This window comes from Watersipora subatra, chromosome 1 (genome assembly GCF_963576615.1).
Source record: "Watersipora subatra chromosome 1, tzWatSuba1.1, whole genome shotgun sequence".
NCBI lineage: Eukaryota > Metazoa > Bryozoa > Gymnolaemata > Cheilostomatida > Watersiporidae > Watersipora > Watersipora subatra.
Genome location: NC_088708.1, coordinates 23,663,687 through 23,788,667, shown reverse-complemented (window position 1 = coordinate 23,788,667; position 124,981 = coordinate 23,663,687). Strand labels below are relative to the sequence as shown.

Here is a 124,981-nt window from a genome sequence, read left to right as displayed (position 1 = left end):
ACTCCAACTAAGTGTTATAATTTAAGTATATTTGAAGTGGTAAGTGTTTATTGTGTTCCAGCATGTCATTCTGCGCATGCATTCACAGACTATTGGTGATTTGGCCTACAGCTAGTAATAAAATAATGTTATTGATAAAATATATTTATAATCTTGTATTCTATAAATTATAATAATTTGACAGTTAATATATTCGCTGCACTTAGGATTCATCTTCACTGTCAGTGAGGAAAGTCATAGAAAGATGCACCATAAATAACTTAATAAATATAGAATTCACTGTACAAACTTCTTTGTAAACGTGGAAGGATTTGGAAGGACATGGTTTGGGTTGAGTCGTTCATCGTGAATGGGTGATCCAGCGATGGGTCGGAGTCTCTGGGTCGTACTGCTGGCAGAGCTATTGCCGCTTGTGTTCCCATCTACTGCTGACATGTTTACTGCATATTTGGTCGGACCTTTTTCCCCTTTCTTCTTCTACAACAGTTGATATTACCATTGATAATGCTAATCGGTGACATGTCAGAGGGTGTGAAGGGTCAATGCTTCTCAAATGCTATGTATCGAATAGCGGGTGAGCTGTCAAGTGTCAATAATGTTGTATAACAATACAAGATGGATGATTGTATTGAGGCTCGAAAATGATAAATATATAACAAATGTCTCCTTACTTTAGCCAGTGGGTTGATGAACCCAACCTGGGGTTGTTGTGGGCCTCCCTTGTTTCCAGCAAAAACTTTAGTGAAATTGGTCTCTCTGTTGACCAGCTCCATCTGGTAGTACTGCTTATCCGCCTGTAACAGTGGATTTATAAAATCACTGCAGGTGAGATGAATAGGCAGATTTGGGCCAGCTGTGAAGCTGACACATCTATTGGTTGGAGAGATAACTCTGTACAATAATTTATGCCTAATAGACAAACAGTTGAACATGGTTAAATATATTTGTTGATCTTATCCATTTTTTCCAAGAATTTTTCATCCAAGTTTTATAGGATGCATCTACTGTGCACTTAAAGCCACCAGAAAGTTTTCCTGGTATGATAATTTCATAGCTGCTACCGATCTAGCAATAAATGCATCTTGTTTGAAGTAAAGCTATTTTATTTTTCCAATATCAATCGTCATGTGCTGCAAGTAAAATCTATTTTATAATACTTTCTGACAATATCTCAAATAGGAACAGAAAACTCACAAGCAATTGTTGCATTTCCTGTTCTTTCTGTGCTAGCATCTTGCGCAGTTGTTCAATCATATGCAAATCCTCAGGTCGAGCTTCTCTGTTCCGATATCGCTCTTCAGCCTCTTCTAACCTGTGGTACCATACGACTGTCACCTTTTATTGTTCACTTTATTGAACTCACTCTACTGCTATCACCCCTACCTGTGGTACCACATGACTGTCACCTCTTATTGTTCACTCTACTGAACTCATTCTACTACTACCACCTCTACCTGTGGTACCAGACTACTGTCACATTTTATTGTTCACTCTATTGAACTCTCTCTCTCCTGCTATCACCTCTGATTGCTCTATATATCGTAAAACTGTTCATAATCATTAACTTACATTCCAGAGAGATCTTCGATTTTTTCTTTGAGAATAGCTTGAGCTTTTGTGAATTCTGAAAGCATTTGTTGAGTCTCCTCAGCGTGATGTGACTGCAATCGCTCCAATTCTTCACATCGCTCTTGAGCTAGAAATTCTTCTTGTTGTCTGCGAATCCAAAAGGAGTAGTAAATATCTTTACATATACTGTGCTGCGCACTAATAAACATCTAATGTATCTAAATGCCATTGTGAGTCATAAAAAGTAATGCTCTTTTAGATACATTAGATATAAAAGTCAAATTTCATTGAACAAATTTTTGGCTCCAAGCATATTTTATACTACTACTACTGTATGTACATGTATTTGTTCTCAGAGGGTGAAAAACTCCAGCGAATAGCGAACCTTGAGTTTAACTAACCTTGACCCATAGTTGAACATTCTAATGTCAATATGTAGCATTCTCTCTTCCTGATCGTGTTACTAGAATCTACTACTGAAGTAAGTGGAAGTGATCACAAAATGAACTATCTAAGATTTATTTACAAAAATTAAAATAATGTCTGTAAATTTAAAAATTTTATTAAAATGTTCTTTTACTTTAATTTTATGTAAAAAAAGAGACTACAAGAAAGTAAATGCATAGCTGCTGCAAATTTTTGTTTAACAGTTGTATTTTACACAGGCAGCGATGACAAGCTTCCTGAATTGGTCACGGCTATAGATCCTCTATTACTATTTTTACAAAGACTAAGTGCGAATATAAAACATACACATTACATATACCTTAGACTTTGAAAGATTTTCATGACATGATGGCAATCTTGGTAGTCGATAATTCAATCAATTTATTATTTTGACAATGTAAGAGAGATAGCAAGCATAGAGCTAGCTATGGCAAGCAGCTCTAATGTCATGTGTATCTATAGAATATATTGCTGCAGAACTGTTTAACAAAGAAAAAAATAGTCGCTACTCTATGTCTCCGCAATCAGTCCTTCATTTCTCCATTACTTTGAGTAAAACTTAAATTTTGTAATATATTGTATATAGATTATAGAATTAACAGGTAAGGAAAGTGATACCTAATGGCAGCTATCAGCTAATAGTAGCTACAGTAGCTATCAAAGCTGCCTTATATTTCACTATTCTCTCTTGGCTATTATTTCACTAAATTTCTCATGTGATGTTTTTTTAGTTAAGTTTTTATTAGAAATAATTATAATGCAATAGATATATTTGTTTAGAAATTCAATATATATCACTTTACCAACACTTATCAACCACTAAAACATGTTTGAAGTGAAGGTAGTAGATATATAACATTCCATGTCTCATGTCTCATTCCATGTTTCTCATACCCTACGTCGTACTGCTATGCCACACCCCTATGTCATACCCCTATGATAGGATACTTCCATGCCATAAAGCTACACCTCAGCTTGGTACCATACTTTTACATTGCTTTTCTATGCCATACATGTATGTCATGAATTAGCAACGCGCTGTCATACTTCTACATCACACTATCACATCACACCGTACCATCACACCATCACATCGTACCTTCACATTGTACCATCACATCGTACCATCACATCATTCCTTCACATCGCACCATCACATCATTCCTTCACATCGCACCATCACATCATTCCTTCACATCGTACCATCACATTGTACCATCACAACGTATCATCACATAGTCCCTTCACATCGTACCATCACATCGTACCATCACATCGTACCTTCACATCGTACGATCACATTGTACCTTCACATCGTACTTTCACATCATACCTCAATGTCATGGTTTATTGTCATAGTTCTATATATGGTCATATGGTCTTTAACATAACACTTCTGACAAAACTAGTCCAAACACAATTCCTACCTGAGCTGCCGGTCTGCTTCCCTTTTAGCCAACTTCAGCTCTTCTCTTTTGTGTGCTATCTCATTATTCAATGTCTGCACTTCCTCTTTCAGTTTACAGATGTCAATCTCAAGAGCTCTCGCGTGCCGGTCTCTTTGCCCCAGCATTTCGCTATACTCTTCTTTGGCAGCTTCCAGCTCTCCTTCCTGCTCGATAGAAACCAACATCATTAGCAGTCCTTTAGGCATATGTTAGCACATGTCAGCATATTTCAGAACATGTCCGCATATCTCAGAATATGTCAGCTTATCTCAGAATATGTCGACATAAGTCAGCATATCTCGACATAAGTCAGCGTATTTCAGAATATGTCGGCATAAGTTGGCATATTTCAGAACATGTCGACATAAGTCAGCATATCTCAGAATAAGTCAGCATAAGTCAGCTATCTCAGAATATGTCGGCATTAGTCAGGATATTTCACAACATGTCGGCATAAGTCAGCATATCTCAGAATATGTCGGCATAAGTCAGCATATTTCAGAAAATGTCGACATAAGTCAGCATATCTCAGAATAAGTCAGCATAAGTCAGCTATCTCAGAATATGTCAGCTTAAGTCAGCATATTTTAGAACATGTCGGCATAAGTCAGCATATCTCAGAATATGTCGACATAAGTCAGCATATTTCAGAACATGTCGGCATAAGTCAGCATACCCCAGAATATGTCGACATAAGTCAGCGTATCTCAGAATATGGCGGCATAGGTCAGCATATTTCAGAACATGTCGACATAAGTCAGCATATCTCAGAATAAGTCAGCATAAGTCGGCTATCTCAGAATATGTCGGCATAAGTCAGCATATTTCAGAACATGTTGGCATAAGTCAGCATATCTCAGAATATGTCAGCATATTTCAGAACATGTCGACATAAGTCAGCATATCTCAGAATAAGTCAGCATAAGTCAGCTATCTCAGAATATGTCGGCATAAGTCAGCATATTTCAGAACATGTCGGCATAAGTCAGCATACCCCAGAATATGTCGACATAAGTCAGCGTATCTCAGAATATGGCGGCATAAGTCAGCATATTTCAGAACATGTCGGCATAAGTCAACATATTTCAGAACATGTCGGCATAAGTCAGCATATCTCAGAATAAGTCAGCATAAGTCAGCTATCTCAGAATATGTCGGCATAAGTCAGCATATTTCAGAACATGTCGGCATAAGTCAGCATACCCCAGAATATGTCGACATAAGTCAGCGTATCTCAGAATATGGCGGCATAAGTCAGCATATTTCAGAACATGTCGGCATAAGTCAACATATTTCAGAACATGCCGGCATAAGTCAGCATATCTCAATATATGTCGGTATAAGTCAGCATATCTCAATACATGTTGGCATAAGTCAGCATATCTCAGAGTATATCGGCATATGCCAGCGTATATAAATATTTACTTTCTAGTTAAACATATTTATGCATGAAAACTATAAAAGTATTTACCTCAACTATATTTACCCAACATATATAGTTTCACAGTAAGAAAGCATTCATGCTATTTATTCCAGTTCTGACCGGTGCCCAATATTTCCTATCATATCAAAACAAACTGTCAAGTGACAGCCTGATTAAAACCCAGCTTTTTGTCTGGCGCTGGACACTAACGCCCAAAGCTGTTCTATGTGTGCCAAGCATTCAATCTTGCTAGCAGTAAACAGCAGATATTTATAGACAACTTCAAAGCTCGTACGTGACACTGAGGCTGCAGCAGACACTCGCATGAGGGCTGATGAGACGTTCACGCAAAGATACGAAGATAATGCATTGCTCATGCATAGCCAGGAATGTCACATGCATGAATGCGGCATGTAAACAAAGCTAATTCATTTTTCACTCAATATAAAAACAGCAATACGATAAACATTTATTAGATTAACATAAAAATTGTTTGTTATTATGCTAGACTACGCAAGTGCTTTAGGATGACGGTTTTGCATAGCGTGCTGATCAATTTCACAAAACTATTGATGGCAGCGGAGAGGCAGCAGACTTAATAGTTTATCATTTTGTCTGGCCTTACCTTTCGCTTCGTCACCTCCACAGACCTCTGCAGCTCCATCTTCAGGGCAGCTACCTGTTTTATGGAGTTTTGACTTTGAAGTTCTATTTGTGCTTTGTGTCGAGACTCCATTTCTGTCACAAGTTCATTCTAGAAAAGTCAGCTCTCTCTCTAAACACTTTCTTTTATACCATGTAACACGTATTTCATTAATAGTAACTGTTAGATTATTTATATCAAAATTATCAGAGTGCGCCGGTTGTTTTATGCCCGTCGCTGAAAAACCTATCCTTGTTTTTAGCAAGGGAGACAATTTGAACATTTGGGCACAAGAAATACAAGAACCAGTTTTTAAAAGTTGACCAAAATGTAAGTAATGTAAGTAACAGAGAATAACTGAGACAGGGTTTACACATACTAAGCTAATCAGAAACTGTATATTGTTAAAGCATAAAGTGTGAATTGCATCACAATGCCTCGGCGTTCTTTCATTTGAGATGAGACCTGGTAACCTATTATGACTACCAGCCAAAGGGCCAAAGGAGAGCTTTAATCTATATATAAGCTCGTTGATTGCAGTCGCCAACCTTGGCAAGTATTTAGCACCAGTTTGGTTGCTGAGATAGCAAACTTGGCTTGAAAATACTGGCATGGAATATATTAGCTCCAGGCCTCCGCCAAGCTCGCTAAAAATTATTTATGTAACTTGAACCTCTCAGCGACTGACGCTGATAAAAAAATAGAAAAAGGTGATGAAACTGCAGTTTGTTGCAAAAGAAAGGTTTTTAAGCTGGTTTTTATATGTCATGTTGCAGTAAATAATTTTTTTGATCTTTTAAAAGCAGCAAAAATTATATTTAGATAATTCACCAACATAAGCCAGTTACAAATTTATACAAATTTTTGATATATCCATTACTGTCAGTGTCAGAATTATAGGGTTGGCTCAAACCAGAGAACAGAGTGCAGAGCAAATGCTGCCTGGTTTAATCAGGCACATCCCATTTATATTTAATTTTTATATGTTGATATGATGTTGTCTTACCTTTTCCTGAAAATTGACACTACGAAGTTTTTCTATCTCAGATGACAGAAGACTATCAGACTCCTTTTTAAGCATATCTATAGTGACTCGATGCGCAGTCATCTGTGATGTCATATCCTCTATGTGTTTATTTTTCAACTCCATCATCGCTGCCTAAAGTAAAAAAGATAGAGATGATTGCAGGAACAGCTGAAAGTAGTAGAATACTTTATATGCTTGGGGATGGAGGCTAAATGTTTCAGCTAAGGTCCAGTACATCATTGAAGTGTTGAAACGTGAAATATGCAAACAGGAGTCCCACTCATTGGCTACAAGGATATATTGAGTGATAGTGAGCTTCGAACAGTTCGTCTTGATTAATAATAGATTTAAAATATTCTTATTTCATTAATCTTCAAACATTTTAATTTTTACTATAATAAGAGTCGTGCCTGTTAAGAAAAAATATTGCGTTATACAAGAATAAAACCAGGATATTTGAATTCCAGCCAAGCTCGCTGCCATCTGCGCCACTTGGCCACTTTTTCATCCAAGAGTAATTATACACATAGTTATTACACATGACAATCTCTCACGATGCACGGGCCTACCAGAGTATCAGTTTCCTTGTAATTTTCACAGCTTGCGCATAATAAAGACACAATTTACATCATAATGGGAAACAATGTGAGATCAACTCAATACTGTTCTAGATATTTATGCGCTAGACCTTAGCTGGATAGCTATTACATCGGTAGATTCTAATAACATGATCGGAACGAGAATGTTACACATTGGCATTAGAACCACTAAAGGTTTGCTACTCGCTGTAATCTCCTGTATTTTGAGAAAAAACACTTTACAGTTAAAAAACCAGCAGTACAAAATAAAAAGTAAAAAATAAGTTGGAGAGAAAAACATGTTCAAAATTGGGAAATGCTTCAATTAATAAGAAATAAATATAATATAAGAAATAAATACTAATAATAAATGAAATGGAATAAACACTCACTTCAAGTTCTTCTGATTGATTTTTTAATTTGAGTTCCCATTCAGAGGTGAGGCCTTTAGACAAGTTGGATATTTTCTCTTCATATTCTTTAGTCAGTTTTTCCAACTCAGCATTCAAGTCCTGCAGACACACATTGGACAGACTAAAAGGTGAGCACAACCTGGCATCATGAGACAGATAAAGCTGCACTCTCTTTAGAGCAGGTTCTGTCAGAGAACTATGACCACTGCAGCATGCTGTCAGACATCTATTTATGAGCACCTCAGTATACGAGCTTTACTACACACAATGTAGAATTTGATCAGATAGTTAACATTCCATCCCACATGTAACCTCCAACATGCGGTGTTCCAAGTCTCTGATAACACCAGAATTTTATATGTGAAAATAAGGAAATTGATTCAAATTAAAAATAAAACATATAAAATATAGAAATATTAACAAATATACAGGCTAAATTAATTTACAAAGAAGATCTCAAGTTGAATTAAATTTGCATGTAAATATTGTGACAGTAGTTGTATGCGGTCTGCTAGTTAGTCTACCATTTTTAGCTTATAGTTTACCTCAGAATCTTATCATCTGAGTCAAATCTGTGTGATTAAAGACTTTGATAAATTATTCAAAAATAGTTTAAAGTAAATAAAATAATTATATTATACAACTTATATTTTGACGGATGTTAAACCTGTGCTAACTGTTGGTAGCCTTGGATCTAAGGTTCAGTACCTTAAGCAGCTGACTATCAAGAGGAATTTTTTCTGTGGTCTCTATATATTTATTACTTTTACAATAAAATAAATCATTAAAAATAAGGTAGAAATCGCTTCACCTTCTCAATACAATGTGGCGGCCAATAGCTGGGCTCGAGTGATGGATAAGGATAAAAGAAGCAGAGACCGACACCACGACAGAGCCTTGACGACACGACCCTCGCTAGAGCTTTCAGCCGGTCGAGTGGTCGCTCACCTGGTTGGCTCTACAATCGAGGGGCGTGGCTTGCCATCGCACAAAGATTATATAAGACGCCGCAGAAGCATGAAAGTCTCACATCATGCAGTTTATTGTATGTCTATTGCATCTTAAAATGTGCCCATATATATATTTGAGGAATATATATACTCATTGCCTTGTATTCAAGTGGTTTGATTCTTGCAGAGTAAGTAGGGGAACATAGCAGTTCCCTTTAAAATAGTGGCATACGACCCCTCAAAGCATTGTCTAAAGTCTTTCTATTACCAAATAGTTGTGTAGCGATGTCACGGCGCAAGTCCTTTGATACTTTGAAGGAACGGAGCAACAGACATGATATTGAGTACTCGTGCAAACTTAGTACCAGTTAATAGATACAAATTTATCTACTATATTATAAAACTCTGATCTTGTAGTCTTGCTTGACACGAAGTGATATAAAAAAATATAGAGATGACGATAATAAAGATATGATAGTAAAGATAAGAAAAGAAATAATAACTACAATGGTGGTAATTACAATGCTTCGTAGAAGTTGTGTGCACCGGTCATACGCGTGACAATCAGGCTTGGGACATCAACACTCTACCACTTGTGGCACTCGACTGTATCCCAAACTTGAAAAATAATTTTTACTATAGTAAGAGTCATGTTCCGTGATGTTATCAAATTCTCGTGCGACGGATGAGTTATAGGAGCAGACTCAGCACGACTCATTTAATGTGCAAAAGCATCTCCACTCCAAGCAATGCCTGGCGCAATCAGATATCTTAGAACTTTTACTTGCCATGTAAATGTGCCGCGATCTGAGTAAAAACTCAAAAAGTTCGCATGCATTAATGCAATTGTTCTCCATGAATGCGTTTTTGGTTTTTGTCGTGAAATAATTTGCGATGAAATCCAAAGACATGCGGAGCACCATCAGATTTAAACTTTTAAAGATTTAAAGCTACAGTTAAAAGTTTATTCTAGCCAACATGAGCAAAAACAAGATAAAATATATGCCAACAGAGCCGCGTAGGAGTAGACTTTTATCGCAATAGCCAATGTGAATACGAGAAATAGTGACAGGCTGTTTCACTATATACATCATTTAGGCAAGTCTGGCCACATCTTGTTTGTTTTAGCCTTTTTACTGCGATCAATTTTTGTCGGTTTTAATTTTTAAATATCTTGACAGTGAGATCTCCTAAAACAACATCTCAAATGATAGAAAAACATCGATTACTTCTGTTAAAATCAACTTAAGTTTGGCGCAATCACATCTTTAATGCTAGTGAATAAGAGTCGGCTTTTAACATAAACATGTCTTTGCAGATAGCTTTATGTTAGCTTCCATTGTCTAATCACATGATGTCCATTCATTCGCTCTGTAGTAATGTCAGTTTCTCTTTGATGGTAGATGGTACAGCAATGCTGACTCAACTTTCCTTTTATCAAAGCTAGTAACTCGGTTTTAGTATGAAGTGGAAGGTTAAAATATTGGTTATGAGGTGCTTATACATTTCAGGTACGTGCTCTGCAGACTGTATAAAAACTACAAGATGAAAAACTGTACACGATGAATGTATAACTTGAGCTATATAGTTGGCATATCAATCTTTTTCGCAAAGAAAAAATTATTAGAATTTCCCTTGACACGGAGTACAGGTGGCTGATACTTGCCTTTATCCTTTGCTCATATGCATCCGTAATTGAATCAATCTTATTGCCACCAGCCGCCTCCTCATCACGCAATCGCCTTTCAAGGTCTCGAATCTAAAGTTATATTGAAAAGTTAAAAATAGCTGTTGGCCTCACTAACTATTTTGTATACTTTTTTTGACTAAAAGAACGCAGGATAAAAACAATGCTATGGTAAATAATCTGAAGTCAAACATCTGTGAAGAATACTTTGTTACCAACTGTGGAATATAAAACTCAACAATATTATGGGTGCTTCGAGACATTTTTATCTGGTTAGCTAATAGCCACAGCCAGTGTTTGACCAGAGCACAGAATTAAAGAACAAACACTAAAGATTATTGGCAAATCCTTATAACCCTGCGCATAAGGAAACACCACAACCGAGTCTAGTACAACTATTATATAAGACCATTCTACGCAGAGCATAAAATGATTAATAATTTATTTTGAGGATGCGAATGTTTACGATTGAAATGGCAGCAAGAATCATTCTGAAATTACTGGCTGCGCTATTTCTCGCTTAGATATCACGTTAGCTGATGCTCCATTTACCCTGCTGTAGCACACAGATTAATATTGTAGTCTTATCCGACATGTAGTGAGTATATGTTGAACCTGCATAAGTTTGAGCAGCATCATCGGCGCTTAGGACAAAAATTTTTGTTTAAAATGCATGAACAAATATGGGAGTAAAATCACAATACTTTTGTCATTAGTATGGAAACCACTTTATTAGCTCAAGGCAAAATATACCTAAACTCCTTCTACCTACAGAGAAAGATTATTATGACTTTGTTTATCAACAATTTGCTCAAACTTATTTGTGCAAATTTAACAAGTTTTAATTTTCTACTGTCTACCTATGACTATAGCAGAGTTTGAATTTTCTACTGTCTACCTATAACTATAGCAGAGTTTGAATTTTCTACTGTCTACCTATGACTATAGTAGAGTTTAATTTTCTATTGTCTACCTATGACTATAGTAGAGTTTAATTTTCTACTGTCTACCTATGACTATAGCAGAGTTTAAATTTTCTACTGTCTACCTATGACTATAGTAGAGTTTAATTTTCTACTGTCTACCTATGACTATAGTAGAGTTTAATTTTCTACTGTCTACCTATGACTATAGCAGAGTTTAATTTTCTACTGTCTACCTATGACTATAGTAGAAAGCAAAACTGTACAAACCTATTATGTTGCATTTTTGTTTGTTCAAATATTAAACTAATTGCATCTGTCAATGCAGCGTGTTTGTTAGCAGTGATCAGACGAATAGAAGTTAGTTATAATAGTATCTACATGACTAGCAGCCTTTCATAATTTGGTCTGTTTGAACCGATACAAGTTATTCTGTTCGGAGACAACAAACAATTACGACTGTCACCTGCATCATTAACTGCTGCAACTTAGCCTCAGAGTCTATCATTATCTGCTGGATCTGCGCTTCCTTCTGATCATTGAGATGCTTAATCGCTGAGGCTCGGTCTCGGGCAAATTGCTTCTCTAGCTCCTGCTTGAGCGCCCCAGTTTCCTTCCTGAAAATGAGATGCCGTGTTATTTGACTTAACTCATAATACTAACAACCATAGCCTAAATATCTGCCGCATAAAATCAAGAATGTTGGGGAGCATTTAGGAAGCAATCTATATGGGAAACTTAAAGAAACAAGAAACCATTGACAAGTTGCTACAATGTTGCGATTTGACCTTCACCTTTACAGAAAAAGTCGAAGTTTTAAAATGTTACATAATGTTAACAGTTTACTTACAGAAGGGTTGTTAGGTGTCACGGAAAACCTTTAGTCCAAAAAGTATAAAACCTATAAAGATGAGGGGTTGAGGAAAGTGCTAAATGGAGTCTAAGGGTAGAGTTGAGGCTGCTTGCCATAGGAACAACGATAACCATGAGGTATGTTAGGTGTAATGGACCGTATTCTAGTTTCAGTGACCACTCACCTGAGCTTGTCCATCCATGATATTTCCAAGGATTTATTTTGTTGGTCTAGTTCAGACTTCAATTGTAGCTCGTGTTCCCTGACTAGGGAGCTATTCATTGTGTGCAAACTTCTAACTTCGTCCTGTCACAGAAATACCATAGTCTACCGATATAGTTAATAAACAGCCCCTTGCCACTGTAAGACACCATTGGAACAAAAGACTAGAAGCAGCCAAGTTTCATAGTCGACATAGATCTCTACCTGGCTGGTCGTTAGTTGAGAGCTGACAGATCGGAGCTCGCTGTTGGCCGTCTCTAACTGTTGCTTCAGGTTCGAGACTTGCGCTCTTAGATCTATGAGCTCTGTGGTGGCAACTCCGAGATTCTCAGACGAGTCTCCCACCATTCGTTGCAACCTCTCGAGCTGAAGATTATTAAGTATATTGTGGCCAGTTCATAAAAATCTCCATGAGAATCACATGAATTGTATCTATCAATATCTGCTAGTCACACATATTTCCCATAAGCTTTACGCTATAGGACTTTACGCTATATGACTTTACGCTATAGGACTCTACGCTATAGGACTCTACGCTATAGGACTCTACACTATATGACTTTACGCTATAGGACTCTACGCTATATGACTTTATGCTATAGGACTCTACGCTATAAGTCTCTAAACCAATAAGTATGTTATGTCTGATTAGGCGAGGATAACATCTCTGAAAGACTTTATTTAAAGCAAGTGAGAAATCATAGCTTGCTCTGTCTCTGTGATGTCAATAGTACAAATTAATCTGTACTCCGACAGGCACTTGCTCAACTGGGTTCAGTGAAACGATATAATAATTCATCTGCGAATATAAGAGAGACAAACCCTAATAGGATTAGAGTATTGTTGCTGTCCTATTAGTCGTTATCCGTCAGATGATGCCTTATATTGGCACATCTGTAAGTGTCTATCGCACTGATACAAAAAATTCTCATCTTTAAATATCGATCATGATACACATTTAATAGTTCAAGCCAAACCTACACATTTGATGTTGCAACTTTTCAGAAAGGCATTAACATTTTGAAGGGAAAATCAATTTTTTAATTTATATACAATTATGTTAACTTTTGCATATATTGTGAGAAAAAACTAGGAAAAATACATCAAGCTGCCCAACGTCTACAAATGTAATGGTAATTAATTTAGCTGGAGGAAGTCATTAAATATGCTTAATAAGGGCATTGATTAGTATTTGTCTCTCAACTGAAGCACTAATTAAATTTAAAGAAATTCATAATTATTTCATATATGATGCAATATAACTGACCAAAATCTCAGACAGCTACTCAGTGTGAGATTACTGATAATGAACGAACTATATAAATATACTTTATAAGTATATTTATACGCAACCATAAACAAGCATTTTATATGTAACCATACGCGATGGTTACATATACCATCAGTGAAGTAAAAATCTTAAATTTTGCTATGTTTACTAAAACTCTGGTTATAGCCAATACAAACCAACAGACATGATAGAAAGCAGTGAATAATTCCTACCTCTTTTTCTGAGGTCTCTAGCTTGCTCCTCAATTCTACTATTTCACCATTAAGTGTTGCCTTCAGCTCCTCATTGATTGCCTCAAGGCGGGCCGTTTCATCAGCCAGCCTAGCTTTCAGCGCCTAAAATGCATATGTAACGCGTGTCTATTTTCATGCAGTTTAATATCAAGCACAAAATCCAGCAATCCATTCACAATGACTACATGGTTGAAAAGAAAACAGTTTTATATTTCTGTGAATCCAGCATACATATTCCAATTCAGAGGCTTTTTGATGTTCTTTCTCACGGAGAAGCTTCAGCTCCTGAGAGTGCTGCTGCTCCAACCTCGCTGCTTGCTCAAGCAAATCGCTGCTCGACTTTTTCTTAGCTTCTTCGAGCATTCGCTCCCAGTTAGCAACATCTATTTTATATCTGTCACTCTGTTCCTTCTTCTCAGTTCGCAGAGTTTGCAGCACCTGATGATGACAGGTTGGTGAAACATAAGAGGGTAAACTAATGGTAGGCTGTACTGATTCGGATGGTAACTTCTGTTTACAAACCGCAAAGAATAAAATGACTTCTAACGATCTAATTACAGATGCATCAAAGACAATATCTTTACTGATGGTGACATGATTATATTTTTTTATGGAAATCCTCTAAACTTATTTGTCCCCTATTTAACCTTATAATAAACTATCAACATATTTTGATATTTACAGCCCTATTTTAAAAACTAATTTCATCTAATTATGGAGTGTTGCTTTAATGACTTTGTTTTTTGACTGCTTGATGCCAAATAGCAATTTAAGTTAGACTGACACATTTTCATGTTCACACTCGTCGAGGCTGTATACTACTGTTTTACATTCATCTGTTTGACAATAAGAGACTGCTTAACCACTTCCAATAGCAAGTATAGCCTCACCTGCTCCAGACTCTGCACTTCCAAACTTTTCTGCTCAGCATCGGTACTCGACTTAGACAAGAGAAGGTTCTTTTCTTCTTGCAAAACTCTGAGTTTCCTTGAGACATCAGCCAGCTCATCGCTTATCCTTTGTATCTGCGACTCTTTCTCCGTTTTGTCTGCATTCAACTCGCCGATCAATCCTGAGAAATTTTCAAATCGTAAAGATAGCAGCACCAGCAGTGGAATACTTGTAATTGTTAAAACTGCATGCAATCGATATCTTATTTACCTGACTTTCTAACCAACTGATCGGATTGGTCATCACAGCGCTGCCGAATAACTTGCAGCTCTCTTTCCAACTCTCTGTACTTGTCTATAAGTTTCGCTGACTCCTCTCTCATTGACTCAATCTAGTAATACAGAAGTATGTGATCATCATTATGTGTGTACTGAGGGCGCTACTGATACTGAGGACTCTATTGACACTGAAGACTCTATTGACACTGAAGACTCTTTTGATACTGGAAATCAATATCTTCTTAGAGTCATCTCACCAATGACTCTAAAAAGTTACTACAAAAGGTAGTGAAATAAGCTATGAAACTTAGTGACGTTTCAGAGCTGCAGTCGGTCCAACAACTACATGTATATGACTGCCGCCTAGCCATAAAAAGCTTAAGAGTAATAACATCAGAAGCCACACCAATCTTAGTTTTGACAAAACTACCCTCAGAATGTCTGTCTACTATAAAATTTAGAGTGAACCTATGCAAACATTGTTCTAGATCTAAATGTATATCGTAAAGATTTACATTTTTACCAAGTAATATGATTTTTATGGGTTTACATTTTAATTTTTTTAATGTATTTTTTATTCAGCATCAGTTTTTATAAGCATATATACAAACATTTTTATTTCTCTTACTGAGAAAAATACACACACACTTTAACTCTTTTGATACTGAGAACTCTATTGATACTGAGGACTCGATTGATACTGAGAACTCTATTGATACTGAGGACTCTATTGATACTGAGGACTCGATTGATACTGAGAACTCTATTGATACTGAGGACTCTATTGATACCGAGAACTCTATTGATACTGAGAACTCTATTGATACTGAGGACTCGATTGATACTGAGGACTCGATTGATACTGAGGATTCTATTGATACTGAGGACTCTATTGATACTGAGGACTCTATTGATACTGAGGACTCGATTGACACTGAGGACTCGATTGGTACTGATCACTCTATTGATACTGAGGACTCTATTGATACTGAGGACTCGATTGACACTGAGGACTCGATTGACACTGAGGACTTGATTGATACTGAGGACTCTATTGATACTGAGGACTCTATTGATACTGAGGACTCTTTTGATACTGAGGACTCTATTGATACTGGGGACTCTATTGACACTGAGGACTTTATTGACGCCGAGAACTTTACTGATATTGAGGACTTTATTGATACTGAAGACTCTATTGACACTGAGGACTCTATTGGTAGTGAGGACTCTATTGACACCAAGAACTTTACTGATACTGAGGACTCTATTGATACTGAGGACTCTTTTGATATTGAGGACTCTATTGATACTGAGGATTTTTTGATACTGAAGACTCTTTTGATACCAACGACTCTATTGATACCGAAGACTCTATTGACACTGAGAACTCTATTGACACCAAAAACTTTATTGATACTGAGGACTCTTTTGATACTGAAGACTCTTTTGATACTGAGGAATCTATTGATACTGAGGACTCTATTGTCACTGAGGAATCTTTTGATACTGAGGACTCTATTGGCACTGAGGACTCTATTGACATAGAGGACACTTTGGTGAAGATAAATGATGGTGGTATAATATCAACTCATAACACTGTTTAGAAATGTAGGCAAAGCTAAACTGATATCTTAGCTGCATGGATGGTCAGCAGCTTTACAAAATAAATTTCCAATGATAAGATTGCATCCACCTACAGAGCAAATCGGTTACTGTGCACAGTATAGAGATTTAACCTAATTTTTCAATTTCATGGTTTGCCAATATCTCATGCTAATGATATGCCTCTTACTCTTAGGAGCATTATGCTCTATAACTTTCAATTCATATTTTAAGATTTAGCTGTCAGTTTCATTGAAACACAAACATTCTCATGTGTATATGTCACAGTTTCATATCGTATGTTCAATATTAACAAATTGAATATATAGTTAACACCATTTAAACTTTAGTTCTAACAATTCTTTAGTTAAAATGATTATTTTGAAACAGTTGGCAATATTTACAACAAAGATACCAACATTGTGCTAACTGCAGCTTTAGCAGCTTCTCACCTGCTTAGATAAAGACTCGCGTTCATCAGACAGACTATAGTTTTTAGAGTTGAGAGCATTGATTTCTTTCTTCAACTTATTAACAGTCTCTTCTGTAACGGAGAGGTCATTGAGCAAACCTTCTATTCTCTGTTTGTGTTGCACTTCTTGATAATGATAGTCCTTAGTTAGTTTATCTATTGTGTCCTGCAGCTTGCGCTGTGTGTCGCTGTCTGCCTCTTTACTTCTCTGCTGGAGTAACTCTATTTCTTTCTCATATAGTAATTTTGACTTGGAAAGTTTTTCTATAAAATCCTCTTCCATCACATCTTTAGAAGCCTTCAGTTCGCTAAATGAAACTTCTGCCTTCTCCATGTTGGCCGCATATGTACTTTTCAGTGTTTGCAACTCGTTCGTTAATTCTATTTCTCGTGAACTTGACTGGGATTGTTGCGTTTTTAACAGATTGGATATCTCTAGCTGATGAGAAGTCCTTAAATCATGAAGCGCTTGCTCCTTATCTCTGTCAAATGCTGCTAACATAGTCTCAAATGTTGAAACTTTTTCTGCAAATTCTTTTTGGTAGTGCTGAAGCTCCTCGGTAAGCAGAGAAATTTTCTGATTACTTTCTGTTTGTAGAGATGCTTCATTGTCAGCGCATTCACCTTTGAATGCATCAAAGTCATGTAACAGCCTTTTTTTCTGTTTATCATAGTCTTCTATAATTGACTCTAAAGAAGTTATCCTTTCTCTCAGCTCAGATTCCACTCCTAACGTACATCACATAAAAAATTAGCAAACATCAGCAGCCATAGTAGTACTGAATCTTAATAGCTTATAAAAAGACAATCATCTGTCAGCTATATTTGTAAATAAGTTAGTTGCTAAAATGCATAGCTCAGAGCTGCAGAATCAAGTGAGGCGCTACAATACCACCTTTACTGAGACTGTTCAGATTAAAACTATGTTCAAGAAATCTCTATTTGATTTGAATTCGGGGTATAAAAGACTCATTTCTTTCATTGTACTTTCTACCAACAAATTGCTTTACCAGTGGCATTAGCAATCAGTGCAACTTCTGATTGAAGTTGGTATACTTGATAGCAGTATTCCTGATATCCCTGCTGGTGCATCCTCATATACACTTGACTATCAATTATAGCACATGTCATTCTGTAGAATATCTGTTTTTACAGCCCATTTACATCTATCAAAACTTATAGGCATATTTGTCAATACTTAATGCAGTACAATCTCAGCTGAGTGAGCTCATCACTCAGCTGAGTGATAAGTTGTTAGTGCTGAATAAATAGAATAATAGGAAATGAAGCACTTGAACAGTTGTAATAAAAACATACGCACCAAGCTCTTTGCGAAGTTGTTCCATTTGGTGTTTTGTTCCCTGAAGAAGTTGGGTTTTCTCCTTCTCATGCTGCTTCTGTAGTGATTTTACTATTTGTTCGTGTTCATCATTCTTTGTATTGAGTGCGTATATCACCTATTAATAATAAATAATATTGTGTTCAAATGGCATTTCTGATTACTGTTTATGCTCTTCACTTGTTTTTAACAATCAAAGCTATTTTTAACAACAATATAGTTATTAACGTATGTTTCTCTTTTATTGCATCTCCACATAATGACATTGCATGGTAAAAAGACATCTCTAAAATAAAAAGACAGAATAATGTTGTAATAAAAATGTATGCATAAGTTCAATAAGCAGGTATTTAATCTAAACTTGGTGTTATGCATAGTAATAGTTATAAGTACTCACCTTGGTAAGTTGAGCAATTTTTTTGGACATCTTGAGATGCATGTCATGATCAACCATTCCATCAGTAAAATCCTGTGATAGTCCGCCATATTTTTTGTTATGTTGTTGCTGAGCCATTGGTTTGGCGGTGGCCATAATCAAAGTCCAAAGCACATGTATTATTAAAAAGTGCTGAAACTATAAATCTACAACAAAAAATACCTTCGTGTCATTTTGTGTTTTAACACTTTTACAACTATATATAATCACATCATCATAACTATCTTTTGAAGCATTCCTATTTGGTATCACTAGTAAAATTACATCACATATTTTAATAGCTATTTATAAATATGTATGTATAAAACAAAGCTTTGCAAATTGAGAGCCACTCATTCTACTTAGTAACAATCCATGAGTTATAAGATCTTGTTGTGATTATTACATACAAACTATTGCTAAAGTGACACAATGAAATTGTAATAACTTTTATGTAAACACACTTACTACTCTATCACACATTGTTGGTGTTTGTAGTTAGCCAATCTAAAAGCTTTCATAGCACGATTAATAGCAGGCGTCCTAGAAAATGAATAGCTTATCGCAAACCATACGGTTCTAGACTGAAAGTTAGTCTGTAATTTTAGACTAATTTTTAAAAATTTAGATTTTTACCATTTGTATGACATAACACTGCATTAGCCGAAGCTTGATAGCATTTGCGTACGTACGTATGCAGATGAATACCTCGAAGATATACCTCTAATACCAGATGAATAATCGCGAAATGTCTAGTTTGTCTAATTTATTGATGGTTAAGCAACTAATATCAAAGTATGTATTATAAAACATACAAAAAATTCATGACAATGTCAAAAATAAAGTCATTTATAACTACATTATGCATTAACAAAGCCGTTAAAACCCTTCGATGACTAGCTGTCATAAAAAGAGCATCTCGTCTAAAAACAGGGGCCATCTTAGTTATCACCCCGCAACCAATAACAAGATAAGTCTCACAGAAAAATAAATCTTTACAAAAACAATCATTTATATAATTTTTTTATTTTAAAACAAGAAAATATTTATGGCAAAATCATAAAATTGTTTATGTGCAATTTTAGATAAGTAAAAAACTCAAACCTGAAGAATTTTTTTTCAACTTCAAAAGCGCAAGCTTGCGGTCAGCCGTGCTTCTAAAATCTCTCTGTTAGTAGTTCGAGGTTGGGGTTAGCAAAGGGACCCCGTGTGTTAAGTATTAGGTGAAACTTCTGCTAAGCAAACCATAGAATGATCAAAAGCCGTATTAAAGGATTGGTCGCTGAAAATGAAACATCTATAAAACTACCATATTTTAGAATTTTATAGCAAGGCTTTCACCTACATAGACAATTTTTTCATTTCAGAAGTGTATACGCTAGTCATATCGGAAAGTAAATGAACTTCGGATGTAGCCTCACGGCAAATCAGAAATAAATGACGCAACGTCATTAACTGAACAATAGCCCTGTTATGCATTATATTTTGTCATCGTTGTAATTCTAAAGCGGCATGTTGGGTAGTCGTGAAAGCCAGGCAGCGAAGGCGTGACGAATGTTAGGTGGATAACAGTTTGTGAGATCGTGTCAGATGGCGGCAGTGTTTTGTAGAGTGATGTTGGATAACGTCGATGTGATTGCTAAAGCATATCGGTAGCTCTTGATCAACAACCGGCATTTTGGAGAAATTCCACGAAAGTCGCTCCGCATATTTTGGTAAGGTCTATCTGTTCGATTACTTACAGCACTCACGTGTAGGATGTTTCACTGACGCTGTTTGAAAAAGTGATTTCACTAGAACAGAAATACAGATAAAAAAATATATACTAGTCTTATTACTAGAGTACATTCGTTTAGGTACGCTATCCCACTGTAACTTGGCTGAGATTGCAAGTATCCACACGAACCAAGACATTGTTGCTGCAAATTGTTTTAAACGATCAAATCATTAATGAGCAAGTGATGTTCTTTTTGTTTACTGTAAGTGCAAATGATTGCATGTTAAGTGCTGTATGTATAGCATTCTACATGCATTTGCCTTATTTGCTTATCATACTTTGTCAACTAATAGTTGACTTATGCATAGCTATTATAGTCGAAATATTCACTTGGTTAAATTTTTATTCATAATGCTTTTTTTTCAGCGCATTCTCATCAGTTTCAACTTCAAGGCATGTCTAATCCAGCATGTGCCCCGTTCTTCTACACATCTACATTTGATTGTTCATCAAAGCTAAGCTGTGTGAACCTCATGAAGCCATATACTACTGCTTGTATTTTGGACTATCTCAATGATCAAAGAGCTGAAGAGAACGCATCTGTTCAGATGAATGACCTTCACGTTTCGTCTCCACCGACTACGCTAAATTCTTCTGAGCAATGTAATGGGATGGATTTACCCTCAAAAAAGCGTGTTTCTTTTGCTGACTCGGTAGGCTTAGAGCTTGTGCATATACGACACATGACCGCAGGCAGAGACACTCCCCCTGATCTCGACCCACAAATTTTTATATCACTTGGACAATCTAATGAAAAATCTAGGACGCCATCTCTTCAGCCAGTTTTCTCCCAGCCAATTGCAAACTTCAGCCAGTTTATGCAATCTTTAGAGCGAAACAATGTACAGGTTGAGAGTGTTGTTGTTAAAGACAGCCTTATCATCGGTACAGTTAAAGTGAAGAATTTAGCTTTCTATAAGACAGTATTTGTGCGTGTAACTCGAGATCATTGGAGAAGCTCTTATGATGTAAGTGCCCACTTCGTCAACAATGGCTTGTGCAAACCGGCAGATTTGTCTACGTCTACAGACACCTTCAGCTTTACGATAGATATTCCTCTGAATGAAGTTGCGCAAGTGGGCATCGAATTTGCAGTCTGTTATCGCTGCAATGGACAAGAATTTTGGGATAATAATGGCAATAAAAACTACTGCTTTAAATTGAAAGATGACGATGACTCATCGGTTGGTTGCGAGCAGCCATGGAAACTCCCTCCTGCCAACCAGACCAATTGGACTGAGTTTGCTATTTGGAGAGGTCTCGAATCTAATCACACCCCTTATTGGTGAAACGATTCCATATACCAAATCTCTCATTTGCATTTCTTTTTATCTTGTTCAAATGTCGCTACCATTCGGTTTCTGCGAATATTTATTTTAGAACGATCAAATTTGATGTTTGTTGTATTGTGCTTATAGTTTAGTATTTTCTAATTTCCCTTTTACCAGAACCTGTGCTCATCTCGATGTTTTGTTTTTTGCAGCTTTATCATCTGACATTGTACTTATGCATAGTGCTTTTTACACGATCTGCTTACACAATTATTTCATTGAAATCTCTAAAACTTGAATGCATGTTGTAATTATTGCCTCACATCTAGTTATGAGAATTTTATTTTGTGAAATAAAAATATTTGCCAGTGAAATCATCTGGCGTAAAGTAGTCTAAATTCACATTACAAATAGTAGGCACACTTTGTCCATATCCTGTTCAACTAATGAACACTGAAGGCTGTGAATAACTGAAAATAAAAAACTGGAAGATAATCAGTCAAGGCACAGTTCATAAGAAATTATGAAAAATAGGGGATCGGTACCCCAATAAGGATGTCCACATTTTTGTGATTGCTGTAATGTACAGAGAGCTTTTGCAACAATCTTGTAGGATATGCAAGTTATTAGCTAAGCTACTTAGCTATGGTCTAGGCAAATGAGTACACAATATTCTTAGTGACGGACGTCAGTCCTTGAGTTGGTAGGCATTTCTCATCATCAAATCAAAGTAGGCGTCTTGATCAATAGAAGCGCTGACTCCCGAGTAGTAATTGAGAAATTCTTCTTTAGTAATCTGTAAAATGTATTTACTTTAAAGCAACGGATCACATCTTTGGTTACTTGTTTCTTACGTAAATGGGTAGTGAAACACGATGACTTCTACTTAGTCTTTCAGTTAAATCCTTAAAAATATCACTATTATATGTTACTGCAAGAACTGGTACTTTGTCATTGAGATGCTGTACCGCTGTTGGCTCAGCGTTTCCTATGAAGGTCTAAAAAACAACAGCCTATCAAATAAAAATATCTTGTGAACAATCCGTATGTAGGTATTCAAGAGGTGACACCGTCAAACAGGCAAGCACAACCCCATGCGCAGTGTGCAGGTAATTACATGTATGAGTGTACAATTATTTTCAAATTTGCAAGTCGACTGATTCAATTTCTTATTTTTAACCAAACTGAATAGAAGGTTGAAAAGAAAGACTGATATTTAAACCAGTTGGCATAAATAATAGCTGAATTGTGTTTTATAGTCACAGCTGATGACTGCTTGTGGTTTGTTCTGGGTCTAAAAAGATATGGAGAGAAAATCTGAAAGTAAATGGCCTTCAAAATCTAAAGACACATTTGATAATTGATTCACCGCACAACATAATATAACATCTGCCAATTATGACCATTACCAGTGCGCGTCATGACAACTTTCTGCATAGTATATGCGCATTAATAAGCCATTTTCATTTTCGTGGCGTGAAAAAATGTCTTGTCAGACAGCCGCTAATTTTTTCATCAAGCGACAAAGATTAGGTCTTGAACATAATGACTGGAGTTAGAGAGATAAGAATTTATAGGCGTAAAAACTGTAACATAAAGTTTCACTGCCCGTAATAAATCTTTGCTCCTAGCTAAGCAGTTTCATTGTTGTAATTTTGTATTTTACTAAACCCTTCATTATAATTTAATATTTGTTTAGAAACAAAGGAATTTTGATCATTTGTGAAAAAGACATATGTAACTCCTCATAGCTAGCTGGCTTAGACATCTGAATGTAACGAAATTTGGCAAGTTTTTCAATCATAATAAATAAACAACAGGGTAGTTGTCCTCTTTTGAATATAATATTTGGTGAATAACAGGTTGAAGTTAGTTCAGTTTAGAAGAGAAGATAGACATGGATAAGTTGTTTCTTGTTGAAACTGATTAAATAAGTCTTCATACTTCAATCTAAATGAGAATATAATGTCAGGGGCTCTAACTTTGTATAACTAGATCTGCTCATGCAGTGTCACACTTTATAAATAATGTCTAGTCATACCGAACATAGCTCGGTGTCGTACTGAACATAACTTGATGTCATACTGAACATAGCTCGATGTCATGCTGAACATAGCTTAGGTGTCATACTAAACATAGCTCGGGTGTCATACTAAACATAGCTTGATGTTATACTGAACATAGCTCGGTGTCATACTGAACATAGCTTGGTGTCGTACCGAACATAGCTCGGTGTCGTACTGAACATAGCTCGGTGACATACTGAACATAGCTTGGTGTCATACTGACAATAGCTCGGTGTCATACTGGCAACAGCTCGGTGTCATACTGAACATAGCTCGGTGTCATACTGAACACAGCTCGGTGTCATACTGAACACAGCTCGGTGTCATACTGCACATAGCTCGGTGTCATACTGAACATAGCTCGGTGTCATACTGAACACAGCTCGGTGTCATACTGAACATATCTCGATGTCATACTGAACATATCTCAGTGTTCAATAACTTCGTCTTGAAACAGCACATGTGAACTCGCTCACAATTTATTTCTATTTTCATGTAGCTATGTAATTCTCCTCAAAGTCAAGTTGCATAAAGCTTTTAAAAAAGAATTTAAATCAATCCAGTTTTGTATTTGCTGATAAAATCCAAATACATAAGAAAAGAGAAGCTGAAACTTTCTGATCACGACTGGTATACTCTGTACTTTACTACAACTGTATACTCTGTACCTTATTACTACAACTGTATACTCTGTACCTCACTACAACTGTATACTCTGTACCTCACTACAACTGTATACTCTGTACCTCACTACAACTGTATACTCTGTACCTTACTACAACTGTACACTCTGTACCTCACTACAACTGTATACTCTGTACCTCACTACAACTGTATACTCTGTACCTCACTACAACTGTATACTCTGTACCTCATTACAACTGTACACTCTGTACCTCACTACAACTGTATACTCTGTACTTCACTACAACTGTAGACTCTGTACCTCACTACAACTGTATACTCTGTACCTCATTACAACTGTATACTCTGTACCTTACTACGACTGTATACTCTGTACCTCATTACAACTGTATACTTTGTACCTCATTACAACTGTATAGTCTGCACCTCACTACAACTGACAAACCAAATATTGAAATGTATGAAATGCCGCAAAACTGTCTTTCAGTCATAACATTCACAGAATATAAAATTATGATAGTGGTTTGATGAACACTTCCTTTTTCACTCACAGATAGAAAATCTATTTCGCAACTAATGAAAATGAAAAGATACACTCAACTCAAATAATATGAAGCTCATAAAAGATGACATGTTTATAGATTGGCAGGAATACCAAAACAAAACAACCAAAACAAGATCTCTACAGTTGAATTCAAGTATTTTTACATAATTAATTTGTTTTAGCAATGTTAAGGGTTATGTATTTCAGGAGAAGTTGAGAAGGCAACTCTTGTTCAACTCTTGCAACAGCAGTACATGACATACGCTGATAGCATCTATGTGCTCACATCAATTCTGATTGTAGAATTTCAAATCAGCACTTAGGGTAAAACATGTATGTAACCAAAATAGGTATTTTAAAATTACACAATGCTAGCTTAAATCTTGCTCTCTCTTGAGAACACAACTTCTATATCAAGCCAGATAGTTTAATAAGCATTGCACTGCAACAAAACTTTAATTACTGTGAGGGATTTAAGGCTATAATTTCAGACTGGGTGTAGTGCTTGAGATGTCTGCAGTGAGTATTCTGTTCATGATCTGAGTATTTCATTCGGAGTCTAAAACTTACATCCTATTCGGTGATGTTTGGGATAACTCCAGAACTGAAAACTCTGGAAACATATCATAGAACCGTATGCATGCTAATCCAATTACAAACGTGGGCAATAGAAGTACATTTATAATCTCACCACTCCATCTTTCTCATTAGGGGTGTCAAAACTGTCCAAAAATTCTCGCAAGCACTGATCCTCCGTCCATTCACCATTCAAGTACTTCTTATGATGCTTCACACTGTAGACCCCCTTCAGATCCTCAACTGTCAATTGGCCATCTCCAGTTTTGTCCATTTTCATGAAGGCAGCGTTGATCAGCTTTTTCCGTCGTTCAGACATTGGTGGCTATAGAAGCATACAAGTTGACATGAAAACACTGCCATGCTTTAAGCTTGAGGATTATATTTGTCATTTGTTGAGATGAATAAAAGTCAGCTGGTTTAGCATGAACAAATGATAAATAACAATAATGACGATCAGTAATATTTAAAATTGTAAAGTAACATTTCTTTTCTTAGCTTCTATATGTTGTCTGTAATTATACCATGATCAGTCAGCCATGAGTGGTAGTGATACAGAGATGTGTACATCGGCAATCAATAATGATGCAACATGGTTGCATAACAACTGAAATATCAATATGGCGATGAGGTTATGAAAAGTAGGTGCCAATAGCAACAAAATGCCAAATGCACCGGAATAAAAGTAATTCAAAGTAAGGATAGGATTCTGTAAGAATGGAATGAATAATCTGTTAGATTAGTCAGGGTACAGTACTCTGTATAGTATTAAAACATGACTTGTGGCTCAAATAGTAATATGCGCATAATTGCCTGTTATCTAGGTTAATAAATGATACATTCATTACCTCTTAAAAGTTCTTAGAATAATTTTTGTAAGAATAGACAACAAAAACAGAAATCAGAATGTGAGATCTCAATTTTTCCGGCTATCTATTGAGTAGCAATGCTCTGTTGACGATAGATAAGGTACTTACTCTAAGATTCTTTAAAAATTCGTCAAAGTCTACAGTGCCGCTACCATCTTGATCGAACCTCGCAAACAAATCTTGCACTTCATCCTTCTCTAGCATAAGTCCGTAGTCATGCATGCCTTTAATAAACTCTTTTAAATCTATTGACCTGCTGCCATCGTCATCCATGATACGAAAAGAACTAAAAAGAAACATTTATTAATAACATGGTATGCATTTTTTTAATTTCATCTTTAAATTTTCATTTAAAAACACTTCTCAAACTGGGTATATCATTAACAAAAAAATGGTTCATTTAATTAGTAAAAAACCAGATGAATAACAATTATAAGCTCACCTTTAAAATTATAGAGGCATCAGCTCACAAATAAAAGTTATCCAAAGTCATAAAACTAACAGATACGAACTTGTGGCACAAAAAGGTATCTGAATGCTTCAAAAAAGGATTTTTGAGCAGTTTTTGCTAATACGTCAATATGTGAGTCTACAAAATTTGATGACAGGCAGTCCAAGTTAAGATGCTGGAAAGAGATACCAGTAGAGGTGTTATCAAGGAAAAACATAAATTCAAAAGTATGTCACTTGTTAATCTTTAAAACATCAAATGACAGCAAAAAAATTTACAGGAAAGGTTTTTTAATTTTTCTTTGGCATGTTGTGTGTAGCCCATCAAAATGTAGCAAAAACTAAAAATACAACTTTTCAGAAACTTAAAAATGAGTAATGATGAGAAGGCTCTGTCAGATTACACTCAAGGATGATGCATTACTTAGCTTTAAAATAAGAATTGTTGATTTTGAATAACTACATAAACTAGTGTCCTGTTTATTGATTCATATGGCATTAAAATTTAACGTTTCGCACAGATTTGTAAAGGTTTCTTCTACAAGTATGCATGTTCTACGGTTTGTTTCAATAAATTTTTTTTAATGACGAATTTTTATGTGATATAATTATGTTGAACCATTGTTAAAAACATTATACAAAAAAGTAGAGACTGCTAATTGCACTAATGGTAAAAGTACTAACCGACCAAGGCCTTTGATACCATTAGCTCCGCGAGCTAAACATTGCAATCGCAGTCGTTCTAATGGATCCTTTGCTCCTTTAAGCTGTGCTTCTGCCTTTTTTTTCAATTCACGATTTCCTCTTTGAGTGCAAGCCATTTCTCTACAAAAGTAAAAAAATCACAAAACTCGCAACAATGATGTGGGATGACTATGCTTTACATTATTATACATCCAGTATAATAATACTGTTGACCTTTGATAAACTTAATCCAATTTTTTAAACTTTTCAAAAAACTCTCAATTTCTAAAAATCATGCAAGCACCACTGCATTACTCAAAAGTTAAGTGGCCGACTGATATATATCGATCAGCTTTATGTCGTTTGAACTAGGGAGTGAACCTCAACCAATGGCTAAAAAATTACTATTTGTACTAGGGATCACAATGAGCAGAATTTGTAAAGAGTTACTAATTTAAATTTACTATGTGATTTATACTAACAAGACCAATATTAGTAGTTGCTAAATGCTGTACGTTTCATTTTATATGGATCTGAACTATGCAAACAAGGACAGATTGTTTCAACACTACACAAGCTCGCTACGTTTTTAGGTTTGTTTTTGTTAAAATTACTGAACTCAACAGATAGTACTGTAAAACAATAATTACCAAGTAGATAAAATAGTACAACTAACTGACCACTGTCAAAAGATGCAAAAATTTACCCGGTTCACTGAACAAATAGGTAAAATTGCGAAGATGAGAAACCTGACAGGGTTACTGCGACAACGATGTAAATATCAAGCTACGCTTGCGCAACGGCATTTTTTGCGCTCAATTGAAATACAATTAATTTAACTATGTCTTCTAAATATTGATGTCTATGTCACAACAATAAAGTTTTGCGCAGTTTACTTATCGTTGGCCTGTTTCCTTTATGCTTTAGCAGATAACTCCAACTAGAAAGCATCGAGGCTCTGTACACTACTTTTAGAGAGCTAAGAGCCGTGTAGTTATACGAACGCATTGCTTGCCTCAACTGACCAATATCACGCATAACAAAAGCGTACTAAAGTAACTTTAATCAACACCATTTGTACACAATAATTACATGTAAGTGTTGACTAGTCTGTAAAATTAAGTGAAAGTCAAAGCACCCAAGGGGTTCTACTCTCTTCTATTCATCCCTAAGGGCTAGTCTGAGATGTTATAAATGCACCCTTTCCAATGCCTTACACATGAATAAGAAAATATCTCTCACCACCACATATCAATTGCCTTCTCTTTGCTTATGAATACCTCTTTCCACTGTGTAGCACTCAATGAGACAGGTTTGGTCCTTATACACTGCACCGAGCTAAAAAACGTACCCTTTTTTATGAAAACACTCTAGGGTGTCTGCCCACAAAAAAACACCCCTAAAACGTACTTTTTCGTCGATCCCTTAAGGATAAGAGTTGAGAGTTAAACCCCTGGGCAAAGCACGTACAATGGTCAATGCGTGAGCTTCACGCAATCAAGCAAGCATCGAATACATTCATGTAACATGATACTGCAACTTCTATCAGATTGCACTATCTTATACTTTGAAAAAAATATGTTGCAAGTGATTGTCTACAAGAGTTTGAAAAGTCTTTTATACAAATGTGTTGGTCTGATTTGGCCGATATATATATAATATGTATTTGAGTTTTAATTTTATTACAAAAATACCAGGAATACATCGCTGCGCTTAATAGCCTAATGAGCATTACGCAATAATTTATGAAGTCCATTATCTAATAATTGTAAAGCAGTAAAAATCTGATCAACAATCATTTATTATTAATATTTTCAAGCAAATGCTCAATTGGGATTGAACCCAAGCCAACTACAGTTTATGCACACAGAATAGATGGCGAGTGAGAACCAGCCTTGAATATTTACAAAAGCCATATTGCATATGAGTGATGAAAAAAGCTTTCAATAACCCAAATTCACTTATAAGACACCGCAGGTCTCTACTACATATGAATTCCATTCTCAGCTATGCCAATGATGCCGTACAGGTCACTCCTCCACGTTCCATAAAGAGGTGCTCATACGGCCGAGCCCTCTGACGGTGCTGCAGCTAACTCGAAGTCAGCATCTAAAGAGACCTGGTCTGATGCTGGAGAGTTAATAGAGAGATTCTTACGAGCAGCATCAAGTAGAACATTGTTGAGCCACTTGCTGGTGTTGACAGGGTCTTCTATGACAGCAGGGTAGGCATTGCCTAAAAGGGTAGGCAGCACCTGAGGACACGCCTAATGTCAGTGTGTGAAATTAATATTTTCTCAACAATCATAAAATTGAGAAAATGATCTTTTAAAAATATTCTTGAGCATTCAAAATAACGATTTCGTTATTTAAAATCAATTAAATTTTATTAATTATTTATCAATTAGATGTCAGAGTACAGAGATAATAATATAAAGATAGTCCATGTACAGAGATAATAATATGAAGATAGTCCATGTACAGAGATAATAATATAAAGATAGTCCATGTACAGAGATAATAATATAAAGATAGTCCATGTACAGAGATAATAATATAAAGATAGTCCGTGTACAGAGATAATAATATAAAGATAGTCCATGTACAGAGATAATAATATAAAGATAGTCCATGTACAGAGATAATAATATAAAGATAGTTCATGTACAGAGATAATAATATAAAGATAGTTCATGTACAGAGATAATAATATGAAGATAGTCCATGTACAGAGATAATAATATAAAGATAGTCCATGTACAGAGATAATAATATAAAGATAGTCCATGTACAGAGATAATAATATAAAGATAGTCCGTGTACAGAGATAATAATATAAAGATAGTCCATGTACAGAGATAATAATATAACGATAGTCCGTGTACAGAGATAATAATATAAAGATAGTCCATGTACAGAGATAATAATATAAAGATAGTCCATGTACAGAGATAATAATATAAAGATAGTCCATGTACAGAGATAATAATATAAAGATAGTCCATGTACAGAGATAATAATATAAAGATAGTCCATGTACAGAGATAATAATATAAAGATAGTCCATGTACAGAGATAATAATATAAAGATAGTCCGTGTACAGAGATAATAATATAAAGATAGTCCATGTACAGAGATAATAATATAACGATAGTCCGTGTACAGAGATAATAATATAAAGATAGTCCATGTACAGAGATAATAATATAAAGATAGTCCATGTACAGAGATAATAATATAAAGATAGTACATGTACAGAGATAATAATATAAAGATAGTCCATGTACAGAGATAATAATATAAAGATAGTCCATGTACAGAGATAATAATATAAAGATAGTCCGTGTACAGAGATAATAATATAAAGATAGTCCATGTACAGAGATAATAATATAAAGATAGTCCGTGTACAGAGATAATAATATAAAGATAGTCCGTGTACAGAGATAATAATATAACGATAGTCCATGAACAGAGATAATAATATAAAGATAGTTCATGTACAGAGATAATAATATAAAGATAGTCCGTGTACAGAGATAATAATATAAAGATAGTCCATGTACAGAGATAATAATATAAAGATAGTCCGTGTACAGAGATAATAATATAAAGATAGTCCATGTACAGAGATAATAATATAAAGATAGTCCGTGTACAGAGATAATAATATAAAGATAGTCCATGTACAGAGATAATAATATAAAGATAGTCCATGTACAGAGATAATAATATAAAGATAGTCCGTGTACAGAGATAATAATATAAAGATAGTCCATGTACAGAGATAATAATATAAAGATAGTCCATGTACAGAGATAATAATATAAAGATAGTCCATGTACAGAGATAATAATATAAAGATAGTCCATGTACAGAGATAATAATATAAAGATAGTTCATGTACAGAGATAATAATATAAAGATAGTCCGTGTACAGAGATAATAATATGAAGATAGTCCGTGTACAGAGATAATAATATAAAGATAGTCCATGTACAGAGATAATAATATAAAGATAGTCCATGTACAGAGATAATAATATAAAGATAGTCCGTGTACAGAGATAATAATATAAAGATAGTACATGTACAGAGATAATAATATAAAGATAGTTCATGTACAGAGATAATAATATAAAGATAGTCCGTGTACAGAGATAATAATATAAAGATAGTCCGTGTACAGATATAATAATATAAAGATAGTCCATGTACAGAGATAATAATATAAAGATAGTCCATGTACAGAGATAATAATATAAAGATAGTCCATGTACAGAGATAATAATATAAAGATAGTCCATGTACAGAGATAATAATATAAAGATAGTCCGTGTACAGAGATAATAATATAAAGATAGTCCGTGTACAGAGATAATAATATAAAGATAGTCCGTGTACAGAGATAATAATATAAAGATAGTCCATGTACAGAGATAATAATATAAAGATAGTCCGTGTACAGAGGTAATAATATAAAGATAGTCCATGTACAGAGATAATAATATAAAGATAGTCCATGTACAGAGATAATAATATAAAGATAGTCCGTGTACAGAGATAATAATATAAAGATAGTCCATGTACAGAGATAATAATATAAAGATAGTCCATGTACAGAGATAATAATATAAAGATAGTCCATGTACAGAGATAATAATATAAAGATAGTCCATGTACAGAGATAATAATATAAAGATAGTTCATGTACAGAGATAATAATATAAAGATAGTCCGTGTACAGAGATAATAATATGAAGATAGTCCATGTACAGAGATAATAATATAAAGATAGTCCGTGTACAGAGATAATAATATAAAGATAGTCCATGTACAGAGATAATAATATAAAGATAGTCCGTGTACAGAGATAATAATATAAAGATAGTCCGTGTACAGAGATAATAATATAAAGATAGTCCATGTACAGAGATAATAATATAAAGATAGTCCGTGTACAGAGATAATAATATAAAGATAGTCCGTGTACAGAGATAATAATATAAAGATAGTCCGTGTACAGAGATAATAATATAAAGATAGTCCGTGTACAGAGATAATAATATAAAGATAGTCCATGTACAGAGATAATAATATAAAGATAGTCCATGTACAGAGATAATAATATAAAGATAGTCCGTGTACAGAGATAATAATATAAAGATAGTACATGTACAGAGATAATAATATAAAGATAGTACATGTACAGAGATAATAATATAAAGATAGTACATGTACAGAGATAATAATATAAAGATAGTCCATGTACAGAGATAATAATATAAAGATAGTCCATGTACAGAGATAATAATCCCATGACCAAACACGAGCAAAGCGATTGTTTGGGAGATTTATAATAAATGCATATGTGCACACAACTCACGAAAATTACTCATAAACGGCCGTCGCAAACCCTTGTACTGAAATCTCATCAACAAATTTAACCATTTTTCAATGAAGTCATGTAAATATAATAACGACATAAAACACATATAAACCTATTTAAATATGTTACCAAGTCTTTATTATTTGTAGAAAATTTCCTAAACCTTACCCATCTGATCGGATTATAGATAAATAGACAGTTTAATTTGGCCTAAAATCATTATTAAAACTTGCCAAGCCTTATTTTTATCAAAATTAAGACCGGCAAATGAAACGGCGAGCGACAGAGAAGAGAACCCTAAGTCATGCGCATTTCACGAAAAAAAACCGTGCACATTTCACCAGTCTATAGCATTGTCGAAATGCCGAAGGTTTCTGTAATTTACAGAGAAGTACTAAAATATAATCGTTTCTTTTTTGCCGATTTCAAAGTAACTGACATTTTGGACATTTATGAGTACTTTGGTATTCCAACTGATGTCCAAAGCAGTGAAAGTAAAGGAAATGACGATGACATTTTTTAACGATTCTTATGAGATTATTACAATATTTAATTATAAGAATAATTATTCGATTTTATAAGATTTAATTATAAGAATGATTATTCACTTTTATAGGATTTAATTATAAGAATAAGCATTCGAATTTACAAGATCGAAGTATATAGTGATCGATGTTGGGCAATATGTAACCGTTATTATTTTTTCTAAATAGTTTTGTTAAATAGATTTTCTAAAAATCTATATACCTATCACAACAGCTTGATATTGTTAGCTATGACGTTTTGAAATGTAAACAAAATTGTGCATTGTTTTTCTATTATTACTGTATTAATAATATTGGTTATTCTAATAATATCAGTGCATTTTACTTCTAATATTGCATTTCTCCTATTGCGGGGGAGAGATATAAACATATAATCTTTTCCTTTCATTATTGCTGTTTGGTGTACATAATAACACTCACACCCAGTACATTACAGCTACCATTGCAGTTATCCTATTGCACTGCAGTGCCATTTGACTGGTAATATTGCATTTCTCAACCATCAGTACACTTTCTCTTTTACAATATCACTTTGGTCGTGGGCTGTATGACAGGGGAATTTCTAGTATAAAGATAGTACATGTACAGAGATAATAATATAAAAATAGTCGATGTACAGAGATAATAATATAAAGATAGTCCGTGTACAGAGATAATAATATAAAGATAGTCCATGTACAGAGATAATAATATAAAGATAGTCCATGTACAGAGATAATAATATAACGATAGTCCGTGTACAGATATAATAATATAAAGATAGTCCGTGTACAGAGATAATAATATAAAGATAGTCCATGTACAGAGATAATAATATAAAAATAGTTTGTGTACAGAGATAATAATATAAAGATAGTCCGTGTACAGAGATAATAATATAAAGATAGTCCGTGTACAGAGATAATAATATAAAGATAGTCCATGTACAGAGATAATAATATAAAGATAGTCCATGTACAGAGATAATAATATAAAGATAGTCCGTGTACAGAGATAATAATATAAAAATAGTCCGTGTACAGAGATAATAATATAAAGATAGTCCGTGTACAGAGATAATAATATAAAGATAGTCCATGTACAGAGATAATAATATAAAGATAGTCCGTGTACAGAGATAATAATATAAAGATAGTCCGTGTACAGAGATAATAATATAAAGATAGTCCATGTACAGAGATAATAATATAAAGATAGTCCATGTACAGAGATAATAATATAAAGATAGTTCATGTACAGAGATAATAATATAAAGATAGTCCATGTACAGAGATAATAATATAAAGATAGTCCATGTACAGAGATAATAATATAAAGATAGTTCATGTACAGAGATAATAATATAAAGATAGTCCATGTACAGAGATAATAATATAAAGATAGTCCATGTACAGAGATAATAATATAAAGATAGTCCATGTACAGAGATAATAATATAAAGATAGTCCATGTACAGAGATAATAATATAAAGATAGTCCGTGTACAGAGATAATAATATAAAGATAGTCCATGTACAGAGATAATAATATAAAGATAGTCCGTGTACAGAGATAATAATATAAAGATAGTCCATGTACAGAGATAATAATATAAAGATAGTCCATGTACAGAGATAATAATATGAAGATAGTCCATGTACAGAGATAATAATATAAAGATAGTCCATGTACAGAGATAATAATATAAAGATAGTCCGTGTACAGAGATAATAATATAAAGATAGTCCATGTACAGAGATAATAATATAAAGATAGTCCATGTACAGAGATAATAATATGAAGATAGTCCATGTACAGAGATAATAATATAAAGATAGTCCATGTACAGAGATAATAATATAAAGATAGTCCATGTACAGAAATAATAACATAAGTAAACCAATTCCTAATATATTTAGATTACCTTTCAATTCAAGGACAATCCGCCGTCGGTTCTCTGGATATTGAACGGGCAACATGTATTGACTAGTGTAGCTCTCTGTGTAGTCGGTATATCTTGGAACAAGAACTTTAAAAAGTTTTTGTACCAAATCTTTTTCCTACAAAGCGATATTTATAGCTATGCTAATTTTATGGGGTATGACTAATCCTTTCTACAAACAAACCTAAAGTCGTATATTCAAAGACTAGCTATGAAAATATAAGATAAAGACCCAAAAGAGTAAACATTTCCTTAGAATGTCAGGTTTCAAACACAGTCAAACCTTGAATTACTGCTTGAGCATAAAAACTTAAATAATGACATAAAAATGAGAAATATTTAACTCACTTTTAAAAACATTGCAGTTTTCTAAATCAGTACATCAATGTATATATACATTTCTTCTTCGCATAGCTTGACTTTTTCGCAATTTAATAATATTAAACAGTCCTACATACCTTCCTTTTCTAGTTTCTAAGATACCAACAAAACTAACGCGCGATTAATATATTGGGGCAAAAACACGGCAAAGCTTTCCTTAGGACTAAAGCAATAGACAAACACAAGCAAATATCCCCAGAGAATTTTTTGAAAACACCCAAAGCTCTTTAGTAGCTATCTTGGATCTCTAGTAGCTATCATGGAGCTCTCTAGCAGCTACCATGGAGCTCTAGTAGCTATTATGGAGCTCTCTAGTAGCTATCATGGAGCTCTGTAGTAGCTATCATGGAGCTCTCTAGTAGCTATCATGGAGCTCTCTAGTAGCTATCATGGAGCTCTCTAGTAGCTATCATGGAGCTCTCTAGTAGCTATCATGGAGCTCTCTAGTAGCTATCATGGAGCTCTCTAGTAGCTATCATGGAGCTCTCTAGTAGCTATCTTGGATTTCTAGTAGCTATCATGGAGCTCTCTAGCAGCTATCATGGAGCTCTAGTAGCTATCATGGAGCTCTCTAGTAGCTATTATGGAGCTCTCTAGTAGCTATCATGAAGCTCTCTAGTAGCTATCATGGAGCTCTCTAGTAGCTATCATGGAGCTCTCTAGTAGCTATCATGGAGCTCTCTAGTAGCTATCATGGAGCTCTCTAGTAGCTATCATGAAGCTCTCTAGTAGCTATCATGGAGCTCTCTAGTAGCTATCACGGAGCTCTCTCGTAGCTATCACGGATCTCTAGTAGCTATCATAGAAAAGTAAGTGAAATAAATGCAAAGAAAACAAAGGCTAAAATGAGAGAAAATGTAACAAATCTCAAGTTGAAAAATGAAAAATAAGTTACATTACTTTAAAGTTCATGTAGTATAAAGTAACCTAAGCCAGTATCTTTATCAATACCTCTACCTACACCCTATGTGATTCCTGTATCACCGAGGCTACACCTCCGTTCGGCTGTTTTTCACATTGAGGCAAAGAGGCGATAAAAACTCTACATTAATTATTACCTTGTTATTTTCCTACATATAATTTGGTCTTCAGCATAGTTTTATATAATGTGTTTGTTTAATGTTAAATATAACCACCTGAAGTAGTTACTGTAAAGTTTTAGAGCTATGGAACAATTTATAAATGAAACACATTTCCAACAAGTGATGGCTTGGATAGAAAAAAATCCTTGAGCATTAATTTAAGATTTGACTGTTGGGATTCGACTGCTACGATACATGGAAAAATACAAATGCACATGCGGTACAATACATGAAATTAATAAGATGGTCTTTTCTTCAACTAAACAAACAACTTCAGTACTTTAAAGCAATATTATAACAATATCTTGCAAGCTGCACCTGTAGCCAATGGTTCGCTATCGCCATAGTTTCCTCATGCTCAGGCCCATGTTTGCATGCCTGCTGTATTAACTGCAAGAGAAAACATCAATGCTCAGTTGACTTTAGCAACTTACATAATAAATACCGCTAATCTGATGAAAGGGTGTTGACTATAAAGAACTTTACATTTTATGTAAGGCTAAGTCAAACATAATCAATCTCTTCTCTATATAACACTTCTGGCAAGAACAAACAATTTAGACAAGCAGATAAAAAAGCACTGGTAAATAATCTGATTGCTCTTTAGTTTGTTGAAAGCCCTAAAGGTTTAGAAAAGCAAAAGCGCCATACAAAAGAAAGACTAATAATCAGTTCATTATTTATTATCATGGCTCAAAAGCGAGTCACATAGATAACGGTTCATATCGATAACGGCAAGCAGCATGAAACAGCAATAATCACGAGTGTTCAACCCCTAATTAAGGTGAACATGACTATGATTTATTTAAAAAAAAGAACTACACACCAGTTCCACATAGCCACGAGACTCATCAAGCACTCTGTAAGATCCTTCAAGTCTTTCATGTCGAATCAGTTTAGTAACAGTGCTACGAAGCTTCAACATGCGCCCCTCTGGGCCACTCCCCATACCTAATACACCCGACAGCTTCCGTGCCCTGTCAGCGACTGGGATACGCAGTCTGTTCATGTTGACTTGAGCTATAACAAATCGGCAGATACATTTTCCTAAAAGTCAGTTTGTCAATCAGGCTAATAAACAGGCAGTCTAACTTGATTATTGGTACCTAAGTGTTGTTAATTTTATTGCCCACATCTGTTGGCAAATAAATCTTATGCTGCTCATCGACACTACATGCCAATAACTCCATAAATGACCAATAATTTTTTTAAACCCATGATTGCTTTGTATATCGTACTTTTAGTTTGTTTGCCAGCGAGATATCTTTGAGGTAGCTGACATGCGCACCTCTAAATCAGTATCAAGCTTGTTGTTGTGGGCTACAAATGCTCCAAAATAGTTGAACTGTTCACTATAGAAGGTTGTCTCCTGTTTATCTTTATTTCATAGCCTGTTTTCAGTGACCCTGCTTGGAGTTCGTATAGCAGTCCAATTTTTATGATGTTTACGTTTAGTCTTAATTGTCCAAATGATGATGTTCCGCTGCCAAGCATAAGAATGCCATTAACAGCTTCATTTAACTCTAAATAATTTACCATTTAATTGGAAAAAGGTTACTCTATGCTGTATGCTATTTTTGAAAGAACATAATTTTTTTCATTTAGAAAAAATTTTAAATGTCAGGCGGTTGAATAATGTATTCTTTTCCTTATCAACAATGTTAGGTTATTCAGTGAAGCTTAGCTGATCAGGTTAGTTTACGTTTGGCTCCAAAAAGCTTTCAGACTTCTGATGGAAACCTTTCGTGCTATTCATATCTAAAAGTTCTTGAGTCTACCTGCCTTCTTCTGCCGCCACTGTTTTTTAGTGACAAAATTATTTTAAAGTCGTAAATGGTGCCTCAAACTTGATTTGATAGACCTGGTGTTACGGTTCAATATTTCAGCTTTAAGCCAGATTTCCTGTCTTAATTACTTGGCTGAGTTCAGCAGCACTTTAACCAAACAAGCCTGCATACTTTCTTTTAGCAAAGACTAAGTTATCTCTAGATGCTTTATACAAGGTTGACTTAAACGCTAACCATTTTCTCTCTACTAAAGCTGAATGAGTATGCATCTTTTCATGTATAGTTTTCTAGTGTGTTCCAGATTGAATCACACACTATGTTAGGAATGTTCAGCTTCTTCGTACCCTATCAGTTTTACACATGAGTGTTCTAATTTTGAGCCTAGTCTTGGTAAGATTATGATATGGCGAGTACAGTAGTTGGCGCCGCTAATGGCGCTTTTGTCACATCACATATACATGTATTATGCTGGTGATGATGAAGTCAACTAGATGCCACTGTTTTGACCTCAGGTAAGTGCATAAATGTGTGATATTGAAAGTTTTATAAGCAACCAGCCAACTCATTTAACATACTAAGTCTAACATGACCTGCATGATCCATCTTATAGCCTTGTACAGTTTTTCATTAATTACTGCCTGTTAGCAGCCTGAGTACAACGGTGTTTTAGGCTGCCAGTAAAATTATCAATTATAATTTGCAAGCAAAATTGTACCATTTTATCAGTTAACACGATTTTGGGCGAATACATGAAACTGATGCTTACTCTTGTTGCTGTTCTGATGTGTTAAGTTGTATTAACAATTAACACAAGCTAGGTTCAACGCTACGCTAGGTATTTAACAGTCAGTGAAGGCAAAAGCGATAGCCATGACTGCATACAACACATTGGATAACTTGCAACCGATTATTTCGTGCCGTTTTGCGTGCTTACGGTACAAAACACGCTACAAAATTCAATCTGAAGGTCACAAATTACAAACTCATGTGGTATTTTAGCTACACATTCGTAGAACTGTGGTACATCTATTACGTTGAAATACTTACTGTATCGCAACTTCCGAAGTTGTAATCACGACTTGTTTTGGAGTCTAACAGTTGCTAGAGAGACGAATAAATATATCCGTTTCCGCTTTAACGCCTATGCTCTGGAAATTCGTTATATGATTATCATCGATAACACCTCTTCAAATTAAAATTATTCTCCGCAACGAAATACACAATCTATCAGTTTGATAATAGAGCACTAAACAATGCCACCTAAAGGAAAGAAAAAAGGAAAAAAGAAAGGCAAAAAATCTGGAGGTGCTAAGCCTGAAAATGGCGTTCCAACAGATCGAGAAGAGTTGCTCCAGAAAGAGTATGCCTTCATTCGTTAAATTATTATAAATGTTGCAACATAACTTTGTGTCACAAAATACTTTAACCAAATCAATGTAAATGTTACGTATGTATGTTACGTAGACACCTCGTTTTAACATTATAAAGAAAATCAGCTCTGATACCTCAGTTGCTTGTAACATTTGAAATAAATTGTAATTCGACATTTATGTTCTGCTATCGCCTAGCAAACTTCGATTATTTTTTCTGTCAGTGCAATGATTATTGTATTGACAATGAATGCTAAATAATTTTATTTATCGTAAATTACAAATGTGTCCCCATTATTCAACTATGATTATTGCATTGTTATTTACTTTCAAAAACATATTATACGTTTTAGATTAGACGCTCTCAACACTGAACTTGCAGGATTGAAAGAAAGATGTGCCGACTTGTATCCTAACAAATATCACAATGTTTAGTAATATTTTAATTTTAAGCATTCTGATTTATGAATATCTATACTGCATAATGGTTAATTGCTCATAAACTTGAAGGACTGCATCGTTGAAACCAGTAAAGTAACCATTTGTAGTTGGCAGCATTTATATGGATGATAACAAACATTTATGCAGGCGCATAAACTAATTTCCAAATATTAACAATAGAATTGACTAAAGCATTGAATTCAGTGTATGAACTTTAATGATAGAAATACTCAGAAAAGCTGTGATTTAGTGGCAATGCAAATTGTTTGTTATCATCTTAACGAATCATAACAGACGTAACCAAAACGAATTTCTCCAACAGGAAGCAGGAAAGATAAGAACCGAAAGCGTAAGTTAATTTAACTCGCAACTAAAATATTTTCTTGTTTCTGATAAATTCCCATATTTAGGCATAGACAGGCTGAAAATATCTTGTCTAACAAGCATGCACTCAACTTTGCAGTTTTACTAATTTTGCAGCATGAATACATGAGCTACATGGAAAAGAAGACACACAAACGACAAACATCAATAGTGACGCTCAGTGATCAGAATGCAAAAGAAATACAAGATATTCGAGACCAAAAAGAGAAGATGCTTGCAGCATATGAGGAGAAGAAAGCCAAACTTAGAGACATAATGTTGGAAAAGGAAGCAGCTTTGGCAAAGTTGAAACAAGAGCTGGATGATTTGGCAGAATATAAGGTTTTAATAAACATAAGAAATTACTTGTTTCATTTCCGACTATTTCCGCATATTGTAAGCCTTAGTATGACCTCGATATAGCAACCTATAAAAAACTGACTACTCTCCCCCATTATTCTATCAATCAGCTCATATCTGACCAATGTTCCCTGTCTTGATGTAGAACCTGCAGAGCCAACAGCTTACCAGAATAACAGAACTGGAAACTGAGGTCACACAAATGAGGTCAACACATACACACGCTATCCAAGATTTGAAAGCTAAATTTCTAGCAGAGAAAAGAACATTCCAGAATGATTCTGATAGCAAGATTAATACAATGACAAGATTGGCTAATACGGTAGGGTATAATTAACTTTAACTGACTCAAGAGTTACAATGCTAGTCGTCATAGTCATTATAGTTGAGGTCTTGTTTCAATTCATCCAGCTAGTTAATGTAATACAGTTGGTAAAATTCATTGTGAATGTGCTAAATGAAAGAAGAATAAGCTTTGTTTAGGTGCTCAAGTAAATTCTAGCTGTCGAATTTATCATTAAAAAAAGATGATTACTTACTAAAATCAAATGTGTAGTAATCCTTTTTTACATCATTTTTAAAACTACGTATATCTGTATATCACCACTGGCTTAATCGATGAATATGTTTCAACAGGAGGCGATGAGGTGTCTAAATGACCACACAACCAAGATTAAATTGGAAAATCGTCGACTTCGACATGTTCTGCTCAATCTTATTCGTAAATCTCGTGCATTAAATGAGCAGAAGATGGAGTTAGAAGAGCAGAAAAAGACACTAGACCGAGAAAAACAGTATGCAGAAGACCTAAAGATCATTCGAAGTACTCGACAACACAAGGTGTACAACGCGTTAGGAATCGAGACAGCTCGTCAGCATGAGGCCATCAGTGAACATTCTTTTAATGATGAGGATGAGCAGTGACAAGCCTGAGTTTTTATGTGAATTTGCCTTATTTTACTAATTGTGCCTTTTTCAGTTTTATCACTTATTACTGTGATGCTACACTATGTAAAAATAAACAATATAAAGGTTGTAGCAATATATTTTCAAATGTGAATCTTGGGAGTTGACCCAAAAAGGTAGCACAATTTTAAAACGCTACAGTAGTTTAAAACAAACCAGCTTTTTTGCATGTATTGATAACGTCCATGTGTTGAAACTCGTCTGGTTTTTCATTCATGAGCCTAACAAGAGCGAGGTTTTCATCACTGCCATACATTAACTGAGTTTGATGAACCAGGATTGTGGCGTGTTCTGGTTTCAAATCCTGTGATGCAATTTCTCCGACCATTAATACGATACCTTTGGACTCTGCCAGCTCGGTGTAATACTGAATAGTAAGACTAAATGGAGCGTATTCGCCATGAGTTTGGTAAGCGATTAGTGGGGTGTAATACCAATCGTCTTCAGAACATTGTCCAAGCATAAACTCATAACCAGACTCTCTTGGAAGGGGATAGATGAATAAAGGAAACTCTTGGCCTTTACTCTTCAACCTTTTGTACTTTTCAACAGGTATTGTGGCAAAGACCGTTCCCTCCTTCTTTGAATAATATTCATTCCAAATTTCCTGTATTTCAGAGGCACTTTTGCCATGTAAAAGCTCAAGTTTGATTATAGAGTCCAAACATCTATTTTGTGGTGATCTCTTGCTAGAACTCTGAACTGGATCATTAACTTTTGAACTAGCTTGCATCCTTGACAAAATTGATGATTGTGTGACATCACTAGATAACTCCTTAGTCTCCACAGACTTATCCCCCTTCGCAGTCTTGTCTCCGTATATTTTCTTTATAGCAGCCTCGTACTCTCTTGGCTTTGTGTGCTTGATCTTTTCGAGCTTATCTTTGTACTTTAGAAAGTATTCATTCTCCTCTAAAGACACAGCCGCAGGTCGATCAAAGGTAGACAGATTTACGATTTGTGCAGCAGTCAATGAATAGCGGGGTGCCGGTGAGATTCCAGATGTGCTTGTAGAACGTAACGCAGATTTTATCAGTTTTCTAGCAAGCATGTCGGAGAGATTAACATTGGCCATGCAATGAACCTAAAAAAATGAAGAAACATTTAATGAATATCAATATACAAATGAAATGTATTATAGAATGAGCATACTAATGATGCAAATGTCATTAATTTGGTGGCTGTAGTATTTGTGTTTTTTATGCAATACATAAATTTTGTTCTTGTTGAAAATGTCCATGCAACCACTATTAATGGCAGCAAACATTGAGCCAAAATTTGTTTTGCTTGAAGCATTGATGAAACGAGCCATATCAATTATTTATAACAATAATATGCCGATGACATAATAATTAGCAGCAGTAAACTAAACATGCTTTTTACAATATTTATCCTGTTATTTATTTCAAATTCCGAGCCATAGCTCAGTTAGTTCTTTACAATAATAGCAAATGAACATTTAGATCGGCAGTCCAAAAAAGCTACAAAAATAAAATGATGCAGATCTCAAATTAAATACTCAAAGCTATTGTGCAACTTTTATGCCCAAGTCAAGCTGTTTTTTCATCGCTTATTTACTCCGAATGTCGATTGTTCGCGGATGACGCTTTACTGTACAATACTAAAGCAAATTCGTTAGTTTTACAAAATGACCTCAATAAACTGCAATCTTGGGCCTGTGATTGGCAGTTGTCTTTCAATTCCTCAAAATGTTCAGTGCTTTCTATGGGAGAAACAAATTCTCAACAGGAATTTTACTTACATAATGTAAGGCTTTAAAATGTAAATTCACATCTTTATCTAGGCATTGAACTTAGTTGTAACCTTAAATGGGATAGACACATAAACAACATAGGGGCCAAAGCCGCTAGACTATTAGGTATGTTGCGCAGAGTGTTAAAAACTGCAGACACAAAAACTATGAGACTTTGATAAGACCTGGACTAGAATATGGATGCCAAGTTTGGGATCTATACCTAAAGGGAGACATAAATAAATTGGAAAAAATGCAAAACAAGGCACTGCGCTTTATATTTAGATTGAGAGGTCAAGTTAGTTTTTCAAAGCTACAGGAAGACACAGACATTGTTTCACTAGCAGGGAGAAGAAGGGAAAAAAGAGTGTCTTTGTTTTGTAGAGTAAAATCTAGTGAGGTTATACGAGATACGTACAATAACGCACCAAAACACTCATATGATACACGCCAACCTTCGGGTCTTTTTGTACCAACAATTAAAACAAACGCACTTTCTAACTATTTTTGGTCTCGTACTATAAAGATATCCGAGGGGAGGTCGTAGGTTGCACTGAATACATATACTTGTGGCTTTAGCATTTTTGTTATATATTAATAGGTAAATATACATGATTATGTATAAAAAATAGCATGAGAAACAAAAGAAACAAAAAAGTTATGACGTATTAATAAATGAGTTCTCACACTTTTTGCCTCATATTGAGAATCTTAGTGAGAAAACTCCATTCTGATTCTGATACTACTACACATCTAAATACGTATATAAGCTGTTTGTAATGTGATCACCACGGCATTTCCATGTCAAAAACATGAAACAATAACAACAGAAAATACGCTGCTTAATCTTTATACGCTATGTTGTTTTATATTTGTTATGTATTACATGTATTTTATTCTGGCCAATTCTAACATAATTATTCTTTTTTGTTTTAGATGTAATACCTGTAGAATGTACAGCCTATTGCAATGCTTACATTATGTCATGCTTGATGCAATGACTTTGTGTTAGACTATGTACATGGACTATTCAAATGTGTTTTGAATTTGAATAAAAGTACCAGTGATCTGTTGCTTACTGAGTGTTTGATAAACATACTACAAGCTATTTCGGCAAACCTGTGACAATAATGGCAGTAAAACTTTCAGACTTGATTAAAACCTATGAAGACGTAGAGAAGAGTGGTGACTTTTCTGAGTGGTGTGACAAGTTAGAGCTTGTAGCTGAACTGCAGAATATTACGGAGTTGAAATCTTTTGTGCCCCTCTTTCTGTCTGGATTGGCATTCACCATTTATAAACAACTGTCAACCGACACTAAAAAGGATTATGCACTGATTAAACAGGAGCTAATGACTGCTTTTGGAGTAAATAACTTTTGCGCATATGGACAACTACAAAGAAGGATATACAAAGAATGAGAAACTGTTGATGTCTACCTGGCAGATTTGCGTAGGCTAGTAGCTCTGATTGAACAAACAGTACCAGAACCCTTGTTGAAGTGTGCTTTTGTAGCTGGGTTACCAATTGATGTAGCTACTAAGATAAAATCCATTTCAGCAGTTGAAAACTTTTCGTTGTCGGAGTTGGCCACAAGAGCAAGAATGATTAGGTCTAGCAATGTTGGAGCACAAGGAGTCTGTGCAATGGGGGTATGTAGGCTCAAAACCTGCTAGACAGATTTGTTCAATTTGTAATGGCAGAGGTCATGGAGCCCACCAGTGTCCATCCAAGGTTGTAAAGAGTGAAAAAAGGCTAATAAAGTGTTACAACTGTCAAGAGCTTGGCAATCACATAGCTAGGAATTGCCCTAAGGCTAAGGGAAACAAGAATGAGGGAGTGTCTGCACCGGATACTCTCCCCGCTACAAGTCACTGAACAAAGAGGTGCTACCATTTATTGATATATATGTAAACAAAGTATCGGCAAGAGCTCTTGTAGATACTGGTTGCGAACAGACTGTGGTTTTAGATGATTTTTGGGTTAAATTGGGTAAAAGGCCTAGCGGTCCTGTTCGAATTGTCAGCATGTTAAACGGTAAAACTACTGAGTGTAAGGGTGAAACTGTTTTAGAAGTCAATGTCACAGGAAATGAAGAGCTTCCTCTGCAGTGCTTGATTGTGCCAGCACTAGTAGGTGGAGCACAAGTGATATTGGGAATAGATGCTATTGCTAAACTCGGTGGAGTTAATGTTGATGTTCACAATGGTGTTAAGTTTGGTGGTGAGGTGCCAGTGATAAGTGTTGGCACAAAACACCAGAGTAGTTTAGAGATCGATGATAAAGATTTCATAGCATGGTTTGATGGTAGTGCATGGTTTTTCAAATGGAAATGGAAAGATGATGAACCGATTCTACAAAATCATTGCTCTGAATACAAGATAAATGATGATGACAGAAAAGTGTTTGATGAAGAAGTGCAATGCTGGATAGATGATGAATGGCTGGAGTTATATGATAACTAGAGATGCCCCGATTCTAATTTCACCAGCCGATTCAGATACCGATTCGATATACCGATTCTTATTGAAAAATAATCCGATTCAGATACCGATTCAGATCTTTTGGGTTGCATAGATAATTGTTAATTTTATAATGCAAATATAAATATAATGCAAAGAAAATATAAATATTCATGTATTATTTGTTTGTATTTATGGAAAAGAGACCTACATGTATATACATTCATATACTGCCATACCGTGCATCTCGTAACGTTCGTGCATCTCGTCCATGGTTCTTTAAATCTGTTATTAATAATGGTAATTACTGTTAGTGGTGCAGCTTTATCTGTGATAATTAAGTCTTTCTTCTACTGCTGAACGAACTGCTGCGCCTGTACTGTTTAGAGCAAATAAATGTTTCGTTTAATTACCGTTAGTGATTCAATTATCTCAGTGAGAGATCTTTATCTTCTATCACTAGCGATGTAGCCAGTAGTACTGAAGGCTCATTTGCCACAGATGACGAGGACAGGCTAAACACCGATAAGCCACTGAGGTTAATTTATGCGATACAAACGATACATCATATAGTCAGGATCAAGAGACAGATGGATAACTTTATGGGTTTATGCATCGGCTGCTCAAATTACTTTCGTAATGCTAGTAAATGGAAACGTTACACCGCATTCATGTTTCTCATGATTGGTCTTTTGTTTGTGATTGGCTGCAATAAATCATATGGCTGTAATTGGGAAATACCGCACTTTGTAATTACGTCCTGACTAAAGCCAAAATATTCCTCAGCTGTGTGGATGTTTATTAGGCTATAGACATGAAATAGATTGTGTGACAGCCTCGGAATTCATTAGGTAAAAAGAAGGAACTTGCAGCTTATGATTTGTTATTAATGTAGCAGGCTAAAATACAGTTTTCTGCTAAATAGTTGGCATGTAAAAAGTATCTGAAGTATTCAATTTTTAAGAAAAGATCGGCCGATACCGATTCAGATACTTAACACCCATATCGGCACCGATACCGATTCCGATATTAGAATCGGGCAACTCTAATGATAACACAGTCCATGGTCATGTAGACGGGATAATTCCATTGATAGCTGCAAAACAACCAAACAAGCCCAATAAGATTCGCCTAGTTATGGATTACCGTGAACTCAACTATATTCACAATAATCCAGGTGTTGAGACTGCAATCTGCCAAGAAAAACTTCGAAATTGGAGGTTAGGGGGAAGCTAAGCATGTCTATTAGATTTTAAGAAGGCTTATCTACAAGTTCATATAGAGCCCAGCCTGAAAAGATTCCAGGCAGTGAGATACAGAGGTAAAACGTATGTAATGACACGCATGAGATTTGGTTTGAATGTTGCTCTCAAGATAATGTCCAAGATCATAGATAAAGTGCTGTCATTGGACGAACAGATTTGCAATGGAACTGATCACTACATTGATGACATTTGGGTTAACGAGGAGGTGGTTCAAGCTGATGTGGGTAGAGCTCACTTACTAAGGTTTGGACTTGTGGCAAAAGACCCATTGACACTATCGGATACTTGTGTGTTGGGTCTTAGAGTAAACAATGCAGAAGATGATCAGTACAACTGGAAGCGAGATGGTGATTTGCCTGTAGTTTCAGAAAACGTTACGAAAAGAGACCTTTTTTCCATTTGTGGCAAACTAGTTGGACATTACCCAGTTGCTGGATGGTTAAGAGTTGCTTGTAGCTATGTAAAGAGATTGACCAATGACATAGACTGGTCTGAAACAGTTCCTAGTTCTGTGAAATCTTTGTTGGATGAAGTATTTCAAAGAGTACAAGAGCAAGACCCAGTGAGAGACAAGTGGGATGTCAAGAAGACCTCTCAGTGTACTGTGTGGTGTGACGCCAGCAACTTGGCTCTCGGAGTGTCCCTGGAGGTAGATGGTTATACTGTTGAGGATGCAGCATGGCTACGTAGAGAGGATGATGGTGCTCATATAAATGTTGCTGAGCTAGAAGCTGCATTGAAAGGAATCAACCTAGCGCTAGCGTGGAAAATGACAAATGTGCAAGTGATCACAGGTTCAGCTACCGTTTATGGGTGGAAAAATTCAGTGATAGAAGATACCAAAAGGCCTAAGGTTACTGGCCTCAGTGAGTTGATCATTCGACGTAGACTTGGAATTATTGGTCAGCTGATTGATGAATACGGGTTAACACTAATGATCACACTTGTTCCATCAGGTGAGAACAAGTCGGATGTCCTAACAAGAGTACCAAAGAAATGGCTACAAGTTGTTGCATGTTCAGGGGTTGTACTTTCTAACACAGATGAGATAGAAGACGTAAAGAAAGTTCATCAAGACACCCACTTTGATGTCAGAAAAACCCTGTACTTGGCATAGAAAATGCTTGGACGAACAATCAAGAAAGACATAGTTGAGCAAGTAGTGAAAACTTGTCTTATGTGTAACAGTGTAGACCCTCATCAAAACAAATGGGATCATGGTCAGCTAAACCTAGCAAATGTATGGGAGCGCCTTGCATCAGATATTACTCATGTGAACGGTCGACCTTATCTGACTATTATTGATAGTGGGCCTAGCAGGCTTTCTCTTTGGTTCAAACTGGCTAGTGAAACATCAGACGTAGTAATCAAACAGTTGAACAATGTGTTTTGAGAACGTGGACCTCTTAAGGAGTTTCTGAGTGACAATGGCCCATGTTTCACAAGCGCTAGAATGAAAGAGTTTCTGCAAAAATGGAGTGTAGAGCAGATCCTCAGCTGTGCCTATAAACCTACTGGAAATGGAATAATTGATAGACATCACCGTACTATAAAAAGAGCAGTCATGAGAACTGGTAAAGGACCTGAAGAAATGGCATATTGGTATAACAATTCACCAAACTCCAATGGTATAGCGCGTGTGGAAGAACTATACAGCTATCGCAGTGACTTAGCAGGGGCGACCAAATTGACACAAATACCACAAAAGCTTAGTGACAATAAAGACTGCAGCCTTAACCCATACAAAGTTGGAGACACTGTTTATGTCAAGCCAGTTAATGCTAGTTGCTTCGATAAATGGAAATGCCGAAAAGTGACCAAGATAAATTCTAGCACTTCAGTTGAAGTCGATGGCACAAATAGGCATGTGTCTGACCTTAGATTGGCTCATCAAGACGAAATTGCCGATGGTATACATGTATCAACTAGGCCAACTAGAGAGTCTAATCAGGTCGAAGTTGAGTTTAGTACTTCAGACATGCTTGATAACAATGCTCAGTTGAATCGAGAGCCTGTTGACTCTGACCTCGACCAAAATAGTGACTTTGAAAACAGACCTGTTCGAGATAGACGTCTTCCTAAGTGGTTATCAAATTTTGTGCTGTAATGGTTGTACAAGTCAATTAATCCTGAGATCTATTAGATTTCATGCTGTATGGTCTTACAACAGTTGGTCTTGAGCAGACCTGCCAACCCAAGAGTGGGGCAATGCGTGAGATTTGGTTTTGGGGCAATTGATGTATCAATGATAGTATATATAAAATTGTGGAAATTGAGGCAAAAATCTCACGCATTTTCATTTTTTCTTTGGGGTGATTGCGTGAGTCTCACGCCCAATGCGTGAGAGTTGGCAGGTATGGTCTTGAGATCAAGAGGGGATGTAGAATGTATTGCCTATTGCCTATGTAGAATGTACAGCCTATTGCAATGCTTACATTACGTCATGCTTGATGCAATGACTTTGTGTTAGACTATGTACATGGACGATTCAGTTGCGTTTTGAATTTGAATAAAAGTACCAGTGATCTGTTGCTTACTGAGTGTTTGATAAACCAATGATATACAGCCCCATTGGGCTGTATATCATTGGATAAACATACCACAATACCAACGCAATCTAACCTACTAACAGAATATTCACGTATCAAACAAACTAGACGAAATAACATAACATTACAAATGACCTTCTACCGGACGATTTAGATTGTACTATTATTAGGATGTTGCGAGTATATAAATTGTTTTCCCGGTCTAGTATTCTATCACGGCAATTACCGTATAGCATTAGAAATGTTTTTGAAAACTCGCTACTAAAGTATTTCCGGCAATTTTCTGGCTGTTTGTTGAGCAAACAACTCCGCAAATTTCGTGAAAGCACCTTAGATGATTACAGTTGGTTCTCCACGCGGTTGTCAATGCTTGTCAAGCCTGAGATCTTTAATACAATTGTATAGTAAAGGGTCGGTGTACGCACAGCAATTCGAGATAACTGGTGCTGTCCTGCGGTTTTGTTTTCATTTTGTTCGCACATGTTTGTGTATTCTGCCTGCTCGTACCTGCTAAATACAAGTAGTTAGCTCTGGCTTTGTAGTAGCACTTCACTTGTATGCGACTAGTTTGTTATTTTTATGTAGCACAAACAGTAACGGAAGACTATCTTAGATTAGATCATCAGCATTGATCAATGGAGGACAAGAAACAACTAGGTTTGATCTTATCACGTTAATATGTCAAATCGATTATGTAGAAAGAACGCATAGCTAGCAAGCTTGGTTAAAATAAAAAAGTCAAATTACGGAGCTATGGAGCAGAAAAGACCTGTTAAATATATAGAAAACACAAATTAGTCAACCATTCAAGTTTTAAGTCTGCACCTATGCCATTAGGTAAACAGGAAAGCAAGTTTTTAATCTATGTCATATTCTTCCATATGGCCGGTTATGTTGGAGAACATGTAATATTTTATTACACGGCATGTAAACAAAAATTCGTCAAGCTTCAATTGAATGGCTTGTGTCAGTAATGTTGACCTACTTCAACTAAGCCTGGAATCAGTCAGACTCGGCTTAAACCAGTTTAAGCTAGATTGAATCCATTTAAAGTTAATTCAAGTGTGATTTGATTATGTTCATCACGGATCTAGTTGGAGGCTAGAAAGGCTTGTTAGCTAGGGATTGCTTTAAATGAGAATAACCCCTTCATCGTTAGCTGTTAACCAATGTGATAGTGGTCAAACAGCAGTGAAAGTAGGGAAGAGACAACATCTCTTCTCTTACTGCTCGTTACTAACATGGTAAAACCTCTACAGCTTTAAAGCTACTATTCAAATAAACTTTGAACAGCACAATACATCATGAAATTGGATAACTTGCTGGCCTGGCGGGGTAGGATTGGTAACAGGTTGGTAAAATTGACTGATAAATGAGCTAGTGAAGTGGTAATACAATAGAAATAGTTCAACAACAAGCTTGATAAACATGAGTTGTTTGTTGGTTTAATTTTGAAAAATAATACAGAAATTTCTGTTTTTGATCATGATTGTTTTTGTATTATGATTATTTTTTTATTTGTTCTGGCTGAATCTGCTTTTGGCTAAAAAAATAACTTAACAAACTTTTTAAAGTGTGAGGTCTGTGAGAGACTGCGGGGAAGGTAGTACATTTGAGCGTAGTCTGCACTTGCTAGTTGCGGGAGACATGGCCACATCAATTATTGGCTTGAAGTCAGTACATTGTAGCCAAGGTTGGCAAGTATCGGATAGCTGTTTTATTAGAGCATTGTGTTATGTCAAGCAACTTCTCATGGTTGCTGCAGAGGTGACCATATCTATGACAATAGCAGCATTGGCTGTTCCTATCTGCCGGCATGGCAGGGAAATATCTTTATATTTGAGATGGAGAAGAAGGAAGTGCATAAACCCGCTGCTAAATGGCAAAGCAAGAGAGACGTATTATGACGCCATGGTACACAAAGTATGAAAGGCTATCTTGAAATGAGCATAAGAATATCAATGAGCAGATGCAATTCATTTGAAACAACATTAAAATATTCCATGTTGTTCTGGTTAGAAACAACAAGAATGTGTGTTTCCAGTTACCCAATGCATAGGTTTGGTTCATTCTATACTAGAATGAGTAACCTATTTGGCTTTTTAGTATGTCTGCATGATAACAGTAGTACAACTGGAGAAACTACCGGTTGTAATAGTTGATTTATAGGTTGCAGAGGAGGGTTATATCTAAAAACGCATGTATGTGGGACACTAGTGTAAATTTTTTTAGAGAGTTGACTTTTTCTGAAAGTTAGTGCAGTCTGTTAAATTTTATGTACTAAGAGATGTGCTTTGTTTTCAGCGATTCTAAGTGTATCTGATAAGACTGGCATTGTGGACCTTGCTAGGTGTCTGGCAAAGATTGGGCTAGAATTGATAGCATCAGGTGGAACTGCCAAAGCATTACGGGATGCAGAGGTTCCTGTCAGGTAGTAATCTTACATTGTCTTATGTTTCTTCTAGTTGATTGCCTTGCTGTTTGAAAGCATTAAATTCTTCATTGTTGTGAAATAATATGTGTTTTGTTGATATCCGTATATATGCTATACAATGCCATATTATCGCTTCGCAATCATGCCTTCCAAGGTAGCTTCTCACATTTATTTGCTGAATTTATAATTTTTTTGAAATAGTACTTATGAAAGTCTTTAATAAGATTCAAGAAACTGCTACCATCGCACTGCGATCAATTACGAAATAGTTTTGGCCTTATATTTGCAAGCAGACGATAGGAAGTTGTGGTTCTACATACAGTAAATGGATTGTTCTTTGATTGAGGTCATCTTTGCTCTGATTATATTTGCCCTTTGGTCATTTTTTATGAATGTTAAGATTTATATAATATCTCATACAAGAGGTGCCTTCTTTCTATTCTGACTCTCCGACATATATCATATGCAATAATAATAATTTATCTTACTGAAATATAATACAATTGTAGCATTTATTGTATGTTCTCAGAATTTTTACAGATTTTAACTTTATATATTATAAAACTGCTCGATGTAAAGTGCTTTGATAAGAATATTCCATTTCTAACTACATGTATTTATTATTTTCAAATTTGAAAAACTACCTCTGGCCTCAAAAGAGGTAAACAATAACGGGCTGGTGATATTGTTGCTATGACATAACAGCAGTTATTAGTCATGTGATTCCCAGTATTGGCGCACTTGTAAGTACAGACATCATCTAATACAGTAAAGTTCTACTTGGATGAAGGTTTTTAAGTTCTATTTATTCTGTTCATTTTGATCGCTGAACTGCTGTTTTTAACGATGAAAGATGCTAAATGGTGGATTGATAAAACATGTTTACTAATTTAAAAAAATTAAAATATCAATTTTTAATTTATATATTAGAACAATTATAATACACCTATGTTTTTTGCATTATGGTGCGTACTGATTGAATAATATAATTTTGTTCATAGCTACATAAATTTATGAATTAAAATAAACTATAATTTTAATTTGAATAGAGGGGTTGAAGCACAGCAAGTCATAGGTAGTTGGGCAAATAATATGGCAAAAATTACTACAATTATGTATCATCACTGCATATTTATCAGTTATGCATATTACTCCAGGAATTCACATCCAAATTTACGTCGATTTAGAATCACTTTAATATAAATTTTTTATAACTGCGATTTGAAATTTAGGAAAATACTTGGCCCACTCTTGAAGTGATTTGTCGCGTGCACCATTCAAAGTTTTGCAAATCATTACAGTTTTGTGGACGGATATGAAAAGAGTGGTAAAATTAAAACATACTTGAAAAACTATAAAGTAATAAAACATATAAAAGCTAACGTAGTTTAGACTTGACCTAGTCTAGGTTGGCGTATTTTAATCACCTCCTTGACTTCACAACTTTTGCATTGGGGACCTTGCACTTCAGTTACTGTGTCCCGACAGCAAATTAGCAATAAAAACCTTTTTTTGTTGAATATTATCTTTTTATTAATTTAGTTTTTTGTGTATAACTCAAGTATTTACATTTAGTTTTTACATAGTTTTATATGCCTTTTTAGTGTTTCATATAATTCCCTGAAATATTTATAAATAAGCTTTTGAGTTTTGGAAAAAATCAAATTAAGTAAATGTCTAATTATAGAGATATTTTCTTCTACACACGATGGATTTAACATATGAAGAAAATGTGCTAACAGATTAAACTTGGATGTCAAGGTTTGGTTATTTGCTTTTCGGCATCTCATAATTCATATACACGGTGCCATGTATATATATGATACATAAATATATGATGATTTGAGAATGACATCCACCTTCAAGCATATTCTGTAAAATTATGTTGTTTCATCTAGGGATGTCGCGGATGTTACAAAGGCTCCTGAAATGCTTGGAGGCCGGGTAAAGACACTGCATCCAGCTGTGCATGGAGGAATACTGGCTCGAGACATCCCAACTGACCATGCTGACATGGATGCTCGTAATTTCCAATATGTAAAGTACGGCATTTTATCTACTTTCTTTCATTTCTTTTATTTAGACTGTACTGGTTGAAGTAATAATGCATTTTCTCACTTCTATAGGGTTGTGGTATGTAATTTATACCCATTCACAAAGACTGTGGCTGCTGAAGATGTTACAATAGCAAAGGCGGTAGAGAATGTGGACATAGGTGGCGTCACCCTTCTTCGCGCTGCTGCTAAGAATCATGCTAGGGTAACAGTTCTCTGTGATCCTGCTGATTATTGCAAGTAAGGTATACATTATTTAGAGTATTATTTTGTAGTTAGCAGGTATATAAATTCTTCAGTCAGGTATATGAAGGCTTTAGTCAGGTATGTGAATGCTTTAGTCAGGTATATGAATGCTTTAGTCAGGTGTATGAATGTTTCAGTCAGATGTATGCAGGATTTAGTCAGGTATATGAATGCTTTAGTCAGGTATATGAAGGCTTTAGTCAGGTATGTGAATGCTTCAGTCAGGTGTATGAATGCTTTATTCAGGTATGTGAATGCTTTATTCAGGTATGTGAATGCTTTAGTCAGGTATGTGAATGCTTCAGCCAGGTGTATGAATGCTTTATTCAGGTATATGAATGCTTTAGTCAGGTATGTGAATGCTTTAGTCAGGTATGTGAATGCTTTAGTCAGGTATATGAATGCTTTAGTCAGGTATGTGAATGCTTTAGTCAGGTATGTGAATGCTTTAGTCAGGTATATGAATGCTTTAGTCAGGTATGTGAATGCTTTAGTCAGGTATGTGAATGCTTTAGTCAGGTATGCGAATGCTTTAGTCAGGTATATGAATGCTTTAGTCAGGTATATGAATGCTTTAGTCAGGTATGTGAATGCTTTAGTCAGGTATATGAATGCTTTAGTCAGGTATGTGAATGCTTTAGTCAGGTATATGAATGCTTCAGTCAGGTATATGAATGCTTGCCATCAAGGATTGCCTATATTCATCAAATACAGGTAGTATACATACATGTATTTAAGTTTTTGTAGTGTTTATGGTGGAGTTTGCTCTGTTATTAGCTATTAGAATGACTTCTATGGCATTGGATGTTGATTAAATATAACCGTATTAGCAGTTTAATTCATTCGCGACGGCGTTCAAACTACCATGGTTGCCTTTTATCCTAAACACACTGAGTCAAAAAACTGCCAGCATGCAATGCCAGTGTCACTAATGTTGGCTGTGCGTTGGACTTGTAGAGTAACAAATGAGCTTCAAGTCTCCAACAACCTTGATACTTCACTGGAAACCCGTGAGAAGTTGGCACTTAAAGCATTCACTCACACTGCTGAGTACGACGCTGCCATAGCTCAATATCTGCGCTTGCAGTATGCTGCCGATGAAGCTGTTTTGTCATTGAGATATGGCATGAATCCTCACCAAAAACCTGCTCAGTTGTACACTATTGGGGAGAAGCTGCCATTGACAGGTGATCCTATTAGTGATATTTAGACATTTGGACAGCTGACCCGATATGCTAATAGAGGTATCCACTTTTAGTTGTTAGCTCTTACCCTAATAAAACTACCGTAAAACTTTTATTTGAACACCTTCTATTTTCAACACTTCTTCTATTGTGGGGTTGCATTAGAGGGGATGTTCAAAAAGACTAATTCATCAGAATTTTGGGAAGATTATTTGACCCTTTTACAGACGGGGCGATGCTAATGGCGCTTATATTTTGCCTCCTTGGGTCGGAGCCACATTAATCCCGTCATCCTCATCATTTTTGTCGAACTGTTCTAAACTGTTTTTCATATGCGTCACAGTATTACACCGGGTTAAACAAGGAACTACATTGAATAAAACTGATGCAATTATTTATTTCGTTGATGTCATAGTAAAAGTTTTAAAGAAAAACCGTAAAGCTTTGGTGTTAGAAATTGGACTTTGACGCGCCATAATAATGGCTCCTATTATGTTGTTCCTGAAGAGTATTTTCATCGTTCATCAAAACGCTTCAACTCTTTGCTTCACGTTATAAACCACATTATAGACAAATCTGAAGACAATGGATCGGATTTACATGTAGACCTCTGTGACTTCAAATCCATGTGTAGCTCTGTTGATTGTGACGATCGATCCTCTCAAGTACACTGTCACTAAAATCATGGTAGCACTATGGCAATAACGAAAGAATTAATTGTTATTGATGTAACCGAGTCATTATTAGTACTTTTTTGTGGCCACTTTTCTACTGATCACTTTTTGTTATGGGTTCATAAAGATATAAAATAATGAATGTCAATGTGGTTGTTTAATAGAAATGGCGTTCAATTACAAGGTTGCGCTGTATTTTTCAATCCTTTTCCTATAGTGGCATTCTATTAGAGGTGGTGTTTAAACAGAGGTGGCGTTCAAATAGAGGTTTTATGATATATCAGTTGCAGTAGGGCCTAGGTTCAATTACCAATATATCTTATTCTTTTTACATGAGCAAGCATTATAGCCATATATCATATAAGATATTGATATGTATATGTGTATTACAATTACACAGTAGATACAATCTGGATTTATGGCATTTTCTTTCTGATTCTCTAGTTCTCTGTGGATCTCCTGGTTACATTAACTTATGTGATGCTCTCAATGCTTGGCAGCTGGTAAAGGAGTTGAAGGCAGCTCTAGGAACTGCGGCCGCGGCATCTTTCAAACATGTCAGCCCTGCAGGTCAGTTTTTTTACAGCTGTGTTTAGCCTTGGTGCAACGAGTAGAAATCATAAGTTTATGAATAAGTCTATTGTATACATATGACAAGAATATAGCTTTTCTGTAACCTCTTCCATCAGAACTATCATTACCGTGGTATATGACACTCAGAGAGAGGTGCTTGTAGCTAGCACCTTGCTAACTACAAGGTCTCCCTGGCCGTAATATGATTACGCACCAATTGCATTTGAAATAATATTTTTGATTTTGATATTTAAGAAATTAAAATACCGTCTTTTTTGCAGTTAAAGGCAAACATGAAAATCTAAAATTTTAAAAATGGACTGTGCACCCTTTTATATGGTGCGCTGTGCGTGTCGATTAAGTTCTAAAATCTGCTGTGCGCCTTTGGTAAGATAGAGCATGAAATTGACACTGCGCCGTGAGGTTGGTGAAAACACCGTAATGTTACATTGTTTGATATCAGTCAACTTTGGACAAGTTCAACGTCTGCAGTCCATCAATAAAGATCACTTTCATTCTACCGCAGGTGCTGCTGTTGGCACACCTATGACATCTGGAGAGATGTCACTTTGTATGGTGGCGGACATGGCCGAGGAACTCACCCCTTTGGCAATCGCTTATGCCCGAGCTAGAGGAGCTGATAGGATGAGCTCCTTCGGAGACTTTATAGCGCTTTCTGATACCTGTGACATAGCCACAGCCAAAATAATATCACGGGAGGTATGCGCCATGATGTGCTTCAAATCTTCATTTTCTCTCTTTGTTTTTGTTTTACTGATAGATTCCTTGTGCTGAATTAAAAGGTAGGCCATGCAAGGTTGTCATGCAGACTATTTTGAATACACAGAGTGACAGACCTCATGTTGCTGATTCTAAAGTATTTCCTATATTTTATTTTTGTTATAATTTTTATTTTTACTGTCAAAATTTAATTAGTGAAGTTAAATGCCAATTATGCAATCTTTATTCGATATTTAGAAGCATTTCAATTTTTGTCTGGTTTTCTTTCCGAGTTGTTGCTGCCTTGCTTTATATAGTTGATATGGTTGTTAATGTTTACCAATCACCTGTAAACTTTTATTATGGAGGAACAGATGAGACAAGTTTTCGAGTGTGCTTGTAAGTTGGTAGTGAAAGAACATGGGTCTTCAGCTGTTTTATACCTTAGTTTTACTCTAAGTGAGCATTTCTGTTTGCTATGTTTTTGTGATGATTTGAACCTTACTTTGTATTCTAAACCTTATTTGGTATTGTCAACCTTACTCGGTATTCTGGACCTTATTTGGTACTGCTGACCTTACTTAGTATTGTCGATCTTACTTGGTATTGTCGACCTTACTTGGTATTGTTGACCTTACTTGGTATTGTCGACCTTATTTGGTATTGTCGACCTTACTTGGTATTGTCGACCTTATTTTGTATTGTCGACCTTACATGGTATTGTTGACCTTATTTTGTATTGTTGACCTTACTTAGTATTGTCGACCTTACTTGGTATTGTCGACCTTACTTGGTATTGTCGACCTTACTTGGTATTGTCGACCTTACTTGGTATTGTCGACCTTACTTGGTATAATCGACCTTACTTGGTATTGTCGACCTTACTTGGTATTGTTGACCTTACTTGGTATTGTCGACCTTACTTGGTATTGTTGACCTTACTTGGTATTCTAGACCTTATTTGGTATTTTTGACCTTGGTATTGTCGATCTTACTCGGTAATGTCGACCTTACTTGGTATTCTGGACCTTATTTGGTATTGTTGACCTTACTTGGTATTGTCGACCTTACTTGGTATTGTCGACCTTACTTGGTATTGTCGACCTTACTTGGTATTGTCGACCATACTTGGTATTGTCGACCTTACTTGGTATTGTCGACCTTATTTGGTATTGTTGACCTTACTTGGTATTCTGGACCTTGTTTAGTATTGTCGACCTTACTTGGTATTGTTGGCCTTACTTGGTATTCTGGACCTTATTTAGTATTGTCGGCCTTACTTGGTATTGTCGATCTTACATGGTATTGACAGACCGCAGCTTGAAACCAAATTCAGTGAGAAATCTGTTGATAATCCTTGAACAATCGCGTGTGATTAGCTATGTCAGTGTATTTTCTCTTTAATTAATTCTTGGTAGGCAGCCTTCACCAGTGCTGATTGAGTTCATGTTTAGGTGTCTGATGGAATTATTGCTCCCGGATATGAGCCTGAAGCTTTCGCCATGCTTGAGAAAAAGAAAGGTGGAAAATACTGCATACTGCAGATGGATCCAGATTACAGCCCTCCTCTGACCGAGACACGTACGATCTATGGCCTACAACTCATGCAGAGACGAAATGACTGCATCATAGATGCTGACTTGTTTAGCAATATTGTTAGCAATGATAAGTCGGTGAGTTGAGGTTGTTGCACCGACAGCACTCCATCACATGACTGATGATGTTTTTGTTCATATAATTTGTAGTTTTCATGTCTGTTGACATGTTAGGTAGCCCCAGTTTCGATCTTATAAATTTAGTGTTAAGTGATTAATGAGAAGATATTTTTGTACAAGAACCACAGGTTATTTATTTCTACAGTTACCATAGTTACGTTGTATGGTTGTGTTGTTACAGCTACCAGAGGAAGCGGTCCGAGATCTAATTGTGGCTACGATATCTCTCAAATACACCCAGTCTAACTCCGTATGCTATGCCAAGAATGGCCAAGTAGTGGGCATAGGAGCCGGGCAGCAGTCAAGGATACACTGCACAAGACTGGCCGGTGACAAGGTCGACAACTGGTTAGCCTTCTCAACAGCTTATACTAATATTATGATAGCAAAACTTTACTTCACACCCTCTTCCTTAAGGCTGGTTAACACTATTACCGTATGTCGGTGTTAATCCTACAGTACTTTGGTGATCGTCTGTGATAAAAATGTTCACACTATCACAAACCCATCCACTTTACATCCGCCAAACATTTGCGGCATAGAGTTCTCATTATACAATGCTATTGTGGAAATGATGAAATATTAGTTAAACTGTCATGGAAGAGAATATAGATCAAGCAATCAGCAACAGCCAATCAACATCACTGAAGTGGTGCACATTACACTGATTATCGTGCATGATTGGCGAACTATCAAAATAGTTTGACAGCTACTATCGTTCCCCGATGTATCCGCATTGCCTCGTCGATGTGGTCGGTTTACAGTGCACATAGTCGATAAATAATCGCCAAGAGGACAACACTGACATACGGTGATACAGTGTGAACCAGCCTTTAAAGGTCGACTTGCAACAAATTTCACATTACAGTTATTTGGTATCAAAAGATTCACCATGTCTTACTCTGTTGTGTTGTAGGTGCAAAATATGTGAATTGTGATTACAAGCTCTTAAAAGCTCAAAAACGAAAAGCCGCCGTAGATTGGAATCTCTTTATTTTTCTGACTTAGTCATTACAGTTTGGTTATTGTCTTGTCATGTGATGTTCTCACGTGAATTGAAAGGCCAATAAAAAGCTCAATATAAAACTTATCGTAGCACTAGTTTATGACAAACACTTCGGGTTTTACCGAAGACCCTGTATCAAATATAGATGCTCGCTACTTTACAGTTTTGTTTCGGCTTGATCTAATCGTCAAGTCGTAATCTGATCATGTGACCCAATACTTTGCAAATAATTTTTGCAGCACTTTTCGATTATCACAGGTGACCAACAGGCTCGTCTTGATTATCAGACAATGATATGTACTCCTTCGAGGTAAGGTTAAAAAATTAAATGAATTTTTACGGGAAGTTATAAGATATCAGTGCTAAAAGTGACAGCGTTACAATGATGATAGAACAGACGTGTAAGAACAATAGACATGGTTTTATTGAATGCGTAAAGTATATTTGTGCAAATATTTCGACGAATAAGGTTGCATGAAAATGTAAACAGAAACCATCTCCCACAACTACGTCACACTTGAGCCGTTTTGGAAAGAGAATCCAAACTACGGCGGTCTTTGTGGCGATTAACTGTTCGTTTTTGAGCTTTTAAGAGCTTGAAATCACATTTCCACATATTTTTCACCTACAACACAGCAGAGTAAGACAGGGTGAATCTTTTCATATCAAATAACTGTAATGTGAATTTTGTTGCAAGTCAACCTTTAAGGATTAGCACTATCTGCTGACATTTGAATTAAAAGCATCATCGCTGCCAATGGTTTAATATACACGCAGGTGGTTGAGACAACATCCCAAGGTGCTAGGCATGGAGTTTAAGGCTGGGGTGAAGAGATCGGAAAGGTCTAATGCTATTGATGCGTATGTGACTGGTGCTGTAGGCAAGGACATGGCCATTGAACAGTGGAAAAATTACTTCCATAAGGTTTGTCTGACACCCGTTTAAGTTTACTCGGGGTTCATGACACTGTCACAGCTTACTTATTTATTGCAAGTTCTAGTGTTGATAGTTATGTGATGGGAAAACATCAAAAGAGGTAAAATGTACACATGAGCTGAGTAGTTTTAGGTTTTTGTATAATATTTGTATCTGCATTCATGACACCATATGGTAATATAAAAATTTTTTCTATGAAAACGATTGTTTTGCCCAATAAAAGTATAAAAATATATATAATTTTTATTTTATTGCGCGCTCTGTTTACCCATTCACTACTATTTCCAAATTACTTTCGGGACCCGGTCATTATTGTGTTAACCAATCAAATCGGTTTAAAATGGTTAAAGTGAATTATCATTCGACGTGACAGTTTTTTTTATTAAAAATACATTATCAACTTTCCAAAGTGTTTACTAATCACAATTCTCATGGTATGGCATAAATAAATTGGAAAATTGTAATTGTTAAAGGACAAACGCTCTATGCTATTAGTCAATTCGTTGCTAAAGATCACTTCAAATCAGTTTTGAAGGGTTGTTGGCAATTATCCCAATCGCTGGTAATTATCGCAGAAAATTTGAAGCTGCAAAGCCACCAACCAAACTGCTCAGCGTAACTGTATTTTCACAGTATTTCAGGGTTTTAAATTGCCAACATTGCAGGTTCCTGAACTTTTGAAAAGTGAGGAGAAAAAGTCATGGATCGCTCAACTTACTGATGTCTCCCTCAGCTCAGATGCGTTCTTTCCTTTTAGGGACAATATTGACAGAGCCAAAGAGGTGCGAGTGGTTGTTGATTTCAATCTTTTAGTCCTGTTTGTTACGGTTTGCGTCTTTACTAACAATCTATATCAGCATTGCGGTGAGTGTAAATGAGCGAGTTGGTATTAGTAAGGCTATGACTATATCTACATCATTTATTAGGAATTGTCTATTGGACTATTGATTTTTGGACTATTGACCTTTGGACTATTGTCTATTGGACTATTGACCTTTGGATTCTTGTCTATTGGACTATTGACCTTTGTATTATTGTCTATTGGATTGTTGTCTATTGGACTATTGTCTATTGGACTATTGTCTATTGGACTATTGACCTTTGGACTATTGTCTATTGGACTATTGACCTTTGGACTATTGTCTATTGGACCATTGTGTATTGGACTATTGACCTTTGGACTATTGTCGATTGGACTATTGACCTTTGGATTATTGTCTATTGGACTATTGACCTTTGGACTATTGTCTATTGGACTATTGACCTTTGGACTATTGTCTATTGGGCCATTGTCTATTGGACTATTGTCTATTGGACTATTGTCTATTGGACTATTGTATATTGGACTATTGTATATTGGACTATTGTATATTGTACTATTGTCTATTGGACTATTGTCTATTGGACTATTGACCTTTGGACTATTGTCTATTGGGCCATTGTCTATTGGACTATTGTCTATTGGACTATTGTCTATTGGACTATTGTATATTGGACTATTGTATATTGTACTATTGTCTATTGGATTATTGTCTATTGGATTATTGTCTATTGGATTATTGTCTATTGGATTATTGTCTATTGGACTATTGTGTATTGGACTATTGTGTATTGGACTATTGACCCTTGGACTATTGTCTATTGGACCATTGTATATTGGACTATTGTGTATTGGACTATTGACCTTTGGACTATTGTCTATTGGACTATTGACCTTTAGGCTATTGTCTATTGGACTATTGACCTTTGGACTATTGTCTATTGGACTATTGTTTATTGGACTATTGTCTATTGGACTATTGTCTATTGGACTATTGTCTATTAGACTATTGTCTATTAGACTATTGCTTAAAATGAGCTTTGCAAAGAAAAAAACAAATGTGTGATACTTGGTTAGAGCTCATTCAATGCTACGAGTTATACACTGATCTCTGAGGGCTAAATTCATACCCTCAGTTTAGACTTACCAATATGGTCATTAGCAACGTTCGAGCTCATAGTAGTTTGGAAGTTTTAAGCAGCGGCCATCACCCATTAACGATCAAAACTGTAAAATAAACCTGATACAGAAACAGTTTAAATTATCATCTCATGATATATATAATAAATATAATGTTATGATCGTATTAATAAGTGCTATAGCCTCAATATACATGCTTTTAAAGATTTTCATGTACTTGGTGAAAGCAAGCATACGGGTTGATGAAAATAGCCTTGCTGCTGCCTTGAGTGTGCGTATGTTATTCAGTAATTTTATTCAATAATTTATTTTATCTTTGGTAAGATGTCAAGTAGCAAAGTTTACCAAGGTAGGTGCCTTCCACTAGTGAATGCGTTAAGTAGATTTCAGCTTCATTATTTTATTTGTAGGAATTATTTGTTAGTTTTGATTATTTTGGACATGGTGTTATAATTGTATGTACCTATGGCCTTATAAACCTTGAGCAAGTCTATTATGCCTTGAAGGGTTGACTACATGACCACTGGCCCAAAGCTTCCTAGATGTACTTATTTCAGCTAAAGCAATTGATGTCTGCAAGGAGTTGCTACTTCAGTCAGCATTGAGTAAAGCATTGACATGGTTCAAGCCATTTCTTGTCTTACGCGCTTTTATTTGTTGCTTTCAGAATGACCATTCGATAGATCGTTTGCAATGAAATGTAGTAAGCATCGTATGTTTATTATATGTTGTGAAATCATGTGCGAGCTTCGTCTGTACTTGGTCAACTCAAATAGACCCAAACAGCTGTTTGGTGCCAAGCCTTTAGGCTTTAGTTCACTTCTTCCTCCCAGTTCACACGCTTTGTTTTGATGGTCATGTGACCACCCCTTGAGCTGCTTGTGTCAGTCGCTCTCAAAAACCTTTAGCGACACCTTTGAATCGCTGGCAGCGACATGTCATCAATCGTTAGTAATCTGACATTGACTGTTTGCAGAGTGGGGTAAAGTATGTGGCCTCTCCGAGTGGCTCAACCAATGACCAACTTGTGATCGATGCGAGTGATGGATATGGTATGACTCTAGTACATACGCCAATACGCCTCTTTCATCACTAGTTTAACTCAACTTACACCTTGCAGTATTCTAGAGTTTCTACTCATGGTTTTTATTGTCGTAACTTGAGATTTATTATATATCAAGCAAAATAATAAAATAGTAAGAAAGCATCATAAACAGCGAATCATTTGTAATATTAAGTTACAGATAAAGAAGGGACGAAAGTTTGGCTGCACTCAAAATATTTTGGATGGCGTCGAATGTGAAACCCTTTTGTAGCTTGAGCTCTAGTTGTTATACTACCTACTTTTCGCATAATTTGATTTTTTGATCAGAAAGTTTGTTTTCATGTCAATCAGTCTATCACAGATTGTCTTCAACACAAAGCTTCCTCTATTATTACAGTAGAATTTTTAACTCATTAATTTTATCACAGCAAAAACAAACACTTTGAGCGAGTCTAGCCACCGTTTACAACTATTTGGCATTTTTAACAAAATGTACTAAAGTATTTGGATTGTACCGAATTGAAGTTTGTGGTTGTTTAGTGAGAAATCGAGTAATTTTATCTCCAAATGAATGTAAAATGTCAAAATATCTGATAGATAGCAAAAGATGGGCAAAGGCATAAAATAGGTAAAGTTGGATGTGTTCTTGTCTGCACAATAATACTGAGGTAAATATAAATTTATCAAGCCTGTAGTGACACTGCAAGATTTTCAAATTACCGGCTTAATACAGAGCCTAATGCACACTATTAGATATAGTCGATGTCTTGCGAATCTGGTCCCAGCACGTTACGTGCGACGGAATGAGAAATATTGATCTAAAATATAACTGATAAGATGCATAATCAGATTAATCGTATAAAAAATTGCCTAGCCGCTTGGCATGATAGTCAATAAATTAATGAATTCATATAAAGACATCACGTCAAACACATTACAACACGGTATACAACAAAGTTGAGTGCAATTGGGAGTTGTGTGCAATTGGGACTTGAGCGCATCCTCTTCCATACTCACTCACAAAAATCAATAATAAAACGATTGAGTAAGTTCGCAGACCGAAAAAATGATGCAAAACATAGACAGTAGCTAAGGATTCCTTGGATGCCGTTGAACTCCGCTTCTTCTTTCGGACCGTGTACGCCTAACAGGATGTTGAGCAATAGCAACGGCTCGGTCAGTTTCAAGATTGTCACTTCCCCGTCGCTCTGATTCTGATCGTCTCAGCGTATCGGGTTCTCTCATAGGCTCACCATCCAAAAGCTCAGCAATGGCATTGTCTAATTCAGCTAGCCGTGCCTTATATAATTCATCAGCTGTAGCGCTGTTTGTTGCTACACTGGCACCTGGATGAATAGAATGCAATAGAAAGATGCTATTGTGGTGAAAGATTCTCTAGGTGAAGTGATAATGTGTGCAATGATCAAGCAGCAGATTACTACAGCAGATGAGTATATGGCCGCAGATAATTATACCATCTAAATACCGTTTACCTAGTTGCCACCTACCTACCATTTACCTCAGTTTCTGTAAAAATCGTTGTCTAACCTCCAAAATTATGTTAGATGTTTGTAATTCAAAGAATTGAAAGAGCCATTAGGATAGTCGTTGTACCTTGTGGCGCCTGTGAAATGCCAGTAGCACCAGCTGCAGATGTTGCTCCGAGTCCGGGCGTATCGTTAGCCATGTCATCTGTGTAGCTGTGAGCTTTATGTCTTCGACTTTCTGTTCGATCCTGCATCATCTGTCGTTGCACATCATCCGATTGGAGGGACATCTGTATAGCTAAAGTCAGGTCTTCATCTTGTTCTTCTGGAATACACAGAATTCGTCACTCGTATACGATTAGTTTGTACTCGGCTCAATATTAAGAAGATCATGACCGAACAAATATCCTAGGCAATTGACGAGTTGATGAACATTGACAATCTAATGACACTGACCAGTGAAAGAGGAGATAACAACTCGGGTTGTCAACCTAACCCAGTACAACACAAAAGCAGGAGACATAGATCTTGTACAATCATAAAGGGACAATTTGAAAGATTCCTTATAAAAATGTCTGATTAAATGATCCACAGCTAAGAAATAGTAAGACTCACCCACATACGCTGATTGCGATAGCCTTAGGACATGTTCAAGGATTGGATCTGCAGGAAGATCTGTTGTGCCAATTCCAAGGCGTCTTCTCAATATGGCTTCATCATCTCCACTTCAATGAGCAAATACAGATAGGTTTGCCATAAATGATCGATTATGCTATCATATAATCTACATCATCAGCATACTGTATGTACTGTAAGTGTGTAACACAAGCATGTCTGATAGTTGTGTATCTATCCATACTGTAAGTGTGTAACACAAGCATTTCTGATAGTTGTGTATATATACATGCTGTGAGTAACACAAGCATGTCTGATAGTTGTGTATATATACATACTGTGAATGTGTAACACAAGCATGTCTGATAGTCGTGTATATATACATATTGTGAGTGTGTAACTGTGTAACACAAGCATGTCTGATAATCGTGTATATATACATATTGTGAGTGTGTAACTGTGTAACACAAGCATGTCTGATAGTTGTGTATATATACATACTGTGAATGTGTAACACAAGCATGTCTGATAATCGTGTATATATACATATTGTGAGTGTGTAACTGTGTAACACAAGCATGTCTGATAATTGTGTATATATACATACTGTGAATGTGTAACACAAGCATGTCTGATAGTCGTGTATATATACATATTGTGAGTGTGTAACTGTGTAACACAAGCATGCACATATCTATTTATACGAGAAGGATACAACTAAAGTTACTAAACTATCTCAAGGCCAATTGCTGTAACACAAATGTGATGCTTTGAACTTATGATTCATGCCTGAGACTCCACCTCACTATTTGGAGCACTCCGCCCTGGCCAATCCTCATAGTGCAACAAAAGTGGGTACACTCAGCGATTAATAAATTGTTGAGGTTGGCATTATCTGTGCTGTGGTTTTGAAGACAACGATGCAGTCTGCCTATGCCCTGTAGCCTTATTTCACCGGGTGTAACCACCATCATTTACTTCCAATATTTATATAGAGTATTGTTAAGACAGCTACCTAGCATCACTGCCGCTGCCAGTGTTGAGAGAGTCCATATCTTGGAGAAGTTGGAGACGAGACATCTCAAGAGCTTGCAAAAGGTCCATATGCCGCTCCTGGCTTCGGTGTTTCGCTATAAAAAAGATGTTCATTGGTTGGAATTTCGTATTTTATTTCTGGTTCGGCCGTAACGCATCAACATTGCTGATAGCTTTTGCACCAAGAGCAAGGTGTGTCCATGGCCTTGCTTCCTATGCATGAGAATGGGGAGGCAGCAATAATCATTGACGAGGGATGCAGCAAATAAGTTCATGAGGCAACAATAATAGTGAAACAAATTCATAACCTAGATCATCAAACAAATTGTAGACTTGCCAAATCTAACAATTAATGCATGTGTCAATATTCTCCACAGAGCGGTTGACAATCATTTTAGACAATGTACCTTTTCGCTTGGATTGTGAAGCATAGTCAGCTTTGAGGCAGCTAAGGCTACAGTAATCATGCTGTAAGTCTCTCACCCCGGAGTGTTTCATCTTGAGCTTATTACAGTTGGCCGCAGCGCAAACTCCTACAGAGACAAAGCGAGACTAGACAACTCCTCATCAGCACAGCCTGTCAGACAAGCCTGCGCCAGCCCAACATTTGCTAAGCGATATAAAAATACATGTAATTGTCTTGGGTAAAGCGTGTGAAGTGGGTGAAGTTTGTACTCACCTTGCTGTCTTGGCTGTTCATCCCCAGAATCATCACTGTCAGACAGCCAGGCAACACCAGCTCTGCTAGAGGGTTGCAGCCATGACGAATATGAATCACGAGGAGATGAATCCTCCTGTTGAGAAGTTGGATAAATAGTCACTTACATTATGTTATTTACTGTATATTGCACAGGCGATTACTCATGGACCTAATAAGTATGCTTTGGTATCACATTTGTAAATAGACTTATGAATATAGTACAACTTTATGAAGTGGCTAAGCTACATGTATTCAGACAATTACACGAATAGCAGCCGTGCATCATCACACTGTGTGCGTGAGAATGCAGAGGTATTAGAGTCATGTAGGTTGCACATAGATAATGCCTTAATACTATACGATGCAGAGCCACTGACTTTGATACAGGGATACTGACTCCGATACAAAGATACCGACTCCGATACAAGGATACTGACTCTGATACAGAGCTACTGACTCTGATACAGGGATACCGACTCTGATACAGGGCTACAGACTCCGATACAGGGCTACTGACTCCGATACAGGGCTACAGACTCCGATACAGAGATACTAACTTTGATACAGGGATACTAACTCCGATACAGGGATAATGACTCTGATACAGGGCTACTGCCACCCGATACAGGGCTACTGACTCCGATACAGGGCTACAGACTCCGTTACAGGGCTACTGACTCCGATACAGAGATACTAACTCCAATACAGGGATACTGACTCAAATACAGGGCTACAGACTCCGATAAAGAGATACTAACTCTGATACAGGGATACTAACTTCGATACAGGGATACTGACTCTGATACAGGGCTAGTGACTTTAATACAGGGCTACTGACTCCGATACAGGGCTACAGACTCCGTTACAGGGCTACTGACTCCACTACCGGGCTACTGACTCCGATACAGAGATACTAACTCCGATACAGGGCAGGGCTACTGACTCCGATACAGGGCTACTGACTCCGATACAGAGACACTGACTCCGATACAGAGATACTGACTCCGATACAGGGATACTGACTCCGATACAGGGCTACAGACTCCGTTACAGGGCTACTGACTCTGATACAGAGATACTAACTCCGATACAGGGATACTGACTCCGATACAGGGCTACTGACTCCGATACAGGGCTACTGACTCCGATACAGGGCTACTGACTCCGATACAGAGATACTGACTCCGATACAGGGATACTGACTCCGATACAGAGATACTGACCCTGATACAGGGCTACTGACTCCGATACAGAGATACTAACTCCGATACAGGGATACTGACCCTGATACAGGGCTACTGACTCCGATACAGGGCTACTGACTTCGATACAGAGATACTGACTCCGATACAGGGATACTGACTCCGATACAGGGATACTGACTCCGATACAGGGATACTGACCCTGATACAGGGCTACTGACTCCGATACAGAGATACTAACTCCGATACAGGGCTACTGACTCCGATACAGGGCTACTGACTTTGATACAGAGATACTGACTCCGATACAGGGATACTGACCCTGATACAGGGCTACTGACTATTGCTTTACGCTTTTTAGGATTTTCAGCAACCTCACTGGCAGCAACTTTTTAAAGTTGCAACAATGAGTTAGACTCTCACACAAAAATGCACGCCAGGTGTCGTGAACAACTTACATGTACATATGAATAGCTGAATGTATTTACGCACAGTCAATTTATAGAACAAGCCTGATGCATTGTACAAAAATCAGACAATAATAAATAGACACAAAATTAAATTGACATTAATTTGTGCGTCATGTTGCTTAGTTCCATAAAAATGTCAATACCCAAAACAATCTGCAGCGTGAAGCAGCGCTATACCTTATATCACCAAATATTATATCATCATATTATCTTATATTATATCTTTACATTGAAGACCGTAATAAAGAAAAAAGCGGCAGAATAAGCACTAAGCTATTACCATCGAACCTTGACACATGAGTGACCCCAACACATGAGTGACCCCAACACATGAGTGACCCCAACACATGAGTGACCCCAACACATGAGTGACCCCAACACATGAGTGACCCCAACACATGAGTGACCCCAACACATGAGTGACCCCAACACATGAGTGACCCCAACACATGAGTGACCCCAACACATGAGTGACCCCAACACATGAGTGACCCCAACACATGAGTGACCCCAACACATGAGTGACCCCAACACATGAGTGACCCCAACACATGAGTGACCCCAACATTTGAGAATTTTAAGACACGAGCAAAATTTTAAGCAAGTTTTTTCCTTTGAAATACGTGAAAAATTTGAGATAAGAGCATCTGAGATGGTTCACGATGCGGTTGTTAAGCGACCGAGTATGCGAGAAGCCATTTATGAGAACAGCACCGCTGAGTCTTTCTTATCGGCTTGAAAAAGTTTCAGAAAAGCCAGCTAACAGTGAAAGTGAAGCAAAAAGAGCCAAACCGGAAAAAGATAATAAAAGTGAACAAAAAAATTAAAATTAAGTTTAGTGCGAAATCCAAAATCATTTTTTTGGGTGTTAAGTAAGCAAAATTCATTTAAGTTAAATGTAAAGCGCATGTCATGCAACGTAGCATCACAAAAGTGTAGCGTACCGAATGTGTTGCTGTCAAGTCACTCTCGTGCTGCCATTAGCTTACTATTTTTGTCTTGAAGGTAAGAACTCCATAAAGTATATAATAACGTTACATATTATTGCAGATCATAACCAATATATAGGTATTTGTTACTTTGTGAGCATAGGTAGTGAATTGGAACAATGAAAGCAAATTTTCCATTGTAATATCCCTTTTCAGGTGCTTGTTCAGAGAGTGGGAACGGATCAATTTGTATTTAGTTATTTCATGTACAAAATATTGCTTTGAGATATGAAAGAATTGACATACAAGCTCAGTCTCAGAACGCATTACACTCGTATGTCGAGGTATGACTGTATTATTACTAGTATTATTATTAAATTAGCATAAAACTTTAAATAGTAGAGAAAAATTATAAAGATTATTTAAAACTATTTCACAACTTTCATTTACGCTGCGCCTATACTTATTTTAGTATTACATAAATTCTTGTGTATAAGCCGTCACCAAGTATAAGCCACATCCCAAACATTTAAGCACAATTTCAGGTTCACAGATGTCGCTTAAACACGAGGTTTTACGGTAATATTTTTAACCTGTGCGTTAGTATTATATGTAGGAAAAGCTGGTGAGAAAAAGAAGAGACAGAAATGAGGCTTACCGCAGGTACATCTTGTGGCAGGAGACCATTAGCTATTGATTTATAAAATTCTTCTGTCTTTTCAGCGACCTCTTTGGTTATCTTTATGATTTGTGCTTTCGTAGTTCTGAGATATGGCCTTGCTACTACTTCTGATAGATATTCTGTTTTCTCTTCTAACTCCGTCTAAAGCATATTACGTTATGTAAAGTCTGCTGACCAGTGCTGACAAGTACTGACCAGTGCTGACCAGTGCTGACAAGTACTGGCCAGTGCTGACAAGTACTGACCAGTGCTGACCTGTGCTGACAAGTACTGACCTGTGCTGACAAGTACTGAGCTGTGCTAGTGTGCGGTAACAACTAGATCATTCTACTATGCTTCAGCTTCAACATTTGCGTAAGTAGCCTCGTGATTCGTGTTGTTAAGTCAACACAGTGTTTCAACTCAGAAACTTGAAAAGTACAAAAATTCCTGACATAATTTTTTCCTTTAATCGCATGATTGAGATTAGCAAATTTAAAATTAGTTGTATTTTAAGCCAGAACTCAATTGCAGGTAAAGTTACAGTTAGGCGCAAGCAATCTATAAGTTGGACAGGAAAGATTGCCAGCGAGTTTTAAACCAGAAGCATGAAATAGGTACATGAAACAAGCTGTAAACAAAATTTAGGACTAAAATTTACCAAATGCTTTAAATCTTTTGGCTTAGGAAATAAAGCTAAACTTATAAAGCAAAGGCTATAAAGCTAAAGATAAAGCTGAAAGGTGTTTGCAGATGAATTTCATACCTGAAGAAACTCGAAAACCATCTGCTTCACATTGTTGCCGTGCAGGTAGTACCCATAGACATAGCAAAATTGTAGCATCCGTCTGGCATTAATGAGCACTGTGATAGCTTCATCTATGAATCTAGCAGCAGCCAACCTAGTTAGCGTGTCTGTGGCAGCACTTGCTAACGACTTCTTATTTGATTGGGAAGAATGAGCATTGACTAGTTGAGACATCTTGTCTTTGGCTTTCTGTAGCAGTGGTTCCTCCAACTAGCCAACATAAAATACATGTTACCAAGCAAGGCACCCATTCCTAATAGCTAAAAGTTATCTTTAGCATACAGATGCTTCTCTTGATAGATGAATGCATCACCTGGCTGATGACAGATGCAAAAAGGACTATAAGTCGAAGGAACGATCTGAAGTAAACATAATTTATACTCGGTATACATTCCGTTAAAAGCCAGGTCAAACATCTCAAAATGTCTATTACAGCATCCTCAGAAAGCAACTCGCTCCTTAAGCCCATCGAGAGAACAACTCCCAGACTTATCATGGTTATATAAGGCACTAGTCATCAGAAGAGTTTGAGATGTGTCACAACAGTGAGCTATCAACCGGCAATAGTCTCAATCTTTACTCAAAAATTGTTTTTTCGCAAAATATTATCATTTTAAGAATCTAACCCACCCATTCACAATAGCCATAATAAGCTAACACAGAATTGTGAGAAACCAACTATTGGCTGCTCAGACAATGGATTTTCATCAACCATCAAATGCTATCGTTTTCGTTATGAACAAACAATCAAAGAGTAAAGCAATGAACGGACCTAATATGATTTAATAATAATATGATATAATAATATGACTAATATAATATACAATAATAATAATTAGTAAATTAATATACCAGAGATATAACACGGGTGGGACAGTCTGTGTGACAGCAAGTGCCCACCTATAATTGATAAAAGCTTTAGTTATCGCAGTGTTTTATTTCTATGATGTAGGTATAAATCTATGAATTCGAGACTATATCTACTTAGCCTCATGCTCCAATTATAAATATGGCATATTTTTAAACCTTAACGCATTTACTTCACAGGTAAGTACTTTTGCGTATGTTCCATAACATGTTAGGGCTGTTGTTTACATCAAGGTAGCGCTTCATTAAGCTTCTTACGACATTATAAATATGCACATGTATATGCATGTATAATATTGAAATTATAATACAGCGAGATTCCTTAGGGAGAGTTGTTATACTGACTGAACCTATTGATAACGCAATGCCGATTATATGACTCCCTGACTATATGAATTGCATGATATATGGTTGTCTCCCCATTCCTACTGTTTATCCACTCAACGCGCGTAAGCAGGATTTAGTGGACATTTGAAGCCTGTTCTGACTAGCTACTAAACTAGTCAGAACTGACATTTTATCCAATGTTATAGTATTGAGACTAGTGGTGGCTTCCTCGAAAGCTGTTATAGCATGGCGTCAAAGAGTAGCTACAGTTATTTAAAAAAATTAGAGGGGTCAAGCGCGTCTGCCAAGTATCTGAAGGTTTTTACTAGCTAACTATGAAAAGCCTGAACAGTGATTAATTATTTCCACGTAAATACATATACAGCGCATGTACATCACAACATTAGGTTCTAAGGCTATGTTATAAATCAAGCCATGAAAATAACAGATAGCCATACAAATTTCATCTGGATTCAGATTAGAGATAAAAGTAACAAACCTGTTTTGCAATAAAACACTGACCTCTAAGCTTCGCTTGTGATTTTCATATCTTGTATAATAATGCCCAAATCTTTTGAGCTCTTGAAGAGCTTCGTGTCTGCCAGAAGCATCAGTCACATCACTCTGGTGCTTCTCATCCACTTTCTCCACTATTTCATACCGAGTGCACCGAAAAAATCCGCCTGTGCTAGAATTATGGTGCTTCCATGGCTCCAGGCAGACCCAGCAAAAGTCATGTTTGCACTACAGGATATGAATGAGAGAGAAATGCTACCACATGATTGCAAGGTAGTCATGGCAGCGATCAAAAAAGACTTGATATTGTTTACGAACATTGGAACTAAAAACACGCAGCTTTTGTAAGGACATGGATTCAATTACTGCACCCTGCGACGTCTTTCAACTGAACATTTCTAAAATGGATACATATAGGAATACCCAAGTCTTCAATTATACATTTCTCTTTATGTAATGCTGACACGGAAAGATCTCTGAAAGTAGTAACGAAAAGAGCTGCCCTAACTACATACATGTAATAGCTCTGACCTACAATACATACCTTTGAGCACCGCATGTGGTTGCAGCCTTCATTTTTTTCAATAGGTGACTTGCAGTTGGGACACTTCTTTGAGTTACTCAGCATCCAGTATGTGTTCGCGGCAGCTTCGGACTTCTTTGTGATATCCTTCCACTCATCTCTCCTAACCTGTGGTAGAGTTCGAGCTATAAGAATGCCGTTTGCGTCAACTGCCTACACTCGGCTATGTCTAACTCCATAAATTTGAATTGTAACGAATAACTAAAATGACACATAACTACAGCCATTTTAGCCAAGGACCAACGTAAAAGTCCACTTTCATAAATATTAAAAAAATTATTACGTGTGGTACAGTTCCTCCTAAAATAGCCTGAAGGCTTATAAATGAGCATGTCTAAGAGGCGAAGAGGCCTTTGCCAGTATAAGAGAAGATGTGGTAAACAAAGTTAACTTTGTGGTAAACACCACCAAGTTACATGTAACTTTGTGATGTTTACCAAATTTCTAAAACATTTAGTTCAAAAGCTAACAAAATACAGCTTGTCAGATCTGGAAAGATATCTAACATAAGTGAACCAAATTCTGAGACATGATTTTTATAGCTTCTGACGCATATTCACATACTCATTTCATCAAAGCTTAACAAACTCCATGATCGCAAGTAGATGACCAACTGATTCTAAACTGTGTGGTCTCACAATTGTTTATTTCATTGCCAATATAAAATCTAAACACAACTTCTAGCTCTTTTATCCATAGAGTGAGTACGTATATCATTTGCTAGAACATCGCTGCACTTTACACTTCTGTTTATGGTTGTTTCTTATTAATCTGAAAATATCCAATAGCCAGCAAATTAAAATCCCTTACAGCCAATAGTATTCTTCAACAAATTGTATTGCTTTGCTCTTCAACTTGTTTTTATTAGGGAAGCATTGTTTAAACACTTTTGCTATCTAAAAGTCTAAAGCGCCAAAATTGGACATTTTTTATAGTATAATTTATTCCCACACTAACATATTATCAGTTAAAAAGAGAAAATTTAAGCTAGCTAAGGCATTTAATCGAAAGTAAAAATGAAATTGAAACACTTTCAAAGGCTGTCGACAAAGTTATCTTTTCAATTTTTAATTTCTATAGCTCATATGAATTTTATATACTTATCCGTATATACTGATTTTATTATAAAAATAATAAATATGCATGTTATAATAGTATGTGCACCCTGACTTAGCAACAGTAAATCTTAACAGGAGAAAAAATGCACCATCTAGAATGTTCTTAGTTTGTCTAAATAACTGGGTTTCAATAATTCACTCAGCAATTGTGGATATTATACGGGTTTTCAGCTTAAGAAGTGCAGCACTAAACAACAGCCTTAAGGGTACACTGATAACTCTTAGCCTAAGAACCGCAGCACTGAACAACAGCCTTAAGGGTACACTGATAACTCTTAGCCTAAGAACCGCAGCACTAAACAACAGCCTTAAGGGTACACTGATAACTCTTAGCCTAAGAACTGCAGCACTAAACAACAGCCTTCAGGGTACACTGATAATTCTTAGCCTAAGAACTGCAGCACTAAACAACAGCCTTAAGGGTACACCGATAACTCATAGCCTGAGAACTGCAGCACTGAACAACAGCCTTAAGGGTACACCGATAACTCATAGCCTGAGAACTGCAGCACTGAACAACAGCCTTAAAGGTACACTGGTAACTCTTAGCCTAAAAACTGCAGCACTAAACAACAGTCTTAAGGGTACACTGATAACTCTTAGCCTAAGAACTGAAGCACTAAACAACAGCCTTAAGGGTACACTGATAACTCTTAGCCTAAGAACTGAGGCACTAAACAACAACAGGGGTACACTGGTAAATCAACATAAAAAGAAATGCAGGTTTAACAAGAGAGCATAGTTCTAGCGTGAACTAACACAAAACATTTTAGTCTACATCTAGGTCTAGCAGTTTCAAATGCTTGTCCAATTTTATGTGAGAGCTGAGAAAACCTCTCAATAGCCTCTTGGCAGTCCATAAAATAACCTCCTATTTTTTACTAATCAAAATGGCATTTTCAGGAATGTTATTTTTCAGTACTGATTTCATATGAGCAGCAGATTGGTCTTACTTTCAGAAATCAGATCAGAAATACCTTATCAGTGTCTGATAGCTGCAGCACCAGGTAAGTGATATATATAGCCTATCATATAAACATCTATATATATAGCTGCAGCACCAGGTAAGTGATATATATAGCCTATCATATAAACACCAGGTAAGTGATATATATAGCCTATCATATAAACACCAGGTAAGTGATATATATAGCCTATCATATAAACACCAGGTAAGTGATATATATAGCCTATCATATAAACACCAGGTAAGTGATATATATAGCCTATCATATAAACATCAGGTAAGTGATATATATAGCCTATCATATAAACACCAGGTAAGTGATATATATAGCCTATCATATAAACACCAGGTAAGTGATATATATAGCCTATCATATAAACACCAGGTAAGTGATATATATAGCCTATCATATAAACATCTATATATATAGCTGCAGCACCAGGTAAGTGATATATATAGCCTATCATATAAACACCAGGTAAGTGATATATATAGCCTATCATATAAACACCAGGTAAGTGATATATATAGCCTATCATATAAACACCAGGTAAGTGATATATATAGCCTATCATATAAACACCAGGTAAGTGATATATATAGCCTATCATATAAACACCAGGTAAGTGATATATATAGCCTATCATATAAACATCAGGTAAGTGATATATATAGCCTATCATATAAACACCAGGTAAGTGATATATATAGCCTATCATATAAACATCTATATATATATAGCTGCAGCACCAGGTAAGTGATATATATATAGCCTATCATATAAACATCTATATATATAGCTGCAGCACCAGGTAAGTGATATATATAGCCTATCATATAAACATCTATATATATAGCTGCAGCACCAGGTAAGTGATATATATAGCCTATCATATAAACACCAGGTAAGTGATATATATAGCCTATCATATAAACACCAGGTAAGTGATATATATAGCCTATCATATAAACACCAGGTAAGTGATATATATAGCCTATCATATAAACACCAGGTAAGTGATATATATAGCCTATCATATAAACACCAGGTAAGTGATATATATAGCCTATCATATAAACACCAGGTAAGTGATATATATAGCCTATCATATAAACACCAGGTAAGTGATATATATAGCCTATCATATAAACATCCATATATATAAATCTCAACGTCTGTCTTTTGTTTATCTGTCGTCGTCATGTCCAGTTATAGCAATTGTTTTAAGAATGAAAAATGGGCTTTGTACTGGATTTGGACTCTGCAACTCCAGGTCTGGATGCAGCGAGCTTATCCCTTAGATTATGTGTCCAACAGAATTAATAATAGTGAAGATATTCATTACATCGGTAACAATAGGTATAATGGCCTTGCGTCACACGTAACGATTACCAGCTGGCCTCACAACCTCAATAGGTGAATGCTGGGGTTGCTTGGGTAATAAAACAGCTTATAAGCTTATAAACAGTTGCACGTAATGTAGTATAAAGGTAATGTAGTGTGTAAGGTAATTTAGGTAATGCAAAGTTTATAAAATGTTTTTTATTACCCATGTGCGCAGGGCAATTAGCTAGTATTAGCCTAAAAGTCAAACTTTGACACGATTTTAAATACTTCATAGCTCTGGTTTTCAAAGTAACACTTTGGAAACAGCTCCATATTCCTTCCTGTCCAACTCACCTCAACTATTTTTTCAAGCCAGCGCTTGTAGTCTTGACAGGAGGCAGGGTCATGGGGCTCTAGCTGGCAGTGCCAGCAGAAACGGTGTCCATTATGACAATGAGCAGTCAAGGACTGGTATTCAGTGTTACTGGAATGCAGGGAAGATCTTGATGTGACTGAAGCGGATCGGTTTCTCTCTGGATTTTGCACAGCCAATCCACAGCCTGGGTGTGGGCACCAGACGATACGAGGGTTGCTCGCTACAAATGCCTACAAACAGAATAACTTAATTATACGCAGGACAGTTTCACGTTACTCGCTAATATACCAGAAAAGAGCGATTGTATTGACATTCATTTAGCTGGACAGTACAAAGCTTGTACACTCGATTGAAAGAAGGAAGTACGGAAACCACAACATGATACACAATGAATATCATTGCAGTAGAGCATAACTAATTGTTCTTCTCGAATTCACTATAGCAGCGAATAACCAATCCGAAAAGGAAACTGTCAGCCATGTCTGATATTTCCTCGATGGTAGCTTAATGGTATAATGTTCACACGAGTGCTCTTGTTACATGATCGCTCTGTTACTCGAGTGCTCTGTTTTAATTTTGGTTAGATGAATAAATGGAGTTTGGATGACTAATTCTTGCGGTGTGTCAACAAGCATTAAAAACCGATTCTGAATACCACATTGCATTATTCTAAATCGCTGAAGGAGTTTAAGCTATGCAGGTTGGTCTTTGTTCAGCTCAAAGTAATCAATGGAATTACTCATCGATAGTTTCTGAGCGAGGAACCTAATCACCTCTCATCTCCAATGTTCCAACGACATTCCAACAGTTCACGCACAATTCATACTAACTTCAAAGGAGCTAGAAATGAATTCTCCAAATATGCTAAGTTTAACTGAAAAACAGAACAGCCGATGCAGAAGTAGCTTGAGTAGAGAATTTCAACAACCGTATCTACAATAACTTGAAGCAAATGAGGGTTTTAGAGAGATGAGCTAGATACCGTGTTCAAAATGGTAGCTGTCATACAGATCAAATAGCCATTGCAGTTCCTGAAATAACAGCCCCACTCATGAGAATTGACTGCCTGCTTGCACCCTAGGTTAGATCTATAGCATCTCTGGGTAATTAAAATAGCTGTCACTAGTCGGGCAAGTGGCAGACTTATTTGTTTGTTCACCGAGTATAAGATTGGGGAGCCACAAATCTTCAATGAATGATATCAAAGAGCATTCTCTGTCTGGTTATGGCAATGTGCCAACCAGTCCACTGCAGTGGAATTCCAACTGGTAGAGCGATACCCAAGTCACAGCATGGTAGCCGACGAGGCGCTTATAGAGGTAGCTCAAGCGGTAAATAAAGATTCCACTGTGACAAATACAAAGGCGAATCATATTTTCAAAGTACACTAATTTGCCTTATCATTCTTAAACTTTGTAAGCTTGGCATCACGGCAGAATTCTTGAGTAAGAAGCAATACACATGCATTTTGCGAATGGGCATACCTTAATGTCAAACTGAAGATATCTCTTAGCCATAGTACTTGATACTGTTGTCTCAATAAACTCAACAGGAACAAGAATGTTGCAGTCGACTGCTGGACAGACTATATTATGTGCATCACCTTCCTTTATCTTGATATCCAGATAACTGTCAAAAATGCGCTAAATATAACACCCATTAAATGGCTGGGCTGTTGTGATGTGAATGAACATTTTTAGATTGATTTATGTACAATCGATATAATGTTGGCTCGTGGCACAGTATACATGTATTTAGGCTATTCTCGTGGTCATACCATCGCACCTACACCTGTAGGGTACAGATAACAGATTTATTAAACTTCAATTAGTTAGCATGACTGTCCAAGCATGTTGGCAGTTAACATTAGTACATATTATTTTGCCAGAAAGGTCAACTCTCCGATAAAATCTGTCAAGGTAATGATAAATTGAACAAGAATCTTGCAAGCAGAAGTGTCATAGGAGAGCAAAAAAGCTGTCTTCAGTAAGGCTTTTATTCAGGTGTCCAGGTCAAGGAGAAACTTGAGAAATAAAGGATACAGCTGTGAGAGCAAATTAAGCATCTGTAGAAACAAGACTGTAGGTTTCGTGCTAAACACGACACACTGGTGTCTAGTTCTCGTCATTACTGCCCATAAGTGGATTAGTAGGTCATAGACCAGAACAGAAGTTAAAGCTATTTTCTTTTACTGTTATACTCACTCTTTCCAACAGGAGTGACAGAACCAGTGCTCGCACACCATCGACACGCTTTCTATCGCCTCCACTATATTGTCAAAGCATATTTCACACTAGAACAGAGAAAACGTCCATTGCAGAGAAACAGTGACAAATACACAGAAACAGCAACTAATCACACATCCTCTATGATATACATTTTAAACTTTGATGTTATACCAAATTAGAGGTTAAAAGTGAAACTCCGAAAAACAAATCAATATTTTCAATGTTTCCATGGATCAACTGAACAGAGGTATTCCTGTGCAGTAGATGGGAGTGAGAAAGGGGTGGGGGTTTGGGGAAGGGGCGGGGTTTGGGGAAGAGGTTTGGAGAAAGGGGTGGGGTTTGGAGAAGGGGGTGTGTTGCGCAAAGGTGATGGAAAAGGGGGTAGAAAAGGGAGAAGAGGGGTAGGAAAGTGGGAGGGCGGAAAAGGGGAAAAGATGGAAAGATGAGGGGGAAAGAGGCTGGTAGACCGGGTCTTTTCGGAGGGGATGGGAAAAAAAGATGTTTGCAATGCACTTACAGTACTAGGAGTAAACGGCTTTTGAGAGCTCGATGTTTTGAGTATATTGAGTTCATGATCAGCGTTGGTGTCGGAGATGTTTTCAAGATTAGAAGGAGGAACAACTCCAGAAATTTCACAGCAATGTACAGAATCAGATATCCAGGCTTCTAATAAAACTTCCTTGTCCCATTCTACATGAAAATAAATGTTAAAAAACTTGTATACTTGTCACTAAGTCACTAGGAAAGCTCTAGAATCCTAATTAGATTGCGGTGAAGGTCAACCATAAGTGCAATAATATTGCAGCAATTAGTACGGCCTACAATGTCCCTAGCAGAGCCAGACAAACGAGTGCAAATAACAATAACCAGAATTTATAGAATTTATATAAGTGATTATGTTATTGTTCAGTGAGTCAAACTTCAATATTTTCTAGACTGCTGACTCCGGCAGCTAACCATGTAAAGACATGACCAGACGATTTCACTAGCTAATAGCAAGCATGAACTCTAATTTTATTAGCAAGTTTAGATTGTTGTGGATCAAGTTACAATAATAAGTATACAATAAAGAGGGCAGACTAACAGGCTAATCATAGCCCTTTGTAATTCATGACTGAGACACTTCAATTAAATGACCTCAAGGTTAGCAGATGGTATAACTGTAAAACAAGCATGAAAAACAAATGAAAGCAAACAAGAGTTTAACAAGATGATTGAATGCTGTTGCAGAACATGAATCTTGTGAAGATAGGACAGTGAACCTATACAAAATAATTATAAACCAATTAGATCATCTTCTGACCTCAAACTAGGGATCAGCAAACATGATTTATGACAAATCTGGACACACACCTCACCCAGTTCTCATTGCAAGTCTCAGGTTACTAAAAAAATTTGTTACAACTAAAGAGTATTCGATACACTGCGTGCTGATGTCGTGAGTGAGGAATGAGAAGAGTGATGAGTAAGGGCGAGACCGATTTCTACAAGAGTTAAGTGCAGACAACCCTTCACACCAAATCAAAAGTGTATGTAATCGTAAGTAATGTCATCATATGTAAATCAAAAGTATAAAGCGTCGAAAAACAAGCATCATATATGCAAAAACCGGTTTTATGCATTAGATAACTGCAACACGGGCGGCATCAGCAAAGCAAAAGCTTAGATCAAGGTTGATGCATGCCAAGTGAACCCCGTAAGCTGAGGCACAGTTGCAAATGATACACATCAAACAATGAATGCAGTGCACAATGCTATGGTAGTGTTAAAAACAATCAAATAGTTACTGGTAATCATGTTTTAGTTGAGCAAAGTATGAAACAAATAAAAGTCATGTTTATGAATAATATTATATTAGAATAAAGAAACAATGAACATGGCTGCGGTATGAAGCACGAGAGAATCAGGACTCACTGTGGTGGCGAAGGAGGACCTCTGCTGTAAAAAGGGGCACCCGAAGCATATCGGAAGTCTCTACTATGAGTGTATCTTTTGCATCTTGCAGCTCCTGGGGTCGCAGTCCTTGATAGTGGTCTTCCTGTATGGTGACAGGAGTCTCTGGGACAGGCTCACTAGAATCTCCATTCTCCTAGCAGAGAAGTCACATTCACATAGATTAAACATAGATTTTACATCAGTACAGCTCGAAAATGGTAAATATACTTCATGTATAATTTACATCTATTATTCATTTCGAATTGAAGCAACTCCATGAATATTGAAAAAAAATTGTGAATAGTACAATATTTGTAAATAGGTAAACAAACAAACTTTGAAGGTCACACATAAAACTTATTCAAGCAGAAATAACTGCATAACAGGAAGTGACATACAAAGAAGACCATCTTTGACTCCAAGTATTGCGCAATACTAGCCATTGAAGCTTTTTCAGCCAATTCACACGGTGTCTGGCGGGTTGAATTTTCCAAGAAGAGTGGAGCTCCAAGCTCGACTAATTGCTAAAAATGGATACAAATAATCAAGAATACAAAACTATAAAACTTACTGTGCTTGACATTGTATCCTTTTAAAAGAAACATTTTTAAATTTAGCTAATTTTTTTGTTGACAGTGTTTACACATTTCCTCTCAGCCACCATTGCTGCAGATTATACAGTAATCCAACAGAAAACTAAGTAATTATACAGTAATGATTTTGAATGCAAAGCAAACAGTTTGACTGCCATTAGCGTAAAGCTAGACAGTGACTAGAGAGACATAGATGGTTGAACTTTGACATACAGAAGTTTTATATATTTAGCATAAAGCTATACAATGAAAAGAAATACACACGTGGCTTGATTTTAAAAAATGTGAATGCTTCATAAATCTCAATGTCTATTTTACGCTAGATCTATGGCACTATGTCTTACTAACCTTGACGCAACTCATGAATCCTGACTGCGCTGCATAGTGCAGAGCAGTATTACCAAACTGTAAAACAAATGACAAAAGTTAATAAAACAACTAACAAATTCGATTCATCTGCTGTTTCTATCTATATGCTACAAGATATACTATTGGCACCTTCTTAAACACGCGATAGTTTTATAACAAAAGGCCTGCTATGAGTTGCGAGTCTCGTAATATCATTAACAAACTACAAACAAACATAATAACTAATAATAGAATAATAATAACTTTACTACAATAAGAGTCATGTTTGTCCGGTTGTCCGTACCCACTCCGAAAGCGTTAGAAAAAAAGATTGCACCGCACAGGAATCAAACCCACATATTCGGACACGCAGTCATGCATACTACCACTACGCCACTCAGCCACCTCGTCACATCTAAGAATTACTGCTCACATACTTATTACACAAGACTGGCAGAGTAACATGTAATAGTAATATAATAAAACTATACACTGAGAGTACAATATTTTCCAAAGAAAAATGTGGACCGAGCATCAACACCGCTTACAGGCAAACTATAGACACAAAAACAGCCCCTAAAAGTGAATGATAGAAAAACTAAAATCCAATCTTAGCAACAAAGCAAAATTTCCCAAGACTATACCAAAACCAAGAGCATTGTGGCCATTAGCAATAGTATTATAAGGCTAACTAGTTGTTTGGTTTATTTGAATGTGGTCGAATGGAAATGAGCATCAAGCAGAACCTTATCTTGAGCCGAGATGTTTAGCTGTTCAGGCTCTCCGTCTGCGAGGCCCTCCCCTCTCCACTTTACCAGGATGTTAACGCATTGTTCCTGAGCTGAATGTGTCTTGGAATCGCAATCACGCTTAAGCCGAGAGGCGCAGTGTAGTGATGACTCATTGTTTCCATTTTTCTTATTAGGATTCCCGGCATACCGATCAAGGAATATCCTAAAATGAGGAATTCTTAAAATATCTCCAGAAAACAAATTAGACAAGCCAATGGATGGCAGCAGCTGATTTGTTCGTAACAAAATAGATGGTTATTCGGGATAGGTTTGCTTGTGAGAGGACAACAGCTGCTCTGTATATTTGCAAAAGCTGCCTCGGATGACGATAAACCAGAGCTTTAAATCATACTCAAAACAGCTCTTCATTTTCTTATCTTTAACAGGTTGCAGATAGCGTTCACAGATTATAAGCTGGTGTATTTGCTTTGTCATGCATAACTCCTAGTCAAAAGATTATTGTTGTGTATCTTTTTGTTTGGCACCCAGTCTTCAGTTTCAGTTAAAAAAAATTCAAACTGAAAAATTAAAACCTGTTGTGAATTAAAAAACAAGATATGAATCTAAAATAAAAAGTCAGAGACAAATTATTCTCCATTATTGAATAAAAAATCACAAAGCAGTAAAAGCCCTCTAGAATGGAGTCACTCAAGTCAGAGGAATGTATTGGCTGCCATTTAAATGGCAGGTCAAAACCGCCTGCAACACTGAATCATCTGCGAATAACTACACGCTAGTTTTTCAATCTACAACTACAGGTCAATGTTCAGCATAAATTGCACATGCATTTACACCCTAAAGTATGTAAGTTTTCAACAAACAACTGTGTCTACCAACTGTAATTATACAGCCTGATTCCAGTAATGTTTAACTTAGTTCCGTTTGTGTAGATTGACAACCATCTTGTGAGAATTCCTTAATGCTGACTCAGGCTAGTGGACAACCCTTTTGATTACATATACATGTAACCTTTATCCCAATTTGTAATAAACAGTGCTTGATATAAATGATAGGAAAGATTCCATTATCTAAACAAAGCCCGATCCAAACAATAGTACTCCTTCATATTAATTCGCTATACATGAAAAAAGGTTGATCCAAAACCTTGTATATACAGAGTGTCAAAGCAGACCAACATACCGCAGTGCTTCGGGCATTGCGTGACGAGCTGCCACATGAAGTGGTGTGTCGTGATTGTAACTGTCACCATATGAAGCATTTGGATTGAACTTCCTTTGTAAGTCCTTGTTAGTGTCAAATAAAGCAAGGGCTGCCTGCTCGTCTCCCTTAGCTAACTTCTTCCTCAATTTAGAGGAAGAGCTACCCATGTTACGATTTAGTAGAGTTTGTCAAATGAGAGCAGGTACATCAGACCTTCATTTTCCTAACCAACACACATACACACGCTGATGAAAAGTAGCAAGGTTTTACAAGTGAACAGTTTTGAAGTGTCAGCGACAACCTATCATTGTGAATGAACTGACTACATGGTAAATGTGTGTGTGTGGTTGAAAGTGATGAGGCGATAGTTGGATCGCAAGCTATGTAGCTATTAATCCCTTATGGACCAATCGCAAGTTCACTGATAGACAGACCGGCATTGAGAAGATCTCATATAATAAGTCATTAGTTACAACATCAATTAAAGGCTAAATACTTTTGAACAGTAAAAGATGCATGTGGTAGTTATATCATCAAGCATAAAAAGGCAAAAATTAAACTCAACATATGGTAAGACAATTTCATAACAAAACTTCCAATTCCAATACTTAATACTCAAAATTCTAAAATGTACACTCTACAGCCAGCTATTAGCCTCAATATATTTCTATATAACATACAACAGCCTGTATTCAGCTAAAACTTACAGAGTCACAATAGCTTGTTTCTCAAGCTATTATGAGCTTAAAAAAAGTCGTTAAGAATTATATTCTATGATTTTGAAACATAATAGACAAGCATTTATCATGGAAGAAAATGAGGGCTTTTCAAGCAGCATACAGTGTCTGATCATACCAATTTGCATGAGATTTCCAGAGATTTCTAAAACGTATGATTATTTGACTAATAAACAAGTTGGCTTGTGCACAAAATGTGTAGAGTTCATTTGGCAAAAAACCACCTTGACTACTGAGTATTGACTATTGGCAACAGTTGAACGATCCTTACATGAAAAAGATAGCCATACACTATTTTCTGTCGAAAATGTAGAAAGCAAAAACGCTTTTAACAATAAGAGGTTACTGCAGTACAACCGAAATGCTATCTTACCAGTTGTTGTCATAAACTTCATCGAGAAGAGCGATAAAATATTGCTTCTTTATGTCATGACAGCATCATGGCAAATACCTGTAGCAACAAGGAAAACGTGCATGTTAAAAATCACTCATTTGAACAAGAATTGTCTGCATCAATTACAAATAATGACTATTTTAATAATGACTGTTAAATTTTGTCAAATTTCTGGCAAGCAAAGTATATGAGGTTGTGACGGCGGTATAGCCTACACTATACAGTGAATACTTGTAACATGAAATAGGTAGAACAATATTGAGTTGAACAAACAAACGTGTGGTTTCTGAAGCTTTCTTGATAACAATATTTTTTCATATACTGTAGGTTCTTCGAATTTTGTTAGACCACAAAAAATCATTGGCATATTTCATTACGATCTTTAAAAAGCAGCTGAAAAACGATTTTTCAAAAGTAAATGAAGAAAATATTTTAGCAAATACATTTTAATGCAAACCAGCAATAAGTAACAACAATATTAATCGCTATGTGATTATTCAGACCATGATATTATAACGTAGTGATTTAGCCAAGTTATTTGGCAGTTTTATATGCTTAGAATTGAGAAAGAAATTGAATACACAGTAAAAACTCAAATCATTAACTAGGATACACTACGTTATCAATCTTTCAACTGTGTCAATTAATTTCGTAAGCTGTTAATTTACCCGCTATTCGATAATTCACTCCTATGTACCTTTGGTCTGTATCAACCTTAGAACATAGATAACTATTTACTGTTAGACCACGAAAAGATTAAAAACAAACTAACAATTTGGCACATTTCAGTATTTAAAGTAAATTTCAATGGACAGTTTGACACTGTTAAATGTATGTTTTAGCAAACAACGACTTCGTCGCAAAGATCCTGATTTAGAACACAAAAGATAAACAATAAAGTGTGTAAGGACATATCAAGTTCACGCGAAGACATCCGTTTATATGCCATTGACATAGCTAAGCACCAATAATCTGTATTGCGTGAGTCCTCGTCTAGTGACCCGCCTCATATGCTCAATGTTGCAATGTGGTCCTGGTTTAATTTGTTTGGTAATCACAAAGAGCTTGTGTTGTACGCATGGTAATTTTAACTAAAGCTATTGAATTGAAAAAATAGTCGATACATATTTAGATTTTAACGAAATGCTTGACCAGAATTAATGCTTTACTAGAGTTCACTGTTTGTGAACTCTGAAACGACGGTGTGACATTTTACCTTTGAACTTATTCCTTAGCATTCAACTTTTTCAAACGAGCTGCATGCTCATGTACTCATTTCTTACTCATAAAAAATTGTACCGGAGGTACTAATGCAGATAAAAGATTGCATGCGCGTGTATTTCCGTTTGCTAGCCAAATATCTGGACTTTAACGTCGCCGATAAACAACATAACACTAATTTTCAGTGTTTTATGTTTAAAAAAGAAATATCCGGAATATAATCGACTCTGTCGTAACTGTAACCCTGACACCTAACTCTGACACTTGACCTCAGGGGGCACGAAAAAAGCAAGACCAAAAAAGCCTGATCTTTAACTGTGTCAAGGGAAAAATTTAAATTTGAATAAATAATTAATATATATGAATAGTGTTGTTATTGTTATAATAATTGTTGGAATAATTATTTGATACTTAAATAATAATATAAAATGGATTGGTTTTTTGTGTGTCTCCTTTGAGTAAATACTATAATGGTTCGATGGTTCTATGTGTAATGGTTAGCCTCTGGACCTTGAGTTCAATTTCTCCCAAGACAAATTTTGACCGCAGACAAAGTGGCACTTCTGCCCCACAATATCAGCCAGTTGCTATAAGCAAAATTCAGCCAATAAATCAATGGAGATGGGCACTACTATAACTTTCCTTGAAATTGTTTTGACAGTATCGCACTGTAGCCAATGATGAGCCCAAATATCAATGCTCACAACAAGTAGTGTTAGGGTTGTGAGGTCTGCAACTGTCTGCAGGTAGTTATCTTTCAATCGACAATAATACGCCAGCGGTTTGTTTCCAAGTGTCTGTGAACTCTACTTTCTTCAAAAGGTCAAAATAACAATTATTCTGTCAAGACTCACTAGCTCAAGCAAAGACAACAATATGCTTGTATACTTAGCCCTATTTGTTTAGCCTTAGCGTCACTAGGTTCAATGAGTATGTATCTATTAGGTGTACAGCTGTAGCTCTTGTTGCTGTCAGGGGGGTGCTGGATAAACTCTCTTCTCAGGGCTTTATGGCTTCCTGGCTTGCGAACTCTTTGGGTGAATCGTATCTGCTGTGTATTTCCTCGGCAAGCTGTTTGCTACCGGACTCCTTGGCTATCTTAGGCTTCTGTTAGTCTTCTCCTGTCTTGGTTCCTTTCTTGTGCTTCCCCTCTGCTGACTGGCTCACTGCCATCTTCTCGTTGCTTTCTCGTCAACTTTGCTCCTCTTTTATACTTGTCCTTGAATCGTTGCCAAAGGTTATTGGTTGGTTGTGTTTTGCTTGTGGTTCTTGCATAAATTCTTGCATAATTTCTATTTCAGATTCTTTGCGGTGAGCTAAAATTTCTTACTGATCTTGGAATCCCATGACGACAAGCGAAAAATATTTTAAGTTCGGCAACAAATTGTACAAAACTGGCCATAACTCAAAAACTAATGGTAGTATCATTGTGAAATTAATTTTGCAGTGATCCTCATTCTAAAACGTTACTAGCTAGCTAATTTATATGAAGCTAGAAAAATATTATCATTTTATGCCATTCTTTTCATAGCCATTTCATTAATCCTTTTGCATAGAGTACAATATCGTAGTTAATGAAAAATTATGCTATATTTTTTTACTGCTATACAATGCAACATTTTCTAGACTAAAATGGTGTTATAAGCGATATCTAAATATACTAAATAAAGTGTTGTAAATAATTGTTTCGCTGATGACTAGTTGCTGATCTGGTGTATGCTGACTGCTACTAAGCTCCAACATGTCATAAATCTAGCTGGCTCCTGTAATATTGGTCAAATACTTCTCATTGTGCTTGACACTCTGTAGAGTTGCTTGCCTCACTGAATATCCATTAGTAATTGTAGCCAGTTAGACTCTTTCATATTAAGTGGTGCTAGTCAATAATAATAATGATTTAGTAGCAATTTTGCGCTGTTTTTCATTCATAAGTTTTCCGTTGTATTGATCAGACAACTCCTAATCCAGCTGATGACACATATTCACATATTCATCAGTTGTGATGGTTGGACAACTCCCATGCTTGATATTTCTAGCAGCATAGCAGTTGCCCTAGATTTTCATGTTTGCTTGTTGATGTATCGCAGTGCTTAGTGCAATGTTTTTGCAGCAGTTGTGGTGTTCTGTGATCCCACAGTTTATTATTTATTTTGACTTATTGGTCATCTATCGTTTCAAACCCTGACAACTCACTCTCTTACACCTTCTAGTTAGGTGAATACGGAAGTGTATATTTTGTCTCCTGATAGTAACGGCTTGTAAAAAACCCACTGAACTAAAAGCACTTCAATTCACAATACCAAAATCACGATAAGAACCCACGTTCTGATTTTCGAGCTACACATTGCTCACTTTTACAAAAGACAGGCAAAAAGCACCAAAAACACTTAAAAAAGTTGACCTACAACAAAATTTACATTACAGTTATTTGGTATCAAATAAATTTGGTACCACTTAAATAAAGCAAAATATGTGGAAATGGGATTACAAGCTCTTGAAAGCTCAAAAACGAAAAGCCGCTGTAGATTGGAATCTGTTTATTTCTCTGATGTAGTCATTACAGTTTGGAAAGTTTGGAAAGCGAATCGTCTTGTCATGTGATGTTCTCTTGTAAATTGAAAGGCCAATAAAAAGCTCAATATAAAACTTATCGTAGCATTAGTTTATGACAAATACTTCGGGTTTTACCGAAGACCCCGTATCAAATATAGATGCTCGCTACTTTACAGTTTTGTTTCAGCATTGTCTAATCGTCAAGTCGTAATCTGATCATGTGACCCAATACCTCGCAAATAATTTTTGCAGCAATTTTCGATTATTACAGGTGACCAACAGGCTCGTCATGATTATCAGACAATGATATGTACTCCTTCGAGGTAAGATTAAAAAATTAAATGAGTTTTTACGGTAAGTTATAAGAAATCAGTGCTAAAAGTGGCAGCATTACAATGACGATAAAATAGACGCGTAAGAACAATAGACATGGTTTTATTGAATGCGTGAAGTATATTTGTGAAAATATTTCGACGAATGAGGTTGCATGAAAGTGTAAACAGAAACCATCCTGTAATAACTATGTCCCATTTGAGCCGTTTTAAAAAGCGAATCCAAACTACGGCGGTCTCGTGTTAACTGTTCGTTTTTTAGCTTTTAAAAGCTTGTAATCACATTCCCATATATTTTGCACCTACAACACAACAGAGTAAGACATGGTGAATCTTATGATACCAAATAACTGTAGTGTGAATTTTGTTGCAAATCAACCTTTAATTAAGCAAAAACACAAATAAGGATAGTAGGAATTACATAGCGTGTTTTCTCTTTGCAAAACGCTATTTAATGTTCATTTGGATTGCTCAACCTACTCAAGTAGCTCAGTCTGTCTCTCATTTTCAAGCTCTAGCAACAAATGCACCTTCAAATATGTGACAATTCAACTTTTTAACAAGCCTATTATAAAACCTCTAATTGAGGTTTTACAGAAAAATAGAGCCACGGGGCTCTACTTTTCAACCCTTCCTATATAGTGCTCGTCAATTTGAGGTGGCGTTCAAATAGAGGGTGACGCTCTATTTTTCAACCCTTCTCTCGTAGTGGCGGTCAAATTAAGGTGGCGTTCTGTGTATATGATCTGGTCAGTAATAGAGGGTAACTGAACAAAAATATGGGTAAATACATGGTTGTTAACAAGGATGTAGCACAGAATGCTAGTTTTTTTGTGTGTGAATGTATGGTGGCCAACTTTTACTTAAAATTAGAGTATAAAATATGTGCTTCCATTGTTTTTAATGTTTTACCATTGCATGGGTGACTAAGAAATTTATTGTATCTTTCTTTATGTATATGATCACATTTTTAATGGCTTAGAACCGTACCAAACAAGAATAGCTTTGCTGTACTTACTTACCTTTTAATATCCTTTGTACCTTTACAAAATAAGCAAAGACAATGAAAGCAAAAATATCCATGAATAATTTTGTTTGATATTTTTTCAACAATTTTGTTGTCACACTCATATTTATTTGTGTTTTGAAGTCACATGTGAATGACATCAGCATAGCAAAAGACATTTACTAGTTTTACTACCTATTGATTTTGTTTAACATATAACACTATGTTAAGACTTTGACTCAGATGATGAGTGTGTTAAACAACTTGCTCGCCATAAATTGACCAACACTATATGTTCAGCAGCTTCATCAAGTGTTGTATTCTCCTATTGTGAATAAATGTATATTCATGCATTGCTATGAATTGAGTATGTCATATGTTTCTTTGTTTTGTCTATGTAACTCGCAAAAAAGCTTGTTGTGGATTTCCTACATTGACGGGTTAAATTGGATAGTCAATTTTACAAGTAGTTAGTTTTCTTGCTAAGAAATTTTTACACGTGCCAGCTTTAGTTAGCGCCACTATCTTCTATTGCTTTAAATATGGGTAAAGGTCCAAACACACTAGGCGATTTCATTGCATGCATCATGAGGAGCGCGGAGATATCGCTGGCATGTGCCCAAACACACTTGAGCGATTCACCAACAAACCATAAGGTGGGCACGCTCACAAACTGACAATAAAATTCTGTATCATTAGTTTCTTCAGTTGTTAATAAGTTTAATTCAATATGGCGCCTTTTAGGCAATGATGCATACAACTTCCGCTTTTGTTATTAGGCCTATCTCACTTTCATGGATTGTTCACCACAAGAAGACATAAGAAAAAAACGATTCTTGTATTTTTAACAGCAATATTTTATGATTTTCATATATAGTTTACTTTATAGTAGTTTTTTATCTTTAATATAGTAAATATTTACTATTTTCAAGATGGTCAACCTGCGCAAGGATTGACTACGAAATGTTGGTTTTTACCGAGTTTTTTTTGTAATTTTTGTGCGTCGTGTTGTACAAGACTGGGTGTGTTTTTATTAAGTCTATGAACAGTTCAGTGTTCGTTTTGATGATGTTTCAATCATAACAAAATGGCAAAATGTTGTTGCTGTACGTTGGTAAACATCAATACGAAGAAATTCCCAGCCATAGAATTGCATTTTGGGAAAAACCAACCAATCAAAATACATCTCGCGCGCGATAAAGTTGTGATAGAGAATGTCCAGCGTTATCGCTCTGCATAAGCGAGTTCTAGAGCCTTGCAGCGCTATATCGCACTAAATATCGCCTAGTGTGTATGCACCTTAACAGAGACATTTTTTTTATTCCCATACATGCTCTCACAATTTGTAATTTTTACTACAGACTTCAGAATGGTAAGTAGGGTAGACAACTCCAGGCCGCTTGGTAAATCACTTTTTGTAGTAAAGTTATTTTTGAGGCTGTCTACTTGAGATAAACTAGTTTTCCTATCTTACAAAGGTGGCAAATAGGAGATCCACAAAACTCCAGTTTTGTTGTCACAGTTAGGTCAGCCTATTTTAGAAGGTCTTTTACTCATGGCACAGACATACACCTTAGCAGCAAACCCAGTCAGAAGTAGAAGATGGGAGGTGAAGCACATACAATCTTTACTATAATAATCTTTATGATGCTAAGAGCTGTGTCCATTTGTAGCCATGCTAAGAGCATTAGAAAAAAAGTTACAAGATATATGGATCAAACCTGGATATTCCAGTCACCAGCCAAGAGCACCACCACTCGAACAATTTTATACATAAAAGAATAATTGTGAACATAAACTATACACATGATAATCTCTCATGATGCACAAGACTGCCAGCGTGCTAGTTACTCATAACACTAAGCCTGATAGTTTCAACCTTCCTGAGACAACACGTAATAAATGCTAAATCCATCTCCAAATTTTTGCCTAAACCATAGATGATGTATATTACAACAATATATAGCTTGGAACATGCGTTGTGTACAGCCTAAGTACACAATACGTTTGTGCAACATGTTAGTACACTGTGGGCCTATACATCACGCACAGGTAACTGTTGGTCCAGTAACTAATGCTATTGCTTGGTACTTCTGTTCATGGAGGTTCATTTAAGAGTCTACTATGTGGGCTTCTTTGATAACATAGTTTTAACTTGAGTTAGTTACCTAACATGATTGCCTTGTGTTTTTTCAAATTTAAAGGTGAAATAGTTGTTTAGCAACCTTTTTTAAAGTGTTCACTTCCTCAACCAAAATCAGCTTACAATAAATTCGTTGCTGAATACGCTAGACCTTTTTTAATATTACAAAAGTGTAACACTAAAAACCCACTGGTATTCGAGTGGAGGATTCAGTGTAAAAACTGCGTTTATCAGGGACTCTGGTTGGTGATAAGTCCAGTTGATGCAGAAATGTGACTATTCAGTCACTTTACCCATTGTGGTTATGTGCAACCTTTTCCTTCATGATTAAAAATTTCACATCAACCTTTTTACGTAATACAAAATTAGGCCTTGGCATACTACTGTCAGCGTAACTTTCATAACGCTTGCATCAAACAGGTGAGCTGAAATTGTCCTCTCCACAACTTTTTGTGCCTCACAACGCTAGAGCCCATTATAGGAATTAAACCTGATGGCAGATTAATTTATCAACAAGCTACATGTAAGTGAGACACTTGCGCAGTATTTACATAAGCTAGTAGGATAAAATACTAGCATGGTAATGCAGGCTCTCTCTCAGCCGGTATGGTTTACGCTTGTCAATAGATAGCAGATCCTCATTCAGCTTTGTAACTAGCTAGCAGTCGTCTGCCTCCATTTAATATTTATTTTTTAGAATGAAACTATTGATGTGATTTTTAGCTTTCGCTAGACCGGATGTCCTCTGGCTGACAGATAGGTTTGTTTATCCAGCGCCCTCTAGATACTACCATGGCGTATCACTGATATAGCCCAGTATGTTTACAGATGTCGGTTTTGGGTCTATGAAGGTTTTCAGTTGACCGTCCCCATTTGTATGGGGTTGACAGATCAGCCACCGTCGGCCTGACCCATACACAGATAGTATCAGATTGTACGAGTTACCAATCGCAGGTTGATACAGGGTACCTTAGCATCACCAGCAAGAGTGGCTTTCATAGATATTATTTGTTGAAAGCTAGTCTCTATAAAACCTTGCACTAATTGTTAAAAAGATAAGACCATGGTGAAGTGATCCGTTTGAAGGATTTCTGTGATGATTAATATTTGCACTCCTTAGACCTGAATAAATAGCTAGAACGTGTAGTAAATCTCAAAGGAAATAAAGATGGACCGATGACACAACCATACATATCGGTGAAGAAAAACATGAGTCACTTTATTTAAATATGCCATGCAAGTCCAAATTGGCTATTATTTTAATGTTCACCTAATGAATATGATGCCAGTTCATTCTCTATTCAACACAAGACATGACAAACAAAGTAGGTATGAACAAAAGCGGTATTTCAAATATTCATGAAAGGCATAGAAATGTTACTACTATGCTGATACCCAAAATCGTCTTCGCTCAGTTGGCTGTTTTCGGACTACAACCTTCCACCATGGAAGTGTAGGGTCATACCTGTCCTCAGGCCAACGAAAACCGTCAGAATCCTAAAATATAGCATGATGAGATGATTAGGGATAAAAATAGCCTACACAAATGTTGTCTGATTATTATAGGTTACACTCTCCTATGCTGCTAAAAACACTTTTACAGTATTCAAGGACATGCCCAGAGCCTGAAAATATTATCATCAGTTATTCATGCTAATAGGAGCTCCGTGAAAAGAAAATTGTAGATTAGAAATTACATTCGTACTGTTAGCAGTTAAAAAATATGACTAGATAGTTTTGCAATTTTCAAAAAACAGCAACTTTGAATCGGATTTTCCTACCTTAGTACACTCAAATATAGTCAACTATACACAAAAAGAGATACATACTATAGTTTATTCAAGCGAAATATTTTTAGAATAGCTAGGAGTGGTAAACTCTACCTTTTTGTCTGTTATACTCAAACTGGTCACATCAAAAATAAATAAAAATTATTAATAAGCACGATAACATGATTTACCAGAAATGTTCTGCAACCAAAGGGTATTGTGTACATTTTGGCAACGGGTACAAAACTTATTCTAAGTTTTGCTTTAGTAAACTAAGATGAATTTACTTTTTTTGGCAAGCACATAATACTGGATATCAAAAATGATATCGATAGTTGGCTATGCTGGTGCAAGGAAACAAAATAGGGTACGGTACAGTCATACCTCGACATAGGGTAGGAGTGCTCAACATATCAAAAAAATCAGGATACGAGCACAATTTCGAGCAAGTTTCTGCATGAGAAATGAGAACTTTGATATATGAGCTGGTTCTCAATGCGACCATTAAGTATGCAAAAGGCCGCTTCCGATAACAACATCGCTCGGCCATTTTCGTCGAATCAGTTTTAAGAAGTTCCACAAAAAGTTCTAGTGAAAGCGAGGCAAAAAGAGCCAAGCCATAAAAAGATATTAAAACAAAGACAAAATTAGAGAGTTAAGTTTAGTAAAAGATTAAAACTTAGCTTGGAGTGCATGTTTAGTAAGCTACATTCATTTAAGTTAAATTCAAAGTATATGTTACGTAGCGTCACTAATATCTAGTGAACTGAACGCGGTGCTGTCAAGTCTATCGCACACTGCCATTAGGCACTATGTCTGTCTCAAAGGTAAAAACTCCATACAGTATTGTACATAACAGAGATGTTTATAAGGCTTTACGAAACGACTCCATTCAGTCCTCATCCAAAAATTAATAATCCAATTTACAATTCTTTTGCATCATAAGCCGTGTAAAAATCGATACATTTCACTGCAAAACACCACAACTCAATTCTCAATTTTTTAGCTATCCTAACTTTAATGAACCGATTCAATTCTCCCAAATAGACCAAATCAACTCTATCAATTCTTACCTAAAATTGGCTCATGGCAATATATTAAAATAACAATAATCCACAATCGCTCAATTATTTACATTGCATTAGCTTAGTCCCTTGACTATTTGTATAGCACATATCAACCCTTTCTTTCACTACAGGTTTCGTTGTTTGTCCCGATAGAATTGCATCATGCCGAAAATCTTTTGCTGGCGTACACTCAGTTTTTTTGTGATATAAAAACTAGAGATTCTGTAACAGAACTTTACAGTTTTTTAGAGTCAGCAAAAAATTCTGCACAAGAATCAATACATTTGACAAACAAAAAGAATGTTTAATACTTTTTGTAGTTTAATGAAACCAGCTGCAAAAGAAAACGCTATCGTCTTTGAATTTTGACCAAAATACAGACACCCACCCTCTAATATACAGATGTAGTGGTCAAAAATATCTTGAGTCCAGTGTTGAAGAATTTCACTAGCACAAATACGTTTAGGTCACTTTACAATTTTTCTTTTCATCCACCCTAAACCAGAAATGAAAAAAATTGGAGAGCGCTATTTATGCAGTGATTTCCGAGTAAAAGAAAAGCTACAGCAAGACCTCTATTTGAATGCCATGGCACTCTATTTTCCAACCCTTCTATGCAGTGGTGTTTTATTAGAGGTGGCGTTCAAATAGAGGGCCGTGTTGTATTTTTCAAATAGCTCATCAGAATTTTGGGATGCTAAATTTTACCTTTTTACAGGCAAGACGAATGTCGCCTATACTTAGCGTTCTCCTTTGGGCGGAGTAACCATTTTGCATGCAATAAACTTACTATAACTTACCTCCAACTTGTCGTATAGGTATCTCTAAATAAATATGCATTGGGGAAGCTGAGAAATATCTCTACCAGTTCAAATCTATTGCTTGCAATTTACCTACGATGATCTTCTAGCCTGCGTTGCAATTTGTTGGAGCTTTCAATTTTCTGTTTCGTTATAAATTTGAAGGCGTATTTGTAGTTTATGACTATATTTAACAATGTTGCATAAAAAACTCATTGCACATTGCTCATATGTTTGCCACAGTTTGCAACCAAAACTAGCTTTTATGTGCAATAGAAGAGGAATTATGAGCATGGATCCATTGTAAGCCGAGTTTAAATAATCTTTTGATGCTATAAAATAATATGCAATAAACCTGCAAATTTATAAGTTATATAATATATCCAACTAGCTGTGTTACCCGGCGTTGACCGGATAATAAAGTCTTTGGTCAGAAAATTGATTTGTATTTAACATATAACAACATTTGCCATTCTAACTTTCAAACTACATATCATAAGAAAAGTGTTTTGTGTAATTGAAATAAATTATGAGAGAAAATAAAAACAACTGTAAAGGTTTTCAAACTTTATCAAACAACTTTTAAACTTCATATCATGAGAAAAATGTTTCGTGCTAGTCAAATAAATTTTAAAAAAACAAAACGACTATAAAAAGGTTTAGATGTAAATGGGAAATAATTAGCAAGTAATAGCTAAATTAAGTCAGTTTTGCTATGATTACAATAAAATATGATTCGGTGATGATACAATAAATACAATCTGAGAAAACAAAATAAAAATCCTGAATGTGTAGAATTAATAATAACAATTCTTGCATAGAAGTGTGTGTGTGTGTATAAAAAAGGTTACTGTTCCACCAGAAGCTATCAATCAAAACTTTGAATACGACGATACTGGTACCTTTCGACATTGGTACAAATGTAAAAATGAGATATCGGAATGTCTTTGTCTGATTGAACAGTGGGAAAATGTAGAGGCTCGTTCCACAAAAACGATATAATTGTCCGCGTGAGAAAAATTGGCCTTGACCCCAGATATAGTAATTGAATCTTACGAGATATATTTCTTAACAGGGGCATCAAAACGTGTGGCCGCATCGGTAAAATAATCAGGGTGCGCTATTATAGCCGGAGTGACAGACATTCTTTGAAAAATACACATATACATGTTACAAATATATATTCACGAACAAGTGACATAAACAAGCCATAATTATAATACATGCAAAAACAAAAATTAACATTTTTGAAACAAATATTTGCATTGTTTGTTTAGACAGTTGCGTTCTGATTGTTGCTTTCATATGAAACCATTTAATCCTCTGGCTGTTTAATACCTTCAACAATGTCTGCTGATCTCAAATTTTTTCCCTGCGCTACTTAACTAGTTAATATTAGCGCCCAAACAATTTTTAGCGAAGCAAAGCTGTTATGTGCTGCTATTTGAAAAACCTTTCATGAAAATGAAGATAAACTTTTAGCCATTTGCGAGCTAGGCAGAAGTTATAGTTTGGAATTAGTACAAACATCGTCGCAATTTTCAACCATTTTTACATGCATCGAGGTATCAAGACCGCAATACACAAAAAACTACCGTTAGTTTGACATAGCTAGTATTTCTATGGCATTGCAATCAAAGTTTTAAAGAAAAAACTGAAAGCTTTAGAGTTAAAAATGGACTTCGGTACGAACAGCAAACACGAACGAATTAGTTATGTAACCGAGTCATTATTAGCACCACTTTGTGGGCACTTTTTACTGATCACTTACTATTATGGGTTCATAAAGATAGAAAATGTCAAACAGAAGTGGTGCTCAAATAGAAGCGGCGTTCTATTAAAGGGTGGTGTTCAATTTTCAACCCTTTTGCTAAATGTAGTTGCGATCAAATAGGGGTGGTATTACAATAAAGGCGGTGTTTAAATCAAGGTTTTACTGCAACTGGTTCATTTTTGTTTGGCAAAATGATAACCCAACATTCTGAATTTATTGGAAAGTTTTGGGTAGATCTGTAAACTCTGTGTGTCATGATCAATGTTTTTGTATACATGTAGGTGCAACGGCCCAGCTGTTATAAAGACTTCGGTAAAGAAAGAGTTGAGACAAGTACTCAATATCCATAAAGAGAAAGCAATAACTATAAGCATGACAATATAAGTGTAAAATAAACCTACCTTTCTCAATGACTAGTATCTATACATACATTACAAAATTGCCGCATAGCAATAAAAACATCATAAGCTTATTGTCAGTGCGCAGACAAACGATAGAGCTATATAGTTTGGATAGAACCATATTCATTTTGGAATCGAATGGAATATATTAGTAGCGCAGAATATTATCGATCAATAAAATATACACAGTGATATCGAGGTCTTGTGAAAACATGTGCTGCTGGCAACATTGGACTGCACAGACGTCTTCGCTTTGGTGCACATCAAATAACAGATTGGGTTACTTAGGATATAACTGTACGTGATGGATTTTCCATCAATAAAATAATAATCATAGAGCTAGTAATAATAAAGAGAAGCATTAATAAAGGGAAGCATTGGTGCATTTAGGCTCGAGTCATCTCACTTATTGAAAATAGAGAATAGAGTCAATTCGTCTATACTGACAGTAAATGGCAGATTCACGTCAATTTATCCTGGTAGGATGTGCAGAGTCAATTTGATTTTGTAGTAAGTAAAAGATACCAGAGAATCAATTCAATTCATAGATGAGGTGAGCCTTGAAGGCTGGATCACACTATATCGCCGTGTCTCGGTGTTGATGCCAAAACATTCTGATGATCTTCAGTGATAACAATGTTCACACTATCATACAGTAAATAAACACACGCTATAGCAGTTTGGGTCTGCTAGACACCCTGCAAGCTTAATTAGAGAGCTTGGCGCTTTACTGATGCTATCTAATATATAACAATAAGAGGCAGCTTGATTTGTTTGTTGACATTGTTTTTATATTGTATTTTCCTATTAGAGTCAGCAACGTGAAGTCTATAGGAAAATGGTTAACATGAATAAAACACAAATCACAATGCAAGAATATAAATTGAGACATAAATGATAATTGATGTTAATTTTGTTCTCCTTCGCTTGCACTAAGTAAATAGTTGTTGGTGAGTAGACTAATGTATTTAAACGTGAACACTCAATATAGATGAGAGTGAAATAAATTGCTGGTGATCAGCTGAAGATATTGATGCCTACTGACCAGGAGAGCTTATCATCTACCAGAGCTTCAGGGGAGAATTCAGTAAACAAAAACGAAACAAAAAAACAAGGGTTTTGTCTCATTGGTTATCGAACCTGGGCCACCAACCCCTGCCAATCCCCAAGCAGAAGGTCCAGATAATTTCCTGCAGAATCATCGTCAAACGATTTTTTTCTATTTTGCAAATGCTGACAAAACACTGCCTGAATCATATTCTGTGGCCAACTGCGCCCTGTGCTTAGAATTGTTTAAGATGATGTGATTATAGCGATATTTGTACTTTGCACCTTGCTGCCAATAACGTGTCGTAATGAAAATAGGTTGATAGTGTGATGCGTATGATAGGTATTAGGTGGAAACGTGATTGCATGATTGTAAAATGAACAGATATGATTGTACACAGCCCAACAGTTTCAGCTGTTGCAAAATCCCAGTAGAATCCGCTACACACGCTGTTGTTTGCATCCGTTTTCATTTTTCTTGTTTAATTTGTCCTGACACAACCTCGTTCTCGCCGCGTGCTCAAAACAAATACTAGTCCCACAGCAATATTACAAACGGATATACAGTATGGGCTCCTAAAACGTAAATAATCCATCTCCATGAACATTTACGTTATAAGGATTTTACGTTTTAAGAACAATAAAATGCATGTAAATTGCTTAATCCGTTCCAAGATATTTTCAAACACACCCCTTTGGGCATACAAAATGAAAAAACTTGAGCAATGTGTACTCTTGAAAGTAAAATTAGTAACAAATATTTTATCTGTCTACAAACACAACAAAATAGTTTGCAAAAAAACGGTACTACCTGCTCGTCATCTATCTGTATCCAGGTGTCAAGGTTAGAATAAAAGAAAACTTTCGACGATACACCAAATCTTGACATTCGGATTGGTGGACTGACGCCGCTACACCTGTACCAATCGATCGGCTTTCTATTCAGAAACAATTACGCAGCTACCCTATTCTGTGTTTTGTCGACATATCTGACGATGTATCACAGCGAACTAGATTGTTGCAAAAGTTGTATACGTATATAACATGTAGGTATATTGCTATATGCACGTCGTTTTTTCTTTGGCAAGTGCGGCGAGATAGATTAACTTTCAAATCGAATTTGAGAACTTACCTGATTTGGCTCTTTACATTGAATGGAATTTTTACGTAGGAGAAAGCTATTATTATTAAAGTTATTTGGAATTTATGATATAGGAGGTATACATTATAGAAGCTTCTACTGTATAGATAACGCAATTCACGAATCACCATCATCGAAATCACGCACATTATACAGGCTGTTGTCTATACTCCGGCAAACTATCGGAAAAGATTGACAGCTGCAAACTTTTTCGACAGTGTTTATCCGTCGATGCCATCTTTTCACGGTACACATAGTTAAGGATGTGCATAGTCGACGATGAAAGCTGAAAGGACAACAGTGATATAGTGTGAACCAGCCTTTAAGCTTACTCGAGCAAGCATGATAACTCAAATACCCATCTTTGGCACATAGTAATGTTACATTTTATTGCAGATCATAACTACTAAAGAGGTATGTGTTAATTTGTGAGTGTAGATAGTAATTACAATTAAAACACATTTTTTTATCGTAATACCTAGTGTTTTTCTATAGGTTTATCTCCGTAGTATGGGAACGAATCGAGTTGTATTTGTTTTTACAGAAAATATCGCTTTGAGATATGAAAACATTGACATACAAACTCAGTGCTGAAACGTATTAAGCTCGATGTTGAGGTATGATGTACTTGAAAAAAGGAGTCATACCAAGAATAATAACCATATACATGGTGATATAATGATGAATGCAACAAATTAAGTTTAGATGTTATAACGAGCAAATAAAAATCAGAGCCTTACCAATGTATTAGCGATGTCAAGGTAATCCTCACATTGCCAGTCTTCTTCGATAAGCAGTTCGGGTAGGCCAGACACTAGACAGTGGGCTTCTACATACTCAGGTATTTGCAAGTCTTCATAGCTACAAGTCGCATGTTTATAGACATATTAACTGCAATTGCTGCATTGAATATCTCATACAGCAGCTTGTAAGACAGTTTGTTCCTTGATCTATATATATATATATATATAAATCTCAGTATTTGTTTTTTGTACACCGTATGTCCAGTTGATAGCGATTGGTTAAAATAAGCATGCTTGCAGTTCAGTGCGCTGTGATAGATCACGATGTGTAATGATTATACACAAAGCTAGTAGAGAGCCTGGCATTGCACGGGTAATAAAATAGTTACCAAATGAATTTGAGTAACTTAAGCTAGTCTAAATCTTTACTATAATAAGCATGGTACACATAATGATCTATAACATAGAAGTAACCAAGTCTCCAAGTCTAACGAAAGCAAGTCTTTAGTACTAACCAATAGTCTTTTCTCAAGCGCTTCGAGCGTGAATATTTTAACCGGCGTGATAACTATGTGCACAATTATTCCATTGAATCGCAAGTAGGCCACGATGCTTGGTAAGTTAGCTCGCCTGTCTAACAAACTGAAGTTCCGAATTCAAATTTGGTCCCTTTTCGTTTTTAAAACTTGGTCGTTTTAACTAAATATTCAGACGACAAACACTGGGATTTACATATATATATTATATATATATGTATTATTTCGAAGAGTGGCAAAGTGGCTGCATGGTTCTATAGTAGTGCGCTTGGTTTCACTTCTGCGCATCTGCAAATACTGCCTCAGTTTCTGTGCAGTGTAATCTTTTTCCTAACGCTCTTAGCTGGCTGCCGACTGACATGGCCGTTTGTATAGCAAAGATTAAAATATCAAGTGAAGTTACTAATTTAAGTTACTCAATAACAACGAGTAAAAAAGTTTAACCAATGGCAACTACATTACCTGCTACTGTTTGTAAGCAATTTAAAATTTTGCGTAAAGGTGTAACATACAAAATGTCTTTCAATGATCTGTTTTAGCTGTGTTCGAGCTTTCAAATATTTGAATTATGCATTGGTTGGACACACAAAAATAAACAAGTACTTTCATATAAAAGTTACAATGGTAAATATTACATATGCTAATTAAAAATGAACTTTATATGCAAAACTTCTTTATTACGGGTGCCATGCCAGGCAATCAGCCCGTATGGAACAAATTATGAAATAATAACAAAAATGTAGTATATTATGTTATCTTATCTTGCAAATATCTTTACAACATAATATGATTAATATATGCATTATTATTATCATCATTATTCATAGCATTATTAGTTATTATTCGTCTGATGAACTGACAAGGTTGGCATTTACAGACAATTTAAGGTCATCGATAGTTTCGGCTTTTGCATGACCTTAAAATTGGTAGCAAAACTTAAACTTTAAAATGAGCAGCATTACTTAAGGTTTAAATGTGAAGTTTGGCTGATTGAACACATTTTTCCGCCATTTTTGTATAAGGACTATTTATGGATGGAAAACTTCACAAGACTGATGCATTTGTTTCCTACAGCGACAGGTTTTAAAGCTCATCAATATATCAAAAAGAAAATTCTATCCCATAAATAATACCTACAGACGGCGCTTATGGGCCAACTCCTCGTCCCGCAAATACTTCCAGTCTTCAAGAAAATGATCATCAGAAATACCACTGTGTTCTAATGGACCAAGAGCCTCAATGTCGTCAACCACCTAAAATATGGTGCATTTGCAGGTTTCAACTAGTTTATCTTTCCCTAGCAACAAACATCATTACAGAGTTGCTGTTGTATTTGTAAACATCATTACAGAGTTGCTGTTGTATTTGTAAACGGTTATAAAGAAAAACAAAACATTTGATGTAAGTTGAACTGTGCAGGTTGACATTCCTCCACTTCTAAAATATCAGCGTTCCTTGAATGGGGTTAACATACCAAGGAAATTTCATGATCTGTAATGTCTTGGATTGATGGATAAATCAGCAGCTCATTGTGGTGTCTAAAAGTATTCAAAATATGTAAGCAAAGAAAGAAATAATGCGTCATTTAAACCGAACTACGCGACCCTAAGTTTAAAGTAGCAGTTTTGCAGAAATGAAAAACGTAACTTTGATACACCGATCAATAAATCTTGTCAATTTTTCATCCCGAAGGCTTTATACAAAACCCCAATTGTTTAAATATTTCTATTGGTTGTATATTGGCCAAGCAGTTGTACACTTGAGATCTTTTAGCAACCTTTTCTCATTGTCATTAGACATGAATTATCAAAATGACAGACTTAGTTTTGTTGCCTGTGTATATATACATAGGCAACAAAACATCTATATATACAGCAATATACAAACAATATATACATCAGCTATATACATGTATATAGCAGATGAAACAGCAATAATGTAAAGCCTGTTTTAAAAAAACACTACCTAAATTGTTGACCTCATGCCACAGGCATCAAAAATATGCTTTGGTGTGCAAAGCATCACATTGTGTAACCAGACCATTATGCAAACAATTCATATGCACAAAGTTGAATAATAATTAGGCAACATACTCATAGATAGGAAGAACCACACTTTTATAACTTTCCTCTATGGATGTCAGGAAAGTATCACTAAATATCAAGCTGTTGTTCTCCCATTCCTGCAACAGCAAATAGTATTACATAATAGACTGTCCCCAAATACATTCAGCAGTTAAAGATTGAAGGCTAGTTATGGACATCCGTACATCATTCCTTCTCTTTATGTTTTCTTTTGTGTCTTCAACATTGGCATCAAGATAGATAGCGATGTGTGGTCGTGGATATTCAATGGTATGGTTCGGGTAGAGTTCGTCCTCGAAGTAATTGAAGCCTATGGAATTAAAAATGCATTTAGAAGTAGTTGAGCTAACAATTAGTAATGGCTTGTGTGAACTAAGGTCAAACATAAAAAATGATTTAATATTTACTGTTGTCAATATTGTTAAAACATACAAATCTTCACTTACAAGCTCTTGATATGTAGCCAGTATCTGCCAATGCATTTGCAAAAACTCTGTCGCTCCATGGAGACCGCACACACACAATTCCTTGTCCTATAAAAAGCAACTTTGATATATCCTAACAATAAACTGGTTATAACAAGTTAATGATAGTTTAAACATGATTGAACTAATAGTGTACTATGTTTTATTGTAAGAAATTTTAGCAAAGAAGAAAATACATTACAGACCATGAAGGAGATGCTCTCTTGACAATTTACCCATAAATTCGGATTTAAAGTTTTATACAAAAATAAAGCGAGTGTAATAGTCACAAACGTATGACTATAACTTACCTGTACTTAGCAGATGCAGAAGAGCATCGTTATACGTGCAAAGGCGAGCCGTGAAGAAATGTTGCTGCAGCCCGGCAGCACGACTACATGCGCGAGTGCGATCAGGTTTCACAGAATCTTTTAATAACGTCTCCAAATCATAATTTTTAACAACGGGACCAAGAAAAAACTGGTTAGAATCATCAGAAGTGAAATGACGTTTTCCAAAAGCGCTTACATTCTGAGGATTCGATTGCCCCACAAACTTGAAGTCGAGTTCTTTTGCCAATTTTTTGGCAAACTCTGTTTTTCCTGATGCTATAGGACCGTCTACAATTATTACTTTTGAGTTTTCGTCCATTCGAGTGAGAGTACGATCAAAGATTTGTTGAAACATAGACAACTTTTTACTTCTGTAGTTGAAGGGCTTATTTTCTCTTTTCCAAGTTTGGCCACCAGGCGAGGTTATCCCAGCTGATTGAAAAAAGGTAACACCTAAAGTTCTGCATGGTCCAGCAAATTTTGATCCAAATATTTTAGTGCTGCAACGCACAGCTAGCGTAGACATTTTGAAGCCTGTTGGCTATCTACATTCTGCCAGCCGCTAACTTAATAATTTGTGCATCTACGGCTAACGCTAAAACTCGCCCGGACCAACAATAGACTCGTCATATTTATATTGATCTTTTTAACTGTACCGTTTTGTTTGTCATTTAATTAAATGTTTAATGTGACATCTTTAAAGCATCAAAACATTTGTCAATTTTAGTAATAATTTTACAAAAACACACCTGAATAAAATAGAGCAATAAAGACTTATTTTTTCTAATTAGTTGTGGCGAATTATCGTAACATTTGCCGAACAATTCATATGTTTATGACCGGCAAAGACATAGAAAATAGGCGTTAGATAAGGCGTTGACATTGCAGAGCGTTTAGACTTTTTTTACTGGTAGAACGGGAGACCGACGAACAACGGACGTTCAGACTGTGTTCTTTTTGTCAAGGATGTAGGGAACCTAACGCGCTCGGGAGCCTGCTGCTAAACAGAAACCCTCGAAATTACCTATACTAATCCATAGTATTTTTGTGGTGAACACGGTAGCCTACTTTGTTTACGAAAAGTTCACGTTTTGCAAAGCTTAAACACTCGTTTCAATTTGGGTTGACTGTTCTAGTAGTTTAAATATTGTTATCTTGGCATTACCAAGATAACAATGTTATGAATAAGAATACTACCGATATAACAAGGTAATACCAACATAACAATAAGAATGGTATATTGGTATTACCCCGTAGAATTCTTTACGTTAAACTATCCATGGGTGTAAGGAACGGGCTTTAGATAATTGCTAGCATTAGCAATTTGTAATGGATTTAATAAGCTGAGCTTTCTTAATTATCATATGCGTTCAGCTAGTTTCGGATTGGCCATGTATTGCAGAAACTAGCTTGTGTCAAGAGTTCATGGATTAACACCCAGCACTTTCTAAGGCTGCCACGCTTTGATATGCGTGGATATGTATACTTGTTTATAAAATCTGCGTAGTAAGCTAATGGGATGAGAGAGTCTACTAATACAGCTAAGATCCTGCTTAGAATGAATGTTCAGCCAAAGACTGTGGAAGAGCTGACACGTTTGATGAAGTAAATGATAAGCTCTTATTTATGTTTGGACTGAAGCAAAAGAACAGCTGCATTATTTACACCGATTAGCAGGGAAAGATTATGAATCATTGGGTCACAAAGTCGAGAGGCTGTCCAAGTTGGCCTATGATGGTCTTGGGTGTGATGTCGAAAACAAGCAGAACATTTTTAATGTGCGGTGAATTATCCTGCACTTCAGTGGCACCTGTTGCTGGTCAGTGGGTCGAATCTGAAAGAAGCCATCACTGCAGCAAAACATTACGAAATAGCTCTTCGTCAACTAGTGTGACTACCAAGGGCTATAGATCTTTTTAAAGAAGGGCTGGGCAAACTAAAGTCCGCTAGTGCCTAATCTGCAGCCCCTAAATACATGTTTCTATCATAAAAAATGTCCACTTAGAATTTCGCCAAGCTTCTACACATTTATCGTAACCAAAGTATGTGAATCAAAAACGCATTTCCGCTCAATCGGAAGCAGCAATGTTTTATTTTGTATAATGCTTAGCACACCTATTTATAAAACGTTTAATATTTCAGCTTAGCTTTAATTGTTGAACTAACTCACCTATAATGAGTGCTTCCAAGAAACGAAAGATTGAAGAGGAATGCCGTATTTTTAACACAGGGTGGACGGAAAAGTATTTTTTTGCTGACGTTGAAGGTAAAGTCATATTTTTATTTGGCACGCCCCAGTTGCTACGATCAAGAAATATAAATTAAACCAACTATTCAAACTTTGGAAAAAGTTTATCGAATCAAGAACTGAAAAAGAAAGCATCTGACCTGGTAAAGAGTTTTAATCGATAACACACTGTGTTTGACAAAAGAATGCTACGAGGGTAAGTTTTTTATTGGTTTATATTATTGCAAAAGAAAACAAGCCGTTTGCACACACAAAATCTATTAAAGACTGCGTGATGGAACCTGCCAGTGTTGTTTCCTGAAGCCAAATCTAAAGTCGAAGCTATTTTACTGTCAAGAAGAACTATTTTTCAACGCATTGGCACAATTGCAGACAATATTCAAAAGCAATTGTTGACATTGAGCGGGCATTTTGAGTGATTTTCCATTGCGGTAAATTAAAATACCGATCTTCAAGATTAAAATACCGATCTTCAAGATAAGATAAGATCTTCAAGGTACTGCCCAATTAGTGATATACACCAGAAGAATTGATGACAGCTTTAAGATTACTGAGGAATTATTATCCATGCAATTTCTGAAGGACAAACGAAGGACTACTAGAAAGAATGTGTTTGAAGATGCCATAAATACTATTAACCAGGTCAGGCTCAAGCCTGAGTAAACTTGCAAGTATTACAACAGATGGTGTTCTTTCTCTCACTGGTAAACATTCTACCTTAGCTAAGTTAATGAATGATAAAATCAACAAAGAGTGTCCACTGCACAACACTCTCACTTTTTACTGCATCATATGTCAAGAAAGCAAGTAGTAAGTCTTCTTTAAAATTCAAACATGGATTCAGTGGTGAGTGCAGTAGATTTAATAAGAGCACGGGATTGAATCACAGGCAGTTCATAAGTTTTTTGGAATATAGTGAGACAGATTTTACTGATGGTTAACCATGGGAAGAGTGTTTAAGAGAGTATGGGACCTCAAAGCAGAGGCTCACCTTTTTTTGGTGATAAAAAGCATTTCTTGTGACAGTGAAGACTGGGTTTGTAATTTTGCATTTGTTTTGGACTTAACCCTTTCGTAAGTGATGCGACATTAATGTCCCCCGGAGTTTTGAGCAAAGAGACATTTATGTCGTTTGGGAAATCCCAAAAGCCGTTATTCTTCAGCCGTTTTTTTATTGGCTGTTTAGTTCTTCAAATATTCTTTCAGTTTTGTATAACTAAACATAATAGTATTGTGTTTGCTATAATAGTCAGTCAAACCTAACAAAAGAACCAAGTTCTTATGGTCACTATGGCAATCAACTACCACCGAAACATCTTCTATCGCGAACTACTACTACGCCTAAAATTACTATCGAAACGAAACAATGGCAAGTCAAATGAAACGACCGCGTCGAAAAATTGCTACTAGAACCAACTACGGGGAATATATTGCTGATTATGTGGTTGAAACTGATGAATCTTGTTCCAGTGGAAGCAATATTGATGCCAATGATTTCGATGTTGAGTCAGAAACCGATAGCGATGAATCTGAACGTGCCGACGGTCATGATCCACGACGACGGTAGGGTTATGCAAAGGTGGCTGCTTCAAGAAATATTAAATGTAGTGACTTCTATGTGTGTGAGTTACATGTATTTTAAATTTTATGTAGTTATTCTTGTAAATAAAAAATTTATGACGTTTTATGTATCCTTATGTACAAATTGCTAGTCGTTTTGCAAATATATCCACTCTGTACACAAAGGTTCAATTAATTATTATACTTGCGAAAGGGTTAATACAAAAGCTGAGTGAGCTCAACACAAAACTACAAGATAAAGATGTATTTGCTCATGAACTGCACAGGGAGGTGAAATACTTTTAACTGAAGCTCAAACCTTTTGTCAAACAGCAAAGTGAGCAAAACTGTTCATTTTTTGTATTTGGAAACCCAAAATATCACATCAGCATTGTCAGACAAATACAGTTGTCTGTTGATGGATTTACTACAGGAATTTATCAGAAGATTTGTTGATTTCAAGGCAGTAGATGGACAATTTGATTTGCTCTGACCACCTTTTGTCTGTAATATTCAACAGCTGAAAAATTTTATAAGAAAGATGTCTGTGCTGTTTGCGCAAACATAAATTTGTGAACAGACTTTCTCTGTAATGAAAATTAAAAAGTCAAAGAACAGATCATTTCTACTGACTCAAATCTTCAGTCAGCCTTACAAGTTAGCAGAAGCAACTTGACACTTGATTTTAATAAGCTGGTGAATGACAGTGGTCAGCTACATCATTCTCACGGATATTATTATTTCTATTACCTAACAATTACTCAGCTACTTTGTTTTCTATATTATTAAACTCTATGTTTTCTATATTATATATTCCAAATACAATTTTTGTGAAATAAATGTGAAAGAATTTTACACATTTAAAGACAATTGACAAAAAATTAATTGCTTTTTAAATGAAGTTCTATATATTGCTGTTTGACTTTGAATATTTTTGAAGTGTTTTTGCAAAATTTGCTTTTTTAGATGCGGCTTTTTAAAAAGTAAGATTTTCTGGATGTGGCCCTCACATTGAAAAGTTTGCCATCCCTGTCCGAGATTTACCAAAATAGATAATCAGAATAGTATTAGCTGCGTCGTTGCAGACTACAACACTGACTGCATTGAGAAAAGGCTAGCTGAGTTGCTACTCTCCGTGTCATTAGAAATGGCAAAACAGACAAAGCTGGTAAAAGATCAGTCTGATCAAATCGCTGCTTTAGAGCAAAGGTGTGATAACCCAGCCAATGTGAAGTCCCATGGAGTCAGGCGCTGCTTCAGATGTGGAGACTCCTCCCACCTGATGAAAAGTTGTACAGTATGAAAAAATGGCCCCACCATCCACAAACCCTAATCAGGAAAACTAGCAAAGTTCACTCCTAAGATTACGGGTAAAGTGGGTAGACCGGTGTCATATACCTGTTACAGAAAACCAAATAAGCAGTGCAGGAGAGAAATGAAGTTGAGCCAAACAGACAGTCCTCATGAGTTGCCTCAATTACAGCCAATCATCAAGACCTCTAATTCGCTACCCTTGCCTCTGCATTGTTCTAGCGATGCTACGAGGTCTCCGGTAGGTCAATCTAATTGCAGTTTTAGGGTTGGTGCGGAGCATCCTTGCATAAATGTTGCAGCCACTGCTTCTGTACTCTATATTCCAGGAAAAATAGAGCGCTCTACAGTATACTATTTAGTAGACGGTGGATTTACTTTCAACTTGCCAGCAAGGAGAGTGTATGATAGGCTGCTACAGAGGTATCTTAGTGGATTGTTGCCATTCGAACATGCTACAGGCACTTTGGCAGATGGATTTGGTTTGAAATTTTATGAATAGATAAAATTGGCTGGCAAATTAAGGTCAAAACCAATCGCATTAGATTTTGTTGTTCCTGATATTGAGCCAAATGCTATAATTGGAATGGTCTTGTCAGTAAGCTACATTGCTTAATAAGTTAAGATTGCCTAGTGAGTTGTTTTGATTCTACTACAGTAATGAGTAGTACATCTTAGGTGTACCAATCAGTGTGGTATAGATTTTATTAGTAGAGTCCAGATAATTGCTAATGAATCTATTCCTACTAGATCTGAACAAATGATCGAACGTCGGTTGTCGAATAACATTTGTAGCCCTTTTGGCATATGAGAGGACAGAGTGGTTGCGGCTAAGCATGGCATAGCTATCATTGCTAGTATGAGTAAATGGAACAAAGATAAAAGATTTTCGTTAGATGCATTAATCCTGCGATGTAAGTATGTCACATCAATATGTTATATCAATGCTGGCTTTATAATAGGGCAGTGTATCAGCTTGGAGAAAAGACAGGTTCTTATTTCATCTGTCTATATGATGGATGGGAACCACAGGAAGCTGTGTCAGATGAAAATATTCCTGCCATCCCATCTCACTTGGAGAGCCTGTATGAGGAGGCAACTGAAGCATGTTCTTCTCAGCCTTTGTACCACAAAGCGATTGCCAAGTTGTTGCATAGCTTCAGTGATGCCTTTTCGGAAGGTGACTCTGATCAACGACTTACTTTAATGAAATATTCTATTCCTGTAAAGGCGATGTAAAAACCAATTAAACAGGCTCAAGACATTTGGGGTGGAGAAAGAAGCCAAGGTCAGCAAGCAAGGTCAAAAATTGGCATTAGCAAGGTCTTATTGAGCCTGCATATGGAGCTCTCCTGTTGTACTCGTGAAAAAGAAAGATGTCAGCCGGAGGTTTTGTATTGACTCTCACAGATAAAATGCTATTACAGTCCATGATTTTCATGATGGATGAAAGCTTGGAGGCCTTGGCGGCCAACAAACTTTGCTCGACACTGAATCACATGAACGGTTATTGCCAAATTCAATTAGATTAAGATGCTAAGGATAAGTTGGTGTTCTGCACAACAGAAGGTCAGTGGATATGGAAAGTCTTTCAAAGAATGATGGAGCAAGTGTTACACGGATTCCATTGGAAGACTTTGCTGCTGTATTTAAACGATGGTTTAGTCATGGACAACAGCTTTGAAGAACACTACTTCAACTTTGAGGAGGTCCTATCTTGGCTTTGACCGGTCAAACTCAAGCTTGCGCCATCAAAATGCTCTCTCTTCCAAAAAGAAGTAGCATATTTGAGACGTATAGATAGTAGTAATGGTGTCGCTACTTGGCCATCTCCAAAAAATTTGACCGAACTACAATCTTTTCTTGGGACTGTTGGTTACTATCATCAGTGGGTCCAGAACTTTGCTAACAAAACCCGACCACTGGCAAAGCTAACCAGTGAAACTGCCAAGTTTTAATTGACTGAGGAGTGCCATGCAGTTTTCAGCACACTGAAGCAGTATGCTACTGAGGACATCAGTTCTGGGTTATTCGAATCTAGCTCTTGATTATATTCTGGGCACAGATGTTTCTCTTAATGGGATTGGTGCAGTCTTGTCTCAAATTCAAGATGGCCAAGAACGGGTAATATCTTATTATAGTCGTGCTTTGTCGCCTACTGAGCAAAACTTCTGTGTAACTAGGAGAGAACGGCTAGCTGTTGTCAAAGCTGTAGCTCATTTTTGTCCATGTTTGTATGGTAAAGAGTTTAAAATTCGTACTGACCAACTTCACTTTTATGGTTATGCAGGAAGACTATTTTAAACGCTGATGGATTATCAAGAAGGCCATGTCATGGCTGCATCAAATCTGACCGGGCCACCAAGCAGTGAGGAGAATCAAGCCTGGGCCAAGTCTTAAATGAACTATCAGAGAGGGCACAAAATGAGAACTCTGTGCGTGCTAGAATTGCTGGAGAGAAGTTGATTGCACAAGAATGTACCAATATATTATTGGATGACAAGCACATCTATGGAGTTGTTGGCACAGACTGAAGTATTAGCTAAGAGCGGACCAGAATTCTCATTGGCTGCCAGCCTAATCATAACTAGTGGTGATGGTTGTTGCATGGTAAAAAAGTCCAGCACCAGTGATGGCTGCCAGAATGATCACGAGCAGACAACTTTAAATTACTCTGCTAATCAACATATGGATACAACCAACGCCACTTTGCAGTACAAAATTACAACAACTTAACACCATGCTCTCTTTAATGCGATTAAGAAAGGATTAAGTCCAATTAATTCATATGCTGGTTGGGAAATGATCTTGGGAGGTGAAAGTAGTGTGGAACACATACCTTTTTTCATGCCAGGATGATGAGGACTTTCCAGAGACTTGGCATGGTACTGGCCAGGAATGATTTCTGGAACAACGTCTGGTGAACAGCTGCGAGATATGCTAGCGAGCGATGTCTGGAGGTTTGCATCATTCTTGAAGTCATGGACCTCTCTTGGTTGGCCGTTTTTTGGCAAAAGGTTGCTATTGACCTATTGGGACCTTTGACCACTTGAAACAAATAGATTCTAGTGATGACAGGCCATTTTACTCGTTAGCTGGACGCTATGCCTCTACCTGATGCTACAGCTCCTATAGTTGCTTAAGCTTTATATAATCGAGCTCTTTGTCACTTTGGATTACCCAAAAAGCTTTACAGTGACCGAGAAACACAGTTCGAAGATGATTTCATGACAGAACTCTGTGTTATTTGCAGGATCAAAATGGCATATCATCCTCAATCTAATGGAAATAGGGCTTGGAAATAAGACATTGGTGATTCCCTTTACTGTCTTTCACTCAGTCTGATGGAAGCTAAAAACTGGAGCATTATGTCACCACAGATCATGAGGGCCTTAAGAGCAGCCCCACATACAGCAACAGAGGAAACAGCAAACTGTTCGATGCTACGGTGGAAATGTAGGCTACCTGACCATTTAATAGGTGGTACACATGATGTCGATGAGACTACACGAAGTGATTATGCCTCACAAATGCGAAATCAGTTAGATACTGCTTACCAGTTGATTCGCGCTCAATAAATGCGACCTCCTAGACTACTAGATCAGGAGGATGAAATCTTCAAAGAGGGTGATTTTGTGTTAGTGCAAAACAAGCAATTCACCCAAAAATCCAACGTTGATGGTCAAGGAACCATCATTGAATGTCATCTCAAGCTATTCACACTGGTATCTGATTGAGCCGGACAGCTGAAAAACCCAAGGACCAGCTTGGGTGTTGGCCAGCCAAATGATGATTCTTTCAGTAGTATGGTAGGGCAAATCAGGGCTGAGGAGGATCTAGCATCAGTAGATGCTGCCCTCATTCAGCATTTTGATAATCTCGATGTGAAAAGAACAAGTTCTGCTTCCTGAATGACCAAGGTGCCGTATCAGGAAACTTCCTAGGTTGAAGGATCATGTGTTGTATTGAGTTTTAATTAAAGACAAGTTATGATATGGACCCGCGCAGCTTCTAGGCCTCAAAAGAAGATATTGATATTTCTGATGACACCAAGTTAGGAGACTTAGTTAAGAAGTTTCGAATGTTTTTATCTACAGTTTCGAAGTCTGCTTTAGCGTCAACCCCTACTTAGGACATTCGACTTACTCTAACAAGCTGCAGTATCAAGACAACTACGTGTTGTTACATAAGGTTACAGCAGGGTTGTCAACGTTAGAGGTGGATCTATAATCCATCATTTATCAACTCTGATAAGCCAATATTCGAATACTGGCACTGCATCTAGGGGTGGAGAATGTGATGGATTTACTAAGTTGAGCTCTCCTAATTACTATATGCATTAAGCTATTCTCAGATTAGCTGTGTAATGCCGAAACCAGCTTGTGTGAAAAGTCCATGGACTAACACCCAGCACTTGCTATATAAGCAACTGTGCTGTAGTGTTAGGAACACAAAGAGCACAGAGCAAGGAACTGCGACCGTGACTGTGAATGTTCCTTATCTAGATAAAGTTCAGCATGGTAACGTTAATTTACCTCTGTGCAGCCTTTTGATATACCATATATCTTTGACATTCTTTGCATTTCCAAGTGTAATGCTTGATTGCATTGAATTGTATTTAGATGTTTACCTTTTCATGCTTATAGGGCTTGAGCAATAAAGAGCCATACTTACAGTATTTACCTGTCACCTCGCTTACAACAATTACAGTTGTGCATAAGAGCTATTACTTATTCAGTATAAGACAACTTGTACGCAGAACCCATTCGCAAGAGGCTAGTCAGCGCTGACTTCCGTAACAAATTTTTGCTCAAGTTTCTGAAAGCTAAATTTGTATTAAATATTTGCTTAGACCAGTACAGGTAACTTGGAAAAAACATGTTATATGCCATTATTTTGCATCTAAACATGGATCAGTGTTGAATTGGCTATTTTATTTATGACTATGTTGAGTTTGTGTGTTTTGCTCATATTGCGTGTGTGGGCTAATTAGATTAACCCTCCAATCCTATGATGAATGCATCAACTATCATGCTGTGATAGTTAATTTTTCATGCAATTTCAAAGCATTAAAACTGTGATTACTTAGTCTAAAATTGTCAGATTTTGTTCTAGATTTCTGCATTAGATATCTGACATATTTTCCTGTTAGAATATGGTATATATTTAGCTATTATTTTTTCTGAACACTATAAAATCGCAGACATGAGATGAGACTTCAAACAGACCTTCATGTATTTCAAATTTAGTAAGAAAGATATGCTTCCGAAAACGTGGCATCTCAATGAAAAATTGTCAGATTTTGTTCTAGATTTCTGCATTAGATATCTGACATATTTTCCTTTTAGAATATGGTATATATTTAGCTATTATTTTTTCTGAACACTATAAAATCGCAGACATGAGATGAGACTTCAAACAGACCTTCGTGTATTTCAAATTTAGTAAGAAAGATATGCTTCCGAAAACGTGGCATTTCAATGAAAAATTGTCAGATACTGCTTACAGATATGTTTAAAGTAAGCTCATAAAATTTTTAGCAAATTATTTATTAGATCAAGAGATACAGCAAAATTAGTACACATATGTCGAGCGCACAATTAGCAGAGTTATCACATCTTGCCAGACATGATTGACAGCACAATGAGTGATTAAAATATAATAATTTTGCTTATTCACCTATTTTCAGAGACTAGCAAGGAAATCCTAATCTACCATTATCTGAATCAGCTTCATCACCAGAGCTAATAGTAATGCTAGATGCGTTGACAAATCTACTTGCCAAAATTTACAATAGCGAACAAAATGGCTAAAAGCTGAAAACTACTAGTAGCGTATTGCTTTTTCTAATGTCATAGCATAATGACCAACAAGCACTAGAAACACAAGATATTATATTTCTAAAATGTCCAAACATCAAACAAAACAAGTATTTTTCCTATGACATCACTAAACATTCAGTAATGTTCGGTAATGTCATAACTGGACATTACTGAGTTTGGAGGTTAGGTGTGTCCAAACTCCACCTTCTTGAAATCCTGGCTATTTCGAGATCAAGGTGAAGAGAGGCTCCATCCTGGTATATCCAGGGACAGACTGGGAAAGGTTATATTAGTTCATATACTAGTGAAGGGGCTAATCCCAGGACTTCCTGTTTTTTAAACTCTATCGCTTTTCTCACTTCTGTGAAGACCTCCCTCATCTTCAATATTTTTAATCTCATTGGTATATTTGTCTTGTCTGTGAACATATCCTTCAAGAAATCTATTACTATCTCAATTTGTTTCTGAGGGTCTACAGCCACAAAGAACGGCTGTATTTTCTTTCTCACTTGCTTATATACTACAATATATATACTTATATATGTAACACTACATAATGTCTGTACATCATCAGCTTTTCATAACTGCCATTACTACTCGCAACTGCTGGGACCTTAGACATCAGTAGAGTCTGGGCACCACAAATCTTATTATACAAGCTCTTTTCTTCTTTGGGCCACACTTGAACTACCAATAAGGACATTTGATAACTCATATTGTGCTGCGCATTACCTGACTCCGTAAGGGTTGGTTCCACAGACTGTGCCTCCAACTCGTTCAATCCTGTGCCACCTCCGAAACTGCTCTTCTCAGTGCCATTGCCAGGACTTTTCTCTCTATCACTGTGACCACTGTTACCACCAACACTGTCACAGTGACCATCATCACTACCAATCTTGCCATCATCACTACCAATACTGTCATTTCTATTGACTAGCCCAAAACCTGTTGTTTGGGTCAATAATAACCTCTCAGCATCAGCTACCACTCCTTCCACCTTAGCCTTGCTCTCACTATTGGAAGCAGGCATGACAGGCTTCCCGTAGGAATGCGTCTCCTGGGTCGTACCCGACTGCAGAGACCTGGGTGTTGGTACATGCCCAAACCTACTTTCCTCAGGGTGCAGGCCTACCTTCAGCAATATTGCTCTGAACCTTGGTCAGCTGCTTTATTGCTACTCTGAATGCCTTGGCATTTTTCAGCTTTGTAGCAGCTGCTTTTCGCTCAGTCTGGCCGTATCCACCTCAAACCTCTTTTGCACTTATTCTCTTCAAATCTTGGCAATCTGTATTTAATAACCATCTCAGTCCATAATTCCATCATCGGAACCTCGACTAAAAAAGAGTATATCTTTCCCATTACGGGTACTAATCCAGCTTTTTTACTAGCATCACCATTTACTTCAACTTAACTCCTTTTTCTAGAAATACCGGTGAATCGGACTTTGTATAGCTTGGATTGCACTTCCTCGCTCAACACTCCGTGCACAAATTTGTCTTGGTTCTTGTAAGGAGCACCATCAACGGCATGGTGGGATATTCTGAAAGATACTTTGAAGTCCTTTTGTAAGTGACAGATATTGGTGCCTCTCCTTGCTTTATCAAAACCAAGACAAATCATGGACTACACCCTATTTTCCTTATAATCATCCCTTGTCATTCCTTGAATGCTATTTTTTCCACCACTGTCTTTTTGCTGGTTTTCCCAGAAGTATTAGGATTAGGTCTCACAGAAAAACTTAACTAGCGTAATACATTTAAATTCCTCAACAGACTCAAGCTTGCCGTTGTATAACACACTTACAGCAGTCAATATTTATAGCTGCTTCACCTCAGTTATGCCTAAAAAAATTGTTCTCAATCCTTTTACCACATGCACTTTGGCTTCCAAAGTCCTCTGTTTACTGCCCGATTGGATTACCGCCATTCTAACTATGATTAATTCAATACCATAAGCATTTTCTAAAGCCGTTAATGACTCTTCAACTTCAACCTACGGGCTGTTTTCTCAGTTCCTATTGAAACTTCAGCCATGATATTAATTGTCAACTCAACCTTCTCTCCATGATTTTCAAACACCGAACATTACTCTGACCTAGTTATTGGTCCTCGCCATACATATCCCTAGAGCCAGAACATCTAATGCTTATGCCTTTTTTTCTGTCTTCACTATCATTACTCCTTGGAAATAACTTTCTATCACTTCTACAGTCATAATACCTCTCCTCATGGTTTGGAAAAGGTCATGATTTCTTGAAAAATCTGTTTCAATTTTTGGAGATTTTTGATAAATTTGATTTTTTTGCTCAGGCAAATCATCTGTGAATTACATTGTGCATCAGAATGCTAATGAACCCACTTTTCAATATTAGTAACTTATATGCTTTAGTTTCACCACTTTTTATATTCTTGTATTTTTTGCATTCAGCAGTCATATAAAGTTAAGTGCAGACTACATGCAAGTTAGTCTAGTACAGCTACTAGCAGTTTCACACAGTGTATGGATGAAAGCCAAAGACATAAAACGACACTATGAAAAACAGTAGACGCTTTTGCAACGTAAATAATCTGTTCTAGTAACATTTACGTTATAGTGATTTTACGTTAGAAGAACAGTAACTACTTGTAATTTGCGTAATTCCTTTCAAGATTTTTCCAAACTTATCCCTTTAACCATAAAAAAGAAAAAACTAAACTTAGCTTTTTAATTTCTAGGCTGTATCGTAACTGTAGTACTATTAATTTGCATTTACATTTTGTCTCCTTTTTTCTGCTCAGTTTTGCTGGTTTTATAGATAATGATTGAGGTAATTTTACAACAAGTTGATAGGGAACTCGCATAATTGACGTTCATTTACAACAATTTGTTCATTTTTTCTAGACAGCAAAGTCTATTCTGCAAATTAAAACTAATGATGAATATTTTATATTTTTACATTAAAGCAAATTTTCCCCATTTTTCCCTTGCTTTCCCACTACCTTTTCGACTACCATACCTCTCATAACTGCTATTACAGCTACCACCTTGTCTACTGCTGCGACTACCACAACTCGTATCATAACATGTATCTATACCTCTATCCCTGTCATTTTGGGATATGCGATCACTTAGCCAAAAGAGAAATGTCTAATAGCGGGCAGCTCCCCATCTCATGATTCTACGCCTCAATTGTGGTAAACCTTTTCCTAAGTTGTTCTTGCTCTAGAGACATACCTCTTTCCTATCATTCTATTGACCTCCTACTGTCCCTATTGTTACTATGCTCTTGACTCATTGCTTTATACCTAGAAACATTTCTCTCATCACTATTATCTCCATAATTTTCTGTACCCCTTGGTGAATATCTACATGTACCTCAAGAAATCATGCCCTCTATCATTACCTCTAGGGCACTATGCACGACCACTTTCTTTTGACACCTTAGCTACCTCCTATTTCTAATACCTTTTGTTCTAAAGAATCTGTCAGAATTATTTGCCGTCTCATGAGCCCTCAATGCCTCACTCAACATCTTCTATATTAAATCAGCATTCTTCGTCGAGGCCTTACTCACTTCTTTATTTTCAAACCATTAACTGCTACTATTAAAGAAAATCTTAGTCCATCATCATCATCATTAGTCACTTTGGCTTATCTACTCAAATTTCAACTCTAACAATTTTCACCTTCACCAATTGCCTGTTTAGCTGTAAGAAATTTATGTTGCTTAACAAATATGCTCCTTGTCTACTATGATACTTTTGCAAAATCTCTATAGTATCTTTGTAAGTAGAATTTGTCCCATCTAGATCAAACACTAAACCTCGCGACACTTTCCTACCGCTGTGTCTAATATCTCTAACTAATGGAACTAATTATAATAGGTTAGTGCCTCGTAATAGGTGATCTACTAACACCTTCGCTTGTGTAACCTCTTCTCTCAACTGCGCTCTCGATACTATACAACTCTTCTCTCGATATTATGCACTCACTATACTCTTCATCTCCTCAACAAGTCTCTGTGACAAAACCATCGCCATGCTTGTCAAACACAAGCTTTGGATAACCGAACTCCATCGTCACTAATTGCACTTTATTTGCTTCGCAACACATTTTATTTTACACCTCCAATATAATTCATTTTACAATCCTGACACAATTTATCCTACATCTCTCCTTTTCCTCCTTTTAGTTCTCACCTTCTTCCATTTTACGAAAAATAAGCTGATTTAAATCCATTGACACTGCTGCTGCTTGACACTTCACAGCCCCGACACTTCACCTTTTCTGACACCCTACCTATTCCTCACCTACACAACTGTTAGGAGGTACCTCAAAAACAAAAAAAATCTATTCGTAATTTACCACTGGTAGCTATACTCGTTAATGACTGATCGCAAAACAAAAATTGATGATTCGGCCAGCGTTGCCATGTTGTGTAAATAGAGATACTCACATGTCTAGTCATAAAAAGGGCTGTATCGTCTTTTCTATTCACCTACATGTATATACTGTGTGAGACTATGTAATGTTAGTGCATCAGCTTGTAATTGAAGTGGATTTAAAACAATAAATAATGAAGACAATTTAATTTTTCTTACTGTCCAAATTATTGTCCAATGAATAAATTTTGAGGTAATACAAAAATGTGTTGTATAAAAGTTAATATAAAACTTTTCGACACAAACATTATTAAGCTATTTTTTTTAGTTAAACTTAATATCCATGCCTGATAATGGTGGTGAAGTTTTTTTTCACTTTTTATGGATTTTGTTCTACCTTCAATTTGCTTTTGTTTAGGTTTAAATTTTTGCAAGATTTAAAAATTTGTTCCATGGAATTTTAGCTTTGATTGATCAAACTTGCAATAGCAGGCTCTTTGAAGTTTCTATATTGATATATATTTAGCCTGAGTGTTTGACACTGTAGCCTGTTGACCTTAATGCAACCAAACTTTTGTATTCTTAGTTTTTAGCTCTTGGTAGTACAGTAAAGTAAATTTTCAATGAATATTCACCTGTATGAATTTCTCTGGATTTGGATAGCTTCATTACTATTTCTCAATAAAACAAAAATCTAATTTGGGTTTACAATTGAACATTAAAATAACTTGTTCTCAAATTAATTATGAGGAAAAGTATATAATTATGAATAATTTTTGTCTATATAAACTATCAAGTCCACAAGATCTTAGAATCTTGATCCGCATTCTGTAGAAATCATACTTGCTGGATGGTCTTATATTTTTCTCACTTGAAACTATACCCAAGGATAGTTTAAGCATATTTCTAGTTCTCTCTTTGTTGCTGTCTAGTCTTGAAAAAAACTTCTGATTGACCTTTGGTAGTTGTTCATAGTTATACATTTTATTGCATACAGAAAACTCTACGACTGAGTTAGAAATTCATTTTCAATTAAAGTTTCCTACAGCTATCTTAGAAAGAACCAGTTTTTACAGCTATCATAGAAAGAACCAGTTTTTACAGCTATCATAGAAAGAACCAGTTCTTACAGCTATCTTAGAAAGAACCAGCTCTTACAGCTATCTTAGAAAGAACCAGTTTTTATAGCTATCATAGAAAGAACCAGTTCTTACAGCTATCGTAGAAAGAACCAGTTTTTACAGCTATCATAGAAAGAACCAGTTCTTACAGCTATCATAGAAAGCACCAGTTTTTACAGCTATCGTAGAAAGAACCAATTTTTACAGCTATCATAGAAAGAACCAGTTCTTACAGCTATCATAGAAAGCACCAGTTCTTACAGCTATCGTAGAAAGAACCAGTTTTTACAGCTATCATAGAAAAAACCAGTTCTTACAGCTATCATAGAAAGAACCAGTTCCTACAGCTATCTTAGAAAGAACCAGTTCCTACAGCTATCTTAGAAAGAACCAGTTTTTACAGCTATCATAGAAAGAACCAGTTTTTACAGCTATCATAGAAAGAACCAGTTCCTACAGCTATCATAGAAAGAACCAGTTCTTACAGCTATCTTAGAAAGAACCAGTTCCTACAGCTATCTTAAAAAGAACCAATTCTTACAGCTATCATAGAAAGAACCAGTTTTTACAGCTATCGTAGAAAGCATAGGTAATAGTTGATGAGTTTATAAATTGGACTGTAAGAAAGCTTCTTACAGTGTTGAACATGCTTATTGGTTTTAGTGTAGTTATGTCTATCTCCGTCGAAGCTATCAATTTTTTTACTTTTTCACTTACAACATTCAGCTCTGCACACATCTTTAAAATGATCGAATATAAATTGTCTCTATCAGACCTCAGACCTCTATCTACATTTAGTGTCTCTCAGCTTTACAAACAAATAACAGAATGATGTTGAGTACCTTTACATATTGTGGCTTCATATCAACCAAGTGTTGTTCAAGTGATCATATCTCGGTACCATAAGAATCAGAATTACAAAATCTCGTTGCTCATTTTTGAATTTTCAAATGTCGTAATTTAGTCGATGTAGTTAATGATGTGGTTGTTGGTTGATGTATCTTGTGAGTTTGTAGAATCTATCTTCCTTCCATAATCTAAATCAATCTGTGTTATGTTGCCAAATCCGAATTCATCCTTAGATAAACTTATACATTTTGTGGTCAGCATTTACAAGAAGCCTTATTAATTTTTTAGAGGAGTTTATAAAATCCAGTTACATCATCAGTTGTAGTGCCTGACTTTTCTTAACGGTGGAGCTTGTAGGAGATCAAGAAATTTTAAGGTGATATTTAGTTCACACAGTACTCTTTCAACGACGGTCAACTTCCAACAGAATTTTTTTTAAATGTGTTTTCTCTTAGAACCTTAAGGAACACAGGGAGCTTTACTTTGCAGTTGTAGTATGGGATCGTTTTAAGGTCATTAAAAAGTCTTACTATTTAGATCAATTCATACTCATAGAGTTTAGTAAATAGAAGATGACACATGCTTTCCAGAGTCTGTGATACATTTCGAGGTCATTGAATAGATATTCTCCATTACTCTTTGAGATCGCTGTGTCAACTGTGCTAAATACAAACCAAGCAGATGTCAACTCTATTAGCAAATATATATATATATCTCATTGCTAAGCATTTGCACTGCACAAATCTGTCTTTGAAAATGTTAGCTATGGATAACTGCCTCTGACTGTCTTATCGAGATAAGGAATTGAGCATGTAAAAGCATGACTGAATAAAAGTAGCAAGTTGGACTGTTGGTAAAATCTCAAGTTGAGAAATAAAAAAGGAGCGTCTTTTCAACGTATTCAGTATGTCATATGAACCACCAAGGCATCACTCAAAAACATCAAGAGAGTTGCGAACTTTTTCCAGTTTTTACTGCCAACATTTGTTCAAAAACAAGCTCTATCCTGTTATACACTGTACAATCAGTACCTAGAGACACATTCTCAGACACTTTAAGATTAAGGTGCATGAAAAAATGGTTTTCATGTTGTCTACAATAGTTTGACATTTTCTTGTAAGAGTTTATATTGTGTTTATTTAGTATAATAGTATCGTATAATAGTACAATGGGCAAGCAGCAAACATTAAAAGACAATTTTGAAAAAAACTTTGTTTGAAAAAAAATTTGAAAATGTTTTTCAAACAAACTTACTCTCGGCTTAACAATGTGCAAAATTGCAATGAGTATTCTCATAGTTGTTTCTGAATCCATGCCTACATAAATATACGTATGGGCAAATATCTCTACG

The 124,981-nt window shown here is 36.2% G+C and overlaps 10 protein-coding genes across 11 annotated transcripts; 4 read left to right on the top strand and 6 right to left on the bottom strand.

Annotated features, from left to right (window-relative positions):
* Nucleotides 1-201: 201 nt before the first annotated feature.
* LOC137385729 (protein FAM184A-like) lies at nt 202-18,806 on the bottom strand. The gene is made up of 20 exons (XM_068072266.1): nt 18,690-18,806; nt 18,275-18,410; nt 17,322-17,682; nt 16,934-17,261; nt 14,869-14,989; nt 14,598-14,779; nt 13,939-14,145; nt 13,687-13,809; nt 12,388-12,549; nt 12,146-12,267; nt 11,575-11,725; nt 10,165-10,257; nt 7,528-7,647; nt 6,537-6,689; nt 5,513-5,641; nt 3,444-3,628; nt 1,570-1,716; nt 1,195-1,312; nt 672-794; nt 202-477 (listed from the first exon to the last, which is right to left on the bottom strand). Exons 1-20 carry the CDS (start codon nt 18,804-18,806, stop codon nt 277-279), a joined length of 3,279 nt encoding a protein of 1,092 aa, XP_067928367.1. The 3' UTR covers nt 202-276.
* Nucleotides 18,807-20,172: 1,366 nt separating this feature from the next.
* On the top strand, nt 20,173-22,146 carry LOC137385730 (protein phosphatase 1 regulatory subunit 3B-like). The gene is made up of 2 exons (XM_068072267.1): nt 20,173-20,422; nt 20,851-22,146. Exon 2 carries the CDS (start codon nt 20,880-20,882, stop codon nt 21,771-21,773), a length of 894 nt encoding a protein of 297 aa, XP_067928368.1. The 5' UTR covers nt 20,173-20,422; nt 20,851-20,879; the 3' UTR covers nt 21,774-22,146.
* Nucleotides 22,080-28,370, bottom strand: LOC137385732 (calcyphosin-like protein). Its single transcript, XM_068072268.1, has 5 exons — nt 28,240-28,370; nt 27,590-27,730; nt 26,564-26,741; nt 25,702-25,911; nt 22,080-22,551 (listed from the first exon to the last, which is right to left on the bottom strand). Exons 2-5 carry the CDS (start codon nt 27,724-27,726, stop codon nt 22,444-22,446), a joined length of 633 nt encoding a protein of 210 aa, XP_067928369.1. The 5' UTR covers nt 27,727-27,730; nt 28,240-28,370; the 3' UTR covers nt 22,080-22,443.
* An 896-nt stretch (nt 28,371-29,266) lies between these two features.
* Nucleotides 29,267-39,593, bottom strand: LOC137410148 (large ribosomal subunit protein bL17m-like). The gene is made up of 5 exons (XM_068095737.1): nt 39,460-39,593; nt 37,733-37,926; nt 37,225-37,296; nt 35,426-35,561; nt 29,267-29,824 (listed from the first exon to the last, which is right to left on the bottom strand). Exons 2-5 carry the CDS (start codon nt 37,913-37,915, stop codon nt 29,649-29,651), a joined length of 567 nt encoding a protein of 188 aa, XP_067951838.1. The 5' UTR covers nt 37,916-37,926; nt 39,460-39,593; the 3' UTR covers nt 29,267-29,648.
* A 318-nt stretch (nt 39,594-39,911) lies between these two features.
* LOC137407232 (coiled-coil domain-containing protein 166-like) lies at nt 39,912-42,154 on the top strand. The gene is made up of 6 exons (XM_068093840.1): nt 39,912-40,053; nt 40,417-40,470; nt 40,799-40,853; nt 40,985-41,209; nt 41,373-41,549; nt 41,864-42,154. Exons 1-6 carry the CDS (start codon nt 39,947-39,949, stop codon nt 42,149-42,151), a joined length of 906 nt encoding a protein of 301 aa, XP_067949941.1. The 5' UTR covers nt 39,912-39,946; the 3' UTR covers nt 42,152-42,154.
* A 106-nt stretch (nt 42,155-42,260) lies between these two features.
* On the bottom strand, nt 42,261-50,439 carry LOC137385498 (ATP synthase mitochondrial F1 complex assembly factor 1-like). Its single transcript, XM_068071969.1, has 2 exons — nt 50,358-50,439; nt 42,261-43,277 (listed from the first exon to the last, which is right to left on the bottom strand). The coding sequence occupies exon 2, from the start codon at nt 43,266-43,268 to the stop codon at nt 42,339-42,341; it is 930 nt and encodes a 309-aa protein (XP_067928070.1). The 5' UTR covers nt 43,269-43,277; nt 50,358-50,439; the 3' UTR covers nt 42,261-42,338.
* LOC137385379 (uncharacterized) lies at nt 47,744-48,790 on the top strand. The gene has a single exon (XM_068071832.1). It carries the CDS (start codon nt 47,744-47,746, stop codon nt 48,788-48,790), a length of 1,047 nt encoding a protein of 348 aa, XP_067927933.1.
* Nucleotides 50,440-50,718: 279 nt separating the features above from the next.
* On the top strand, nt 50,719-64,875 carry LOC137385497 (bifunctional purine biosynthesis protein ATIC-like). Of its 2 annotated transcripts, XM_068071967.1 has the most exons (12): nt 50,719-50,879; nt 52,527-52,653; nt 54,555-54,698; nt 54,783-54,950; nt 55,914-56,143; nt 57,259-57,384; nt 57,914-58,107; nt 59,562-59,780; nt 60,004-60,170; nt 61,606-61,753; nt 62,431-62,547; nt 64,702-64,875. In XM_068071967.1, the coding sequence occupies exons 1-12, from the start codon at nt 50,858-50,860 to the stop codon at nt 64,819-64,821; spliced, it is 1,782 nt and encodes a 593-aa protein (XP_067928068.1). In that variant the 5' UTR covers nt 50,719-50,857; the 3' UTR covers nt 64,822-64,875. The 2 variants fall into 2 exon arrangements, with proteins under 2 accessions (XP_067928068.1, XP_067928069.1); XM_068071968.1 differs by lacking the exon at nt 62,431-62,547.
* Nucleotides 64,876-65,858: 983 nt separating this feature from the next.
* On the bottom strand, nt 65,859-86,992 carry LOC137385496 (ankyrin repeat and IBR domain-containing protein 1-like). Its single transcript, XM_068071966.1, has 20 exons — nt 86,925-86,992; nt 85,794-86,037; nt 84,609-84,816; nt 83,863-83,919; nt 83,320-83,445; nt 82,901-83,075; nt 81,504-81,676; nt 80,963-81,051; nt 80,243-80,387; nt 78,737-78,988; nt 74,932-75,078; nt 74,394-74,615; nt 72,636-72,887; nt 71,867-72,031; nt 68,587-68,701; nt 68,315-68,440; nt 67,888-68,002; nt 66,873-66,982; nt 66,385-66,582; nt 65,859-66,116 (listed from the first exon to the last, which is right to left on the bottom strand). Exons 2-20 carry the CDS (start codon nt 85,979-85,981, stop codon nt 65,860-65,862), a joined length of 3,120 nt encoding a protein of 1,039 aa, XP_067928067.1. The 5' UTR covers nt 85,982-86,037; nt 86,925-86,992; the 3' UTR covers nt 65,859.
* Nucleotides 86,993-95,398: 8,406 nt separating this feature from the next.
* On the bottom strand, nt 95,399-106,940 carry LOC137400423 (NADH dehydrogenase [ubiquinone] 1 alpha subcomplex subunit 10, mitochondrial-like). The gene is made up of 8 exons (XM_068086752.1): nt 106,338-106,940; nt 106,009-106,095; nt 105,748-105,872; nt 105,572-105,660; nt 104,953-105,016; nt 104,616-104,731; nt 102,940-103,060; nt 95,399-95,697 (listed from the first exon to the last, which is right to left on the bottom strand). The coding sequence occupies exons 1-8, from the start codon at nt 106,882-106,884 to the stop codon at nt 95,584-95,586; spliced, it is 1,263 nt and encodes a 420-aa protein (XP_067942853.1). The 5' UTR covers nt 106,885-106,940; the 3' UTR covers nt 95,399-95,583.
* Between the last annotated feature and the right edge of the window lie 18,041 nt (nt 106,941-124,981).

What these genes read in the sequence shown, in the direction of transcription:
- LOC137385732 (XM_068072268.1), bottom strand. Translation starts at nt 27,726, where the DNA reads ATGGCTTGCACTCAAAGAGGAAATCGTGAATTGAAAAAAAAGGCAGAA. An exon ending in GGTATCAAAGGCCTTGGTCG is followed by an intron (nt 26,742 to 27,589) that starts GTTAGTACTTTT and finishes GTTTCTTTTTAG; the next exon opens with TTCTTTTCGTATCATGGATG. An exon ending in AATTTTTAAAGAATCTTAGA is followed by an intron (nt 25,912 to 26,563) that starts GTAAGTACCTTA and finishes ATGCTTCTATAG; the next exon opens with CCACCAATGTCTGAACGACG.
- LOC137385498 (XM_068071969.1), bottom strand. Translation starts at nt 43,268, where the DNA reads ATGGCCAATGTTAATCTCTCCGACATGCTTGCTAGAAAACTGATAAAA.
- LOC137385379 (XM_068071832.1), top strand. Translation starts at nt 47,744, where the DNA reads ATGACACGCATGAGATTTGGTTTGAATGTTGCTCTCAAGATAATGTCC.
- LOC137385730 (XM_068072267.1), top strand. Translation starts at nt 20,880, where the DNA reads ATGTCTAATCCAGCATGTGCCCCGTTCTTCTACACATCTACATTTGAT.
- LOC137407232 (XM_068093840.1), top strand. Translation starts at nt 39,947, where the DNA reads ATGCCACCTAAAGGAAAGAAAAAAGGAAAAAAGAAAGGCAAAAAATCT. An exon ending in GAAGAGTTGCTCCAGAAAGA is followed by an intron (nt 40,054 to 40,416) that starts GTATGCCTTCAT and finishes TATACGTTTTAG; the next exon opens with ATTAGACGCTCTCAACACTG. An exon ending in GAAAGATAAGAACCGAAAGC is followed by an intron (nt 40,854 to 40,984) that starts GTAAGTTAATTT and finishes CTAATTTTGCAG; the next exon opens with CATGAATACATGAGCTACAT.
- LOC137385729 (XM_068072266.1), bottom strand. Translation starts at nt 18,806, where the DNA reads ATGGCTCAGCAACAACATAACAAAAAATATGGCGGACTATCACAGGAT. An exon ending in GCGAGTCTTTATCTAAGCAG is followed by an intron (nt 14,990 to 16,933) that starts GTGAGAAGCTGC and finishes CTGTATTACTAG; the next exon opens with ATTGAGTCAATGAGAGAGGA. An exon ending in AGGAAATGCAACAATTGCTT is followed by an intron (nt 795 to 1,194) that starts GTGAGTTTTCTG and finishes CCACTGTTACAG; the next exon opens with GCGGATAAGCAGTACTACCA.
- LOC137385497 (XM_068071967.1), top strand. Translation starts at nt 50,858, where the DNA reads ATGGAGGACAAGAAACAACTAG. An exon ending in GATGCAGAGGTTCCTGTCAG is followed by an intron (nt 52,654 to 54,554) that starts GTAGTAATCTTA and finishes TGTTTCATCTAG; the next exon opens with GGATGTCGCGGATGTTACAA. An exon ending in TTGTTAGCAATGATAAGTCG is followed by an intron (nt 59,781 to 60,003) that starts GTGAGTTGAGGT and finishes GTGTTGTTACAG; the next exon opens with CTACCAGAGGAAGCGGTCCG.
- LOC137385496 (XM_068071966.1), bottom strand. Translation starts at nt 85,981, where the DNA reads ATGGGTAGCTCTTCCTCTAAATTGAGGAAGAAGTTAGCTAAGGGAGAC. An exon ending in AGCCGTTTACTCCTAGTACT is followed by an intron (nt 81,052 to 81,503) that starts GTAAGTGCATTG and finishes TCTCTGTTCTAG; the next exon opens with TGTGAAATATGCTTTGACAA. An exon ending in CATTTCACAGGCGCCACAAG is followed by an intron (nt 66,117 to 66,384) that starts GTACAACGACTA and finishes CTATTCATCCAG; the next exon opens with GTGCCAGTGTAGCAACAAAC.
- LOC137410148 (XM_068095737.1), bottom strand. Translation starts at nt 37,915, where the DNA reads ATGAACAGACTGCGTATCCCAGTCGCTGACAGGGCACGGAAGCTGTCG. An exon ending in CTCGTGGCTATGTGGAACTG is followed by an intron (nt 37,297 to 37,732) that starts GTGTGTAGTTCT and finishes TTTCTCTTGCAG; the next exon opens with TTAATACAGCAGGCATGCAA. An exon ending in GATTGTCCTTGAATTGAAAG is followed by an intron (nt 29,825 to 35,425) that starts GTAATCTAAATA and finishes CTACCCTTTTAG; the next exon opens with GCAATGCCTACCCTGCTGTC.
- LOC137400423 (XM_068086752.1), bottom strand. Translation starts at nt 106,884, where the DNA reads ATGTCTACGCTAGCTGTGCGTTGCAGCACTAAAATATTTGGATCAAAA. An exon ending in ACATAAAGAGAAGGAATGAT is followed by an intron (nt 105,661 to 105,747) that starts GTACGGATGTCC and finishes TTGCTGTTGCAG; the next exon opens with GAATGGGAGAACAACAGCTT. An exon ending in GTGGTTCTTCCTATCTATGA is followed by an intron (nt 105,017 to 105,571) that starts GTATGTTGCCTA and finishes GAATACTTTTAG; the next exon opens with ACACCACAATGAGCTGCTGA.